The sequence below is a fragment of the Geotrypetes seraphini genome, chromosome 5 (assembly GCF_902459505.1).
Source record: "Geotrypetes seraphini chromosome 5, aGeoSer1.1, whole genome shotgun sequence".
NCBI lineage: Eukaryota > Metazoa > Chordata > Amphibia > Gymnophiona > Dermophiidae > Geotrypetes > Geotrypetes seraphini.
The window spans coordinates 69,108,364-69,236,321 of record NC_047088.1 but is presented as its reverse complement, the minus strand read 5'-3'; the positions used below and the strand labels follow the sequence as shown (position 1 = coordinate 69,236,321).

The following is a 127,958-nucleotide window of genomic DNA, read 5'->3' as shown; positions in this document are numbered from 1 at the left end:
TTCATGTTGTACACTTTTCTTTTAATTGTTAATATGTTCCCTTCATGCTTAAAACTTATTAATTTAAACACTATATTAAATGTCCTGATTTTTTAATGGGCGAGCAGAGTGAAGAGTGGTATATGGCACATGTTCTGTATCTCAAAAAATAGAGCTGATCAAATATACCCAGAAACAGGTCTAACATACGAGGCACCAAAAATGGGTATTAGATCCCAAGTATGTGTTGTGTAGAACAAAATCTTGTACCAGAAAAACTTGTATTATAACTATGTATTATAACTATTATAACTTGCTCCACTTCATCACTGATGCTGAAACCGTGGATTGAAGACAAAGTTTTATTTTATTTTTCTTTCCAGCTTATGATTTATCTTTAATCTTATCTATTGTTTTGCCTTTTGTCTTTGTTTTGTTCTATTTCTATCATTTAAATTTCTCCAGAATTCTACTGTTCAACGGCTCCCCCTTCTGCTTCTATTCCTTTCTCTCCTCTCTTCTACCTTCCAAAGTATTTAGATCAATGCTGTCTTGTTAAAATGTTTATTTTATTTTTATTTTTCCTCTAACTCTACTTTTCACTTCTCTATTACCCTCCAGGTACTTTAGTTAGATTGTGAGCCTTCGGGACAGTAAGGGAATTTTTCAAGTACCTTTCTTATTTCTAATCTTAATGTATATTTTTTGTAAACCGCTTAGAACCTAACGGATGTAGCGGTATATAAGAAATAAATTACATTACATTACATATGTCAAATTGAAACCTGTTAACTGTATACAGTATTATGTATGTTAACCTGTAACCTGTCCTGAGCTCTTTGGGGACCACAGAATAGAAAATCCAAATATTTATTTATTTATTTATTTATGTTCTAACACTCCAGTTTTATTTTATAGACTTCTAATATTCCATACAAGAAATGCATTCTGGTTTACTTTATTTAAATTCATAATCTGTTAAGAAGGGTAAATGGAGGGTATATGTGACGTTTAGTGGCATCACCCTGAGAATTCATTAAAATAATCCTCAATGATATAGGGTTATACTCCTTAAAATTATCTTAAAGTAAAGTCCCTCTCCTTAGAACAATGGACTTTCCCATGTCAACTTAAAAAGTTATATTACACACACACAGAAGGATTTAAGGAAGCTGTGTAAAACCTGAGGTTGTGTGTCCAAACCTACACTGCTCCTTGTGAACCTGGGCAAGCCACTTAATCCCCTCATTGCCCCAGGTACATTAATCAGATTGTGAGCTCACCAGGACAGGCAGGGAAAAAATGCTTCAGTACCTGAATAAATTCATGTAAACCGTTCTGAGGTCACTGGGGAGAACAGCATAGAAAAATAAATAAATAATGCAGACAAATCTTTGGTGCAAACAAGAAAACTTGAGTGGCAGCGCAGAATTGTTGACCTAAATTCCTCAGAAGTAAAGAGATCTTAAAGAAAATAAAGCTATTTGCCAACACAACAAAGATTCAATTTACACTCTATCTTTTCTTATAATTATTACAAGGTGGATTACAAAGAATCCAAATTGTGCAAGTCACTTAATCCTCCACCGCCCCAGATACATTACGTAGATTATAAGCAGGTCGGGACAGATAGGGAAAAATGCTTAAATACCCGATGTAAAAATTCGCTTAGACAACCTCCATTGATAGGCGGTATATAAATAACGAATAAACTTGCCTCCAATCACAGTCTTCTTCCCAGAGCATAGAAACACTTAAATACAAAAATTATAATCCAGAAGCACTACTGAGGAGAGTACTAGATACCAAATCGCAGTATTTTAATATAAAGGTCTCTATTGAAAACAGATTATTATCCAACGAAGCACAGTATTGTAGGGAAATTATTACAAAGCAAGGTTTTTAGGCATACACATATAATACAACTACCGTAGTACTTCGAAAGGATTATTACCCAGCAGAGTTCAGTCATCTGATGCACCAGCAACTGAAAGCGCTGCTTCTGTGTCTCCACTTCGATGAAATGTTGCAGCTGCGGATCGGCGGTGGCGGTTCCCAGATTCTGGGCAGAATCCATACTCATCCCGCAGTTGTTACAATTACCGCCGGCTAAACTGAGACCCGGCGAGCTGACCTTCACGTGCTCTCTGCTCTATCCCACCGGAAGCGGAAGCGCATCCCTGTCGCAGGACCATAGAGACGTTAGAAGAAAAAGGAATGCTGGGATTGATGTCCGGATAGTGTAGGGTGAATTTCAGGTATAAAAGGGGAGGGGAGACGAAAGGTGGAAAGTGGAGCGTAGGAGCCAACTTTTCAAAATGTTGAGGGTTGTGAAAAGCAATAAAAGTGAATGCTTTCTGGTCAGAATAATGGAGTTTGCTCAAAATGGAGGTGCTCAAGCACCCACAGAGCTGGCACCTATGGGTGTTCGGCCATTGGCTGTGGTGCACTCAGGCGAAAGCCTGCATTTTGGTTAATAAGACAGGGCAATGTCTTTTATTATTTGCAACCCAACGAAAATTTTAAATTATACAAAAGAAGTCGAGAATGTTTGTCTGTTGCTCTGGGGACAAAACTCCGAAATTTTAACGAAATGGGATGAAAGCATTAGAAAAAAAAACTAGTCCACAGACACACAGCGGGTTTAAAAATGGGCCATTTCGGATTGGTAATTCCAGATACATAAATTCCCCTCTTCTTCCCAATGGGAAAGTGGGTTCTAGATTCTGTAGCAGAGAATAATGAAATGGATGGCATGTGAGTGAAAAACAGTATGGAGACACTGAATTCAAGCATAGGTCATATTGGATCAGGTAAATACCCTGAAAATAAGACAGTATCTTATATTAATTTTAGGCCCAAAAAACGCAGTAGGTCTTATTTTCGAGGTATGTACATGATCATCTCTCCCTTCCTCTCCTCCACCCCAATTCTTCCTCTTTCCTTGTTCTCCCCCACATGTACAGCATATTTCCTCCCCTCCCTTGTGCAGAAAGGACCCTTAAGCGAGCACTCCCCCCCCCTGAGCACCCGCAGCTGAACCCCCATCCTTCCCTCCCTCCCAGCCAAACCCTGCTGACCGCGAGCGAGCCCTACATACTTCCCTAAGCAGCATCAGGCCGACAGCATCTAAACAGGCTGCTTCAGTCTTGTCCGCCCATGAATTCACTCTGCCGCATTACTGATGACACTGCTTAGGGAGGTACATATATAGGGCTAGTTCACGGTCGGCGGGGTTTGGATGGGAGGGAGGGAGGGAAGGATGGGGGTTCGGCTGTGTGGCAGGGGCAGGGGCTCACTCGAGGGTCCTGCTGCACAAGGGATGGGAGGGAGGGAAGGGAAATTGCCAGCATATCCCGGGACTAGGGAATATTTTTGGGGTAGGGCTTATATTAAGACCTGCCCCGAAAATCCTGCTAGGGATTATTTTCGGGGTAGGTCCTATTTTCGGGGAAACATGGTAAACCCAATTTAGTGTAGCAGGAGTAGGGATAATATGCACCTTACTTCACTCCTCATGTGCATAAATCTCCTAGCCTGCTAGTCAGTGTGATAAAATTAAAACCTTTACAGTGGTTAGCAGTCCCTAGGCATTAGGACTGCCGATTATATAAAAGTGGTGTTCAGTTCCAGGCCTTGAGACTGTGGAGGCAGTTTTGGTTTGAAGCAACCTGTCTATGCTTGTCAGGAGGTTCATCTAGGAGTAATAAACAATTTCTAGACACCCTGGCTCAAAAGAAGCAGAGGGGAAGCTCAGCTTCTAAGTTCTAGCTATTTCCTGAAGCTTGGGTAAAAGAACAGGACATGTTTGAAATCTGGAGTGGGAGTAGCCTGGTGAACAGAAGTGATTTAAGCCCTGAAAAAGAGCAACAAACTGTCTTTTAAGATATCTCCACCAAATGATCAGGATCCATCCAAAATGAAGGCTCTTTTCTAGGTGACTTGAACATTTTGGCTAATTGCTGAAACTGAGACTGTAAATATATCTGTTGTATTTGAATCCACAAGATGATCAAGGGAGTGCCTCTTTTCTTGTTGAAAAGTAAAGTTAGTGATTTGTCTTTTACCCTTGGGAGTGGTCTGCTTCATTTGGAGTGGTGAGAGGCAGTAAGTGAAATGCTTGCTTGGCCTTCCTGCTGATTGCTGGTCCAGGCTCAAGACCCTACTACACTCATTTTGTGTGACCCTTTCCCAACAGCTGGGTAAGAAAAGAGTTACAATAGTCTTCTGAGGAGCACCTCTCAAATTGTCTGAACCCCAAAAACTACCCTGGATAATGACAGAAGTAAAGAGGGCGATAGGAGATAAAAGAAAATCGTTCCGAAAATGGAAAAAGGACCAAACCGAGGAAAACCGGAAAGAACACAAAAATTACCAGAAAGAATGTCACCGAGTGGTTAGGAAAGCAAAGAGAGAATACGAGGAGAAGCTGGCTGAGAAATCCAGAGACTTCAAATCGTTCTTCAGATACGTCAAGGGGAAACAACCGGCGAGGGAGGAAGTTGGACCGTTGGATGATGGAGACAGAAAGGGGGTGGTAAAAGAGGAAAAAGAGGTAGCCGACAGGTTAAACAAGTTCTTCTCGTTGGTCTTCACGAGCGAGGACACATCGAATGTACCAGAACCAGAAGAGATCATAAGTGGAGATCAAGAGGAAAAACTGGTGCATATAGAGATAAGCCATGAGGAGGTCCTCAAACAGATAGACAGACTAAAAAGCGACAAATCACCGGGCCCGGACGGAATCCACCCAAGGGTTCTAAAAGAGCTAAGGAACGAAATAGCGGAAACTCTCCGACAAATTTGCAACTTGTCCTTGAAAACTGGGGAGATCCCGGAGGACTGGAAAATAGCAAATATCACACCTATCTTTAAAAAGGGATCGAGGGGTGACCCGGGGAACTACAGGCCAGTAAGCCTGACTTCAGTCCCAGGCAAGATGATGGAGGCACTAATAAAGGACACCATCTGCGAACACATAGAAAAAAATGGACAACTAAAAGTGAGCCAGCACGGCTTCTTCAAGGGAAGATCGTGCCAAACGAACCTACTGCACTTTTTTGAAGGGATAAACAGCCAGATGGACAAAGGAGAACCCATAGACATCATCTATCTCGACTTCCAAAAGGCCTTTGACACGGTGCCCCATGAGCGGCTTCTTAGGAAGCTGTGGAGCCACGGGGTGGAAGGGGACGTACACAAATGGATTAAACACTGGTTGGCAGACAGAAAGCAACGGGTCGGAGTGAAGGGACACTACTCGGACTGGCGGAAGGTCACGAGCGGTGTTCCCCAGGGGTCGGTGCTCGGACCGCTGTTGTTCAATGTATTCATAAACGACCTAGAAGCAGGGACGAAGTGTGAAGTTATAAAATTTGCGGATGACACCAAACTCTGCAGCAGGGTTAGAACCACGGAAGAATGTGAAGACCTACAAAGGGACCTAAACAAACTGGAGGAGTGGGCAAGCAAATGGCAAATGCGCTTTAATATAGAGAAATGCAAGGTCATGCATTTAGGAAAAAAAAACCCCGATGTTCAGCTACAAAATGGGGGGGTCAGTGCTAGGGGATAGTAATCTTGAAAAAGACTTGGGTGTACTGGTAGATACTACAATGAAACCAACGGCACAATGTGCAGCAGCCTCCAAGAAAGCAAACAGAATGTTGGGTATTATTAAGAAGGGCATTACGACCAGGAAGAAGGAAGTCATCATGCCGCTGTATCGTGCGATGGTTCGTCCGCATCTGGAGTACTGTGTCCAGTATTGGTCACCGTACCTCAAGAAGGACATGGCGATACTTGAAAGGGTCCAGAGAAGAGCGATGAAAATGATAACAGGTATGGAAAACCTTTCATACACAGACAGGTTGGGAAGGCTGGGGCTCTTCTCCCTTGAAAAGAGGAGACTCAGAGGAGACATGATAGAGACTTTCAAGATCATGAAGGGCATAGAGAGGGTGGAAAGGGACAGATTCTTCAGATTATTGGGAACCACAAGCACCAGGGGGCACTCAGAGAAGCTGAAAGGGGACAATTTTAGAACCAATGCTAGGAAGTTCTTCTTTACACAGAGGGTGGTGGACACCTGGAATGCGCTTCCGGAGGTTGTGATAGGACAGAGTACACTACGGGGGTTCAAGGAAGGTTTGGATAAATTCCTGAACGATATGGGGATTGAAGGATACAAATAGGGGTAAAGATAGGTTTTAGACAGAGTATAGATAGAAGGATAAAAGGGATTAGAGAAGGATCACATTACAGGTCATGGGCCTGATGGGCCGCCGCGGGTGCGGACTGCTGGGCACGATGGACCTCGTGTCTGACCCAGCGGAGGCAACTTCTTATGTTCTTACCCCTACATAGTCAAAACTAATCTTTCCCCTTCAAACTTAGTGCTCTATAAGTGCCTCTCAACCCCAGCTAAATGCCCTACAGACACAAAATATACTTAGCACTAGGGTTACCATATTTGGGAAGTGGAAAAAGAGGTCACATGACCATGCCCCCACCCATCACCAGCCCTGCCATTTCCCCAGCTCCTAGCTCTGCTTCCCACCAGTCTTACCCCTGCCCCACTCCCACCTTTCACCCTTTAGTCCCCCTTCCCATCCTCTGTACCCTTATAGTGCTTCTCTCTCCCTCCAACCCCCTCCCATGTGGGTGCTACTCACCCTCCCTGTAACCCCCCTCCCACGGTTGCTTCTCTCTCTCTCCAATTGCCCCCTACTGCAGGTGCTTCGCTTTCCTTTCCTCCAACCTCCCATAGATACTTTTCTTCCCTCCCCAAATGTGGGTACTTCTCTGTCCCTCCAACCCCCCTCCCCCTTCCTGCTGGTGCTTCTCTCTTTCTCCTCTCCTCCCCCAGCATGATCTGGTGGTGCAGGCGCGGGCTCTGTCTCTCCAGCCCCAGCCCAGAATTATGCCTGAACCCCCACCTACCTCCTCCACTAAATATTTAATGTTAGGGTCAGCTGGCGGCAGCAGTGAAGTGAGCCTGCTGCAGTTGGCATGCCCCGGAAGTCTTCATTCTGCAGCAACTTCCTATTCCTGCATAGCCAGGACAGCTGCAGAATGAAGGCTTCCAGGGCAGGCCAATGTCAGCGGGCTCACCTCGTTGCTGCTGGCCGGCCCAAAGATTAAATATAAGGTGGAAGAGATAGGTGGGAGACAGGGGAAAAAACCCCCCCAGACAAACTTCAAATTTAGAAAGACATCCGGACACCTGAAAAGTCCTCTAAAAAGAGGACATGTCCGGGTAAATCCGAACGTCTGATAACCCTACTTAGAACACACACATAGATATATGGTACTTACACAGAACCCACAGATGCAACCATTTTACTTGTTACTAATTTTACCCTGTAAACTACTTCAAGAAGGTGACTGTTTTTTTATTGGTTGCTATGTGTGTTGCAAAGTAACATCTGTTGCTGTGGACAGAGCAAGATTAAGTCACTGGCAAATTTTGCACATATTTTGTGTCCACATGTTTAGGGGTCCTTGTGAGATATGCTCAGGACTCAGAATTGTCCACTACTATTATGAATTATTTCTAGAACGCTACCAGATGTATGCTTTTTTCAAAAGTCTGCAGAATTTTATATTAACATTCAGAAGGTAGAACAGTATATACTGCGGACGTTTTTCTGAGTTTAAAACCTCAGTCTGCAGTTCTCTGTGTCCCCCCTCCTCCACTTCATCCTTGAGAGAGCCTTTCCTACCTGTGTCCCTTGTAACTAGCAGCAGAGACTAGGTAGGATCTACCAATGGAAAGGCAATCAGGGCAGAAGATGGAAAGGCAGCTCTAGGGCACAGGAAAGTGGTGATCTGGAGAAAGTTTCTTTAATGTAGCAATGGAAGTTCTGCATGTTCGGTAGTGGGGGGGGGGGGGGGGTGAAAGATAAATGAATCTCCAAAAATGCCACAATAAATTTCTGTGGGAGAAGCAGCTCCAACTGCTATTACCTGATTCACTCTAACATTGTGATTAAGGAATTTAACCTTTCAAACTGCCTTTCCCTCTTCTCTTCTGATCACAGACATCCAGAAAGCATACACACATACACCATGACAAAAATACATATGTGCAGACTTACACAAACATGTACATCCCATCCCACATAAGCACACACATGCTTGCAAAATCATGCACAGACACACATATACCTCCCCTCCAAACAAACACATGCACTTACACGAAAAAGGGGTTAGAAAAAAAATTCCACAAGCCATGCTCTGCATACTTTCCCTATTTGTTTTAGACTTAGTCAACACAATTTGCTTCTTTCTAGCATTTACTTATGCTTATTCCACAAAATACTGACTTAATTGTGTGCGATATACTTAATAGTGCAGAAAACTGTTCAAAGCCAATGTATCTCATATGAATTGTGAAACTAGTATGATAGGACCTGATTTTATAACAGGGTGCCTATATTATAAAGGCCTTTATAAAATAAGTACCCAGAACCAGCATGCAAATAGCAACATACACATTTCCACCTGTTCCAAAGTTGGTGTAAATGAATGCATGTACTCTACACATGTAGCTGAGCATTTTGTGATATAGGGGTGTCCAATAAGAGCACAAGATTTGAATTGGGTGCCATTTCCATTCTGTTATTTAGGTGGGGCTGAGAATTTCACAGCTGTCATGTAAACACATTGCAATTAGTAATCATGGGTTGCTACACGAACAACACATTATTACTTTGAAAACTTATTACAAACGTGAGGGAAAGTTTTACTGAAACAGTTCACAAATTTCATGCAATTTTTGGTTGACAAAATGCACCAAATCAGTCTATAGTTAAAAGGTTGCTCAACAAATTTAAGCAAACTGGTTCAGTTGTGGATGTAAACACAACAGGGTGCCTGCGCACTGGCTGGCGTTGATGTTTTGGCACAAAAAGACAAACTGGAGATTTTTTGGCGCGATATATAGAATTTGGTTCATAATGCAGAACTGAAGATTTTGAAAGAGTAGATAATTACATTTGATTTGGGCAGGGATGAGGAACAATTGGCAGTGCTGAAGAAGGGAGTAAAGCAGAATCAAGTCTGTGAGAGAAACAAATGTTTGTTCCTCTGTTTTGAATTATCTACTGCCTGAACCCCGCTCCTCTCCCGAGCGACCAGTTGTCTTTCTCCAATGTTGGACTACCCTTATGAGATCTAGCTACAAAAGCATGATTAATCTTTACATCTTTTGAATATCTTTACAGTATATTTTTATTATGATACATAGAAAATATTAGCTTTATGAGCTTGCTTAATAACAGTATTTCCTCTTTACAAGTAATCATTTCTGCTGTCATTGCAAACAGATCATATTCTGATATAGTCCTGTTCTCTTGATAATCTGTAATACTGCCATTGCTTGCTTTATCTTTCAAATAAGTCAGTTAACTTTAAAGTAAAATGCAGTGTCTTACTATGTCTTTACTTTGGTTTGGGAAACATAATAAATCAGAAGGAATAGTTTCAGAAACTGGAAGACATATTGCAGTTAAGATATAATTTTATAAGTTATTTGAATGTTTAGAACACTGCTTATAAAATTGTCTGGCAGTATAAAAGCATAAAAGCAGGTGCTCAAAAATATAGAGGTCAATATTCAAAGGGGGTTGTTTATCTGGACAGGAGAGGCTCGTGCCCAGTTAAACTCCACTGAGCTGGCTTGCCTCCAATATTCTATGGCACTTAATAATAATAATAATAATAATTTATTTTTGTATACCGCCATACCCAGGGAATTCTAGGCGGTTCACAACAAATAGATGAGTTACATACAGTGCAGTTGAAAAAGAAGAACATAACAAGACAATCAAAGGGTCAAACTAGTTTACATTGACAATTTAAGTAAGGAAGGACTAATACAGAGCATAAACGGTATTTACCGTAAAAGAGTACAATTGAATTTGAGAGAAGGGGGAGCAAAGCATATTGTATGAGAGGAGGGGGCAGGGATCATTGGGAGGGGGGAGGAGGAGGGGGAAAAAGTAAAGAAAGGTGGGCCGTGTTGAGGGGGGAGAGAAGGAATTGGTCTGATGCAGAGAAGAGAGTTCGATCTGTTTACTAATGAGGAGAGGGGGAGCGTTAAGGCAAAAGAGGGGAGCATTAAGGATTTGGTTCATTGAAAAGTAGAGTTTTAAGCTTTTTTCTAAAGTGGAGGTATGAAGAGGCGTCAAGTATAATTTGGGCGAGCCATGAGTTTAGTTTGGCCGCTTGAAAAGAGAAGGTTCGTTCAAGGAATCTTTTAAGATGACATGCTTTCAGTGAGGGGAAAGCGAACATAGTTATTCTGCGGGAGCTCTTATTATTATAGTTCAGGTTGAAGTGGGGGTAGAGATAGTCAGGTGACATACCCAATACGGTTTTGTAGCAGATGCAAGAGAACTTAAATAGGATCCTGGATTCGAATGGCAGCCAGTGCAACTTGTGGTAGAAGGGGGATATGTGTTCCCATTTCTTCAGGCCGAAGATAAGGCGGATGGCGGTGTTTTGGACCAGTCTCAGCCTCTTGGTGACTTTCTTGAAGGCGCCTAGATAAATGATGTTACAGTAGTCCAGGACGCTAAGAATAGAAGCTTGGACCAGCAGACTAAAGGAGGTTTCGTTAAAGTATTTTTTAATGGTGCGGAGTTTCCAGAGTATTGAGATGCATTTTTTAAACACTAGGTCAGTATGTTTCTCTAGTGAGAGATGTTTGTCTAAGGTGACTCCTAGAATTTTTAAGGATTGCTCGATACAGTAGTCTAGGCCATTGATATGTATCGCAGTTTCCTTGATTTTGTCATTTGGGGATGCTAAGAAGACTTTAGTTTTTTCTGGGTTTAGCTTTAGCCTAAACGCTGTCATCCAAAGTTCGATCTGATTTAGGGTGAGAGATAGCGAGTTGAGTAGCTCTGAGGTAAGGTAGGAGAGCGGAATGATTATGGTGATGTCATCTGCATATATGAAGAATTTGAGTTTCAAACTCTGCAGAAGATTTCCTAGGGAGGCAAGGTAGATGTTAAATAGGGTGGGGGACAAGGGGGAGCCTTGTGGGACCCCACAGGGGTTGACCCAGCTGTAAGAGGTAGTGTCGTCCTTGAACACCTTGTAGGTTCTTGTTGTCAGGAATTCGCGGAACCAGTTGAGAACATGGCCTGAGATTCCAATAGATGTTAGGCAGTCTAGTAGAGTGGCGTGGTCAACCAAGTCAAATGCGCTACTCAGATCGAGTTGCAATATAAGAGCGCTTGAGCCTTGGCTGAATAGTTGATGAAGGTAATCAAGCAGAGAGGCTAAAATTGTTTCAGTACTGTGGCCTTAACCGGGTAGTGCCATTCAATATTGGCTCAAACCAGTCATTCCCTAACCGCTAGGTTAGAGGCGGTCCAGAAATAGAGTTTTGGTGGAGCTGCTACCGGCAATGTTGCTGGTGCCCTGTTAACTTCTGGATTTCCACACTAACCCAAATATTCAGTGCTGGAGTTTGGACATGCCATGGCATTGAAACTCTGGGGTTACTAGAGCCTGTGGCTGAAGATCAGCTTGCAAGCTGTTTACTGCCGTGAGTTAAATATCAGGCCCATAGCACTTATTTTTAAGTGATGCATGTGTAGGAGTTCGCAGGGACTGAACTGGCACTTATGTGCATATTTTATAAAGTACATGTATATATATCTATTATTACAGGCGTATACATACACAAACACCCCCCCCCCCCCTTTTTACTAAGCCACGGTAGAGGTTTCTACCATGGAGCGTTAAATGCTCTGAAACTGCTATGACGTTCATAGACTTCCTGTGAGCGTTGGAGCAGCATTGGATCATTCAGTGCTCCAGGCCACGGAAGAAACCTCTACTGCAGCTTAGTGAAAGAGAGCCAAAATTACTTCTGCCTCAAAGCAGGGGTAATTTTATGCAGAAGTTTTTGGGAAGATTTTTGTCAAATAAAACCTTTGTTATTTTGACTTGTAATCCTCTAAAAAGAACTGTGCTGCCTGCCTTAGGCTTGACAAAGAGAATTTGAAAGGCCCACAAGACTTCTGGAAAAATGTTTGCTGAACAGGTATATCAAAAATTTTAATTTTTTTAGTTACTGTATAAACATTGTTTGGGGGGGGGGGAAAAAAAAATCTAAAAACAGCTTTCCAAAGTAAGAACATTGCTCCAACCTTCAAAAATGCTAGTGGAGGCATCCTGGTGTGAGGCTGTTTTACTGCATTGATGGGACCACAATTTCTGCTTTACAGTATATCAGAATATTCTTAAGAAACATCAAAAAAGTCCAGCAAAAAATGGCCTTGTGGCCTATCCAATCTGTCTATCCACATCAACTACTAAGCTCCATAGTTTCTTACTCTCCCACAGAGATCCTGGCTTTCTTGAATTCAAATACTGCCCTTGTCTACATCACCTTCACTGGGAGGTTTTTCCACACATCCACCACTCTTTATGTTAAGAAATATTTTCACAGTTTGTGCCTGAGTCTGTCTCCCTTTCATCCTTATCTTGTGATCCTTTTCCATTGAGAGAAGCCTGCCTTTTTTTGCATATATATCTTGGAGGTACAGTGTTGTCCTGTGAATTCGCGGTTCACAGATTCACTAATTCGCAGTATGCTCCGACCGCCTCTTCCTGTACTAAAGTCGGGCTACACTAATCAGGAGCTGTGTGTCAAAGGAGCTCCTGATTGGTGTAGCCTTACTTTAGTAACAGGAAGAGGCGGTCGGAGCATACCGCGAGTGATTTTTTTCACTCGCCGGCACTCCAGCTGCCCTCTCCTGCCTTTTGACAAATGATAAACCATATTCATGGTTTTTCAAAATTCGCAGGGGTTCCTGTATAGGAATTCCCACAAATATCGGGGGAGTACTGTATTTTAATATTTTCAGTTACCAGTATATCTCCCTAGTATCCAATACCTCCTACTGAGAAAGAAGAACAAACAGGACTGTTACAGATTCCTGCACAGAAGCTACATGCTATCAGAATCCTTCATCTTGATAGCACACATAAACCATAGACCTTCATCAAAAACAGAATAAAGAACCACAAATTAGAAACAGATATACCAATGCAAATCAAATTGGAAATCCCAAGAAGAGAGACTGCATGCAGTTCAACATTGGAGAAACAGAAAAACGAATGCAATTCCTCCGATACTAAGCAAAATACAAAGACAGAGATACATGTTTCCCAAAGCAGATATATTACAATTACTAAACACATTTTATTGTCTGGCCATTTTATTTTTCTAGGATAAATTTGTTCAACTGCCCCTCTATAAAATCTTGCCATTATAAGAAATTGTTTGAGAGGACTTTCTCATTTCAGGCTGCCAAATTAAATATGTGGCTCAGAAAAACTATGCAAGAGGCTACTTCTTATTTTGATTTTAGAAAACTGTTAAAGACATTTATTTGATAGGTTGATATCTTAATGCATTCTGTTTTAAACTATTTTGCCTTTTAATTGATGTATTTTAATAATATCTGCCTGTTTTATCTGTATGTTATCTACTTGCACTGTATGTACCAACTTTTCCTGTTGTGAACCGCTTTGAACCTTTTTGGTATAGCAGTATATAAAAATAAAATTATTATTACATTGTCCCAGACTTTCTCTTCTACTTTCCTCTCTCTGTTTTTTCCTAATTTATTCTATGGACTTCTTTCCATTTGTCATTTCTTCTCTTACCTCCTGTCTTCTTCACTTCCTCCTCTACATGTCTGACATTGATCTTTCCCTTTCAGATCTTCCCCCCCCCCCCCCATTTATTTTGTTATGTCCTCTATCCAGTCAGATTTCATTCTAGTCCTCAATCTCCTAACCTCTCACCTATTGCCCAGCTTTTCTTATCCTAGCTCTCCTATTCTCTCTCATCTTCTCCATCCTCATTCTTTCTCATGTTCTCCAGTCCTCATCTATTTTCCTCTGCTTTTTATTCCCTCACAAGCACCAGCTCCTTTGTTGTTCATTTGCTCTCTGCTTGGTCTTTTGTCTGTCTTGTTTCAAAAATGTCTCATTACCCCCTTTCCCTTTATCACCTCCACACTCCTTTCCTATCTCTTTCCAGTGTCTTACTCATTCCCTAACCTTTTACTGCCTTTAACTTCCTCCCTATTCTTTAGACCCTCTTCTTTTATCTATCATTCATCTATAGTCCCTTCTTAACCCTCCCAATTATATCTCCCAGTCCTGACAAACAGTTGTATTCATACCTTTCCCCGAACTGCTGAGTACTCACTATCTTCCCTCAGTCCTCACTCAGCCATTGATGTCCTGCTGCCTCACCCATTTTGAAGTCTCTGCTTTACCCTTAAATCCCTAAATAATCTTGAGTTCCTATACTCGCCCTGTCTCTATTCATTTATAAAGCCCCTGTATCCTGGTTCTCTTCCATCTGATATAATCAAATTACTATGGTCTTGTATACAAGTCAATGTAAGAGAGGAAAAGGGATCTCAGCAACCCTACAGACAATCCAAAAGGATAGATGAATACAGAGAGTTTTAAGGGAAAACTTGGTATATATGACTTTTTATTTTTTTTTATTTTTATTAGAGTTTTTTGATATAACAGTTCAACAACAACAATCCAGCAACACAGAGATACAACACGGCATACAAATCAAGCCAGGCCAGAAAATACAATATAAAATTCAACACTTCTACCTCCCCACCGGCTCCCGGCTCCTATGCCTATACATACAATATTAAAAGATAGTGTCCACTCTATACCCAGTCCAAGATATCTACAACCCCCAGAAAACTTAATGTAAGTTATAGAGCGGTCCCTCTGGTTCCTTCAGAGAGGCTCCCCATTATCCCTGTCAAACCCTGCCTTCTCCCCCCTTCAGCTCAAAGGAAGAATAAACACATAATATTTTTTTCCAAGTCCTTTCCTGTTGTTCATAATAACCATAATGTTGAGCAGCTAGACATTCCATCTGTGCTAGCTTTCTTAATTTAAGTAACCACTCTTCCCCCATGGGAACCATGGTGTTCTGACCATAGCCCAGAGTCGTGCATTCGCTGTGCTACTCTTCAACCTTGAGCCCTCAAACGTCGTCGAGTTCAAGTGGAGAAGATTTTCGGTATGGAAACCTCTGCTGCACCCTCAACCTCGACCTCCGACTCGGTCAGGCCTGCTACAGGATGTCCTCCTGCCTCCATGACCTCGACTCTCATCAGACCTTCCTCGTTTGGAACATTCTCGACCTCGAGTAAATCTGCCAAGTCTTCTCCTGAGCTTCCCTCAGGACATATACCTCAGCAGACAGTTCCAGCGGTGGTCCTCAAGCTACCCAAACATCATTCTTCCAAGTTGAAGCATTCTTCATCTTTGACCTTGGAGCCTTTAGCCTCAGCAAATGGTCCAGTTTCAGACTCGGATCCACAATTGCAGGCTACTATCCAGACCATTTTAGAGTGGGAATTTGTTCAGCTTCTGACCAAATATAGTCCTGCCTCGACTCTGCTTCCTGCAGTCCAGCCTGGGCACTCATCAGGCTCACAAGAGGTTAAGTTCTTGCCTGTGCCTCGAGCTGAATCTACACACTCTATGCAAGGAGTCGAGTCTTTGCGAGTGTCTTGTTTGGAATCCTCACACTTCATACAAGGAGCTGAGTCTTTGGGAGTGCTTCGAGAGTCTATGTCATTATTGTCTGGATGTTTTCTCCAGACGGGATGGCCATTTTGGTCAGAGAGTATTACAAAATTTATTCTCCTAAGTTGCCAAGACTTCCACCATCCCATCCTGGTTAGCTTGGAGGTCACCCACATGTGAGAATAGGCTGCCTGCTTATCCTGGGATAAAGCACAGTTACTTACCGTAACAGGTGTTATCCAGGGACAGCAGGCAGCTATTCTCACAACCCACCCACCTCCCCTTGTTGGCTTCTCTGCTAGTTATCTGAACTGAGGAGACACGCCCTGTGCTGGGCGGGAAGGCACTCGTGCATGCGCGGTGCAGCAGACTCGAAACTTCTGAGTTTTCTACAAGCAAGTCTGCGAGGCTGTCCGCATCCGAGCTTCGTGGATGACGTCACCCACATGTGAGAATAGCTGCCTGCTGTCCCTGGATAGCACCTGTAACTGTGCTATTTGGTACGTCCAAGTTTCTGAAATTACTGACAGCTCTAAACGTTTAGGGCTGCAAAATATCTATGCCTGCCATTTTATAATGCTATCTACTTATCTGACACAGTGTCTCCACCGTGGGGGAGTCTAACTGTTGAACTTGAACTGAAGTTGTTTATAGAAGATTTGGGTGTTACAACATTCTTTTTATTTGTGTTTTGAAGCTCTTTATATTGTATTTGCTATTGGGGATGTTATGTAATGTAATGTAATGTAATTTATTTCTTATATACCGCTACATCCGTTAGGTTCTAAGCGGTTTACAGAAAATATACATTAAGATTAGAAATAAGAAAGGTACTTGAAAAATTCCCTTACTGTCCCGAAGGCTCACAATCTAACTAAAGTACCTGGAGGGTAATAGAGAAGTGAAAAGTAGAGTTAGAGGAAAAATAAAAATAAAATAAACATTTTTACAAGACAGCATTGATCTAAATACTTTGGAAGGTAGAAGAGAGGAGAGAAAGGAATAGAAGCAGAAGGGGGAGCTGATGAACAGTAGAATTCTGGAGAAATTTAAATGATAGAAATATGTACCTTGTTCTGCTTTTGTGCAATGCTGATTAAATACAGGTAAAAAAAAAAAAAAAAGTCAGCTGCTAACATTTTGGATTGTTCTGAGTGAGATATGAACCAGGCATCCCTGGAGGTCAAATCCAGTACAGTGTTCCCCTTCAAATTCGTGGTCGGCGGTTTGAAGTCCCAGTCATTCGCAGTATTTTCCAACCGCAAATGACCGGGCAGGAGAGGGCAGCCAGAGCGCCAGCGAGTGAAGGAAATCACTTGCTGTATGCTCCGACCGCCTGTTCCTGTACTAAAGTCGGGCCTTACCAATCAGGAGTTGCATGTCAAAGCAGCTCCGGCTGCCCTCTCCTGTCTCCCCTGCCTAAAAACCGTATTTGCGGTTTTTTGAAATTCACGGGGATTCCTGGAACGTAACCCCCGCAAATTTCAGGGGAGTACTGTACTATGTTTTGCATTTCAGAGCATTGCTAAATGCTTTGCATGTCAAAGTGGCTAAAGCATTGGTTTAGGTATGTATACAAATTATTACCAATTTTCATCTATTTTTATTTGTTTAATTTTAACACTGCTGCTCCTTGGGTGTCACTTAACTCTCCATTGCCTCAGGTACAGAATTATATTGTGAGCACAAGGAAAGAACTACTCCCTCTTCTACGAAACTGTGATAACAGTTTCTAGCGTGGGGAGCCGTGCTGATTGGCCCATGCTGCTCCCAACGCTCATAGAGTTCCTTTTTTTAATTTTTTTTACAATTCTTTATTCATTTTTACATCTTACAACAAGTGTGATCGGAAATTATATTTAAACTTACAAACATTACTTGAATTTCTATTACAATCATATTTAAATTAATGAAATTTAACCCCCCTCCCACCCTTACCATAACATATGTAAACACGTATATCATATAATATATTTTTGTCTACTAATCCAAGCAATTAATATAAGATCATTAAGGGAAAATATCATAGAGTTCCAATGAGCGTTGGGAGCAGCGTGGACCATTCAGCATAGCTCTCTACGCTAGAAACTGCTATCGAAGTTTCATGGAAGAGGGGGCTAGTGTACCTGAATGTAACTCATATTAAGCTACTACAGAAAAAGATGTGAATAAAATCCTAATAAATAAACATTTTGCACTTGAGAGCAGTGCTGAATGTTTTGCACACCCTATACCAGTGTCTCACAATCTCGAACCGGGGCACACTAAACCGCAGTTCAAGACACCCGGAAGTGCGTGATGTCATCACATCAACGTCAGCGCATATGCAAAGGCCCTTCAAACAGGCCCTGTTCCGGAAAAGGGCCAGAGAAAAGGAGAGGCACTGGCTGATTGCCTACAGGACATGCCTCTTCACGAGATGCACGTCCTGTAGGCAATCAGCCGGCATCAGCGTCTCTCCTCCTCCCCAGTGCCATAGTACACCTGAAATCTCAGATGGCACACAGTTTGCGATACATTGCCCTATACATTTTGTATTGCCATCACAGGCAACTAGACATTTTGCATCTTAGACACTGATGGACACCAGATAAACCACGGGGACCTTGCATTCACTATGTATGTTCTAAGGGAGCAAGACATGATGGTGTGAGTTCCTGTGGGCCGTTTTCAGCTTCATGGGCACCCTTTTTCCCCCTCCCCCCCGAACATTTTACATTACCACATTTTGAACCATCATCATCATCATCATCGATGTGCTCTACATTTTTGAAAACTTTTAGGGTGCCTTGGTTAGTGGGTGGAGAGAGGCCAATTTCACAATAGGCTTCTCCATTTGTCCTGTGTTTATAAAATATGTCACAGGCTCTAGCCGTTTGGCCTAAAACGTCTATATGCCATCATCCATGATTTCTAAAATGGCGTTGTATATTTATTGTGATATCTTGCTTAGCAATAAACACTTGAAAATGGTTTTGGATTTGTTTCCCTTTTCTGACACCTGCCAAAGGCATAGCTGCGATTATCTAAAACAGGGCCCTCATTCTCCTGCTGCTCATAAGCTGTCACGAATCCTGACAGCAACCTTTCAGTGATTCAACTTCAGTGTAATGCTCCCCGCAATCCCATGTCAAAGTACTTTATCTCTGCAAGAAATTAGTTCCATTGCCAAAGCTTCCAGTCTACAACAGATGTCTTTTCACCAGGTTTATGCTTGGTCAGTGAGATGCTGATTGGAATCTTCATTGTTTGAAGAGATTAAAGGCTCTGAAACACTCTTTGAAGGTAAATAAGTGAAATCCAGTTGAGTTCCTACTCCAGGCATTTCTAGCTTGCAATGTTTTGCCAGAAACCTGAGCAGTAAACTCCTCCATCAGTCTGGAACATTTTTGCAGGAAAGAAGAAACAAAAGTGGTAGAAAATCAGAGTTCAAGATTCTTCATCTGTTAAATCCAGAATGTTGCTAAGAAGAATTTTGAAGGCAGGGCGCTCATCCGGTTTCTGCAAAGGTGCAAATACATAGTGAGGTGCTGATGAGATAGAGATTAACAACTCAATGCTGAGTAAAACAGAGACTTAATTTTCTTCTGAAAACAAAATGATACAGGTCTTCAAGGAATGGCTGAGGGACATTAATAAAGCAAAATATAGTATCCCAAATTTGGGTGCCCAAAGCCGCTCATGATCCTGAGATCCATATGCAAATAAATTAGATAACAAACCATTAACAATCAATATTTGGCTGTTAACAATTATTGACATTAATTGGCACTAATATATTTTTACACATGGATCTGGTTCCATGCAATTCTATAAAGATCCATAGCCAAATCCTTTGGTGTGCACCCCAAAACAGGGTGTGGTCATTGAAAGAGCATAGGAGGGTCAGGTGAGTTCAGAAACAATCTGCGCAGTGTTACAAAATTCCAGAAATCTGCACACTACTTGCGCACCAGGATTTAAACCAAATTAGACTTGTAAGTTCTTGTGCCCAAAGTTGGAAATGGAAATCCCCACTAGGCGATATTCTATAAAGAGTGCTTAACCTGGAGTGGCCTTTATAGAAAGACACTGAGTGTGGATTTTTTTTACATTTATTGAATCCAGCCTATACTGGTAAAGCAGTTTAAAAAAATTATTTAATGTGCACTAGAAGCCAAATTTTTTCATCTCTGGAGACTGGGGCATCCATTCAGGTAAGAATTATTAATGGACTATTGTGATGAAAAACAACAAAAAAAAAAAATTAGCAACCAAAGGTTACAAAATTCAAAACAAAATCATAAAACTAGATGTAAGACTGGAAAAAAATATGTCAATTATCTCTTGTGGTAGAAGGAAAGCCTCAGATCATGTGTCCATTTTCACATGCCACTGGCCATTCAGCTAATGTAGACAACAATTTCAATCACTGGCCATCCTCCACCACCCTTAATTAATGTGCAAAAATCATACTGTTGCCTGATATTATCAAGATATATGGTTTTTACACTTTTGATATTATTTATATATTATCAGTGCAAGTTTGCACAGCATGATTTTTGCGCATTTATTAAGGGTGGTGGAGGATGGCCAGTGATTGACATTGTTGTCCACATTAGCTGAATGGCCAGTGGCATGTGAAAATGGACACATGATCTGAGGCTTTCCTTCTTCCACAAGAGATAATTGACATCTTTTCCAGTCTTACATCTCCTTACAAGAGGCATAGAGGGATATGGGTAACTAAAAAATACTGCAGCAAAAATTGTTGCAAAAATGTTATAAGCCAAGTGGTGGAAATATCCTTTGAAAAACCATTTAAGTAAAGTGGAGAAAAAAGCCTCAACTAGTTTTATATGGACATCGGTTCCTTGTCTTTACTTCAATGCCAGAAATGTGACTGTAGGAATATCGTTGCGTTTTTGGATCGCGGTCCTGGCTTACATCAACAGCTGTGAAGATAAGTGTAACCTTCCTGAAGGTTCTTTTTCCTGTTCCCTGTGCAGAGTGGTGAAATATTTTCCTATTTTGAAAGATTACATTTAGAGAAGTAGTGGAGGTTTTTTTGCCTATGATATAGATTAAGAACGGCTAAAAAACTCATTGGGTTGCCGTCTGCATATAAAACTAGTTGAGGCTTTTTTCTCCACTTTACTTAAATGGTTTTTCAAAGGATATTTCCACCACTTGGCTTATAACCTTTTTGCAACATTTTTTGCTGCAGTTATTTATCTATTTAGATTGTTATTGCTAGTATTGTTTCTAGTTTGACTAAAAATTACACCAGGTGTACACACCTGGCCGGGCCTCCGCGTGTGTGGATCGCCGGACTTGATAGACCGAAGGTCTGATCCAGAGATGGCGCTTCTTATGTTCTTATGTACAGTTTTATGATTTTATTGTGATGAAACCCAGGAATGATTAATGTGGGGAAAATGTTTCCTCAGGTAAAATGTTCCACTCATCTGTTTATAAATACACTAAAGCAGTATTCCAGTGCAAAAAGAACATGAGACCTGAATTTATGGGTAAGTGCATCTTAACCCGCAAGGCAGTTGCATAGTAAGGGGGTGGCAGGGGGAGTGGTTTGCCCCGGGTGCTGTCATTCCCGGGTGCTCTGTTCCCAACGTTCCTTACCACTCCTCCACCTGCCGCGCGTGCGCCTTCACTTCACCCCAACATACCTCTAGTTCTTCACTGGCACGAGCAGCAGCTCCAACCTGCTGCTCATGCCAGCGTCGGCTCTCCCTCTGACGTCACTTCTGGGTTCCATGCTTAGGAAGTGGCATCAGAGGGAGAGCTGACGCTGACTCGGGCAGGAAGTTGGTGACGCTGCTCGGGCCAGGAAAGTTAAAGAGGTTTGGGGAAAGAGAAGGGGGATCTCAGAGTTGCCACTCCCAGGATAATATTGTTATTGTCCAAAAGGGAATTGTGGCATGTGGTTTCTTTCATTGATCAAACCTTCATCCTTAATTCTTATATTGTATTAAATATTCAAAATGGTTTTTTATAAAACATTGTTGTAAATATTACCACTCAAAACTGAATAACTCGTTATAGTTGAAGAGTATTTATCTAGTATTACCTAGTCTTATTTTTTGTAGATTTTTTTATCTTTTTTCAATCTTTTACTGTGCTAAAAATGCCTAAAGTGCAAACATTTCTTAAAGTGACTCGTGCTAATCCAGCTTATCGATATAAATAGGCTGTGCAAAATAGCAAGATAGCAAAAATAGATAAAGATTTTAAATAGGCTGTGCAAAATAGCAAAGATGAAACATCATGAATAGGCCTTAAACTGGCACTTATCTTTTTAACATGATGTAGTAAATAACGGCGGATTCATCTAGCCGTAGGAAACCCGTGTATCCAACCAACGGGAACCCGTTTCGCCGCTCTCATGCGGCTTCCTCAGGGTAATGTAAGGCAAACCGGGCTAAGGTGTTGTCATATAGCGATCCGGGCTGTTATAAAAAAATCTACAAAAAATAAGACTAGGTAATACTAGATAAATACTCTTCAACTATAACGAGTTATTCAGTTTTGAGTGGTAATATTTACAACAATGTTTTATAAAAAACCATTTTGAATATTTAATACAATATAAGAATTAAAGATGAAGGTTTGATCAATGAAAGAAACCATATGCCACAATTCCCTTTTGGACAATAACAATATTATCCTGGGAATGGCAACTCTGAGATCTTTTCCTTCACTTACTCTAAAACTATAAGATCACCATTAGAATTAATGGTTTGTTGTTTTCAATAGATTAACCTTTTTTGTGGATCTCATTGATAGTGGTTAATCTGTTCTCCTGTTTCACACTATTTTGAAAGAGAAGGGGGCGCATGCAGCAGAGGCGAGGGTGGGGGAAAAGGGTGGGAGAGAGGCGACACCACCCCGGACACCTCTCACCCTCGCTATGCCACTGCTGCAAGGGATGTGGAACATGTCATCTTACATTTTCAACTCTGCCTCTCTGCATCACCAGGCACTGTCCTCTCTCCTCAGTTTTTTCCTTGTGAAAGTGAGGAGAAGGTGTCATTCATTTGCGCAGATTAATATTTATTATTTTCGGGTATTAATTTACATTTTTTCAAGAATTTGGGTGTTTTAGAACTCCCCAGTAGTTCTGGGTCAGTTCTGCCTGGGAAAAACTGAAGATTCAGGGTTCTGAAGTCTTTAGCTGGGCAGCCCACCTGTCTGGCCAGCCTGCCCTACACTTGGATTGGCATGGGGTTTAGCTACTAGGAGTCTGCTAACATGGTTTCATTTGAAGCGCATGAGTGCAGGCTGTTTTTGGGCCCCACGCTGGTTGGGAGACCAGCAGGTACCAGTTTCAACCCCTCCCTCCCCCAGAAGAATCATTTGGAGACTAGAGGGGTAGAGGGTTTCTGGCTGGTTCAGCCTGTGTGAAAAGGCAGCCTGAAAAATTAGCCCCTAGATATCCTGCTTGCTTATCTGAGGCAGAAAATGCCTTTTTTTTCTCTTCATATAGTGGAAGCTGATGCAGGTAGCACAGTGAGTACAGTTCATTACTGTCTATGAGAGACAATGGGGTGGAGATGAATTGGGGATTTTGAAGAGTTTCTGGGGCTTCCTTGAGGGTTCCCCTCCCCTAAAATCCTGTTTTTATAGCTCTCCTGGGCCGTTTTTGCGCTAAAATTGTTGCCACTGCGACCATCTTAGATTTTAAAAGCCTCTTTTTTCTTCTGCTTACATAGGATGTGGAAAAAGTTCACCAATTTATTTGAAAGCACATTCCACCAGAAGTGTGACTTCTTCATGGCAAAGTCTAGGACAGTTTCGCCGAGGACATTTGTAGGGCAGCTGTGTGATCCACACTATACAGATTTACTAAGTTTTACGGAGTAGATGTAGCAGCACAAAAGGACTTCGCTTTTGTGTCTGTGGTGCGTTCGAGGGACTACTTAGATATGTCCCACAGGTTTAGGACTCGTGCTTTTTTGCACTGGAATGGAAGATTAGGATCTTACATTGATAATCTTCTTTCCAGTAGAAAAGCACATGAGGCCCTATCAGTTTTCAATGTAGCCTGCTTTTAGCCTCAGACTATATGGCACTCAAGCAAGATGAAGCAATATGAAGATGCGTCTTCAGAGAGACAAAAGTGCTTATACAGGTTTGCTCTTCACAAAGTCAGAGCCAAACAAGTGTTAGTGCTGGTTGCACTCAGGTATGTGGGTGTTTTCGATCCGCCTTGTTAATGCTATGTTGCCTTTGTTAATGAGTTGTGTTTTCTTGCAGAGCAGAACAAAGTGTTATTGGGGAGTTCCCCTATGCCCCTCCTTGTTATTTCTCCTCTTTCAGGGGTTATCTCTGCTTTGGTACAAACTGAGGAAATAGGGCAGTGCCCAGTGATGCAGGGAGACAGAGTTGAAAATGTAAGATGATACCTTCTGCATCCCTCGTGGATGAAGATGCACTACCCACAGGTTCAGGACTCATGTGCTTTTCTACTGGAAAAAATATTATCGAAGTAAGAACCTTGAAATTATGCAGGCTGAAATGAAAGTAATTTAGAAATATTAAAGATACTAGGGTGACAAGCCAAATCAGTTACTATGATAAAAAATAAAATCATTCTTCAGTTTGCAGATAAGGGCAAGCTCGGGATTCAATAATCAGAAAGTGTAAGTCTATGCAAAACTTAAATGCAGCATTCTCAGCCACCATGAACACATGAATTTTTACCAAAAGAATTACCTCATGCCAGCAGCTGTGCATGATAGCATAGACCCTTTCTGAGGCCAGCTGTGGCCGATAAAGGCGAAGACCTTTGGTGACATGATCTGCTGTATCACTGTTGTTAAATCTTTCATATGGCATCTTCCCCAAAGTGTACACTTCCCATATCAGAACTCCTGAGGAGAATAGACAATGAGTAAAACAGAAAAGGAATGTATTTAGGAAGCCCCTGATCTTACACTGTGACAGACATCTCTCTATGGTGAGGAGATGCTGACATCTGCCTTCTTATTCAGCAGCCTATCACTGGTCTCACTGCATGACTTGATTTATAAAACTAGCAGAAAAAATATTTCATTCAAGGTGGACTCAAGTCTGTCAGTATAGTTAAATAGGTACTACAGATAACGGTTTATGAGATGCATTTTTTGACACCAAACCAAATGACTTACTTTTGCATATTTTTTTTTCATTTGGTTGCCAGACATGCTACCTAATAATCTCCCCACCAGTTTGCACTAACTGATGCAAAGATTAGCAGTGCCCAAAAAAAAGAAGGTCGTATCCCAGAACAGATTTCTCACTTTTTCATAGCAGAAATTGTTGTATATGATTTTTACTCACCAAAAGCCCAAACATCAGATTTGCTGCTGAATTTGCTATACAGAAGGACCTCTGGAGGAGACCACCTCACTGGGAATTTGGAGCCCACTGAACTGGTATATTCATCATCCAAGACATACCTGCAGCATTTAAACATCTCATCACATTCTTTTGTTCTTTCCATTGTATACCTTTGTGTTTCAGCATACACCTTCTGTAAATTGCACTGCACGGTCCAGTCCTTTCATTTTCATGTTTCAGGATTTTATTTTGAACTTTTATACAGCAGAGTGGTTTAACTCTAGTGCAACCTCTAGTTTTGTAAAACTGAATGAAGTCATTTAGTTATAGGGTTCTGTGATAATTGAAAAAACATGACTCATTGAGAAAACATGACCACATCACTGAAGCCTTCATCAACTCACATTGGCTTCCAATCCAAGAAAGAATCCAATTCAAATTCTACTGCATACTATTTAAAACCCTACACGGAGACAGCCCATCATACTTGAACAATCGCCTCATCCAAGCACCCACTACCAGACACAGAAAAACACACTCCCCATTCATACCCCCCCAATCAAGGAAGTAAAAAGAACAAAACTACACGACGGCCTCCTAGCCACTCAAGCCGCAAGGCTGGACAACCAGATCTCCAACCTTCTGATGACCACCCCAGACTATAGGACGTTCAGAAAAGAAATAAAAACCACACTTTTCAAGAAATTCCTGAAGCAGCAATAACATCACGACCTCTTAGTAACTCTAAAACCGACATCTGATCTACCCATTACTGCACTAACAACAACAAAAGAACCTCCACTATGACCAACTATTAATTCTCTTACAAACCACCTCACCCTCAACAACCCGTTAATGTTTATAAAATCTACAACTTACCTCTCTAGCTAATCATTGTAACTCTGTATTTTTAAATTAACCTTTTGTAATCCGCCTTGAACCGCAAGGTAATGGCGGAATAGAAATCCCTAATGTAATGTAATGTAATGTAATAATAAAAGATTTAAGACGCTTTAAAAAGTAAACAAAACATAAGCAATGGTCATAATGTAATGCCTATGGACTGGCTGCCCTGGGTAAGCCCACTTTTTCCCCGTCCCGTACCCCGTCTCCATCCCATGTACAGGGAGTGGGGAAAGAGAGAGAGAGAGGTCCATGGTTCATCTCTTCCATTCCTTCTACTGCCATATCCAACATTTTTCCCTCTCTCATCCCCCGGATCATGTGCAGTATTTTTCACTATTGCCTACCAGCCCCATGCCCAACATTTCTCCTATCACTCCTCTCCAGCACCATGCCACACCTCTCCCTCCATCACTATGTCCAACATTCCTCCCCCTTGCATCCCCTTCAATCTGTCCCGCTTTTCCCTCTCCACCACCATATCCAACATTTCTCCCTCTCATTCTTCTCTTTCCCATGCATCTCTTCCTCACTCCTCTCTCTCTATGCCCAACAATTTTCCTCTTTCTTCCTTTTCCATGTGCACCATCTTTCCCTCTCACTTATACACTCATCCCCAACAATTCTCCTTTTCTGTCCCCTCCCTTGTGTCCCAAGTTCATGCCTCCTCCCTTCCTTCTGTGTCCCGAGTTCGTGTCTCCCCTCCTGCTTTCCAACCTTTGTCCCAAATTCATGCCCCTCCCATGTTCCAATGTGCTCTACCCTTCCCCCCCCCCTTTCTCCCTTACTTGTTCAGGGCCATCCAGCCTCTGCCGAAGCTGGATCAGTGTCCCCTGCAAATGTGTGTCTGTCTTCCTTCTGGCTTGGCTGCTCCTTATCTTCAGCGCCAGCTGCACTTGTGTGCCAGGATAGCACGCAGTGGCTCTTGCACGCTGCATGCTGCTGACCTGGTTCTGGTTCCGGGTCAGCCACGTGCAGCATGCAAGAGCTACTGTGTGCTGTCACGGCAAACAAGTGCAGCTGGTGCTGAAGATAAGGAGAAGCCAAGCTGGAAGGAAGACGGACATACGCTTGTAGGGGACACTAATTCTTCATGGGTCGGCAGGAAATTTTTGTGGACTGGCAGTTGATGAACATTGCTTTAGAGAGGTTGATTGGTTCAAGGTTTCTGTCAGACCTTTGGTTAAGGGAAAATTATTTCTGTTTCAGATTATGTCAGGAATTTAGGAGTGACACTGCATGTGTCTCTTCTCATTCTCAGTCAGAAAACAGTCATCTGTGTTGCAATTGCTTCCAATAAAAATTATTAAAAAAGAAAACATTAACACATTCTGTTAATAAATGACTTCCCTAATGATTTTTGTTAGCCTACTTGCTGCTTCAGGTGTGGCTCAATATATATTTCACATTTTTTATTTTATTGGAATTGCTAAGGATTTTTTTTTTTTAAATTATAATTTTAGTTCTTTATATTATAACATTGGATTGTTTGAAAAGATTATTTGTTCTGCACTGCTGTAACTAGCTTTGTTTGAAGAATGTTTGTAATTGATATGAACAAATAAAATATGTTCAGTCAGAATAAATCTATCTTTAATCTGAATATTCACTCAGTAGATTGGCAGTGCTCTGAACTGTTTTAGTGACCAAAATAAAATGAACAATGGGGATAAATAAAAGAAAAAATGACAAAGTCTATCAAATGGCTTTGTCATTTTTCTTCTAAGTAGGTACCATCGTATTCCATCTGCAGTCAAACGCTGAGATTTTAAAGGCGGTGTTTTAATTCGTACTGTTGGGGACAACCAGTGATTAAGAAAAGTGTGCAAATAAATTGAACTTCAGTTTTTGTTAAGTACCGTATTTGCCGGCGTATAAGACGACTGGGCGTATAAGACGACCCCCTAACTTTTACAGTTAAAATATAGAGTTTGTTATATACTCGCCGTATAAGACTACCCCTTCTTCCGCACACCTTCTCTACCGCCCTGGGTGCAGCACAGCCGGCCAGGTCCCCTTACTTTTGTGGCACTTCCCCGACCGACCGACAACAGCCCCGGTCCGACAAACCTCCCTGCCCTTAACCGCGAATCTAAATTACCTTCTGACTACCCCTTCTTCCGCACATCTTCTCTACCGCCCCGGGTGCAGCACAGCCGGCCAGGTCCCCTTACTTTTGTGGCACTTCCCCGACCGACCGTCAACAGCCCCGGTCCGACAAACCTCCCTGCCCTTAACCGCGAATCTAAATTACCTTCTTACAGCTGCTGTAAGAAGGTAATTTAGATTCGCGGCTACAGGGCAGGGAGGATTGTTGGACCCGGGCTGTTATCGGTCGGTCGGGGAAGTGCCACAAAAGTAAGGGAACCTGGCCGGCTGTGCTACAACCGGGGCGGGGCGGGCCGCTCCTCTCCTTTGGTAGCCACTCGAACCGCGAGGCTACTCTCCTTTTCCTTATCTGCCCTGCCTGCAGCACAGAGCCGAACGGAAGTCTTCCCGACGTCAGCGCTGACGTCGGAGGGAGGGAGGGCTTTGTTTAAGCTTTGTTTAAGCCCTCCCTCCCCTCCGACGTCAGCGCTGACGTCGGGAAGACTTCCGTTCAGCTCTGTGCTGCAAGCAGAGAAGGTAGGGAGAAGAAGAGCCGCGTACATCCAGAAGACTGAGTACATCCAGCCCCGCGACCCTCGGAGGCGTCCCCATGGGATCCCCGCAACCCTAGGGGGCGTCCCCACGGGATCCCCGCGACCCTAGGGGCGTCCCCGTGCAGCTCTCTAATGTAAAGTAAGGGCATTTAAACAGTACCCGGCGTATAAGACGACCCCCGACTTTGGGGAGGATTTTAAGGTACTGAAAGTCGTCTTATACGCCGGCAAATACGGTATCTTTTTCAGCCAGGATGAAGCTGAGCTTCTGTTTCTTATCTTACTATAATCTGTCATTTCAAGAAGACAAGTGCTCATTGTCGCTACTATGATCTCATCACAAATCCTGTGGATGACACCCAAAGGAAAGGAAAACAAAAATAAGAAATGGTCATAATAAGAACATAAGAATAGCCTTACTTGCTCAGACCAATGGTCCATGAAGCCCAGTAGCCCGTTCTCACGGTGGCCAATCCAGGTCACTAGTACTTGGCCAAAACCAGAGGAGTAGCAATATTCCATGCTACCAATCCCGTTCCCAACGGTGTAAAATAGCAGGACTAAACCCTCCCCCACCAGAATGTGTAGGTATTCAATCTTAGCCAAAAGATCTAGAAGATAGCATCATCATAGCTCTAAACATGCCTGATCTGATAAAAGAAGAATGGAACCTTATACAACAGTGTCTCTCAAACTGTGTGCCACAGTGGTGTGCCATGAAGAAATTCCAGGTGTGTCATAGGAGATTCCAGAATTTTACTTTATTTTAAAAATTCCCTTCATAAATATATACTTGAATAGATGACATGGATGTCGCTTATGCAAGAGTTTGTCAATGTTATGAACATCTGCATGTGTAAGGATACAGCCACCCAGACAAGCATCATTCTTTGGTGCGATTAGTCCTTGAAAACTAAAGGCAAGTAATTTTATTTTTATTTTTTATGCAGTAGTTATCCTAACTTGAGCAACAAAGCAATCAAGGCTTTATTACTATTTGGATCTTCTTATCTTTGCGAACTTGGATTTTCAGCTCTGACAGAAATTAAAAAAAAAGAGACCCACTGCAGATGGTGGATGATATGTGTGTTTGCTCGTCAACTATCAAGCCTAGTTTTGAGATAGTTTGAACTCAAAAACAAGCTCATCCATTGCATTGATTAGCAATTCTATTCTATCTACTTTAGTTTCACAAGTTACAATTACCCATACATAGTTTAAGGAACTTTAAATAAATAACTCTCAAATTTTTAATTTTTTCTTGGTTTTGCAATTTTATAATTTCAATTATAATGTGCCGCGAAAAATATTTGCTCCGTTTAGTGTGCCAGAGCTAAAAACGTTTGCGAGACACTTATATAGTCAATGTGGTCGATGGTGAGGGTGTGAGAGAAACTGACCTGGAAAGACCAAAATCTGAAACCTTGACTGTTCCGCTCTCATTTACCAAGCAGTTCCGGGCAGCCTGTGAAAGACCAAAAGATAAGGATAAGAAATCTATTCCACACAGAGCTAACATAAGTAGACTCCATCACGTCAACAGATATTGTTCTAGTAATTAATCAAACACAATGCATGCCAGGTCCCTGAACTTTGGGCACACACTGTGCAGGAACCAGTGATAGCATTTCAGTGCCATGAAGGTTTGCATTCTGTGACTTGGGGCTCCTTTTACTAAGCTGCGCTAGCGGTTTTAGCGCACGCTACATTGCTGTGCGCGCTAGACGCTAATACCAGCATTGAGCTGGCGTTAGTTCTTGGCGCGTAGCATGGGGTTACCGCGCGCGGCAATGCAGCGCACGCTAAAAACGCTAGTGCACCTTAGTGAAAGGAGCCCTTGGTGTATAAGAGTCTACAAACAAGATAACTTTTATTTCTACTTGAATTCAAGTAGCCTAATATAAAGCACTTGTTAACGTTCACCTGCTTGCTACTAATTAATGTTTCTACTTTAATATTTTTTATTACAGTAATTTTCTAGATCTGACTGGGAGAAATAAAACAAATATTAGAAAGAGCCTCCTCACAAGCACTAGATTTCTATCTGGTCTTGTAACCAACAGAATTTGTTGCTGCAGCAAATGATGTCAATCAGCATATTAGGCAAGAAATATAACACTAACCTTTTGATTTCAGATTAGGTTCTGGTAAATAGAAACCATTCCTATCTAACAAAAGTTGTTTTATGATCTAATGGTTACTTCTCCATCCTGTCCCATTCAGTGCCAAGGATGCTATGCAATAAAATCTTTTTATACTGTATTTAGCTCATTTTTTTGTTGGTAGGTTAGAGCAGTGGTTCCCAACCCTGTCCTGGAGGAACACCAGGCCAATTGGGTTTTCAGGCTAGCCCTAATGAATATGCATGAAGCAAATTTGCATGCCTATCACTTCCATCATATGCAAATCTCTCTCATGCATATTCATTAGGGCTAGCCTGAAAACCCGACTGGCCTGGTGTTCCTCCAGGACAGGGTTGGGAATCACTGGGTTAGAGCAATGTTCTTCAACCACCAGTCCATGGACCAGTGCCGGTCCACAGAAATTTCCTGCCGGTCCACAGGGCCGGCATGTGCATCAGGCCCAAAACAGTGTTCTCCAACCGCTGGTTCGCGGTGTAATTGATGTGGCGTTACCTTCTGGCCAGCTCCCTCTTCCTCACTGACTCAGTGCACAAAGCCATGGGCAGTGACTCCTACGCAGGTCCTTCACCTGAACTGGAAGCCTTCTCTCTGATGTCGCAGCATCAAAGGGAAGGCTTCCAGATGGCCCACGACTTAGCTCAGTGTTCTTCAACTGCCGGTCTGCAGACCGATGCCGGTCCACAAAATAATTCTTTTATTTCTGCCAGACCATAGGTATAAAAAGGTTGAAGAACACTGGGTTAGAGGAAATTATGGGGTCCTTTTACTAAGGCGCGCTAGAATAGACGCGTTAGTGTTTAGCGTGCGCTAATATTTAGCGTGCGCTAAAACGGCTAGTGCACTTTAGTAAAAGGACCCCTATGTTATGGTACTTCGACTCTTAAGGGTTAGATTTACTAAAGCATACTATACACATGAACAGGCTTTAATAGTAAGTAGATTCCCACTGCAAAGAAAAAAAATAATGCTGCAGAATGCATTAGGAAAATTTGTACATGAAGCAGTAAAGGATGAAGTAATGTTCAAGGTCAGCTAGGTCTGGACCCTAGTTTCCGATTCTCATTTCACTGCTATAACCAAGTTTCAATATAAATATGGGGACCGTACCAGGTCTCGGTGCAGGAACTGCTTTGATTCCAGGTACTCCATGGCCTCACAGACATCCTTGCAGATCTCCAGGAGTTCACTGGGGAGGAGGCGCCGTCGGGTCTCTCGCAGGAAGTTTAAGAGGCAGCCATTTGCCATGTACTCTGTGATAATGAAGATGGGACGCTCTTTGGTGGAAACACCATACAGCTGAACCAGCTTCTCATGGGACAAATTCCTATAGTGTCCCAGGGGAAAGGGAATAAAAAGGAAAGTGTGTAAGCATTAGAAACCTGAACAGTAAATAAAACAACTAACTGCATTTTATTTTTTACTCAGGTCATCTCATTGCCAGACTTGAAATTCTTCTACTGAAAAGTGCAATGTAGTGAAGTCAGGTGCTAACAATGGATTAAATTGTAAGCTATAGCTTAGGTCAAATCAAAGCCTGTTAACTTGAATTTGATAGGTCGGAGACAATGGAAAAGATTTTAAGCAAACCAGATTACTTAGCTTAGAGATGGGGAGTAGGCAGAGAGAATATATAAGCATGTTTTCTATTCTGGTTGTGAATGGGTGGCAATCTGACAGTGGTCAGGTGATACGTGTGGTTAAAAATCATCAGCTGGGTCTATTGACAGGAGATTTGGTAGCCTGTGGGTCACATTTCCAAAAGAGAAAAACATCCATAAAATGGCATAAACCGGCACTTGGATGTATTAATCGCCCAAACGTCCAAGTGCTGATTTTCAAAACCAATTTTTAGACAGCTTGCAGGGCATTCATCCTCCAGGACATCTAAATCTTAAGGAGGCTTGTAAGAGGATTTGGACCGGCTTAGCACTCTGACATCTTGCAGGGATAAACCTTTTTCAAGACATCCAGGGTGTCATTTAGATGTTCGGAGTTAGACCTATTTTAAAAGCCAATAAGGGACAAAAAGGTACTCAAAATGACCAGATGACCACTGGAGAGATGAAAGTATGTGTTCCACCCACACTGACCCCCCTACCCCCTGAAATGTAAATGAAACAGTATATACCTGTCTCTAGCACCTAGCATGGGAAAGCCTAGTACAGCAGCACATAGGTGTCTTAAGTAGCTTGATAGGTGGGCCAGTGAACCATAGAGAGGAGGACCCAGGCCCATAAGTTATTTTAACTACTACATTTATGGTGGAAAATGTGAGCCAAACAAAACCCACCCAAAACCTACTATACTACCATATAGGTGCCATATTTTTGGCCCAAAAATCTCAGTTTATATTCGAGTTTATACAGTACTGTACTATTGTTTGGTTTACACAGATTTTCAAGCATTTATACTCGTATGGTCACATTTCCAAAAGCATGAATGAAAGTGTAAATCTCTACAATTCCTCCCCACAAGAACACCTAAACTCAGGGGAAGATTCTCAAATGTTTGCGATAAAATTTGACGGACTGCAGTTGCAGCTAAAAGGTGAATCATTCTTAAAAAACAGCGCAAGCAAATTAGGTTGGTGGAGAGTCATGGAGGGTCAATAATTTGCATGTGCAAATCGCTGGTGATAGCAATCAGCACATCAGCAGAATAAACACACACACAAAAAAAAAAGACTTCAAATTGAAGATTGGCAGGAGGGATGCTTACTCTCTCCTGCCGTTGATGGCAAGCACCCCCCTTCTCCCCTCCCTGGCTTTATGTATCAACCCTTCATTGGACCTACTAAATTTATTCAATTATTAATTTTATTATTATGCTTATAAATAGTGAAAAGTACTTAGCTTGGTGGTCTGTTTCAGGGATATGTATCAGTGGTCATAGTTGACTAAATTTAGTAGGTCCAATGAAGAGTTGACACATAAAGCCAGTGACTATGAAAATTTATTGAGTCCATGGTGGTGCCACTGAGGACCGGTTAAGAAACGATATTGAGAAACCTAAGGGATACAGCAATAACCTTATAAGCTGAGTCTTGAAGATTCATCTTTATAGAATAGCAGGTAGCAAGATGCACAAACAAATCCAAATTGTTGCCAGTTAATGCCAATTATTGATTGTACACGCCAAATTATTGGCACTAATTGACTCGTTACACAATTAAATTGCACATGCAATCGAGGGGATTATGTGCATATTGGGTAGGCAATTTTATGAAAGCCTGTTTTAATAGGTAAAGTATACCTGTAGAAATTACCCTCTTAGGTCCTGATTATGTATAGTGTGGTCAAAGTTGCACATACAAATCTGCACACATTGTGGATTTGCATGCGCAACTAATTGTTTAACAAGCTAATTGGCACCATGACTGGCATTAATTAACACTAATTAGAATTTGTGTGTACAATTTTCTAAAGCCAGAATTCACTAACCTGTCCGATCAGGCCCGATCCGGGCAGGTCCGACGAATTCTGCAAACTCTAACATGCAGATGAGGGTGATCGGAGGAACGCCACCATCTGCAGGCATGGATTGCACTATAGTGATCCCCGCGCATGCGCAGACCATCTGTAGATGGTCTGAGCATGTGCGGGATCTCCGGGCCGTCGGAGTTGGGTGTTTTTTTTTTTTTGTTCTTCTATTTTATAACACTGAGCACAGCAAAAGTGCTGCCTGCCTACCCCGTACACGCCTGCCTTCTAGCCCTGAACCTGAACGCCCTGCCTGCCTGCCCCGACTCTCACACTCTTCCCCGCATTGCAAGGCGATCGAGGAATTTTTGGGAGCCTGTGGTTTTAACCCATTTAAGCCTGTGGGTTAAAACCATGGGCTTGCAGTGGGGGAAGGGTGGGAGAGTTGGGGCAGGCAGGCAGGGTGTTCAGGTTTGGAACAGGCAGGCAGCATGTTCGGGGTAGGCAGGCAGGTGCGTTTGAGGCTGCAGGATAGGGGCTGACAGGGCAGAGAGCAGAGCAGCAGATGGCAGGGCAGCCGGAAAGGGCTTCAGCGACTGGTCCTCAGCAGTTACTTTTTTTTGATCGGCCAGCCCAGTCGGTGTTGCAGGGTTTTTTTTTAGTGAATCGCGTCCCTGTCTATTTTGCATGCCGTTGCCCTCATTTGCATGCGTGGATTGGAGGATGGTTGGAAGACAGGTAAGTGAATCGGACCGGGGTCGCAAACCAATCAGTACACGATCGGTTTGCTTTGTGAATCTAGGCCTAAGTATATTCTATAAAGTGGTGCGCATAAATTCTAGTATATGAATTTCAAAAGGGGATGTGATTCAGGAGTCTCACGCTGAATGTGGGAGACATGGCAGGTCTGGACCACCTAACAGACAGATATAGCTACAGGTCAAAAAAACAGAGAGTACAGTGACTCACATCATGACTTTTGCCTCATCGATAAATTCATCCTCTGACATACAGCCTTCTTTAATCATCTTGACAGCGACCTCGTACTGGCCTCGCCATTTTCCATACTTCACTACTCCAAACTGGCCATTTCCCAGCTCCTTTAGGAATGTCAGATCTTTGGGGTCAATTTCCCATGAGCCTGTGATAAACAGCATCTGAACTTAGTACTTATAGATAACAGCATAAGATCGTTGGCTATTTAATCACATGTAGGGGTTATATTAGAAAATCTCCATGTACAAAATAGTGGCAGTTACATGTGAATACTTATGTAAATGGAGATTTCAGAGAACTGCTATTTACATGTGGAGATCCATGCCAGAGAGAAATTTCAAAGAGGTGTGTAAATATACATTTATGGAAATAAAAATCCCTGTTGGGTTTTACATCAATTCAAAGGCATAAATGCCTTTTTTTTTTTTTTTTTTTAACATGCATGTTTTGGGCCAGGGATTTACATGAGGAGTTAAGGAAATATTCTCCATAGTCTCTAGACATTTACCTATGCCTCTAAAAATAAATATAGAAATTCCAACCTCAATGCTTAATTGGTGGCACTAACCTGCCTAGGTTTCTAAAATGGGACAGCTACACATGGAAACAACACCACTTACATGTGGAAGTTGCAGGTTGCTATTTCCTTGTGGAAGTACCGATTCTGTATCACATGTATCCTTGGCTGGCTGCTCCCCTTGTGTGTGCCACAAATACACATGCACTCTTGATTTTCCTTATAGGTATTTTACAAAAGGTTCTGTGTATTTGTTTGTATTTAAGAGAGGAGGGGGTGGGGGTAGAGGGAGGGGAAGATGGGCGAAGGGAACATAGAGATATATAATATAGATCATTATTATAATGCCAACTATGGTGGCCCCAATTTGGTTGTTGATCACATTATCAATGTTGTTGATCTAGTCTACCAGGGGCCGCTGAAAAATTCTCAGCCCAACCAAGAAGAGAATGATGTGGATCCATGAAACATACAAGTTATTCCACACTTTTCTTGACACCTTTCGTTTCAGTTAAATGAAATAAAACGAAAAGTGTCACGAAAAGTGCAGAATAACTTGTAAGTTTCATGGCTCCGCATCATTTTCACTTTGGTTGGGCTGAGAACTTTTCAGCGGCCCCTCGTAGGTGGGCCTGATTCTATAAACAGCACCTAACTGCACCTAACTTCTAGGTGCTGGTCAGCATGGTTGTCAATCAACCACTAGGCGCTGCTTATAGAATCATGCTTAGCGGCGCCTAGGTGTGCTTAAGCATCAGCATTGCTAAGCATCCTAGAGGTAGGTGCCAGTATATTGGCATTTAACTTGTACACCTAGTGACGCTTAAGTTGACCGAAAAATGCCTCGCGGAATTATATTCTTATCCACTGCGTCAGGGCCATGAATTAGGCATAACAGGCTTCTGCCCATCTGGAATATAAGGCTCTGGTGCACTTCTGCTTCCTGGCAGAGAAGATCTGGCTCCTTTCTCTCTCCCTGCTGGGTTTCTCATGTGTGGCCTGTATGCCTAATTCATGGCCCTGACGCAGCGGATAAGAACATAATTCGGAAAGTAAGACAAGCAAGCAACGCAGGTAAGAAAGGCAACGAGAACTGTAATTGTGCAAGCGGTGCTGCTTGCCCAAAGCTTCCCTCTGACGCAGCTTCCTGTTTCCGCCTGGGCGCATGGTAGGGTGGGGCGGGGCAGGGGGGCCCAGTGTACTTGTGTGCCAAGGGGCCCTCGATGAATTAATCCTGCCCTGCTTCTGGGCATATATAGTTTGAAAATTATTCTTGGCTCAACCCACAGTCATATTGAATTTTTTGAGCACACGTTATAATTTATATATTATTGATATTTCATGTGTTTCATTTAATCCTTTTGCCCTGATTAAGATTTATTGACTGTGGTCAATTCAATTTAACCCAATATAAATCAATTAAGTTGCACGTGAATTTTAGGTGTTGCTAGGCGTCCGTGATTAAGTCATTTAGTGGCGCCTAACATAGGCACCGTTTATAGAGTCAGGTTCTGGTGTCTAAATAATGAACTTATCCTGACTATATGTCTGAATTCTAGTCTTGATGTTCTGTGTAAAATGGGCCTTTTAATCTACCTTCCAGAAAAAGTGAAGGTGAGGACTACTCAAACGATGCCTCCTGTAGCCAGTACGGAAGTGATTATTTTCAGTAATGGTAAAAAATGGTGGCAACTGTTGCCTTCCCCAACTGCAGCTATGTTACTCTATTCCTTTACAGATTCCACTGTGACCTCTTGTCTGTTGATGGTTAAAAGCAAATGAGGGAGAGAAAATGCTGTCATAACATCCTGGCTACACTACAGTAGCCATGTTCACTTCTTTGTGTTTATCTGTCCTTAACAACTTATGTCAACTAGCAGGGCCTACCTCTGTCTGCATATACTATGTAACCAGGGCAGGATTAATTAATCGAGGGCCCCTAGGCACCCAAGTACACTGGGCCTCCTGCCCTGCCCCACCCCACCAAGCGCCCAGGCGGAAACAGGAAGCTGCATCAGAGGGAAGCTGTGGGCAAGCAGCACCGCATACACAATTACAGTTCCCGTTGCCTTTCTTACCCGCGTTGCTCGTTTGTCTTACTCTCTGTCGATCGGGGTGGGGCCCGCGTTGCCGATCGGGGGGGGGGGGGGGCTCGCGCTGCCGATCGATGCTGGAGGAGCCCATCGCCATTTGAGAAAAACAATGTTGATGCCCTCCTTCATCGGGCCCCCCTGACCATTTCGGGCCCTAAGCACGTGCCTACTTGGCCTATTGGTTAATCCTGCCCTGTATATAACTATTTAGTAGCAGTAGCATATGGGTGGAAGAGGAAGTGGGGGAGTTCACCATTTCTCTAATAGCTTCTCCCAGCAGGGACATGAAGAAGTTACCACTACTCTAGCAGAAAACTCTCCTGGGAAAACCAATGGTAGGAAAAAGAGAATTGAGCCACTACGTTGGTGAAATGGTAAAGAACCAAATAAAAAAAAAAAATATATATATATATAAATAAAAAGTATGACTAACAGTTTCTTTCTTAAGGCTGTGACAGGAGTAAGTCAGGTCATGCTGAGTCAGACCATGGTCCATCAAGCCCAGTGTTCCGTCCCTGACACTGGCCAGTCTAGGGCACAATTACCCAACAGACCTAAAAACAAATGGCTCATTACTTTTAAGGACTTTTCCCCCAAACCTCTTTTGAACCCCAATTCAGTAGTCAACCTGACCATTCCAGAGTTTAATTGGGTACTGTGTGAAAAAATACTTTCTACAATCTGCTTATTATTAGTTTGATGGGGTGTCCTTTTGATTGCATGTTTGAAAGATCAAACAGCCATTCCCTATTTAACCATCTCACCCCACTCATATTTTATATGTTAGATTTCTTGTCTGAGTTCCCTTTTCTAAACTGAAGTGGGTTTTTTATGCTGTTTCTACAGGGTACAGTGCAAAAGTATTGAGTTATAGAGTCACTGAAGGAATAGTTAGAATAAGATTGCTAAGAAAGAATACTGCATATTCTACATCTACATGAATAAAAATAGGTTACCATAACCGAGTCCAGCTGTTGAGGGTGCACTCTTACTTCGTGAAGATACAGGGTACTTCAGTCTGGAGATGAGACCTGGAATTCAGAGATAAGAATTATTGAAAACAGAAGAAAGTGCTTTGGTTGGGAAGCAAACTGCAGGAGACTGAACTGGAATTTAGCATGAAGTAAAAACAAGCATATTTCCAGGTTATTGATTTCCAGATTATTGACAGTCACTATGACACCGGAGCCTCAAGCACTGTTCACTAAGTGAAGGTGGAAGAGAGTGAAGGATGCAATCACCACTTCAATACTCACTTCTTGGTTCTTACAATGTGATTGAGGAGAATTTTCATGGGATGAAATTCCAACCTGTCCAACCAGGCCCACCCTCTTTGGGCTCAGGCCTACTGAGCAGCTGTGTTATCCTTTCTGCAGCTAGCGGGGATCCCGATGCTCTAGAAGCTGAAGAGCTCCTCAAAAGCATCCTGAATGTTCTCCTCTGTAGTTTGGCAGCTTTAGTGAGCTGCCTGACACCAGTGTCTGGCAGTTCATTATTGCTGCTGCTGAATGTCAAGATTCAGGGGAGAAAGTTCAGGACATCTTCAAGGAGCTCTTCAGCTGGTGAGTCTTCAGTTAGCTCAGATATTTAGTATTTTTAAGTTGATCTGGGGTGGAGGAGGGCACCAGGGTGGGATGCAGGCTGCTAAAAGTACATTATTCCCACACATATTGGCAGTAGACCCATCCAAAATTAGAGGTTTAGCTATGCCACTGTCCTGCATTGGCAGTGCTGGTTCACTTCACAAGTTTCATAATTGAGCTGTAGATCCTCTCTGCACATTTTAACCTTTGTTTTTACTTAACTCTCATTTGAACTTGCAGAGTTGAGTTGATTGGATACGCTCCATCTTATATGCAGAGATATGATAATCAGATTTCTTCCCCCTCCCCCTCCCCCTCTTTTTGTGTGTGACCGGGCCTGTGGTCAAAAGAGACCCCAACAATGGTCATACTACACAGGCCTAAAATTAGCCCTATATTGTGAACCAGCAGCAAGAAGAAGGACCCCATTCAGAAACCTAGATCTGGAATAGCCTTTGGTTAAAGCAGCAGGCTGAGTATCAGGGAAACCAGGCTTCAAATTCTGCTTCTCCCACTGACTTTCCATTCAGCCTTCTTTGTCTCAAGTACACTTAGACCGCAAGTCCACTTGAACAGAGAAATAACTTGTGTATCTGAACTTGTAACTTGCTTTGTATTCATGTACTGTATAGAAAGGTAGTAATAACATTTCATATCCAAATCTACCTCTTCCCTACCCCAGCTCTTTCTCAAAATAAGGAAAGCTGCTGGAGTCATTTATGAGCCCATTTCTGAGTTGAGAAGGTGGTGGCAGTTTGTCAGTGGGTGCCAGGCCTTTGAAAATCTTTTGCATTTCATCATCTTATTTAGCTCTGCTCCAGCCTACAGCTGGTGCTTCATTTGAGTTTGTTCATTGGTTCTCTTCCTCCTTACCTGCAGCATTGTGTTGATGATACATTATTAGTTCAGGGATGGAATCATGGAGATGCTTCTCTGCCAGATAATACTGATTCTGGGCTGATTGACACACAACATAATGGCGGATTAATCCCTGAGGCTCCCTGCAAATTTATAAGCAAGTCAGTCACTGTATATGGGGTAAGATTATATCAAATAGGTCCAAAAGGAGCATGCCAAGCTCTCAGGCTGCTGATGCTGGCAGAATGAACACTGGCATAATACTGAAGATATGACACTAGTGGACAGATTTCAGTCTTTGCTTATTGCAGTTTCTTTTCCATTCAAAATATAGAGTGAGCTGATCATTTCATTCTCTTAGAGCAGGTTTCTAAGCACAATCTAAGTTTTTGGACCTGGAGCAATCAATGGTGGGTGGCTTGCCTAGAGTCAAAGGAAACTGCAGTGGGAACTGAACTCGGTTCTCCTAGTTCTTAGCCCACAGTACTAATCCTTAGGCTAGTCCTCCACTCCATTATTCTAAAAAGAGAGCCTGATTTAAAGTACAGATAGTTTGAGATATTGATAGAGGAGGATATGTTACAAAAGAGATGTTTTGTTTTTTGTACTATAGTCTTGTCTACATGGACATGGCTGCAGGTTTATTGTTCACACTCTAAGACAGTGTTTCTCAACTCGGTCCTGGAGTACTCCCTTGTGAGTTAGGTTTTCAGGATATCCACAATGAATTTGCATAAACTTGATTTGCATGCACTGCCTGCTTTATATGCAAATTTTTTTCATGCATATTCATTGTGGATATCCTGAAAACCTAACTCACAAGGGAGTACTCCAGGACCGAGTTGAGAAACACTGTCTTAGAGTGTGAACAATAAACCTGCAGCCATGACCATGTAGACAAGACTATAGTACAAAAAAACAAAACATCTCTTTTGTAACATATCCTCCTCTATCAATATCTCAAACTATCTGTACTTTAAATCAGGCTCTCTTTTTAGGGTAATGGAGTGGAGGACTAGCCTAAGGATTAGTACTATGGGCTGAGAACTAGGAGAACCGAGTTCAGTTCCCACTGCAGTTTCCTTTGACTCTAGGCAAGCCACCCAACCCTTGATTGTCCCAGGTCCAAAAACGTAGATTGTGAGACCATTGGTGACAAAGTACCTGCATGTGATATATAAACTGCTTTGGTTGTACAACAGAAAGGTAGCATATCAAGAATCCAAAATCATCTGGCATACATGTTTTACAGGGCATTTATCTTGGATAAGCTTTGCTAACTATCATATGTTGTAACCAATTTAATTATTTTACTACTAAATTTCACAGTTGATATTTCTTTATATCTTTTTTATTTTATAGATATATATCTAAAATTATTACGGTGATGTGCTCAGACCTGTAACCCAATAAATAGTGAAGTCACTACCATGAGTTTAACAAGGGGACCATCATTGCAACTACTTGTCCTCGACCCTCCCTATATGATCTTAAACCTATTCAATTGTTATATTTGTACTTATCTGAATAGAGAGGTTTTTGTTGTTGAACTTGGTCTTGTTAAATCTCAACAAAAACCTCTCTATTCAGATAAGTACAAATATAACAATTGAATAGGTTTAAGATCATATAGGGAGGGTCGGGGACAGGTGGTTGCAATGATGGTCCCCTTGTTAAACTCATGGTAGTGACTTCACTATTTATTGGGTTACTGGTCTGAGCACATCACCGTAATAATTTTAGATATATATCTATAAAATAAAAAAGATATAAAGAAATATCAACTGTGAAATTTAGTAGTAAAATAATTGAGAGTTGTTCACAGAATATCACTGTGTATCTTCCTATTATTATTCAGTAACCAATTTAATTGCCATAAGATGGAAAAAAGTGAAGTGAAGAGACTGGGGGGGGTCCAATAGAGAATTCAAGATGAATATTGTGAATCATTGAGTGGGCAGAGAGAGAAGGGGACAAAGGGGCAGGTGAAAGAGGCAATTTGAGATGGGAGACAAATACAGCAAAGCGATTGAGTGTTAGAGGCAAAGGTATCAGACATGGAGGGGTATTTTCGATAGGACGTCTAAGTCCAACTTTGGACGCTTCCCATAAGACGTCCAAAAGTTGGGACAGAGAAGCATCCATTTTTGAAACCGCTAGATGTCCCTTTTTTTTTAAACATACCTATTTGGATGTCTTGGCTGTCAGGATGTCAAACCTTAGGATGCCTAACTTTGTTCACCATTTTCAACCACAAAAATGTTCACGGTGAAAGCGTCCAAATCAAGACCATTTGGATGTAGGAAGGGCCAGCATTGTAATGGACTGGCCACAAAGACATGTTAGCAGATCAGTGGAGTACCTTAGAGGGCACTATTGTGAACTTCACATAAAGTGTGCTAGATATACATCTCACCATAAAAACCCTTCTAATTTCTGGTGAGCCTTCCAAAACTCTCCCAAAACCTACTATACCCACCTGTCTACCACCCTAATAGCCCTTATGGCTGCAGGTGACACCTAGTTGGCAGTATAAGTGATGGTTTTGGTAGTCTCACACTTTCTACCATAAGTGTAATGGTTAGAGTGGGTTATGGGCCTGGGTCCTCCTCTCTATAGTTCACTAGCCCACCCAACAGGTTACTTAAGACATCTGTATGCTGCTCTAGTAGGCTTTCCCATACCAGATGCTGCTGTTCTAGAGACAGGTATGCACTGTTTCATTCAGATCTTTGGGGGGTGGGGGGGGGTCAATGACCACTGGGGGAGTGTGGGGGTTCATTACTTAATCCCTCCAGTGGTCATCTGGTCAATTTGGGTACCTTTTTGTCCCTTATTCACTTTTAAAATAGGCCTATCTCCGGAAGTCTAAGTTCCGTCCTGGACATCGTGGGAAATGTTCGATTATCACCGCAAAATGTTCAAGTGCTAAGCATGCCCAAAGTCCACCCATAACATGCCCCCTTTAACTTTGGATGCACATTAGTTAAGAAGTCTAACAAGATGTCCAGAAAGTTGGCTTCAAAAATTGACACTTGGATGTCTTGTCCAGGAAAAAGTCTAAGTGCTGTTTTTTGGATGTCTTTCTTTTTTGAAAATGAGCTCCATAGTAGACTTGCTTAATGAATGAATACAAAAGCAGAGCAAAGGGTGGGGCGCATGAAGTCAGAATGTTAATACAATTTTAAACAGATGTTTCACAGAACAGATGTGAGAAATTAAGATACTGGTTTGGGGGGTATGCCTTACAGGATGAGGAATGACATGGACGAGAGCATCTAAAGCATATGACAGTATAGTGTTTTATGAATAAACATCCCCATTCAGACTGTGATAGGGTAGCAGAAATGGTGCAAGAATCAATAGACAGAGATTCCCAAATGTAGAAATGGTGATAAAATGGGATTGTATGTGATAAAGATTAAAAGGAAAAAGTAATTAGATGATGGTTAGAAAAAAAAGGGGGGGGGGAGAGACAGATGGAAAGCTGGAAAATCACATTTAGAAGAAAGGACAAGATCAAGACAGTGGCCAAACTGTAAGTGGGAGCAGGAGAACACAGTTGAAGTTTGAATAAAAAGGTTAATGCAAGGAGTTTTGAGGCAAATGAGAAAGATGGCTTATCAGCATGGAAGTTAAAATCCCCAGGAATTAGGGAAGACGTGTTAAGGAATACGGAAAGCCAGGAGTCTGTCAGTGAGGAAAGAGGAGGGGGGGTTGGCAGGGAAAAAATAAATGACAGCCTCCTGAAGGGATGGAAGGAAGCAAGGGGACAGCTTGAACCTCCATGGACTGAAGAGGAAAAAGGGATTCCACTGCATAAGATGGAACAATAATAGCTCACAACCACTACCACCATGGCCCATAGAGTGATGTGAATGACAGAGCAGCAGCAGAGGCAGACCCTCAGGAGAAAACTAGGCCTCAGTCATAGTAGGAAGATAGAAAGAATGATTAATAAAGAGGTCAGAACTGTAGAAGAGTTTGTTGGAAATTGTGCAGACATTCGATAGAGATTCATAAAGGAGAGAAGAGGGTAGAAGTGATAGATAGATAGATAGGTAGTTGTTTATACAGAAAGTCATGAAGGGCCAGGAATCGGGTTGATATTAGGGAAGTGCTTTTTAGTGAAATGACATGGGAATTTCCAATGCCATCTCATGTTGATTTTTCTCCCTGAAATAAAAAAGCAAAACAAAACCCCCAAACAATTTTGTTTAGTCATATCATTAATAGCGCACACTTTTCAGAGTGTGCACTATCTGCAAAGAGAGCACATTCTTTCATAAAGAATATGCACTGTTTGGTGGTGTGCACATACTGAAATCAGTGTACATGTGGAAATAGTGCATACTTGTGTGCACTTTTTCTGAGAGAGCGCACTTTTTCTGCTATTGCTCTTGTAACAAAAAGGGAAAAGACACCTCTGAATGAAAATGAAAATTCTTGTAAACATAGGAAATGATAGAAAACGAACATTTTTGGGCTGCATATTTCTAGTCGATATTACCAGCACAGACAAGGAAAAAAAGGAGAAAGCTACAGAAATGAAGAGCAGAGGAAAGGTGGCAGCAATGAATGGCACTCACATGGCTGATTTGGCAAACACAGAGACTGTGTATTTCCCAGCTTTGCTAGAGTCTCTCACAATGAAGCCACCTTCTTTACTCTGAAAGAAAGTTCAACATCCTGAGTTGGAAACAGAAATGAACTCACATATGTCATTTATTCTGTGACTTTTGTCTAAACAGGAGTCCAAAAGGATTTACAGTGCAGGCTGTATGCCAGAATAATTATTTTGTTCTGACCTTTACCTTACAATGAGGGAAACTAAAGTACCCAGTGGCTGGAGCAGTGAGTGGGCTGAGAACTAAAGAGACTTGGGTTCAATTCCTACTGGAAACCAATGCTATGACCTTTTCATGTGCAGGAGTAAAATTGTGGAATTGCCTTGTTGGTCAAAAACGTAAATACAGCGATAGGAGCTCATTCAGGAAATGGTTAAAAACACAACTGTTTCTTGATGCATTTTTCTGAGCACTGATTTTTATAAGGGTTGAATCTTTTTGTTTCTGTTTGTTCTAACCTATTTTAATATTTGATGTATGTAAAAAAACAGTATAGAAATAAAAAAAATAAAAAAAATACGTCTCCCACTGTCACTCCTTGTGACCTTGAGTAATCACTTCATTTCCCTTGCAGCTCAAACCCACCGATTATAAGCTGTTTGAGACAAGGGCATCAGGATCACCATTGTACAGTACTGTGTAAATCCAGTAGTGCTACAAAAATAAGTAGGATGTGTGTTTGGAACTTGGGTTTCCTTTTCTGGTTTGCTATGCAAGTGCAGTCAGTTTTAGGGTGGATGTAGCAAAAGGGAAAATGAGCAAAGCTAGCCCCTCAAGAGCCATAGATGTGATCAGTTTCCAGGACATATTTGTGTACAGTTGGATTGGGAATCTGCTTAATTTTCATGTTTTGGTTATCCTGAAAACCAGTCCTCTTTATGACTCCCTATTACCAATTTCCTATCCTTAGCTTCTTTTTTTTGTGTGTTTATATTTCTTTATTAATTTTCAATTTAAATCAAGCTAACCACTTGTACAGAAAGCAATAGTTATAATAACAAATAATCATAAGGTAATTAACATCCAATAAAGAGACATTATTTAACTATTTATGCTCAAGTCCTCCTACTGGATCCAAGTTTTAAATTTAGCGAAAAATTAAAATAACAAATTTTTTAGCAAGATGCTAAAAGCAGAAGCACTGAAAAAATGAGGTTTCTTAATTATATTAGGGTTCAAGATAATCCTCCATCCAGACGAGACGTAGCTACAAAAGTTGTCAATTGAGATGGCTCAAAGAATACATATTTAACAGAACGGTAACACACTATACATTTACATGGGCGTCTCAAATAAAAGGTAGCCCCCAGAGAAGTAACCCCAGGTTTCAAAAGAAGAAATTCACGGCGACGCTTCTGTGTCTCCCTTGTAAGATCAGGAAACATATGTACTTTACAACCAAGAAAAATTTTTTGTCTATTTTTAAAGTAAAGTCTTAATAACCATGTTTTATCTAACGGAAGCGCCACAGTTAGAATCAAAGTTGCTGGTGATGCCAAGTCTTTATCAGATGTCTCCAACAATTCTGAATATATGTGGAAATTCAATCGTGTAAGTCAGACTAAATATAAAAAACGTATTGAGGATACTGCTATGATAGCTATTTTTCTCCGTTGTCTTATAATTTCATATATTGATGGTGTGATGTTAATGAATGTTTGATGTTAACGTGGTATGAATGGTCCTAGGCTATCATAGCAGTATCCTCAATACGTTTTTTATATTTAGTCTGTCCAACAATTCTGAAACATTTAAAGTTTGTTGACCCAGTTCTTTTTGTTGATTTACAGAAACTTTCATCGGCAAATAATAAACACGTGTGAATGGTGGTAGCATTTCTTCTGATACTTCTAGGATTTCCATCAAGTATCTATTAAGCATTTCTCTTGGATTTACCATTTCTAATTTAGGAAAGTTAATTAGCCTTAAGTTATTACTACGAGAATTGTTCTCAAGCATTTCAACTTTCCTTCTCAAGTTGGTATTGTCTTTAATTAAAGTCTCTTGAAGTTGTTTAGATGTAATTATTTCCTTTTCAATTTTCTGAATAGATGCATCTGAATCAGACAATTCTTTTCTTAAATCTTTAAGTTCCTTTGTATGTTTTATAATTTTTCCTTCCAGATATTGAAATTTAGGCGTAGTAGACTTTACAAAACCAGCGATTAAGTCCCATAATGAATCTAAGGTTACAACTTCAGGTTTAACCAAAGATATTGAAGTTTGTAAAATAGTAGAGTGCTCACCATTCTGTGGAGATTCTTCGAGGCTTGTCTCCTGGATTTCGCCCCCTTGTAAAGTTGGATTCTCCTCAGGTATATTTGTTAGAGCTCCTTGAGTATGAGCCCCAACCTCCATAACTTCTCCCAGATTTAGTCTTGCCTCTGAGGGAGAGAACACCACCAACTCCGGGGTTTCCCCGCCCCTGGGAGAACTGGTAACCTGAGGTTGTGGGGGCGGCGCCCTTGCATCGGGGCTCAGCGTAACATCATGCCCTGGAGGAACAGCTACAGGTTCGCCTCCCTGTGCCCTCAGCGGGCCGCCTTCCGACGCCCGGGAAACCTCCTGCACTCGCCTCAAGAGCCGCTCAATATTGCCCAGAGAGGGAACCTCGGGACGCCGCGAGACAGCAGCAGCGCTCCGTCCTCTTCTCTTAGGCATAATTGTAAGTAAGAAAAAACCCCTTTCAAGGTTCAATAGAAGGAATTTCTTTGATTTATGAGCAGGTCCGACGCAAGCAGCTCAGCGCGTCTGACTCGTAGTAGCCATCTTGGATCGAGCTCTTCTCCTATCCTTAGATTCTTGTACATTTCCAGAGCATACAGTTCGAACTCCTCTTACTAGCTTAAAAATGCATTCGCTCCAAAGCTCCTCAGTATCTCTCCCTACAATCCTCCTTGGGAGCTCTGTTCTTTGGGTAAGTCTCTCCTATCAATACCCTTCTCTATTAATGCTATCTCCAGTCTTCGTTCCTTCTCTCTTGCTGTGCCTGGAACAGACTTCCTCAATCATTAACTCCCCTCTTCTACATATCCACGCTAGTGGCTGCCGCGCAACAACAGCTCCGAAGCCCTTTAAATGTAGCCCTTTAAATATAGAATAGGGGGTAAGTCAAGCTCTGTCCCTGGCTGTATTCAAATCCAGGCTCAAGGCCAACTTCTTTGAGGTTGCTTTTAACTCCTAACCCCCACTCTCTGTAAGGCATTCATGCCTTAAGAACTCCCCAACCTCCTATTTGTCATGTTTGTCTGCTGCTTAGATTGTAAGCTCTTCTCAGCAGGGACCATGATGTCAATGTTCTAATGTACAGTGCTGCATACATCTAGCAGTGTTATAGAAATGATAAATAGTAGTAGTAGTAGACTAGTATAATGGCATAACAGAAATATAGAGAACATGTCAAGCCGAGATTAATATGAACCTCGTCCATTCATTTTATTAGAATTCTACTAATACCTCCATTCCATAGCTCTTTCTCACTCCCCCACTAAGATCTACCCCATCCTTATTCTCCCAGACAGAAAATTGTATACAGTAAAACCTTGGATTACAAGTAACGTAGTGTGCGAGTGTTTTGCAAGATGAGCAAAATGTTTTATTAAAATTTTAACTTGATGAACGAGCGAGGTCTTGTAATACAAGTACGTACAGTATACGCGCATAACAACTGAGCCAATGGTTCTTCTCTCTCTGATGCTGTGGGAGTGTAGTGACTGTTCTAAACGAGCGAGGTTTTGCAAAAGCGCATCACGTCATAGTGAAAGCCGTCCTACGCAACAACCCTCATCCTCTCCTCTCTCTCGTCTCCCTCACACTAGCCACAATTCTTTTCAAAACTAAAGTGCAGGTTAATATATTTATACTTTATACAGTACAGTATTTTGTATTAAAGTTTTTGGGTTGTGGAATGAATAGTCTGAGTTTCCATTATTTCTTATGGGGAAATTCACTTTGGTATATGAGTGTTTTAGATTACAAGCATGTTTCTGGAATGAATTATGCTCGCAAACCAAAGTTTTACGGTACTCATTTCTGGGACTGATTAGCAGGAAGGAGCTGCCATTATAGTTAGGGGAACCTTCTGGCAGTGATAAGTCTATGAAAAAGCTTGTCACAATGTCCTCTCAATGGAGTAACAGGAGGAGCATTCTGTGTTCCTGCCACCCAAAAGTAACGAGGTAGGCTAGTATGGTTGAGCCCAGCAGCAGGTATTCCTTAAACCTGGAGGAAGTATAAAAGGGAATGTAAGACGGAAAGACTAGGTGTCTTTTTCTCCATGAGAATTCAGAGATATGCAATAGGAAGTTTTGGAAGTGGGCTGCCTGTCCAAGATGCCCAGTGAGGAGTTTAGTCTTCTTCCCCAGAGGCTGAAGGAGAAGAAGGGGAGGGAAAGGAGTGGACCTTTTCCCTGAGGAAGGAAAATGAAGAATTAAATGGTTTAGATTCACAAACTTGACAACACCCCTGGGAGACAAGATGCTAGAGTAAAGATTTGGGATCAGAAGGGAGACGGATCATTGAATTGTTGAATTTGTTTAGTTTTTGAAAATATTCCGCTTTTGCATGATCTACTGTATGGACTCTTTTTATTTCTTTTTTCATGTTACTATGGTATTTTATACTGTGAACAATTCTGTATTTTCATATACATTAGATTTTCCAAAATAATCTGAGAGAAGGAAATGATGTACGGAACGGACTCATAAAGCACCCAAATTTGGATAAGTGTTTGAGAAACCATTGTGTGAACCTGAACAATTTAATATGGGTCCCCCGTTACTGAAACCTTTCAGTTGAAACAACTTACACTTAGGAAATCTTTAGTCTCATTATTCTTTTCACTTTATAGATTATTTTTCACTTATCAAATTTTGTATTGTGTTTATAGGGAGGTTTTTGTTGGTTTCATTTTTTGATTACCTCGTTTTATAACTTTTGTTTTTTCTTTTTATATAGAAAAATACCTCCTCCCCTTTTTACTAAGCCATGGTAGAGGTTTCTACCATGGCCAGGAGCGCTAAATGCACCGATGCTGCTTTGTTGCTCACAGAATTCCTATGAGCGTAGGAGCAGCGTCGGAGCATTTAATGCCCCGGGTCATGGTAGAAACCTCTACCGTGGCTTAGTAAAAGAGGGCCAAAATTACTAGACACAAAAGTAGAAAAAAAATCTAATCAATAAATAGAAAATAAAGTTTTATGTCTATTTCTGGAATATACCAGAACTGGTATTAGATAGGGCTAGAGCCTGTGAGAAAGACCTTTAGTTTTCTCCAGTATAGGAGTGGTAAGTCTCCACCTTTGGAATGGGCTACCCTTGGCTTCTCTGAAAGTGTACATTCACCTGCAAAAATGCCAGCAGAGTGCCTAGGTGCTATTCTCTAACAGCATGTGTAAGTGATGTAAGCATATAAATGCAAAGGGGTGCACCCACAAACAGAACATGGGTGGGGCTCCCACTTATATGTATAACTTACAGGATACAGTAAGTTGCGCTCACCCCTACCACATTTATTTATTTATTTATTTGCTCAATTATTTAGCCCGTCCTCCCAGAGGAGCCCAGAATGGGTTACAAGGTACATTCACAATATGGTTAAGACAGGACAGAGATAACATAATTTACAATAAGACATGACAAAATAGAACATATTACACTATGTGGCATCTGGTGAGAGTAGATGGTACAGTTGCGTTGACTTTGAATGGCATTTCTGTCCACAGTTGTGCCGAGCCTATGGCTAGTACAACTGTGGACACAAATGTTAGGCAAGCCAATATCAGGTTACAGTAGTATTCTATAATGGAATCTGGGCACCCAGATGTTGTAATAGAATAAATTTCCACTGTGTGTCACACCGTGGAGACAGCTAGTTATAGAATTTCCCCTTAAACAAGCAAGTTTCCAAGTTTTATTAGGATTTTATATACCGCCTATCAAGGTTATCTAAGCGGTTTTACAATCAGGTACTCAAGCATTTTCCCTGTCTGTCCCGGCGGGCTCACAATCTATCTAACGTACCTGGGGCTATGGGGGGGTTAAGTGACTATATGGAGAGGAAGAGGATAGGCTATGGGGATCCAGTGAAGGTCCCCAACTTCTAAATGGCACTAGAAAAGGGCAAAGAGATCCATGATAACTGAAGATGTTGGATAATCGGGGGAAACAACAGAAAGGGACTTTGTGCACCACTGTGGTGCTGTGCACTGAGGCACCATCACCACACTCAGCACAACTTTTCAAGTGCTTCCTTCCCCACCTACCCACCAGTAGATCCCACCTACAGTCCCTGACGGTCTAGTGCAGTAGTGTAGCTAGAAGTCCATTTCAAGAGGTGGACTATGCATTTCCTCCCTGCTCCCCTCTCTCCTGCATTAAAATTCACATACCTTTGCTGACAGGGATGTCCAACCAGCTAAAGAGGTCCACTGCCCGAGTCTCCCCTTCATGGCATGTCTGTCCCCTTTTACCTTCATATTATGTCCCCACATTCTAGCGCTCCCTCTCCATATACAAGCTGACCATAAAAGGAACTTGAACCCTTAAGTGGTTGATCATTGGAACAAGCTTCCAGTGCAGGTGATCGAGGCAGACAGCGTGCCAGACTTTAAGAATAAATGGGATACCCATGTGGGATCCCTACGAGGGTCAAGATAAGGAAATTGGGTCATTAGGGCATAGACAGGGGGTGGGTAAGCAGAGTGGGCAGACTTTTCTGCCGTCATCTTCTATGTTTCTAATCTCTTCCTGAGTCAGAAACCTTATCCATTAGGCCACATGGCCAAGTTGCAAATCTGTAATGTAACTATGGGCTCCTTTTACAAAGGTGCGCTAGCGTTTCTAACGCACGCACCGGATTAGCGCGGCTAGCCGAAAATATACCGCCTGCTCAAAAGGAGGCGATAGCGGCTAGCGTGCATGGCAATTTAGCGCGCGCTATTCCGCACATTAAGGCCCTAGTGCGCCTTTGTAAAAGGAGCCCTATATGTCTAATTACAGGTTTTCAAAAAGTAAGTTTAAGACATTGAGCCATATGTATCAATGTTTCTCCTTTTCACAATGGCTTTCAGGCACTGGGGTTCAACTTTCACTCACCTCTTCTTTCAGCAGCTGCTCTGCTTGGCTCCTTGTCATATTTTTTGAGTACCATCTGAAAAAAATGATTCTACTAGTGGTTAGAAAAGACATTATTAAAGGAGCCAATGCCTTTTTATGCTAAGGCATATTTCAGTTGATTATTGTCTTAGAATTTTTCTGACATCAATAATAATAATAATAATAACAGCTTATATACCGCAATACCGTGAAGTTCTATGCGGTTTACAAAGATTAAGCAAAGGTACAAATTGATTGACTTTAAGATTTAAAGCTTGCTTGTATTTCTGAATCGATTGAATTTGTGCTCTATCCCTATTATAACAGGGACAATTAACGATGTTGTTTAGACATGTCTATGTTATTTGTGATAATCGGAGGGAAACAAGATTTTATGTATTTGGTATGGTATGTGGTATAGTTGTATGTGGTGTATATATTTTTAAATAAATAACCAACAAATATTGGTGATAATTTAGCGTTCAGTGTTAACAGACAAAATGCAGAATTCCCCCTAAGGATTGAAAAGTACAGTGCTGAGAGTTTCTTAATCTGAGTATTCTGTTATTTGGATACTCAGTCATGAGAAGGAGGAGAGATGCAGGAGCTGTGCAGCAGGACATCTGCACCACTTTTGTAAAGGCAGAAAATGCACATCAGTATGAAAATGCGGAAGAAATATAGTGGGTTCAGGGCTGCAAAACAGATGTACAGAGCTGCTAAACTACCCAGGTCCAGGAGGGAGACTGACCAGTCCAGATTATGACTATGTTAGTTTTAGTCCCCGATTCTGTCCATTGAAATCAGTGTTGGAGGTCCTTTAATGCATTAGGATGGGGTTGTCTGAAATCCAGGACTGGCCTAAAATCTTCATCCTGAAATTGGTAACGTGGCAGCTCTGTATGTAGCAGTAAGATGGATGGCAGGAGTTTCATAGCACAAATGCAGGAGATATGTGGCAGCATTAAAACAGCAAACGGGATTCAAGAGATGTGCAGCAGTGCCAGGGACTGCTGAGGATTACATGAGGCTGTGAGAGGAAGATACAGGCAGTCCCCGGGTTAAGAACGAGTTACATTTTTAAAGCTGTTCTTGAGTTGGATTTGTATGTAACTCAGAACTTATAGATTTTAAGATTCTTGCTGCTTTTCTCAGCTCCCAGCTGACAAAAGGGCCAACTTCCCTACCAGTGTTTCCTCTAAGGTACAGTATGCACAACCACACACTGTTCTTAATGTGGCCTTGCATCATTCCTGAATCTGCTACAGGAGAAGTGTAGGAGTCTATACCACTGGAAATACTGCTCAGTGAAATCAAATTAAGCCGCAACCGTGTTCTTAAGTATGAGTCATACTTAAGTCGGGCGTCTGTAGCAATATTGTTAACGCATGTGTTTTTGTAGTGTTAAAGGCTATAGAAGATATTACACAGAGGAGTAGCAAAGGCTGTGAGATTTGATAGCAATATTGTAATAAACATGCTTTTGCCATGCTGAAGGCTGTAGAAGTTGTTGCACAGAAGAATACCAGAGGCTGTGATAGATGGATAGTAATATTGTAACTGAAGTGTTTTTGCAGCGTTAAAGGCTATAGAAGTTGCAGTAATAGGCCTGTATCAAAATGATGATGGTCCTGCATTATCTGTTTCATCAGTGTACCAAAGAAAGAAATCCAATTTATAGTAAGAATAGCACAGTCCTCTCTTTTTTTTTCTTCTTGCTTTCTTTTTCATTCAATAGTTCCTGTAATTTATATTTCCATAAAAGTGAAAACACAGAGTGCCACAGTCCCAGAAATCCCTGCTGGAAGCAGCTCAATGCCACTGTAATGTGCTTAGTCCAGAATAAAGGATGACATGGGGACAAATCCCCCTGGGAACTTATTTTCCCATCCCAGCGAGTTCTTTTCCTGTCCTTGCCCCATTCCTGCAAGCTTGGTCCTCATCTGCACAAGCCTCTCAAACACTTTAAAATCATAAGTAGCAACATTCTAGAGCTCAGATTGTGATGTCATAATGCCTCATTCCACCAATGCCTACAAGCCTCAAACCCTTTAAAATCATAAGTAGCAACATTCTAGAGCTCAGATTGTGATGTCATAATGCCTCATTCCACCAATGCCTAAGCTCCGTCCTCATCTGCACAAGCCTTAAACCCTTTAAAATCATAAGTAGCAACATTCTAGAGCTCAGATTGTGATGTCATAATGCCTCATTCCACCAATGCCTAAGCTCCGTCCTCATCTGCACAAGCCTCAAACGCTTTAAAATCTTAAGTATTCGAGGCTTGTGTGGTTAAGACAGAGCTTACAGGAATGGGGCAGAGACAGCGACAAAACTCACAGATACGGGACAGGGAAGTTGAGTTCCTGCAGGGACGGGGAAAAATTTGTCCCCGTGTCATTCTCTAGTCCAGAACTGTCAAAGAGCCACAAGGTGGGGAAGTATTCAACAGAGAGGAGCCTGTAACTTTAACAAGTGCTTTTTTTTAATTTAAAGAAAGGATCTTAAGTTTCATATAGAACTATCAGAGCCTGCTTAGCAGGATGCACATGTCCATATGTACAGTATGTGTGAATTTCAAAAACAGTATCTCAGTCAGGACCACAACACATGCATGCATCCCCCCCCACCCCATCAGAATGTAAGCTTAAGACCATACAGAAATAGGAATAGCATCAACTTAGTAACCTGGCATAATGAATCCTGGCAGAGAGAGGCTCAAAGCAGACAGAAATGTTTATACCACAGCACATTTACTCCAGCAGCAGGCTTTGAGTGTGTGCTAACAGTGCAGACAGTGCTCTCTAGGATACTCACTCATGCATTTCTAGAGGGTCTCTCGTCTCTGTGATGTAGTTACTGGGAATGTAACCCTGTCGCCTGCAGGAGAGAACAGTCACTCACAATAAACACAGTGTACGAGAAATGAAGAGACAATGAATACTGTCAAGCAAAGTTCTTCAGCTCTGCAGCAGTAATCACGCAAAAGAAACAGATCCCGAATGAACTGTTTTTATTCGCTTTAAATCTGCCTCACTGGACATGCACACAACCACCTCAATCCATCTGCCAGCAGCCATTGCTCGTGTTTCAGGCTTCAGCCCTCGTTGCCATATTCTTAAGTTAAGACTGCAGGTTGAAGCCATCACTACCTTCTTTCCGAGTCTGGACTCTAGCAAGTGGCTAGCAGAGACCCAAATCTCTCTCTCTTTTTATTTTTTCCATTTCTAAATTCCCCCCCCCCCACCTGCCCCAGTGTGTATGTCAAATGCTCATCCTCTGTAGAAAACCTACTCTTAACCTCAGTCCTGGTATTCTGAATTTGCTTTCATTCTAATAGTATAAATGATAAATCATTTTTGTTTAATTAAAAAAAATAAAATAAAATAAAGTATGTTTTATTGTAAACTGCATAATATTCAATAAAACCTCTACAAATTAAAAAAAAAAAAGTGCCTTATTTGAAAAAATCCTCCTAACGCATTTTTTTGGGAATGCAAAGAGGTCATATTATAGAAAAAAAAAAAAGATTTTATCATTATCAAGAGTGGTATCAGCTATTTGATTGATGATGGTTGGCTGGAAATAAACTTCTGATTCTAAGTCAAAACATCTGCATATATAAACTTGATTGTGAACAGGGTGGCCTGAATGGAAGGAAGGAAACTCCTTCAGCACAAGTCTATACTAGTATACATAGACATAGTATAGACATAGTATACATTGGTGTACAGAGAAACAGCCTCTTACCCATCTTTGTCCTGTGCCCTCCACCAGGGCAGGTTGCTCTCCTCTAGAATGAGATACTCTTCACCCTTTCTCAGGGGCAAGTCCTTGACATTTAATGGAGTATAATCATAGAGCGCCACTACCTTCTTCAGCTCAATCGGTGCTGGGGGCAAAGGCTTGCTCATCTTTACCTGCTCAACCAAAGAGAAAAGTATATATATACATCCCATTTTAGAGAGAACAGGGGTGATCAACCTTTAGACACACGAGGGCCACATGAATCTCAGCATTTTCCCTAGTGGGCAGCACAGAAATTTAACAAATGCGCCATATACCGTATTTTCACGCATATAACGCGCGCGTTATACGTGTTTTTACCTACCGCGCATACCCCTCGTGCGGTATACGCGTGAGCGCGGTATACAAAAGTTTTTCTACATAGTTCCCACCCCGCCCGACGCCCGATTCACCCCCCCCAGCAGGACCGCTCGCACCCCCACCCCAAATGACCGCTCGAACGCGCTCCCACCCGCACCCGCGATCGGAGCAAGAGGGAGCCCAAGCCCTCTTGCCCGGCCACAATATCGGGCCAGGAGGGAGCCCAAACCCTCCTGGCCACGGCGACCCCCTACCCCCACCCCGCACTACATTACGGGCAGGAGGGATCCCAGGCCCTCCTGCCCTTGACTCAACCCCCCCTCCCTCCAACGCCCGCCCCCCCCAAGAACCTCCGACCGCCCCCCCAGCCGACCCGCGACCCCCCTGGCCGACCCCCACAACACCCCCACCCCCCTTCCCCGTACCTTTGGTAGTTGGCCGGACAGACGGGAGCCAAACCCGCCTGTCCGGCAGGCAGCCAACGACGGAATGAGGCCGGATTGGCCCATCCGTCCCAAAGCTCCGCCTACTGGTGGGGCCTAAGGCGCGTGGGCCAATCAGAATAGGCCCTGGAGCCTTAGGTCCCACCTGGGGGCGCGGCCTGAGGCACATGGGCCCAACCCGACCATGTGCCTCAGGCCGCGCCCCCAGGTGGGACCTAAGGCTCCAGGGCCTATTCTGATTGGCCCACGCGCCTTAGGCCCCACCAGTAGGCGGAGCTTTGGGACGGATGGGCCAATCCGGCCTCATTCCGTCGTTGGCTGCCTGCTGGACAGGCGGGTTTGGCTCCCGTCTGTCCGGCCAACTACCAAAGGTACGGGGAAGGGGGGTGGGGGTGTCGTGGGGGTCGGCCAGGGGGTCGCGGGTCGGCTGGGGGGGCGGTCGGAGGTTCTTGGGGGGGGCGGTCGTTGGAGGGAGGGGGGTTTGCGTCGAGGGCAGGAGGGCCTGGGATCCCTCCTGCCCGTAATGTAGTGCGGGGTGGGGGTAGGGGGTCACCATGGCCAGGAGGGTTTGGGCTCCCTCCTGGCCCGATATTGTCGGGGAGTCGGCCGGGCAAGAGGGCTTGGGCTCCCTCTTGCTCCGATCGCGGGTGCGGGTGGGAGCGCGTGCGAGCGGTCGTTCAGGGTGGGGGTGCGAGCGGTCCTGCTGGGGGAGGTGAATCGGGCGTCGGGCGGGGTGGGAACTATGTAGAAAAACTTTTGTATCTCGTGGGCTCTTATTAGACTCTCTGCTGTGTCTTCCAGAAGGGAGGATATTTAGTGGGCAAGCCATAAGCTTCTAATAAAAGCATTTATGAGGGGGCGGTTGGAGGTTCTTGGAGGGGGGGCGGTCGTTGGAGGGAGGGGGGTTTGCGTCGAGGGCAGGAGGGCCTGGATCCCTCCTGCCCGTAATGTAGTGCGGGGTGGGGGTAGGGGGTCGCCGTGGCCAGGAGGGTTTGGGCTCCCTTCTGGCCCGATATTGTCGGGGAGTCGGCGGTCCTTCGGGGTGGGGGTGCGAGTGGTCCTGCCGGGGGGGGGGCAGGGCAGGGGGGGGTAAACGGAGAGTCAGGACAGCGCACGGAGAGTCGGGGAGGGCGAAAGGAGAGTCGGGGTGGCCAGAGGAGAGTCGGGGCGGGCGAAAGGAGAGTCGGGGTGGCCAGAGGAGAGTCGGGGCGGGCGAAAGGACAATCGGGCAGCATGCGCGTTATACCCGTGAGCGCGGTATACAAAAGTTTTTATACATAATATCGTGGTTTCTGCGCGCTATACCCGTGTGCGCGTTATACACGGGTGCGCGTTATCTGCGTGAAAATACGGTAATTCACTAAACAGAAAGAGAGGAAGAAAAATATTTGTAGCAACGCATACGTGTGAGGTGTGTACCGGTGGTTGGAGCATCCATTTTATAAATACAAACAAGGGGAAAAAAATCAGCTTTAACAACATAGTTTGTGTCAGCCATTATGCAAACTTACATCTATCATAAGTTTTTGAGGCTTGTGCAGATGAGGACAGAGCTTGCAGGGACAGGGTCAGGGACAGAACTTTGTGGGGAAAGATGGGGATGGAGATAAATCCCACGGGAACTGGGGCAAATTTGTCCTGTGTTATTCTCTATTTTGAAGTGTCAAATGTGATCAGGCATCCTCTATCCTGTTCACATTGTATTAATTACCCTTAAAGTCATGAGTAAAATTTTTTTTTTAAATATGGCTGACTTTTATTTAGCATATTCTATAATCTGGGACCTATTTAACTGAGGGAAAAATTGACAAAATATCAACTTGGTTATTGAGTCGGTTGGGTCATCTAATTGTCTTTTGAACCCGTATACTGCATCAGTATTTAAAGCGTTGAAGGCGGAGATAGCACCATCATTGGAGTATATTATTACTCGTTCGTTAAGTTCTGGATATGTACCTGATATGCTGAAATGAGCCGCAACTTGCCTTCTTTTAAAGGGTACTTCTCTAGACATCACCAAAGTAGATAATTTTCACCCAATCTCAAACCTAATGTTTATGGCTAAAGTACTGGAAAGAATTGTTTTGTGACAAATGGAACAATGTACTTTCTCATGAGTGTCTAGACCAGTGATTCCCAACCCTGTCCTGGAAGACTACCAGGCCAATCAGATTTTCAGGATAACCCTAATGAATATGCATAGAGCAGATTTGCATGCCTCTCACTTCCATTATAGCAAATCTCTCTCATGCATATTCATTAGGGCTAGCCTGAAAACCCGATTGGCCTGGTGGTCCTCCAGGACAGAGTTGGGAACCACTGGTCTAGACGATTTCCAGTTTGGATTTTGCAAAGACCGTAATACTGAATTACTTTTGCTATCTCTTTGTGAGAAAATTTAGATGGGCTTTGATAAGGGGAAACGTTACCTAGGGCTTCTTCTACTAAGGTTTATACTAGTGTTTATAGTGCATGCGGGATATTACCGCGCTCTACACGGCTAAAACTAACGCCTGCTCAATGCTGGCATTAAGGTCTAGTGCGCACGGCAATTCAGTGTGCGCTATTCCGCGCGTTAATGCCCTAACGCACCTTAGTAAAAGGAGTCCCTAGTATCCTTGGATGTAGCAGCTGCATTTGATACTGTCAACCATCAAGTACTTTTGGATAGATTGCGTTCTTTTGGGATTTCATAAATGGTTTCAATCGTTTACTTTTTCTCTTATATAAGTTATTCTACCTTCTTACCCCTTTCTCTCTTTTCCCTTTTCTTTCTACTGTATTTTAGTTTCTAGCCTTTCTTGGGCTTTTAAAGATTTTGTAAACCACTATGATGCAAGTTCATGTAAAATAAATAAATAAATAACAAAATATCAACTACTTATTGGCTATTCAATCAGGTCAAGCCAGAAATTATGTCATTCTAAGACCATTAAGTTTTTAGTCAGTAGATTTTTGTGGTTGTTCCAGGATTATGGAATAGCCTTCCAACCGAGCTTACAGCGATATCAATTTGACTTTTTGCTGTACATTGAAAAACTAGATCTTTATATCATTGAAGACAATGCTGAGATGAGTTGTAGTAAGGATTCTCCAGTGGCTGTACATGCTTGTAGTTATTATAGTTTGTGATTTTGTGTGTGTGTGTGTGGGGGGGGGGTTGTATATATGTTGCTGTAACTGTCTGAACTTCTGTTAGTTGTGTACTTCTGTTAGTTGTGTACTCCATTCTGTACATTCTAGAGAATGAAACAGAGGAATATTAAATATTTGAATTAAGAGGAGGGGATCCCATTCCCCAGAATAGTGCTTCAGAGAGTGGAGAAGGACGATGCCAGTGATGTGTGCAGCCTTTTATTTTGATGTTTTGGAACTGACTACTGGATTTGACTTTTCATTTTCTGCACTGAGGTGCACTGAGGTTTACTGAGATTAGAAGCAGACTACATTTAAAGGTTTTATTTTTGAACAATGACAACTAGATGTATTCTGCATTTCTTTTCCTAAGTCTAAAACCCCAAAACTGCCTTGTAGGACTTGTAATCTGTTTTCATTGGTCACCCCCTTAAATGTGATCAATTTCTCCCGGTCACTGAGAAACCTGTCAAGTTCAGGTGTCAGTCATCCCTCTCAAACACATGCTCTGACCCTATTGGTTATTTCCTCAGCCATGGTCTTCTCTGCACCTTCCCTACAGAGCAGAATTTTCCATCTTGGGCTGTTCTGAACTTTGCCCCTTTCTCTCCTCTGGGAAAGCATCCTCTTTTTCACCAAAGTGGCCAACATCCTCTGCAAAGGGACCAATCTCCTTCCTGCATTGAACACTGTATCTATGCAGTCGACAGGTAGCCATCCCTTTTCCACTAAAGCTTTAACATTCACCTCTGCCATAATTCAGAATCCATCTCTCTAGTCACTCAACATACTTCATTCTGGCAGTCTGTCATCCAATTGATCAGCATCCGGCTTCAAGGACTTATCCTGCCTAGACAGAATTCTTTGGTTTTCAACTATCTGCATGTAGTACGCTATCTCTTTCACATATTTGCAATAAACATTTGATAATTAATAAAGTGAATCTTCCTGTGGATGTTGGCTTGGTTTGTCTGTCTGTTTAGATCGGTGGTTCCCAACCCTGTCCTGGAGGACCACCAGCCAGTGGGGTTTTTGGGATAACCCTAATGAATATGCCTGAGAGCGATTTGCATATAATGGAGATGGCAGGCATGCAAATCTGCACCATGCATATTCATTAGGGCTATCCTGAAAACCTGACTGGCTGGTGGTCCTCCGGGACAGGGTTGGGAACCACTGGTTTAGATAATGCACAAATATACACTGTGTGAGCATCACAAAATCTACTCCCTTGAATACCTGGCCATCTGTCGGGGTTGCCGGAAGTGGCTTTTTTGTGTTTCGATGGGATCTTCCAGATCTCAAACCTTCAAAATATTAAACAGAAGAACCCAAATTATTGATTGCAAAACTATAGATCATACCTTTAATTTGTAGATCTAACACTGCCAAAATGGGGTCGGAGTTAGTAAAATACATGTAAAGGTTACAGTGCTTTCCTACAATCCCATGTGTTTAACTTGGTAGTTTTCCATACAAAATAGATGTCTCCTTTCTAGCAGGCTTTTTGATTTCACTTATCCAAGATAATAGAGCAATTAGTTAGAATGAAAAATGTTTGTTTACGTATATTAGAATATTTGATATCCTGCTATTACAAAAAGGTCACAGAGCCTTACAATAAAATATATAACATAATAAAACTAAACTAAAAGAATACCAAATATTGATAGGAAGGAACTAATAAACATTCATTGCAAGTCCAAGCATTCCAATCTATTCAAATACAAGGGCTGCTGAAAAGTTCTCAGACAACCAACAAAGTTGGGGCAATCTACATCAAGGGCTATACATTTAGTCCACCGATTTTCCACTTTTTTCATTCTGCATTTTTCTGTAGCATCAGAGCAAACAGCTGAGCTCTTCCATTCTTTCACTATTATTAATGATATTCCTTCTTTTTATCTATTTATAAGTTTTATTCAGATTTTATTGGAAACCACACAGATATGTCACTGTCCCACAAATTCTATATATGATGTTTTGAGTTGTATGTGCAAATTTGCACATGCACCCAATTTGCATGTGCAACGTAATTGAATCATGAGACAATTAGCGCTGATAATTGGCTTCTTAACAAACAAATTATCAGTGATAATTGGATTTAATTTCAATTTATATGCGTAAATTTAGTTGTGGGATCCACAGAATAAAGGGTTAGATTCACTAACCTGAGTTCCATGTCTGATCCGAGTCCAATCCATGTCCGATTGCATGCAGGCCGACTAATTCACTAAAGGCCTGAATGTAAAAGGGAGCATTCATTGGCACACCCCCAACCGACTGCATGGATCGCTAGAGCCATGACAGGAGAAGCAGCCTCCTGTCACTGCTGTCAGGGCTTCAGCTGGCTTAAAAAATTATTTTTTTAATTGGGCATATATTTTGCATTTTTTACACATGCAAAATATCAGCCCGATTTAAAAAAAAAAAATTAAACTCCCCCTCCCTCTCCTGACAAGTGCCCCGTCCCCCCCTCCCTCCCTGAACCCCCAAAAATGTGTCCCGCCGCCGCTCCAACCCTTTAAAATTATGGCAGGAGGGTTCCCAGTCCCTCCTTCCATCGGTCCCACTCCTGACCTCCCCACCCACCCACCCACCAAGCAAAAAACAAATAGCAGGAGGAATGCCAACTCCCTCCTGCCACCCACCAGATGCCCACTCTCCGTTCCCGGTCCCCTCCCCATACCTTTAACGGAACAGGAGGGGTGCTCAATCCCTCCTGCTCCAATGCTTCCCGTGACAAGTCTGAGGCATTAGGCTCCGCCCTGGTGCATCTTGTGATGCATGGGGCGGGGCTTAAGTCCCTGATTGGCTCAGGTGCCTTGGGAGGGGCCTGAGGCACCTCAGCCAATCAAAGCCTTAGGCCTCACTCTGTGCGTCATATGACTCATTGCGGGAGGCATTGGAGCAGGAGGGATTGAACACCCTTCCTGCTCCGTTATAGGTATGGGGAGGGGGATGGGAAGGGGACTGGGAATGGGAATGGGGAAGGGGCATCTGGTGGATGACATGAGGGAGTTGGCATCCCTCCTGCTGTTTGTTTTTTGGTTAGTGGGTGGGTGGGGAGTCGGGAGGCATTGGAGCAGGAAGGATTGAGCACCCTTCCTGCTTTGTGGGGAAGGGCAGGAGAATCGGGGCAGAGAGCAGGGTTTTTGCCATGTCATACCTAACACACATCATGCGTTGTTATGTGCTGTCATGCTATGCCACGTACTGTTATGCCAATACTTCCACATTTTGCCAAACAGTCTATTCTATACCACACCTAGCATATATTATCATTCACAGGTAGGTATTGTACTCCTATGCCATGCATTGTCATAGTCCTGCCATGTTCCTGCATATATTGTCTGCCATACAATGTACTATCATGCATCCAAATGCCATGCTCTGTTATGTACTGCCTTACCACGCTTCTTATTGTCAAGTACTATAATGTACTGTCAGGCTCTATTAATTACCGCAATGTCATACCATAACAGTCAAATGAGCTCCAAATATAGCCATATACCCCCTAATTTTATAACTGGGACCAGCATTTATGTGCTTCTTGTGCCCTTCATTTTACAGAAAACTAGCAGTTTGTCACGTAAATTACACTTACTTGCAAAGTACTAGCAGGTCACCTAGGTGCTTGCTATAAGGGCTCATAAGAACATAAGAATAGCCTTACTGGGTCAGACCAATGGTCCATCATGCCCAGTAGCCTGTTCTCACGGTGGCCAATCCAGGTCACTAGTACTTGTCCAAAACCCAAGGAGTAGCAATATTCCATGCTACCGATCCAGGGCAAGCAGTGGCTTCCCCCATGTCTTTCTCATAGTAGATGATGACGGCAGATAAAGACCCGAATGGTCCATCCAGTCTGCCCAACCTGATTCAATTTAAATTTTTTTTATTTTTTCTTCTTAGCTATTTCTGGGCAAGAATCCAAAGCTCTACCCAGTACTGTGCTTGGGTTCCAACTGCCGAAATCTCCGTTAAAACCTACTCCATCCCATCTAAGCCCTCCCAGCCATTGAAGTCCTCTCCAGCCCATCCTCCCCCAAACAGCCATATTCAGACACAGACTGTACAAGTCTGCCCAGTACTGGCCTTAGTTCAATATTTAATATTATTTTCTGATTCTAGATCCTCTGTGTTCATCCCACGCTTCTTTGAACTCAGTCACCGTGGAAAAATGCAAGGTCATGCATATAGGGAAAAAGAACCCGTTGTTCAAATACAAATTGGGGGGGGCATTATTGGGAGACAGCAGTCTTGAGAGAGACTTGGGTGTGCTGGTGGATGCATCACTGAAGCCATCTGCACAGTGCGCAGCAGCCTCGAAAAAAGCCAACAGGATGCTGGGCATCATAAAGAGGGGCATAACAACCAGGACGCAGGAAGTCATCATGCCATTGTATCGAGCTATGGTGCATCCACATCTGGAATACTGCGTTCAATATTGGTCGCCGTACCTCAAGAAGGACATGGCAGTGCTTGAGAGAGTCCAAAGGAGAGCAACGAAACTGGTAAGAGGGCTGGAACACTGCCCATACGCCGAGAGGTTGGATAGGCTGGGGCTCTTCTCTCTGGAAAAAAGGAGGCTCAGGGGAGATATGATAGAGACCTTCAAGATCATGAGGGGCATAGAGAGGGTGGATAGGGACAGATTCTTCAGGCTGAAGGGGTCAACAGGCACGAGGGGGCATTCGGAGAAACTGAAGGGAGATAGGTTCAGAACAAATGCAAGGAAGTTTTTCTTCACCCAAAGGGTCGTGGACACTTGGAATGCGCTACCGGAGGAAGTGATCAGGCAGAGTACGGTACAGAGATTCAAACAGGGATTGGACGGATTCCTGAGGGATAGGGGGATCGTGGGATACTGAGAGAGGTGCTGGGATGTAACACAGGTATAGAAAGCAAACCAAGTAATAAGTATAGAAATCCAACCAGGTCGTGCATGTGCAAGACCGAAGGGTTAGGACTTCGATGGGAAGATAAGACTCAATGGGAAACCAAGGTGGCAAGGGGGCCCCTTCTGGTGACTCAGACAGGCCGTGACCTGTTCGGGCCGCCGCGGGAGCAGACTGCTGGGCAAGATGGACCTGTGGTCTGACCCAGCGGAGGCACTGCTTATGTTCTTATGTTATGTTCTTATGTCCATCTTTGCAAAGTAGCACCATTGTGTTTGAACTCTGAGGCCATACAGACTTATCTGATCTGTGAAATTTGCTCCTTTCCTGAGAATGGGTTAACTTTTGGTGTTAGCGGTAGAATAGACAGACATCTCAAGCAAGGTTAAATAACCTGATCTGGTGAACAGCTCTGCTCTTCTGTAGTACAAAGGTGAGATCAATGGGGTAAAAAGATGCAGAAGAAAAGTGAAGTGAAAGAGAGAAGACAGGTTAATAATCTCTTACCTCCAGATGCTCTGGCGAGTTTGCAGCCCATGGCATATTTAGCAGTCTGAGCACAGCAGAGGTACTGGCCATCCATCCAAAAACAAGGGTGATACTTCTGCACCAAGTCATTGTTATATCTGATCACTGCAAGTGTACAATCAAGAACAAGAGATGTGGTAAGGTACAAGAGTGATGGGGGTAACATCATACAGCTTCATAATGAAAGTTGTTCCTGAACTGCTTTAACTGTGTTTTATCATATATGCCTTTCCTCTGTTCATTCAGTTTTCTCTCGCTTAGAGGGACAATGTGAGCCTCCCAAAACCCTACAGTACTGCCATATAGGTGCCACCTGCAGCCATAAGGGCTATTGGGATTGTAGACAGGTGGGTATAGTGGGTTTTGGGGGCTCACGATAACCTACAAGGGAGTTCTGGTGAGATGTTTATGTGGCACCCTTTTTGTAAAGTTCACAGCAGTGCCCTATTAAGGTGCCCCTCTGCTCTGTTAGCATGTCTAGGTGGCCAGTCCATTACAATGCTTGCCCCTCCTACATCCAAAACGTCTTGTTCTGGGTGTTTGGCACTTGGAAGAATTTTAGGTCGGGAATGTGGTATAAAGATAGACAGTGGTGGTCTGGATGATCAAATGCCTGGACGTACAGATAGACAATTTTCGCAAAAAAATATTTTGGACGTACTTTTCGAGAATGGATATTTTCCCGCTGCTAACTTTGGGCGACTAGTGCCCTAGGTCCAAATCGGACTTAGACTTATCTTTTGATTATGGCCCTCAATATAATTACCTTTTCTATCTTTGGACATTTTATTTTTCCAGTTATATTTGTCCCAGCCTCTTTTGTGTTTTCCTCTGGTTTATTTGGTATTATTTAAAATATATAATTTTTATAATACAGTTCATAGAGAACAATAAAGAATAAGGATAAACAAAAGCAGAAAAAAAATACATAAATCAACAGTTTCTTCAAAATAGAATCCTTCTAGCCCACAATTATGGAGGAGTTACTATCAATTACCAATTATTTAGGGGACAGGTTTAGAACAAACGCTAGGAAGTTCTTTTGTCACCTAGAGGGTGGTGGATACATGGAATGTGCTTCCAGAGGCTGTGGTAGACAGGAGCACAGTACAGGGCTTCAAAGAAGGTTTGGATAGGTTCCTAGAGGACAAAGGGATTGAGGGGTATAGATAGGTGTAGAGGTGGGTTATAGGGATAGGAGTAGAGGTAAGTTATAGGAATAGGAATAGAGATAGGTTATAGAGCTAGTCAGGGACCACTGCTCAGGCAATGGGCCTGATGGGCCGCCACGGGAGCGGACCGCTGGGCGAGATGGACCTCTGATCTGCCTCAGCGGAGGCAACTTCTTATTTTCTTACAAAGGAAATATGTAAGCTTATGAAGAACCCTCGAGCTAAACCATCTTTAGTGCCGTTTTTACTTTGACTCCTAGCCAAGATCAGCATTCATTTATTTATTCTCCTTCCTTTCCTTGTTCCCATAAACTTGGGGGTCCTTTTATCAAGCCGCGCTAGCGGGGTTAGCGCGTTGGACATTTCATCATGCGCTAACCCCCGCGGCAGCCTAAAATCCTAACGCTTCGTCAATGGAGGCATTAGGTAGTAGCGCGGCAGACAGTTTAACACGCGGTATTCCGCCCGTTAAACCGCTACCGCGCCTTGATGAAAGGACCCCTTAGAAATTGTTGCAGGTGCATTGGATCTCAAAATATAAATTCTTGTTCCAGCAATTTAATAATGCACTTGCAAGGAAATGTTAAGAAAAAAGTGGCGTCCAGAGCTAACACCCAAGGTTTTAACTGAAGAAATTATTTTCTTTGGTACTGGATTGCTCTGGCAACATCTGGAAACATTAATACTTAGGGCTCCTTTTACTAAGCTGCGGTAGCGTTTATAGCGCGCGCTGAAGATAAGTGCGCGCTAACCCCCTTGCTATGTGGAAAAACTAACACCAGCTCTATGGAGGCGTTAGTGTCTAGCGCGTGCGGCATTGTACTGCGCGCTAAGTGTACATTAAAACCGCTAGCGCAGCTTAGTAAAAGGAGCCCTAAGTCACCACAAAACTTCATAGATTTATTCTTAAAATATACCCCCCATTTCTACTAAACCGCGCTAGGGGTTTTAGCGTGGGGAGCTGTGCTGAATGGCCCGCGCTGCTCCCGACACTCATAGAAATTCAATGAGCGTCGAAAGCAGCGCGGGCCATTCAGCGTGGCTCTCTGCACTAAAAGCGCTAGCGCGGTTTAGTAGAAGAGGGGGATAGTCTCATTAACAAATTTTTATCCAATTCACTTAAGCAGGTGATCAGGAGAGTAGACCTAGTGGGTTTAGTATCATGGGAATCCTCCAGAAAATTTGTGAAGCCAAACTCAGTGGATGCCAACAGGTCAGTCCCCTGATCAGATATTACCTTTATTTTCTGAGGAATATAATAACAATTCAATATATGGAAAGTCTCCGCATTGGTTAATCCTAGTACCTCTTTAAAATATTTTCTAAGCAAAATTTCAGCTGATATTAAATGGGTCAGAGGAAAATTAACAAGGCAGAGGTTTTTTGATCGAGATATATACATACACACACATGTACACGTACATACATACACACACATACATACACACACATACACACACACATACACATAAGTTCCAGCTTTGAATGAATAACACATGAAACTTTAACTGCAGACACACACACACACACACATACACATACACATACACACACACATACACACACATACATACATACATACATACACACATACACACACACATACATACACACATACACATACATACAGACACACATTCACACACATACATACAGACACATACACACACACATACACACACATACATACACACACACATACATACAGACACATACACACACACATACACACACATACACACACACACATACAGACACATACACACACATACACACACATACATACACACACACACACATACACACACACACATACATACACAAGTACACGTACATACATACACACACATACATACACACACACACACATACACACATACATACACAAGTACACGTACATACATACACACACATACATACACACACACACATACACACACACACACACATACACACATAAGTTCCAGCTTTGAATGAATAACACATGAAACTTTAACTGCAGACACAGATACCTGCTGCAGTGTAGAGACCTGTAATTCAACGGACATTAACCTCTTATCCAATGATACCAAATTAGAAATCAACATTCTCAATTTTTTTTTCAACTTCTAATGAGAAATCTGAAGATTGTTTAATTGCTGATATTAGCAAACCCTCCACTCGCATATTTATTTGCCATAAATCCTTCAAGGTAATGTCCTTTGTACGTTGGCATCTTCTGATGGGCACCGTTCATCCCCACTAGCCTCCAACACAGGTATAGCTTTAGGCAATAATGTAGTAGATTTTGGAGATCCATCTGAAGTTGCTATAGGTTCAGAATTAGGGGCTCTTTTTGCAAAGCTGTGATAGAGTTTTTAGTGCACGCAGCATTAGAGTGCGCGCTAAACCCGCGCTACGTGGCTAGAGCTAATGCCAGCTCAATGCTGGCGTTAGCGTCTAGCGCGTGTGGCAATTTAGCACACGCTAAACCCACTATCGCAGCTTTGTAAAAGGATCCCTAGGTCCCATAGCCCCAGACAATGGGGGAGGAGGAGGAGTTCCGTCGAGGGGGCTTAATGATGCCCCAGATATTGAAATGGAATCTTGACTTAAAGGTGCTGATGGTAATAAAGTTAAATGACGGTCCATAGGACGATGACCCCCCCGATCGGCAACGCGGCCCCCCCCCCATCGACGGAAAGTAAAACAAACAAACAATGCGGGTATGAAAGGCAACGGAAACTGTCATTTTGCAAGCAGTGCTGCTTGCCCAAAGCTTCCCTCTGACGCGCTCAGGCAGAAACAGGAAGCTGCGTCAGCAGGAAGTTTTGGGCAAGCAGCACCACTTGCAAAATGACAGTTCCTGTTGCCTTTCTTACCTGCATTGCTTGTTTGTTTTACTTTCCGTCGATGGGGGGCCCGCATTGTCGATCGATGATGGAGGGGCCCAACACCGTTTGGAAAAAGAATGTTGATGCTCTCCTTCATCAGGCCCCCTGACCGTTTTGGGCCCTAGGCATGTGCCTACTGGGCCTATTGGTTAATCTGGCCTTGCTCTTGTGAATGATCTCAAGTTAAAAAAAACCATCATGCAGTACGCCACAAGCAACAACACAAGCCATTGTGTGCAGTCAAGCACTGCCATGCATGCTCCAGAAGGGAGGAGTAAATATTACCACCTCCTTAATATGCCTAAATATGTCTAAAACCCGTTTTGTTTATTGTCGCTTTTCTTATTAATCGTCCAAGTGCCAATTTAGGCGGGATTTTAGACGCATTTCCGTTTTGATTATGAGCCCCCATACTGTTTAAGCGACTTAGGCCCAAAACGGACTTAGACGTATTTTTTGATTATGCCCCTCCACATTAAAATGTTGCTGACATTTAACTTTAAAAGAACTAGTACAGGGGTTCTCAACCCAGTCTTCAGGACACACCCAACTACAAAGAATATGCATGAGACATATATGCATGCAATGGAGGCAGTACATGCAAATTTATCTCATGCATATTCATTATGGGTATCCTGAAAACCTGACTGGCTAGGTGGGTCTTGAAGACTGGGTTGAGAACCCCTGATCTAGTGTACTTCATATTAATTATGCAAGCTCTTTTGATAGCAATCTCACAATGAACTTAGATTTTTTCATGGCAGTACAATGGGTAAGGAAAAAGATTAGCACTGAAGATGGGGTAAGGATGATGACAGTAGAAAGGGAGAAGATGAAGCAGCAGGGGGGAAAGAAAGGATAAAGATGAGAGTAGAGAGAGATGAAGACTCACCACCCTTCAGCTGATGAATCCAGCGCTGACGGAGTTCTTCTGTTGGAGTGAAAACATAGAGCAGTCCCTCATCATATACCACCTGCAAAGACGGATATAAGAGGTTCCACTTCAAGAAAAACATTTGCTAATTCAGGAACATTGTTGCCAGAGGATGTGGCTATAGCAGTTAGCAAATCTGGATTTATAAACGGTTTGGACAAATTGCTGGAAGAAAAGTCCATAAGTTTCTATTAAGATAGATATGGGGAAGGCTACTACTTATCCCAGAGGTCTGTATCATAAAATCTTGCTACTCTTTGGGATTCTGCCAGGTACTTGTGACCTGGATTGGGTACTGTTGGAGGCAGGATATTGGACTTGATGGCAGCTTTGGGGAGTCCTGTTGGTTCAGCTGATCGGGGGTTTCCCTGCCATGATCAGCTGAGCTGGCAAGGAGAACAGGGAGTGACCAACCCCCAATTCCTCCTTCCCTTCCACAAATCCCCCCTGCATCCTCCAAAGATAGTCCTCCCCTCCTGCCAAGACAAAAACCCCCTGACACCACCACCCCCCAACATTCCCTGTATCTTTGGTTGAAAGATCAGCAGGAGGAATGCCCACTCACTCCTGACTGAAAGGCCCACCTCTTCAAAATAGTGGCCCTGCCCAGTGCCTTAATGCCTTATATGGTATTTAGGCCCTTTTCAGTGCATTCCAAGATGCACTGTGCAGGGGCAAGGCTGCTATTTTGAAGAGGCCTACCATATAAGGAGTATTCTCCTTATGTGGAATTTAGGTCCCTCCCATTGCATCCCAAGATGCACCAGGCAGGGGAAGGGCTGCCATTTTGAAGAGGCAGGCCGTGAGACAATAGGAAGTAGGCATCCCTCCTACCAATCTTTCAACCAAAGGTCCGGGGAAGAGGGTGTTAGGGGGTGTCAGCTCTGGTGGGGGGGACGACTATTTTTGGAGGGCTCAGGGAGATTGGTGGGAGGGAGAGAGGAATCAAGGGGTGTCACTCTCTGCTGGTTCAGCAGATCATGGCAAGGGAATCCCTGATCAGCTGAGCTGGCAGGACTCACCAAACCTCCAAAGCTGCCGGCTCAACTGATTGGGGATTCCACTGCCACAATCAGCTGACAGTGGCTTTGCCCATTTTTAAAATGGGCAAAGCTGTTGTGCATGTGTTGTATGAGCACACAACACACTCACAACAGCTACCGGCAGCTCCATAGGTGCTGGAACATTTTGGCACTGAGTATTTGGTGCTAGGGGGCATTCCCATTAGTCCATCACAAGGAAAACTCATTAGAATACTAATGAGCTCCTTGTAATGCATTAGCATAGGATTCTCTGTGGCTGCTACGAGGATTGTTAGCAGCCACAGAGAAACTTTTGTGCATTGGGAGGGAGCTTTCTATGCCAGTAAGACTGTTTTTATGAGTCTTACTGCCACAGAAAGCATTAGAACATCAGGGCCTAAAAATGTAAATTCAATGATATGGAGTGTAATACGAAGTTTCAAAATAAAATCTGCTCCTCCTGTATCAGGAAGCCAGGTCCTAATGCATCATGGGAGTCCACCTGCCACATCATATTCACAAGGTTAGTCCCACCAGTATCTAAAGTTGCTCATTTATAATCCAAGATTGATCTAGTCCTGGTTTTAGTCATGACATGTATTGTAGTTTTCAATTCACTAGCAAAATACAGGGCCGACCTAACCATTAGGTTAGTGCTTCTCAGTCTTCTTCTAGAGGCACACATAGTGATGCAGGTTTTCAGGATTGCCACAATGAAAATGCATGAGATAAATGTGCACATACCAGAAACCAGTTGGATGCAAATCTATGTCATGCATATTCATTGTGATAATCCTAAAAACCTAAGAGAAAATTGGAAAAATATGACTATCTTTCTTCACTTCGTATCCAATTTGTGCTGTTTTCCTCATCATTACCTGCCTCTTTCAAAGTCTACAAAATCCTGAGTGGAGTAGAATGGGTACAAGTGGATCGATTTTTCACTCCGTCAAAAATTACAAAGACTAGGGGACACTTGATGAAGTGACAGGGAAATACTTTTAAAACCAATAGGAGAAAATTTTTTTTCACTCGGAGAATAGTTAGGCTCTGGAACGCATTGCCAGAGGTTGTGGTAAGAGCGGATAGAGTAACTGGTTTTAAGAAAGGTTTGGACAAGTTCCTGGAGGAAAAGTCCATAGTCTGTTATTGAGAAAGACATGGGGGAAGCCACTGCTTGCCCTGGATCGGTAGTATGGAATATTGCTATTCCTTGGGTTTTGGCCAGGTACTAGTGACCTGGATTGTCCACCATGAGAACGGGTTACTGGGCTTGATGGACCATTGGTCTGACCCAGTAAGGCTATTCTTATGTTCCTTTCACCACCCTATCCCTTCTTAGGAGAGAGATTATCCTCTGAGAATGACTGTGGCTCAGGTTGGACGAGTACATTATTTCAGAGCTTTTTTTCTTTTGCTGTGATTATCAGACTGTGACTGAGAGTTTATAAATAATTCCTAGGGCAGCTTTCACTTCTCCTTTATGTTTCAGGAGCTGCTCTGTTTGAAACTGTTGTCAGATGTAGGGTTACCAGATGTCCGGGAAAACCCAGACATGCCCTCTTTTTGGAGAATTGTTCGGGTGCCCAGATGGACTTTCCAAAACCCAGCAATCTGTCCGGGTTTTGGAAAACCCCAAGCTCCGGCCATGTCTAGAGGGCCTCCGAGCATGCGCAGATGACTTCACACATGCTCGTATCTGCACATGCTCGGAGGCCCTCCAAACATAGCCCGGAGCTTGGGGAAGAAGAGACAGACGGGACTGGAGGTGGAATGGGGTGAGGCCTGGGCTGGGGGGCAGAATGGGGCGGGGCTTGTGTCTGGGTTTTTACATCAATAAATATGGTAACCCTAGTCAGATGGAGCAGAGCAGAAAAGAGACTGACAGGTGGCAGCACCACCAAAGGAGTTTCCAACCCAGGTGGGTTCAGCAGCAGCCTGATTCAGGGAAGAAAAAGGGCCTCAGCAATAGTAAGGAAAGGATGCACAGAAGGGAGGCTTAAACAATCACATACAGCAAAATAGAAACAAGAGACTTAATTTCATGAACACATTAGCGACCTGATGATATAAATTCTTGGTTTTGAACTCCCAGGGGTAATATTCAGCCCACAACGGTAAGTGGATTTTAAGCTGCTTCCTTCCAGCTGCAGGTTGACCTAACCCTAAATTCTCAATTCTGGTGCATGGGCAGCTCCCGGCATTGAATATCTGGGTATGTGCACTGACCTGGAAGTTAACCAGCCAATATTCAGACAGGTGTCCAGTTAACTTGGTGCATAAAGTTAGGACAACCTTTTTGCTGTCCTAGTTGTATGTGCTCACTTATCCAGTTAGCTGACCGAATATTGCCACTAACCAGCTAAGTGCTGGTTCTGCCCAAGCTCTGTCCCTGGACTTCCCCTGATCTAACTGGTTAGGGAATGGCTGGTTAGCAGAGATCTATTTCGTTAATTGCCTTGATTAATGGCAGCCAGTCAGCTCAGTGGAGTTTAACCAAGCAGGAGCCTCTTCTGTCCAGTTAAATCCTTTTGAATATTGACTTCCTAATTTTCAAGGGCTACCAATAGGGCAGGATACTCCTAATAAATATGCATGAGAGAGATCTGCATATAGACAAGTCCATGAGGTGTCTTTCTGCCATGTTCATCAGGAGCTCACTTCTTCTGCCACCTCCCCTGTCAATTCACAAAAGCCATAGATATTGTCAGTTGTGTAGCGAGGGTGAGAGGTGCCTGGGGCAATGGCACCCTTCTCCTGCCCTCTTCTCCACCCCCACCCCATCCGTTCCTTTCCTGTCCCCTCCTTTCACATGCGTGCACGCCTTTTCCCTTCCCCCGTACCACTATAACATTCCTGGTGCGAGCAGCAGCCCCAACCTGCTCATGCCATCTTCAGCTCTTCCTCTGACATCACTTCCTAGGCACAGGTCCAGGAAGTGACATCAGAGAAAGAGCCAACGATGGTGTAAGCAGCAGGTTGGGTTTGCTGCTCGCTCCAGGAACATTAAAGAAGTATGGGGGAAGGGAAGAGGCACACAGTAGTGGGGAGGGGGGGCAGAGAAGAGGATGGGTGTCTGCTCCCTCACCAAGATGGTGCCTGGGGTGGACCACCCCAACTTCCCCTTACTACATCAATGGATATTGTGTTGTTTGACATTCCACATACTGCCTTGTGGTGGACCAGGAGTAGAAAGGCTTGTAACACTAGACTGATGCTTCTCACCTCAAACTGATTGGCCAAGATGCTCCCTGATACAGTCAGAGGTCCTGTGCCAGCTCTCCCTGACAGTGAGCTTCCCAGCTGTGGAGAGTGGCATCCATAGTCCACAGTACCAGCTCCATAGCTACTGCCATGAATCTCGGGACCTACAGGTAATCATTAGAGCTGTCATGAGTGGCAACCTCTTTTATTGCTTGCATAGCTTTTAGACTCTGATTAGGAACACCTTTCCTTGCTGAGTATCAAAAGACAGTCCCAGATATTCCAGTGACTGAATTGGAGTCTACTTGCTTTTGGATAGATTGACTACTCATCTCAGTTCCTGCAGAAGCTGAAGTACCCTGCATGTGGCTTCTTCACTCTCCCTGTACCACTTTGCTTGGATCAGTCAGTTATCTTGATCTTTTTTGCAGAGTCACTGCTACCATGATCATGACCCTTAGAGAATGTCTGAGATGCCACTGCCAGCCCAAGACGGGAGGGTGCAAAACTGGAAATGTTATCCCATAACCACAAAAAGAAGAAACTGCTGATGTTCCTCCCAATTAGGAATATGCAAATAAGCTTTATAGCATCTATCCTGAAACTTGGGACTCAAATGCTTTATTAACAATATTTGTGATCTAAAATGGGGAGAAATGAATCTTCCCAGGACCTGAAAGTAGATAGAGTAGTGGCCTGTGGCACCAGCACTACTACCTGGAGCTGTCCAAGGTTGCCCTTACTGCCACAGCTTTTGCCTGTGATTGACAGGGAGACTCTAAGAAGGCATTGAGAAGATGTTGAATGAACTCTAGGATGTACCCTTCTTGGATAACCTTGAACCAACCAGTCTGAAGTTATTTGGGCCCACTTCTGGTAAAATTATTCAATCTTCCTCCTACCTCTAAACTCTCATTGTGCCCCTTGGGCAGACCCAGAGGCTCCTGGCCCTGCCATCAGAGGAGGGGCGGGATCGCGGCGGAGGGAACTTGTTGCGGAGGCCGATGGCAGCATGCTAGGATTGCTACAGCACCGGCAATCCTCTGCAGGCTGCCGTAAGTAGCTGAAGGTGAGACTGGAAGGCCAGGGGGGAAGCTGGACTACGCTAGAAAGAAGGGGGAAATATGCAGGCCTTGGGGGGGGGGCCTGGTGTAGAAGTACACAGAGGGAGGGAAGGGGGGTCCAAAGAGATGTGCATATGCTGGACTGAGTTGGGAGGGGGAAAGAAATAATGGGTCTCAAAACAGAGGAGAGGGAGAGAGATGGTGGACAATGGGACTAAGGGAGGGAAGTTGGGCACAAGGGATAGTGTGTGTGGGGGATAGATACTGGATAGGAGGGTAGTTGGGAAGAGAAAGGGAGAGATTGTGGTCTCTGGGGAAGGAGGGAGAGATGCTGGATGAAAGGGAAGTTGAAAAAAGGAGAGATGGTGGATCTGGGGATGGTGGGGTCCATCACTGCAGCTGCGGGGATGGAGGCAAATAAGATGTCAGACCTCCAGGGGAGGGAAGGGAAACAGAAGGGGAAAGACAAAGATGGAAGATGGATGGTTAGCATAGAGAAAGAAGAAAACGACAAATGGGCAAGCGACCCTTGCATGCAAGTTATCAGAAGACGCTTGTTGCAGAGCCTGGGATCAACATGATTTGAATAATGACCAGACAACAAAAGGTAGAAAAATAATTTTATTTTCTGTTTCATGATTACAATATGTCAGATTTGAAACGTGTATCCTGCCAGAGCTGGTGTTAGAGCATGAACGTGAACTAGGATTTAACAGAGAGAGGAAAAGTATTTTTTGGTTTTTATTTTGTTTATACCACAGCACAAGTGTGGGTAGGAGAGGGCAAAGGGGGTGAAGAGGCTATAAAATAAACCCACCAGGATGTTTGAAAAAAACAAACAAACACCCAATTGGGCAAGAAAATCGAATTGAAAAATCGATCCAATAGGCTGAATCAAATTGAAAATTTTTTTCCTGAATCGTGCAGCACTAGTTTGTATGACCGCGGTGGCACAATATGCTCTGCTGAATGAAAGCAAGCTCTAGCTACATTCCACTACAGACTCCAACCTGCAGTCCCAGAACTGCTACCTCAAAGCCTGCTTCATTAACTCCGTCCAGTAATCTTGAGCTGTGCCTTCTTCTGCTGAACGGACATGTTTTTTGTCATCATCTAAACCAGGGCCTACACCTTTGGGAGGAAGCCTTTTTCTCTTCTGCCAGAATTGGATACAGTCTGGTCATGGACCTACCCACCCACCCAACTCACATCTGAGGTGTCCATTTCAGCTGCCATCATTTCCTTGATAGCTCTGTGCATTGGAAAAGTGCTGGAGGTTTTTTATATGCCCTCCAAAAGGAAATCTGCACTTTTTGTACGGTCTGCAAATTACCCTTGTGATGTACTTAATGCCTCCAGCACTTCCGCAATAAGGGTCAGCAACTCATCATGGTGAAAAATAGACTACAGTGGCATCTTCTCCTGGGGGGCACCTCTTCTGCCAGAAACTTCACATTGAGGTTCCCTTGCTTCATTATCATGTCTCCCTCTGGATCTGGGAAACCCACAGACCCCATAGAATCCAGCTGTTCCCTCCCCCCCTCTCACAGTCTAGCATAAAGCAGAGTTTCTCAACTTCTTCAAGCCAAGTACCCCCTAAGTTTAATAAATATCAACCAAGTACCCCCCCCCCCCAAGCTCTGCCCCAGCCCTGTCCAGGCTCCGCCAGGCTCCACCCCTTATCCCACCCCCATAGTAAAAGAATTAATTGTAATGCAATTTCTTCCATCCATTTTTCATATACATACAATATAATCTTAATACATAATGGAAACCGCAAATTTTTTTTTAAAAAACACAAAGCACACTATATGCAGAGAAAATGTTAATCATCATTCATATTCGGGGTTTTTTCAAAGAGGTCACGGCAGATGACTTTAAAATAGAAAAATAGACAAATATAGTGCAAAATATAGACAGCAGATATGGAGTAACTGCCCAGGTTATAACCCCCAAATACAGGCTTTGTGACCCTATTTGGAGTTGGGAGGGACCCACATTTTGGGAAGCTGTGCCCTAGACATTGCAGCAGCTAAATGGTGGCAGTTTCTCCCAAAACTGAGTCTGCGCCATATATGCGATCTACCTCTGCAGAGTTAGGGACTACTGGAGTGCCCCAGGACTCTTCTCCACGTGATTCCATGCCTATCACTGCTGCCACAGAGTGCTCTTCATCATATCCATGGCATCAACTGCCGATGGTGGCAACAGTTTCTGCACGACTGGCAATGCTGGGCTTTTTCTGTGTATGCTGTCATGCTTGTGCTGACTGCCCTAAAACAGAGCCCTCCAAGTCTATTGATTAATATTTGACTGCTAGCACTTTCCCCCCACCCCACCCCTATGAAAGATCCAGTTACATTGCCTGCCACACTGGGTTACTCTGCTGAAAAGTTCTCTGGCTGCTTTGCTCCTTCTGATACTTCTAGTCAGATTTCTCTCTCTCTGTTCATTTTTTTATTTTACAGATAAGGCACTTTGTCAAGCAACATCCCTCAGAACTGGGTGCTCAAGAAAGAGCTGCCTCCCAAAGGGTAGGGGGAGAAGGACTGTGGCATAGACAGGTAACTCCCACAGGAGACTTTTAGGAGCAGGGGAGAAGTATACTCCTAGAATTAATAGGTAGCCAAAGAAGACCAAACCTTCTTGTCTTTTCTTTCCTATTGTTTTTGTTGAATCAAAAGGAACTGATTCACTACCCTAGCCTATCAGAATAAAGTAGGCTGCACAAGATAGCTCGTCCTAACACCTTCTAGAGCAGTGAATCGCACGTTGTGCCGCGGAGAGATATGAGCATGTCATTGCCGGCGCCTCTCCTCCTCTCTGCCCCACGATGATGGAGGGATTTCCAAAACCTGGCAGTTTGTCCAGGGTTTGGAAGGCCCCTGAGCACAGGGCCGTGTCTGGAGAGCCTTTGAGCATGTGCAGACGTTGATATGATGACGTCAAGCACATGAATTTGATGGCATCGGTCGATGTTCGTGCATGCTCAGAGGCCCCAGAGATGAGGCACTGAGTTTAGCATACATGCTGCGGAGACTGAGAAATACTGACTGGAAGAGGGCTGCACAGGAGATTTATGAAGTAATGTTATGATGACGGGACAATCGCGCACTGACAATTCGGAGCAAGACACAAGCGCGCTGCAGGAAAACTTAGTTTTAAAGAGCTCCAACAGGAAGTGTTACCCCCCCCCACACACTTTACTGCATACTGTTCGCGCTGCTGTTGAGGGAAATGTGAAGGGTGCAACCCCCCACATTATAGAGAAAACGGAACTTTTCCCCCCCAAAATCGGAAAAAGTTCAGTTTTCTGTATAAGGGAGGGTTCCAACCCCCCAACCCTCCCCAACAGCAGCGCAAATACTATGCAGTAAAGGGGGGTGGGGGGGTTCTCCACTCACATCCCACTTCGAAGCTCTTTAAAACTAAGTTTTCCTGCGGCGCGCTGGTGTCTTGCGTTGAACTGTCTGCCCTCCATTGTCGGCACACTGGTGTCTTGCGCGCGACTATGAACCAATATTATATGTCAGTGGTTCTCAGTCTCTACCTTCTGGTAGGAATGCTTATGTGTTTGGACTGGAAGGTTAAGGAATATCATGTTGTGCTATGATATTTTATTCTATATCTGCCTTCCTTAAAACAAGGCTAACCCAACCCAGCTGTATCCTTTTCAATATATTTCCATTTGATCCTTAGTAAAACTCCATTTTGTAGAGACCAGGGATAACTCATTTTCGATCACAGGGTCCTAGAATGGAATAAGCTGCCTATTTTTGATAGGGCTGATAACAGACACTAAAGTGTTTAAGAAAACAGCTCTAAACTCATTGGACAGCCCTTTGGAAGTTAGCACCTGATACATTATGCTTTTAAACTATTGTATAACATAACTGGATTTAACATTCTCTGTAAAAGGAGGTTTTCTGTTTTCCTCTGTATAATGTACGAGTATAGCCTTGTAAACTGATTTAGTGTTTAAATTGTGAAATGTGATTAAATAAATATTCATAAATATTGGTGAGACAGACTTTAATGTAAGAGGCAAGAATCCGGGTTTTTTTTTCAGTTTTATCACTGTTGTTTTAACTTGCTATATGATTTTTCTGTTTAAATTTCTTTTTATATTGTGTGTATTTAACTGGTTATATGAATTATATCTTGTACCTTGCCTAATTTTTAGACTGTCTAATTATGAGTAAATACATTTAAATTGTATAGGGGTGGTGAGGACTGCTTGTCCATCAAGGCTGTGTATAACCAGTACATGGGCATGTATACAGATCCTGGAGCTATATGTATACTGGTAATAGTCATGTGGCTTTCACAGGAGGCTGGATGAGATGGCATATGTTAGCTTGGGTTTATCTGACTACAACCAGGCCCCACAGATGGGCTCCAGCAGAGCGTGAAAACAAGCTCTGGTAAACAGAAGAAGTGAGTGGTGCTGAGCTGTGGTAACAAACCCAAAAAGCAAACTCCACTTTGACAAACTAGAGAGCAGTATTACCTCCTAGTATGTATTCTGTTTGTCTCCCCCATTAAAGAAATTCTGAAAATTTTCCGGAAGCCATATAAGACATTTCACATCACTGAGGGGGGGAAGGTATATCTGGCCTGTTCAATGATGTAAATGCTGAGAAAGTTTAGACTGTGAGCCCACTGGGACACGATAGGGAAAATGCACACACACATCTAATCTTCCTCTTTCCTGTATGTTGTGCAAAATATATAGTACATGCTTAAAGCTCAAACACTGGATAAGTGAACTATTTACCAGCAGTAATGCTCATGTTGACCTGAAGGATGTAAGTGTGGAAGAGTAGTCTAAAGCAGATGGCTAATACAGTATTTAAGAAACAGCCGAAGGACCATTTTTTCCCCTGTTATATGCAATTGGGATGATAGGTGTGGGATGAGTGATTGCAGTGTAGTATTGATTTTGATGTGCAGTATCGGTGGAGGTGAGGGAAGGCTTGGGGTGGAGGAGGCTGATGGCACAGGTTTTGTGATGATTTAAGGTTATTTTTAGGGATGCTTCTGTTTTTTATGGTGTGTGTTTTACTGTGCTCTACCTTGGATAAAGTGCAGTGGCCTAAGAACCAGGTGATCTGGGTTCAATTCCCACTGCAGCTCCTTGTGACCGTGAGCAAGTCAATAAATCCTCCATTGCCCCAGGTGTAAAATGTAAATCACTTTGATTGCAACTGCCCCTAATGTACTGCTATGAACTTTTCTTGGATAACGTGACCATTTATTTTTTTCATCAAATCGGGACATCTATTCATTTTCAGTCCCACCCCCCAATCCCTCCCTAGCCCTGCCCCCAATTTCTTCCATTCATTTTTTATGTATACATAATATCTTATTAATTCATAATGGTAACCATAAAATTAAAAAAACCACAAAGCACACTGTATGCAGAGAAAATGTTAATCATTTATATTTGGGGGGTTTTCAAAGATGTCAAGGCAGATGAATTTAAAATATGCAATGTCACCTCAGTAACTATAGAAAAATAGAGAAATATAGTGCAAAATATAGACAGCAGAAATAAATTCTCAAAACAGACACATTTTGATCACTAAATTGAAAATAAAATCATTTTTCCTACCTTTGTTTTCTGGTGATTTCATGAGTCTCGGGTTGCACTTCTTTCTGATTGTGCATCCAATATTTCTTTCTTTCTTTCTCTCTTTCTCCCCATCCCCTTTGGGTCCAGGTCTCTCTCTTTCTTTCTCCAGTCTCATCCCCTTTGGGTCCAGGTCTCTCTCTCTTTTCCCTCTGTTACCCTCCCCAGATCGAGTGTCAGTTCTTCTTTGTACCTTTGTTCTAGGTCTTCCTCTCTCTCCCTCCTCTGTTATGATCTTGCATCTCTCTGCTCTTCCTCAGGGTCTCTCCCCCTCTGTCTGCACCTCGCATAGTCCTGCATCAGCTTCCTGTCTTTCCCCTTTGGTCCAGGCTTTTCTCTCTCTAGTTTTTCTTCTGCTTACAACCCCCCCCCCCCCCGCTTTCTCTACCTCGTTCTCTCCTACCTTCTTCCCTCCCTCCTTCCTATGTCCCCCTCACTGCCTTCCATCCTTTGTCCCACCAACTCCCTCAAAGCCAGCCAGCCTACCTCCCTCCCTCCCTGCCATGCCAAAGCCAGCCTGCCTGCCTCCCTCTCTCCGAAGCCTGCTATCGCCAATTCAAACCCCTCTCCCGGTCTGCCACCACTGCTGCTTCCCACCCGCTGCCCGCTGTAACTGAAGAAAAGGAAGGTCTAGGCACTGGCCCACAAACCTTCTTCCCGACGTCAATTCTGACACTGGAGAGGAAGTTCCGGGCCAGCCAATTGCTGCCTGGCTGGCCCGGAACTTCCTCTCCAACGTCAGAATTGACGTCGGGAAGAAGGTTTGTGGGCCGGTGCCTGGACTTTCCATTTCAGTTGCAGCGGGCAGTGGGCGGGAAGCAGAAGCAGGAAGTAGTGCTGCCCGATTCAGGAAAAAAATTTTGATTTGATTCAATTCAGCCTATTTAATTGATTTTTCGATTCAATTCAATTTTCCTGCCCAATTGGGTGTGTTTTTCGAACATCCTGGTGGGTTTATTTTATAACCTCTTCATTCCCTTTGCCCTCTCCTACCCACACTGATGCTGTGGTGTAAACAAAATAAACAAACAAAAAATACTTTTCCTCTCTCTGTTAAATCCTAGCTCATGTTCGCGGTCTAACACCAGCTCTGGCAGGATACACATTTCAAATCTGACACAATGTTGTCTGGTCATTGTTCAAATCATATTGGTCCCAGGCTTTGGTTGTCTTCTGATCAGGGTCTCCTTCTTTTTTCGTGCTAACCATCCATCTTCCATATCTGTCCTCCCCTTCCGTTTCCCTTCCCCGGAGGTCTGGCATCTTTCCTTTTTTTTGTCTCCATCCCCGCAGCTGCAGAGATGGACCCTACCATCCCCAGATCCACTATCTCTCCTTTTCTTAACTACCCTTTCATCCTGCATCTCTCCCTGCTTCCCCACCACCCCAGGGTTCACCATCTCTCCCATTCTCTTCCCAACTACCCTCCTATCCAGTATCTCTATTCTCCTCCCTTTACACCATCCCTTGTGTCCAATTTCTCTCCCTTTCTGTTCCTTGCCTCCCTAAAGCCCATTGTCCACCATCTCTTTCCCTCTCCTCTGTTTTTGGATCCATTATTTCTCCCCCCCCCAAATCAGGCATATGCTTGTCTCTTTGAACCCCCTTCCGTACCTCCCTCCGTGTGCTTCTATACCAGGGCCCCCTCCCCTGAAGGCCTGCACCCCTTCTTAAGGGCTGTTCCCCCCTGAAGGCCTGGGATGTTCTCCCCTGAAGGCCTGGGCTGTTTCCCCAGAAGGCCTGCACCCCCTGAAGATCTGCACCCCCTCCGAATGGCTGTTCCCAACTGACCCTTCCCCCCCTCGCCCCTAAAGCAGGAGCGGTTTTCAAACCACTACCAAACTCTGAAATGGGAGCAGCAGCTGCTCCTTCATATGCCCGTGCTCCGGCCTCAGTGCTGCCTCAAATGCCGGGGGATCCAGAGATCATGCGTGAAGTTGTGGGACTTTTCCTCATGCTGCTCCTGGATGTGCTTGCGATCGTGGGCAACGTGGCTGTCACCACGGTGATCGTGAAGACCCCTCAGCTTAGGAAGTTCATGTTCGTGGTGCATATGTGCCACATCGACACTCTAGCCACTCCCACTGTCATGCCCCTGGAAACTTGGGAACTTGGATGGTGGCCAGCTCTGCGGTCTTCTGCAAGGTGGAAGTCGGGGATGAATTCTGTTGGCTCTACGTCTCCCTGGGTGTTTGTTTCAGCTACGCCTCGAGTCTCACTATTTCTGCGATCACCATCGAACGATATTATTATATTGTGCATCATTTGCGCTTTAGAGGGCGAGAGGGGAGGGTCAGTCACCGAATTGGGAGGCCGATGTTTTTTTTTAAAGTAAATAGATTTGAATTGATTCACTCAAAGGGAATCGGTGAATCGATTTGAATTGTGAATTGGTCAGCACTATTGGCGGTGGACCCGGAGGGGGGGTTGAATTGGCAGTAGCAGGTTTTGGAGGGAGGGAGGCAGACAGGCAGGCTGGCTTTGGTGCGACAGGGAGGGAGAAGAAGCAATCACCTGTCCCATTGTCCCCATGCACAGCTTCGGTACGCTGTCTCTGAAAACGGGATATTTTGGCATCCCAAAGCTGTGCGTGGGGACAATGGGACAGGGGATCTAAAAATAGGACGGTCCTGTTCAAAACAGGACATATGGTCACATTATTCTTGGAGCTCAGTGCCTTGTTTGCACGTCACAGCTAATATATGCAACTCACATCAATAGTCCCCATGAGCATTGGAACCTTACCTGGAACGGGTAAGGAAATCTCTCAATAATCGAGATCTGTTCTGTTTCATTTACACCATCCCCTTTTCGCTGTAATAAAAGAAGAGCAGAACAAAGGCATGATTGAGTACAAATCTGCAGCCAATGGTGCTGAACATTCCAAATGATGAACATTCTAAATCGTTGTACTGAAACTACAAAATTAACAAGTAACTGAGGGGGCTAGATTTTGATTCAGTGCAAGGTATACTCATGATTTGTAATTTTGATTAATAGGAAAATCTAAACTACAGATAGGACTGAGGCAGGTGCTACTTTACAGACTAACTGATTTATTGAGGCCTGACCATATACAGAATAATTCTCAGTCATATTATAGACTGTGCAACTGAAAAAAAAAGAAGAAATAACAGCTTTCTTTGTCCACCACTGTAGAGGTGGGTCTGCATATAGAAGCCTCTGTAAGATCTTTGTATGCACACCAGTCGTTGCCTACCTTCTCCCAGGGAAAGGGTCAGAATACCTCCAAACACCCATTGCTTCCTGACTCAGAAATCCATCTTTCTTTGGATTCAGACTAAGAACCCAGGGCTCAGAGTCAGTGACTAGTGCCACAATATACTTACTTAGGGTTACCAGATTTTCCTTTGGGAAAATCCAGACTCATGGCCACGCCCCCAGGACCGCCCAGTTACACCTCTGTCACACCAAGCCTCTCTCTGGGGAACAGAAACTTTGGTAGATCTATGTACAAACTTGGGTGAGCAATTACTTTGTCTGTCTGCTTGCACAAGTTGATAGAAGCCATGGCCTTCACAGTCATCAAGTGAACTCCTAGTTGTTTTAAGGTCTCCCTGATCAATGTCAGGTGTCTGAAAATATTGAGGAATGGGTCCACCTGTGCTAAGAATTCAGAACATTTGGCCCCATTAAGGATATGGTAAAAAAGATTTACTGGCAAGCCTGTATTCTCTCTACATGATTCACAAGTAGAAGCCATAGGTGTAGTTTGCTTGCTTACTCTGGGATAGGGCAAAGCATAAGGAAGTAAACCTTTGACAGTCTGTGCCCTGAAAATGGCAAGGATATATCAAGATTAATATATATGTTATATTGCATCATATGCTAAGAGTTTATCTTATTGGGCAGACTGGATGGGTCATACAAATCTTTATCTGACATCATCTAGTATTGACAGCGAAGAGAAGGAACTAATTCACCATTAGCACCTGCAACCTTTGTGGGAGTGCTATCCCCCACCATGCCCACTCTATATTATATCTATGACAGAAGCTGGGAAAGTAACCCACAATTTGGATTCTAGCAGCACTGCCTAGTGAGCCTCCTGCCTAATAAGTACAGGAAAGACCCAATGGCCAGTATGTATAGCTGACCAGATAAGGTAAGGCGTCAATGTACTTCTTGACCCAATTCCAGAAATATTATCAGGGATCAGTTGACCTTCGCTAGATATGCTGCAAACTCATACAGCAGTTGGAGAAGCATCATGAGATATAAGCTAAATTCAAATGCTTGAAGTTTGGATGAGGTAACTGAGATTCACTCTTTCAAATACTTGCTCATGATCAAGTGTGAGCAATATGATTGACATAGCAGCCCTGTGGACAAAATAAATCAAACCCAGATGATATATCACATATGATCCTGCTCATGATTGCGGAGGACTGTTCAAGGAGAATCAGATTTGTTAGCATAGACTTGGCCACAGCAAGACTGCTATTAAGGGATCTTCTGTACATAGTCCCCAATTCCCATAGCAGTTTAAGGAAAGATTCTGCAGCAAAGTTTAAGAAATATATTGATGGAAAAGGGACCATAGCAATCAGTGCTTAAAAGGGAGTAAGACAATAGAAAATACAAGAAGGGATCCTGGGAATGGATGAGAGAGAGAAAAAACCAGAGAGGGAAGGAGGGAATCTGAAACTAAGAGAGGGAGGAAAAAAATCCACTTACGCTTCTCTTTCTGAATCCAGTCCCTTCTCTCACTCATATACTATGGCCTTTTTAATCCTCTTGTTCAAACCTCACAGTCTTTCTCATCCTCTGTCTCCCTGCACACTTTTCGAATTTCCACATTAGTATCACATAGTCTGTTTCATCACCTCACTCTTTTTCAGTGTACATCTGATGACCTCACTCACTAACAACAGTTCCTCTGATCCATTCACTTACTATCCATAGCCCCTCTAGTCCCCTCACTCATGATCCACAGCTCCTCGAATCCCCTCAGTCACTCTTCCCTGAACCACCTCTCCTCTTACTCACTCCCTTGTTCCCACGTCCTCAGTCACTCCCCTTTCTGCTCCTCATATGTCTCACTTTCCTTGTATCCTACCCCCTAACTCACCTTCACCCATTCTCTCACTCTTGTTTCTCCAATCCCTTCACTTACCTTCCTACCTCAGTTTGCGGAGACTAGATGCTTTGGACAATGGCTTTATTGATTGTGGTATCTATGTAGATTAATAGAAAACTAGGTAATAAGACAAGGAATTGGGGGGGGGGGGGGCTCGGTGTTGGATTTAGTGTTGAAAGAACAAGACATAAGGTGACAGCCTAAAATGGTGTCCTAGTGGAAGTGATAGAGGCATAATTGAGACTGATAAGGAAGACAGTGTTATAAAAGGAGTTCAAAAGTTCAGATGAAAAACATGGGTGGTGGGGATCTGATGCTGGGATGAGTATGGGAATGTACGTACTTATCTACCCAAACTGGAAAAACTATTACTGGGCAACATGAATGGACCAATTTGGTCTCTTACCTCGTCTAGATTGAATGTAGGTAGCCCAAAGTTGGACACACAGATCCCAGATGTAAACTGATCAGTCAATTAGGTGCTAACAATCAATTATTGGAGTTAATCGGCACTTAATTGGCAGTAAATAGAAGTTATATGCACATCTGTCTTGCGCCTTATTCTATAACATACACACCTAATTTCATAGCATACAACCTCAAAAGGGGGCATGGCCATGGGAAGGATATAGGCAGGTCAGGGAGCATTCTCAGAAATTAGTTTCAATGTTATAGAATACTTGGATTTATGTGCCCAACTGCCATCATTTGGGCATGAGAATTTACACCAGGTTTCAGTGCTTAGCGCGGATCTTAACAGCACCTAACTTTGGGTGCTGTTTACTGAATCTGTTCTTCAATGTTGTCAACTAAACCCAGGTACAGTGTGAGACCACTGGGACAGACAGGGAAAATGCTTGAGTACCTGAAAAAATTCATGTAAACCGTTCTGAGCTCCCCTGGAAGAACGGTATAGAAAATTGAATAAATAAATAAAATAATCCATAGCCACGGTAACCTCACTGTCATTCACAATACTGAAAGAGATCGACATCGAGCCCAGAGAGCCCGATTCTGGAAGCAGCACCTGCTACGTGTCAATCACCAGTAGGTGCCACGTCCAGAATTGTGTCTTTTTTCTTCTATAGACGCCTTAAATGTAGGCCAGCATTTTAAGGCTTACATTTAAGATATCTGACTCACACCTTCGAGAAGTGTCTAGGCATGTTTATGGATGCCTAAGGCCACTTCCGGCATAAACCACGCCTATGCCAGCCTTAGGCATCTGTAGGCGTGCACTTCTGTACATGTGCGAACAATGCCTACATTGTAGGCGTTCTTTGCCCCATCGATTTTTAAAAAAAAACATGTTTCCCAATTTGTTTGTTAGACGCTGTAGGACGCCATTTTAAAAATCAGGCCCAGAGTATCAGTTACGCTAAGGATAGTGATAATTCTGCTCAAGCCAGAGGCACACATGGTATCAACAGCACAGTTCCTAGCAATTAAAGTGGCATTATCAGGACTGGAATCTCGAGAAACACAAGTAGAAAGCATTATTGCTGCTGAGTTGGCCTCAGATGAGGGGACCACAGAGGAGGGAGGCTTGAGAATATGGGAAGTTCTGGTCTGAGGTGAAAATATCTGAGGCATTGGAAGGAGAAAAGGGAAGGCCACGGCAATTCAATGAAATGTTCTCACTTTCTCACCTGTACTTGCCTCTCAGGAGGAGGGTTCTCTTCTGGGATGACCGTTTCCACACAGGTAATTTTCTCTGTGTCCACTGACCCTTTCTTACTGCCCCTTCGCTATAGAGTAGGAAGGAGAGGAAAAGGTATTAGGAAAACAACAAACAAAGATGAAAGGCTCCCTTACTTCTCATCACTGCAACACCCTATTCTCTATGTCAACCTAGTATTCTAACCATTAGGCTACTCTTACATTCCAATGAAATAAATTGGCAATGCAACCCTAATTTCTATAACGGTCACATGAAAATGAAATGAGATCTTAAGCTTGAATACCTTTGCATACATTGCAGAACAAATCATACTGTACATACGTACATTGAATTGATAATGAGTGTGACTGTTGGGCAGAGTGAATGGCCCATTCAGGCTTTTATCTGCTGTCATTTTCAAAAGAGAAACATTCAAAAATAGAATAAGTGGCCTTTGGACTTTTTTCTTGCTAAAACATCCAAATCACTATTTTCAAAACTCATATCTTAAATGTTTTTCTAGGCTGGTTGTCTCCTGTTTGTCTAACTTCTAAGGCATGTTTTGGGCGACTTAGGACTTGGACAATTTGCAGGGATAATCGTGCTCAAACTGACCAGATGACTGCTGTAGGGATTAAGGCGTGAAAGAAATAGTACATTTCAGCCTGTATGACAGCTTCAGATAGGCACACAGCCACATCTCAGCAGAGAAGAGAGGCATTCTAAGGGGTACTACAGTTAACATCACATTAAAAAGTCCCAGGCACATATCTCACCATAACCTGCTTATATTATATGGTGAGCCCTCTAAAACCCACCCAAAACTTTCAGTACATACATAGAGATGGGTTATGATAAGATGTGTGCCTGGAACTTTCTAATATGACATTCTTTGCAGTATACCCTAGAGTGCCCCTCTGCTCTGCTGAAATGTCTCTGTGGCTACTCTGATAAAATGCGGACTGCTTCTACATCCCAATGGCGTGTTTGTGTGCGGTTTTCTTTTGGACATTTTGTTTTCAAGAATGGTCCTAAAAAATAGGCATGCTAAACTCAAAAACGTCTAGAAAATGGTCATTTTCAAAACAAAAAGTTAAGGCTTTTGCTGATTTGAAAATGTTCATTTTCTCTATTGGATTTTTGGACATCCAAACTCAGACACCCTATTGAAAATGCCCCTCCATGTTACTATGCCATCTTGCTATACATGAACTAGCAAATCCCAAGATTAAGGGGCTGGCATGTACATTGTGAAGGGGATATTATTGATTTAATTTCTCTCAGATTTGGATAGAGACCCAATGAAGTTTTATAGAAATGCCTTTAAAACAAATAGGAGGAAATATTTTTTCACTCAGTGAGTAGTTACTCTCTAGAACTCATTGCCAGAGGATGTTGAACAGCAGTTAGCATAACTGGGTTTAAAAAATGTTTGAACAAGTTTCTGGAGGAAACGTCCATAGCCTCCTATTGAGCCAGACATGGCAGAAGCCACTGCTTGTCCTGGGATTGATAGTTTAGAATGTTGCTGCTATTTTGGTTTCTGCCAGGTACTTGTGATCTGGATTGGCCACTGTTGGAAACAGGTCTAGATGGACCATTATTCTGACCCTCTATGGCTATTCTTATGTTCTTATGTGGACATGGGAGTAAAATCCTTTTTTAGAAGGGCAGGTCTGTTAGGAGTCCAAAACCGACCTTAGCTCATTAATTTACATTCTTCATTTTCTAATTAGAGATCCTCTATGTTTATCCCATGCTTTTTTGAATTCCATCACTGTTTTCCTCTCCACCATTTCCCTCAGGAGGGCATTCCAGGCATCTACCACCCTCTCCGTTAAAAAGAATTTCCTAACATTGCTCCTGAGTTTTCTTCCCCGCAACCTCAAATTATGCCCTCTAGTTTTACCATTTTCTCTTCTCTGGAAAAGATTTGGTTCTATATTAATACCTTTCAAGTATTTAAACATCTGTATCATATCTCCCCTGTCTTTTTTCTTTGGCATTTCTGGGCCATAGACCGTAGAAATACGCTCAGTACTATCCATAGGTTCCAACTATTGGAGTTGCTGTTGATACTCACTCCATCTGGTCATTTACGGGATTCAGACTGTAAAAGTCTGCCCAGCACTGTCCTCATGTTCCAAATTACTGGAGTTCCCGTTTAAGCCCTCCCCAGTCCATCCTAAACTGAATTCCCATATATGGGGCACAGACCATGTAAGTGTGCCAAGTACCAGCCTTAGTTCTTCAATTTATATCATTAATTTTCTAATTAGAGATCCTCTGTGTTCATCTCACACTTTTTTGAATTCTATGACTGTTTTCATCACCACTATCTTTCTCAGGAGTACATTCCAGGCATCAACCATCCTCTACATGAAAAAGAATTTCCTAACATCTGTGAGAAGTTTCTCTCTCTCTCCTCTCAACATGAGAAATGAGTTGATGCTCTGAGTGGCATTTCCCTCCAGTATAGGTCTAGTGCATTTTGCAGCATGCCTAGCATGGAGGAATCCAACCTCAGCTCTTGCCAAATCTGGTTCTCAGGATATCCACAATGAACATGCATAAAATATATTTGTATACAATGGAGCCAGGGCATGCAAATAGATTTCATGCATATTCATTGGGAAAATCCTGAAAAACTGCTGCAAGTGTTAGGTTCTTAGCTTTGAGGTCTAGCTAATCTGCCTAATGGTTAGGCTGGCTTTGCCCACTCCCTCAATATAGAACGGGGAGTCCCAAACTCTGGTGTTTGGGCCACAATCATCCCATTCCTCCAACTTGTTTGATGCTCCTAGTATAAAATGGATCCTAGCCCATTCAAATTTTAACTCCTCTACTGAGTGTGCATCCCAATGGGCTTGTAGCAGTGGCAGCAATTTCAGAAATCCTACCTCACATGACCTGGATCCTTTCATGCGATCTGCCAGAAACAGGAAGTTGAATCAGAGGGGACAAAACATGGCAGAGTGCAGGGAAGGCTCTAGGGTAGGGTTACCATATGGCTCCAAAAATGGAGGACAAATTGAGACATCTGGGTTTTACTTCCATTGCTTTCAATGGAAGTAAAACCCAGATGTCTCTATCTCTCCTTCTTACTTCCAATCCATCCTGTTTTTTCTGGAGCCATATGGTAACCCTAATCCAGGGAGTGCAGAAATGCCAAGGGCAAACCATCAGAGTATGAATGGGCACACCACTGACTATCAAGCCTTGTATTGAATAATGCTGGTGAGAGGAGGATGCGGGGGGGGAAGGAGGTGCCACCGCTCTGGGCGTCTCCTACCCTCGCTACGCCACTGGCCACTTGGTTTACTTCTCTAAGGCTTGCCTCTCAGGAAGGCAGTGATCAAAGATCCGTGCACTGGTACTGAAGTTCTAAAGAGTGAAAAATAGGGCTCAAAGAGTGTGAGAATAAGAAAGCTCTCAAATGAGTGTGATGGCATCTCTGGGAGAATGAGGTACGATTTATTTAATTGTTGTTGCTGCTATGAGTCCAGTGGGTACAGCTGTGGCAGCTGAAGCGACAGAGGAAATGTAGGACCATGGGGGAAATAGGGAGAGATGATAATCTGCATGGGAGAAAGCATAAGGAAGAAAGAGGGATCATAGGGGAGATACTGGACCATGAGCTGGAGAAAGGGAAGAGAGAGGGAGGAGATTCTCAATCGCATGAAAAATGATAGGGGAGATGCTGGACCATTGCCTTTTATGCCGCAGGTTCCTGAACTATGGTCCCATAACCTTAACCATGTTTGCTGAAAGTGGTGGAACGAAGTACTTTATTTTTTAGTAGGGGGGGGGGGGGGGGGTTGGGAGGACCATACAGCTCAGAAAACTCTCTGGCCCTTTCAGTGATCTGCAAGGTCCAATATAACCTTCAGTCCAAAATATTTGTGGACTCTGGTATAGAAGATGGCAGAACCTCACCTGGCTTTTTCTAGAGGCATGTTAGACTTCTAGAAGTTGATGGTCAGCTTTACTACGCCCTGTGCACTGAAAAGATTTGTGTTTTAGCCTCTTAATGCTGGAAAGTCCAGTACTATGATACCATCTTTTCACTGTATATGCCCATATTTCTAACCTATTAAACTCACCCCACGGTCAAAGTCATACTCATAATAGGAGAGTTTGTTCTCAGTCAGAATAAACAGCCTCTTCTTAAAGTTGAGGGGAGATGTCTTTTTCTTCTGTTGAGATCTCTTCAGGAAAATGCTCTCCAAGATTGTAGCCATGTTTTTCTGCTCTGTGCCTTCAGCCTCCCACTCTTGTTCCTGTCTGAGCAAAACAAAAAGGCCAGACATTTAAAGTTTCCCAATAGCCTTCTGATTTTTTTTTTTTTAAATAACAAATGTGGTATCTCTGCACATTAGTCCAGAAGAAGAAGGAAACACATTGAGCCTCTAGGTCTAATTCAAGTTTATTTAAAATTTGATTTGGTCGCAATATCGTGATTCTTCAGCACAGTAAAAATTGAACACCTTTCACATTCAAATCATGGTAGTCAACACAAGTCCTTTGACCCTTTATTAAAACTGTTAGAAGCCGATTGTGGTTCCCCTCCAACAAGCATTGCTGTAAACATATATTTTTACATTTGTATTGTAAATTGTATTTTTAAATTCAGATTTTAGTTCTTTTAAAAATTGTATTTACATTGCATTGTACAAACACGATATGTTCCAAACTCAGTAGATCTGCATGGCCAGAGTTTCCCCCCATAAGTATCACCTTATTTCCTTTGTTTTTTGTTTCATTTCTTTATACTACCATATTGTCGTTCTCTTTAAAAAAACAACGTCCCCCTTTGCTCAGAACCGACAGGAGTATGTTTGCAGCCAAAAAGAAGGTAAAAGAAAATTCTGTATAATAAGTTTAAGTTTAAAGTCACTGTTTAGAGGAGACACTAATGTTTGTATGTTTTTATTTCTTAGCGTTGCTAGAGATATTTTCCCTGAAACAGCGGGGAGTAACATAGTAACATAGTAGATGACGGCAGATAAAGACCCGAATGGTCCATCCAGTCTGCCCAACCTGATTCAATTTAAATTTTATTTTTTTTTTAATTTTTTCTTCTTAGCTATTTCTGGGCAAGAATCCAAAGCTTTACCCTGTACTGTGCTTGGGTTCCAACTGCCGAAATCTCTGTTAAGACTTACTCCAGCCCATCTACACCCTCCCAGCCATTGAAGCCCTCCCCTGCCCATCCTCCTCCAAACGGCCATACACAGACACAGACCGTGCAAGTCTGCGCAGTAACTGGCCTAGTTCAATATTTAATATTATTTTCCACGTCGGATGTTTAAAAGATACCAGCAAAGGCCTTGGTTTTCTAGAGAAGGAGTTATGCACTTTAAGCTTTACAATCAGAAATGAATTAAAGAAGCTACAAGTTTACAGCACAATTGCACTTTTCAATGCAGCACTTTAAAGCACCAGTGCACTTTCCCAAGATAAGTCCTTTTTTCTGTCGGTTCTGTGTTCCAAAATGAATTGTTAGGTGATTGATTAGTTAATTTAGTATGAAGTAAAAGATCTACATTAATTGAATTTGAAGCAAAAAAATCTTAATTTAAAAAAACAATAAGTAATGAATTAAAAGAATGAATGAAAGTATTGTAGTTTAAAAGGTAAGGAGGATGGGCTCAAGCCAGTGATGTAAGTAGGAGCAAGAAAACAACTTGGCTTGTCTCTTTGAGAAAACCTGTTATGGGTGTAGCTCCATAATCTGAGGCTTGTTCCCCTATTTATAAAATCCTTACAGTATCATTTTGGTTACTGGTGGTTTATATAATTTTTGATAATTTATGCCACATAATACAAGCCTGGAAATTTTACCACGCGGACAAATTAATCCTACCTTCATTTGCAGAGTTGATGTAGTTTCTGTTATATATTAAAGTACTACTACTCTTCTGAGCAAGGATTCTAGAGTGTGTATCAGAGTGAAAGAGAGAAGGAAAGGGAAGTCAGATTAATGCAAGTGGGAGGAGGTGGCTTGGTGGCTAAGACCACAGCACTGTGCTATGACATGGGAAATTTGGTTTAAGATCTCCATCTATTGAAGCCATTTGGGCCTTCATGTGCTGTGTAGATGATGCACTCGGGCTCAGAAAGGGAGGAAAGTTGACTATCACCACTGTAGCCATCCAGCAGACCTATGAGCAGCATCACACCAGCCCTCCAGCCATGGAGAATCTGCTAAAAGCCACTCGTTTATATTGTTCGGGGATGAGGAAATAGCTAAGTCTGCTGGGAAGAAACAAATGTATAAAATTACAGTGGAATAACAACATGAGCACTATTTCCTCCCATCATCACCCATAGATCATTTTCTGGCACATTCTGTGCTTAAACGCTGTCACAGATGAATCTGTGTTTGCTGACATTGTTCATGGCATTTCTAAAGTCCTCACACTTAAGGTTATATTTCCTTATGGGGAGAAAATCCACAGCTAGAACAGTATGAGCTTGACTTCTGCACTCAGAAGTACAGGTAGGCTTTGGTGCTTCTTGCTAGAATGGAGCTTATTGTACTGAGTCTTCAATAAAACATTATGGGGCACTTGGACGAACATTTCTCAAAAACAGCCAAGTGCCGATAATAAAACCGGGTTTGGGACGTATTTCTAAACGACCTAGGCCTTCATAGTGCCGCTCAACGTCCAAAGCTAAACAGGGCGTTTTGGGAGGCGTGTCGAGGGCGGGAGTTGGGCGGGACGTGGGCTGGCTTAGACTTAGTCGTACAGCATGTATAACCCAAAGTTTAACAACAGAGCCTAGACGGAACTTGGACGTTGTGACTTAGACCATGAAAAATATGGTCTAAGTCACAAAATTCCACCTAAACTCACCAGATAGACACAGAAAACACATAACACAGACCCCCACACACTACCACAGTGATCACCAACCCCCCTCCACCAACATAAAAATTTTATTCACAACTTTAAATTTCAGCCTCCAGACCATCATCACCTGGCCGTCTGGCATAGGAAAGCCTAGTTGTCCAGCCCAGAGGCAGCTTAAGTCGTCTTGGGGGTGGATTAGGGACCCATAGAGAGGAGGACCATGCCCATAAGCCCCTGTAATCACTGCATTGATACATAAACATGTGCACTGCCCTATACACCCCTAAACTCTTTTGTACTGGCATATAAGTGGCTCCTGCAGCCATAAGGGCTATTGGGTTGGTAGATATGTGGGTCTAGGGGGATTCTGGAGGTGGTTCGGGGGGCTCACCATAACCTATAAGGGAGCTGTAGGGAGTAGAAGCCATGGCACCCTTTTTGTGAAGTTCACAGCAGTGCCCTGTAAGGTACCCCACTATTTAGGTGGCATGTCTGGGTGTGCAGTCCATCACTTTTCAGACCCCTCCCACGTCCAACAGGGTTTTTTCTAGGCGTTTTGGACTTGGACGGAAATGTGGTATAAAGATGGACGATTTAGCAGCTTGGATGATCAGATCGGCAGGACGTATAATTAGTTGGACGTATCTTTCAAAAATGTGTCTTAGGCTTTTTTTTAACTTTGGACGACATGTGAGATGGATGTAAATGGACTTAGACGACCCTTTTGATTATACCCCTCCACAGTGGTAAGTTTATAACTGTGTGCATTGGTAAAACATATGTGTTTGCTTTCTTCTGGATGGATTTTTTTGGATTTTCAAAGCAAAAGTGTGCATGCAGTATGAAAATTGCTTACGGAGAGACCTCCAAGTGGATATCTGGCTGAGGGGGTTTTTTGGAGCCACATAAACAATAAGATGATGAATCCAAGGGGGAGGGGAAGAGTTATCTTGAAGGCCTTACTCTTCACAACACATCTGGTCTTTGGGTATCACTCTGCTCTCCAGGGTGTATTTCGATATATGAGTCCATTTCACACACAGGCAACTAACTGTAACTCAAAATTTAACAATACCCAAAGGGATCAAACTTCAGGAACACTCAATAATCAAGATGAATAGTAGTAGTAGGATGAATATTTGAGATAGTAAGAGCTCCTTCACTGAAGATACAGCAATGTTTTACAACAACATTATTCTCTTCTCCTAATAAGAGTTGACTCTTCCTTGCTCTTCTCTCACCCACCTCTTTCTGGGCATTAAAAGAAGGGTCCTTTGGATTCTAGCTGAGTTTGCTGGTATAGGGTCTCCTTCCCTTCAGGGCAGCAGCAGTCTCTCCTGAGGAATTAATTCCTTTGTTCAGATATAAGCGAACCTCTACTCCAGGTGAGCTCAGAGACTCATTTGGGTTAGTCCACCATTCATGCAAGCTTGGTAAAAAAAAAAAACAAATCTTCTACATCAGTGGTCTCAAACGTGCGGCCCGCCAGGTACTATTTTGCGGCCCGTGGTCTGTACTAGTGCTGTCTGTACTATGCTGCCCGCTCTTTGCAGCATCCTCCGGCTTCCGTCCTGGCCTCCCGCTCTTACCTTCAGATAATTACTGCAGCCTGCAGAGAGGATTGCCGGTGCTGTAGCGCTCCTTGCAGGCTGCCGTCGTCCTCAGCAGCATGCTCCCTTTGCCCCTGATGTCAGAGGAGGGACGGGACCATAGCAGAGGGAACGTGCTGCGGAGGCCGATGGCAGCTACAGCACTGGTGATCCTCTCTGCAGACTACGGTAATTAGCTGAAACTAAGACCAGGAGGCTAGGGGGGAAGCTAGAGGATGCTGCAAAGAAGGGGGGGGGGAACATGCAGGTCTTCGGGGGGGGGGGGGGGAAGATTTATAAACTATAAAGAGTTTTACCTCATGCAAAATTGTAATTTCTTTAATAAGACATTAACTATTTTTTTCTGCGGCCCTCCAAGTATCTACAAATCCAAAATGTGGCCCTGCAAAGAGTTTGAGTTTGAGACCACTGTTCTACATGGATCCCTCCAAACTGTATGTGGGGAGGCTGGAGATCAGGGTGTGAGAGCCAAGTCAGAGCATTCAGATCAGCTTACAGAATTAAGTAGCCACTTTTCTCTTACTTCCCTTATTTGGAACAGAGTGTTTCCTTATTCCAAGTTCTACTTCCCACAGTAAGTGAAGCCAACAAGATGGTTGGCTTGCTTCCAGGGCAAATTACTTCCTTCTGACCTTCAGAGTTCAGGAAAAAGATATTTTACCACAGAACCTTGCATATACGAGACTACCCTCCCAGTTCCTCCTATAGGCTTGGAGGATGTGGCCTAATGGTTAGAGCTGCTGCCTCAGTACCTTGAGTTGTGAGTTTAATCCCAGCCTGCTCCCTACAACCCTGGGCAAGTCACTTAACCCTCCATTAGACCAGGTACAATGCTTAATTGTGAGCCTGCTTGAACATATGAATAGCCTTTCTGGGTCAGACCAATGGTCCATCAAGTTAGTAGCCCGTTCTCATGGTGCCCCATCCAGGTCACTAGTACCTGGCCAAAACCCAAGGAGTAGCAATATTCCATGCTACCAATCCAGGGCAAGCAGTGGCTTCCCTCATGTCTTTCTCAATAACAGAATATGGACTTATCCTCCAGGAAATTGTCCAAACTTTCTTAAAACCAGCTATGCTATCCGCTCTTACCACAACCTCTGGCAATGCGTTCCAGAGCTTAACTATTCTCTGAGGGAAAAAAATTTCCTCCTATTGGTTTTAAAAGTATTTCCCCTAGTCTTTGTAATTTTTGACGGAGTGAAAATCTATCCATTTGTACCCATTCTGCTCCACTCAGGATTTTGTGGACTTCAATCATATCTTCCCTCAGCTGTCTCCTTTCCAAGCTGAAGAGCCCTAACCATTTTAGTCTTTCCTCATATGAGAGGAGTTCCATCCCCTTTATCATCCTGGTCATCTAGGAAAAATACTTAACTGAATTTTAAACCACTGTGGGTAATCTCATCGTGAAAAAGGCCGTTAATAAATCTAAAATAATAACTTCTATATAGACTCCTGCTGATTCCAGGACACAGCTCTCTCTTGCTTTACCCAGGATGTCCAGAGCTAGGGGTTAACACTAGGCTTTGTGACACCCAGGTTATAAATTTACACCTCTTTGAAGCACATCATTTTTCACAGTTTATTTTTACCCAGAAGTTTGACATCTCAAAAATGTATACATAAGTACAAAGTGCACCCGGCACAACCATCTTGCATGCCTTAATGAGTAACTGTGTATACAGCTGCACATGCATATGTTCACCCATATATTGCAATTTTGAAACATATAAAATGGTACATCTCTAAACAGTATGCTTACAGTTAGACAACATTTGAATGTGTAAATGTACAGAAAAAGGGGCACTTTCACTTCTAAGTTGCAGCATATCAACTCTACTCTGAGTCTGAACACATTTTCTCCACCATCAAGCAAGAGTGAGTCTGACTAAGCCACTGAAAAATTCTCAGCCCCACTAACAAAGTTGGGGAAGTCTTCATCAAGGGCTATACACTTATCCCCCCCCCCCCTCTATTAAACTGTGATGAATGGCCCACGCTGTTCCCGACATTCATAGGAACTGTATGAGCGTCGGGAGCAGCATGGGCTATTCAGCGCTGCTCACCGCGCTAAAAACTACTATCGCAGTTTCATAGAAGAGGGGTTTAGTCTATTGATTTTCCACTTTTTTCATTCTGTCAGAAAAATACAGAATGAAAAAATGGAAATTGCTGGACTAAGTGTATAGCCTTCGATGGAGGCTGCCACAACTGAGAACTTTTCAGCTTTTATCCTTTCCCTTGCATACTCCCAATATTTTCTGGTTGGAGAGAAAAGTGAACATTTGAATTTTTTTCCTTCCATTATTTCTTATGGGGAAATTCGCTTTGATATATGAGCGTTTTGGATTACAAGCATGTTTTTGGAACGAATTATGCTCGTAAACCAAGGTGTTACTGTATTTTGTATTAAAGTTTTTGGGTTGTGGAACGAATCATCTGAGTTTCCATTATTTCCTATGGGGAAATTTGCTTTAATATACGAGTGCTTTGGATTACAAGCATGCCTCTGGAACAAATTATGCTCGCAAACCAAGGTTTTACTGTATATTGATTAGTATTCCTAAATTAAACAGTGAGCTGAGAAGGTTAGACATTTGGAAATCATTTATGCCATCATTTCAATTCATATTCATTGTCATCTTTTTCACTGTTTTTGTACTTTATAAGATATGTCACTATACTACACTGGCAATACATCTTTTGCATGTTAGGCTTTTTCACATATGTTTTTTAACATATGTTTCTTAATATAGTTTCCTATAGGAGCTCCTTGATTGAATTCATTTTGACAGACTAGGACAGTAACCTAGAAGTTAAGGTATGGATACATTTTACATGGCTTAGGAAGGGTTTTGTTGTAGCATTTAAGAATTATTTTTCCTTTAAATAAATTTAAAAATGTATTTATTTTGTAACTAATTTTAGTCAGCTTCCACTGATACATTTTTAGTTATCTATTAATAATATATATATATTTTTAATAAATATACAAATATGGATATTAATGAAGTCTGGGTTACTGATATCTTTAACATTTATCCTTTGTATATTTAGGTCTTCTTTTACTAAGCTGCACTAGAGATTTCTACCGTGGCCCAGGGGGCTAAATGCTCTGACACCACTCTGATGTTCATAAAATTCCTTTGAGCGTCGGAACAGCGTTGTAGCATTTAGCGCCCTGAGTCGTGGCGTAGCAAGAGTGAGAGGCGCCCCTCCTCTGCCCTTTTTTCCACCCCCCCTCACTCCTTTCCCCTTCCCACAGTGTGTTCGCACCCCTTCCCTACCCCATACCTCTTTTAACTTCTCCGGTGCAAGCAGCATCACAACTTGCTGCTTGCATTGGTGTTGGCTTTCCCTCTGATGTCACTTTCTAGGTGCGGGACCCGGAAGTGATGTCAGAGGGAGAGCCGATGCCAGTGCAAGCAGCAGGTTGGATTTTCTGCTCACGCCAGCAAAAGGATAGAGGTATGGAAGGGGAGTGAAGGCATGCTCTTGGGGCAGACCGCTCTCTCCCCCTACTGTGCCACTACATCTACTGCGGTTTAGTATTTGATGTTATGAACATTCCCCCCTTTTTACTAAGCTCAAAGTGCTAAATGCTCTGACGAAGTAGCGTCAGAGCATTTAGTGCCTCGGGCTGCAGTAGAACCACAACTTAGTAAAAGGAGGCCATTATCTTTTATTTTACTAACCCATATTTGCTATAGACACTATCTTTAATAGAAAGAAAAATATGACTGATCACAATAATTTTAGGTTTATAATATTTCTTTTAATAACACATTCTCTATTTTATAATGTATTGTGTGTTTATTAATTTAATGTTTTTAATAGACCCTCTCCTTACACGGACCATGTCAGTTCTAATAAACCCTCCCTTTTACAAGAGGTTTTTAGTAGAGAATAGCACGGGGAATAAAATCTGTCCCCGTCACTGCCCTGTCAACGGAACACTGTCCCCTTCACCACCCCGTCCCCACCGTCCCCTTGACCGCCCCATCCCCAAACCTGCCGTCCCCTTCACCTCCCCGTCCCTGCAGCATCCACCCTTCCCTCTCACCACCTCACCACCCTTCAGTGGCCCGAGAATTTCCCTCCCTCCCCCTTATCTTTGCGGTGTAAAGAAACTTAAGGGAGGAAAGGCGCGCAGTCACCGATTGCGCACGCGGTTCCTTCTCTCCCTCCGGCCAAATCTATCTCCCTCCCTCCTTCCCTCTTACCTTTGCGGTGCTTTAGAAAAGAAACTGATGCCTGCGAAGCCTACCTGTGCCGCACTGCAGTCGCTTGTGTGTGGGCAGAAGCTTCTCCTCTGACAATTGTCATTTTATAAACACAAATAAAACAGAGCAAGGTTCAACAAAACCCATCTCCCCTCCCTTTCACAAATATCCCCTTCACTATTGTGAAAACTGAACAAACCAAATTACTACAGAATGCTACATAGAAAAATCAAGCTAACAGAATACTTTAGTCACACATGGCAAGAATAATGTTAGGGGAGTGCAACTAGGGCAACTGCCTCCTGGTCAGAGAGAGAGAGCCCTAAGCCAGCTGAAAGCTAAAGAAGAACAGCCTGGATTTTGCGGTCCCCAGTTATGTCTAATACCAGCTCTAGCAGGATACATATTTCAAATCTGAAATATTCTAATCACAAAAAATACAATAAATTTATTTTTTTTCTTTTTGTTGTCTGGTAATTTTATTCTTCAAATCACATTGGTCTCAGGCTTTGGTTTTAGGTTCCTTCTGTCTTCATCGTGGCGTGGCTGGCTCCTGAAGGTAAAATAGGCGCAAGAGGAGCTGGGGAGAAGATGCCGAGTCTGACACTGGTCCAATTTATTTTACCAAAAACTGGATGGTGGAAGATGTATATCAACAGTGACAAAAACAAGTACTACAACAAGTTGATAATTAGAAGTTTTACCTATTAGGAGGAAAAGATCTCAGATTTTACCACATAGGGAACATGTATGTTTTCTCCCTATATATTTGTGGCATATGGTTTCTTTCATTGATCAAAAACCTCCTCTATTAAAGATTTAAATTTTTTTTTTTTTATATCATAAATTTTATTTAATTTTTATCTTTTTATCTTTTTATAGTAGTGGAATGAAACTTATTTGTAACTATAATTATTAAAAAACTTTATAAAGTGCAGAGAGAGTTACTTATCTGCCTCTTTGTGTATGTTGAAACATCTTGTGAAAGTGCTGCGTGCTTTAAACGAAAGTGCTTCAATAGAAGGTGCTTCAAAATAAAGTACTTTATGCCTGAAAAAAATTGCACATAGATAGAGATAAAGTGCAAATGCTTAAAGCTGCCACAGTATTCCACATCAAACTGGCAAAAAAACAGCACTTATCTCAAGAAGCTAACAAGCTATTAAAGTGCAACGTGCTCTTGAAGTCACTCCAACAACTTAAAGGCTGGAAACAGCACTCATACAGCAACAATTCACTGTCTGTTCAATCATCTACGGGCCCCGTTTCGCCCCAAAAGAAGGGGCTTCATCAGGAAACACACTAAATATAAATACGATTAGACACACTTAACAATAAATAAAATGGCTATGTTAAATTGAAAAAAATCAAATTTCTTTGATGGAACAAACGATAGACCACAATTTAACAATTGTATTTCATGAGATGACAAAGGTCGATCAGATAAATTTACTACATTAGAAAATCTTCCCAGGCCTCATCTGATTCCTTTTGAATTTTTGACTAATATTACCAGATTAGCCGTCACTGAAAATTTTTTTATGTTCAACAATGAACTTTATTTGCAAATATCAGGTGTAGCGATGGGGGCAGCATTTGCACCCTCCATTGCTAACCTATATATGAGCAATTTTGAAAAAGAGTGGGTACAACATTCTCCCTTCGCAGAAAAAGTTCTATGTTGGTATCTCTTTATTGATGATATCTTCATGTTATGGGGGGGGGAACCCTATCAGAGTTAAATTAATTTTATTCTTGGTTGGGTACTTGTGATACACACATTCAATTCACTTTAAAATCTAGTTACGAATAAGTTTCATTCCACTACTATAAAAAGATAAAAAGATAAAAATTAAATAAAATTTATGATATAAAAAATTTAAATCTTTAATAGAGGAGGTTTTTGATCAATGAAAGAAACCATATGCCACAAATATATAGGGAGAAAACATACATGTTCCCTATGTGGTAAAATCTGAGATCTTTTCCTCCTAATAGGTAAAACTTCTAATTATCAACTTGTTGTAGTACCAATTTATTTTACCACAGGAGGAAGACTTTTCACTGCTCCCATGAGGCAGTAAAAGGTCTTATCTACATTTCCGCGGGGCGGTGAAAGGTCTTGTCCCCATTCCTGCGGTAAACCAGTTGCACATGTCTCCATTCCTGCAGATTTACTGTGGTGACCCGTGGTTTACTGCGGTAAACGGTCCCCGTGTCATTCTCTAGCACCGCTGGCACGCTGAATGCTCTGCACTGCCCAGATGCTCATAGAGGTCCTATGAGCATTGAAGCAGCGCAGAGCATTTAGCGTGCCAGCCAGCACTAAAAACCTCTTGCGTGGTTTTGTAAAAGCGGGAAGGGATTCCATTTTGATGTCAACCTATTCTTGAAGGCTCATGCTTTTTTCTACATTTTATTCAAACATTTACAAATCGTCTACAAGGCCAGATCCAGTGACTTCACTTTCTATTCCTAACTCTTCCAATTTGCATAAATGTACTGCACCAGTTTGTGGCAAGGAATGCATTTGCATTTTGAAAGCTGAAGTTGTCATTTGCCTCTCATAAGGCTATCCATTATTCTCAAATTAGTACGTTAGAAATTCTTCAGACAGAAGTCATCCACTGCACTATCCCCTCCCCCCTTGGTTGTTTCCTGTTAATTTGAAACTTTATTCAATTTAATTTTGACCATCAATCATTAATAGCAACTGCAATAATGAAGCATTAGGCACTCATAAGGATGAGTTTACCAAGTTATTGCCTGTCTTTCTTAACATGGTGTCTCTCATATCTCAAGTTATTCTGCTGAGATGCAATGTAGAAAAAATCCTGACCACAAGAAAAGAAGCAGTATTAACTACTGAGTTTTACAAAGGATTCTATACTGAGCTAAAAAAATTTTAAAAAGAAAAAGGACTGGAGTTACTGAAGCGTGATACCAATTTGTGCTGAGTACTGAGGTGAAAAGGGGAGGAACTGTTCCAGGTGCCTGTGCACAAGAACTGAGCGTTAGACACAGCTTTTGTGTGCAGTAGGGCTGCTCAATTCAGGGAACAATTTTTCAATTCGATTCGGCCTTTTGAATTGATCTTTTGATTTGATTTGCTTTTCCCGCCCAAACAGGCATTTCTTTTCAAACATCTGGCGGGTTTATTTTATAGCCTTTTCACCCATGCCACCCACCTTTGCCCTCTCCAACCCCATCCTCCTGTGCAGTAGTTTTCCATCCCTCCCTCCCATCCCCCTTTGCAGCAGCACTGACCCTTCCCACCATGAGACCTGACATACTTCCAGGCACACTAAAGCAGCAGCAACGGTGGCAGTGGCCGACCTTGAAGAAGCAGCGCTGTGAACAGGCTGCTTGTGGCCTGCCCTGCCAGGGCTTCCCTCTACGGCATCATCAGTGACATCATTGATGATGCTGCAGCAGAAGGCCCCGGCGGGGCAAACCGTAATCAGCCAGTTCAGTGCATTGTCTCTTCAAAATCGGCCTCCGCCGCTGTTGCTGCTACTTTAGGAGGTATGTCAGGTCTCATGGTGGGAGGATTAGTCACTGAATCGGTGAGTCCGATTTTTCGGACAACAAATCAATTTGGTGGAGACAGTGGCATAGTAAGGTGGTGGCGTGGGAGGGAGGGGGGCAATCTGCCCCACCAATTTGCTGCCCATGTCGGCTTTATTGCTCTCTCTGACATCACTTCCAGGACCTGCACCTGGGAAGTGATGTCAGAGAAAGCGACAAAGGGGGCAGTAAGTTGGTGGCTGCTCATACCGAAGTTAAAAAGGTACGGGGAAGGGTTGAGCATGTGTGGCAGGGGAGCAGGGAAGGGGTGCAGGGGAGGGGCCCTGGGCGCCGCTCACCTTTGCTATGCCACTGCACACCCCATTTTGAGTTATATACTAGTACAGTTAGGTGCCATGCCTCAGTGAACAACATGCAGCCAGATGCACGTGCAGATTTTGACGAGTGCCAATTAACTTCAAGAATTGGTTGTTAGCACCCAAATTATTGATAGAGGCTTGTTAATTAATTTGTGCATATATCTTGGGTGTGTGCACAAATCCAGGTGTCATATATTAGTATAGAATCTGGGGGTAAGCGTGGTGTGACCTCCTCATGCCCTGCCCGCAAGCATGCCCCCTTAGTCACAGGAATCCAGAAGGATATCTCAGCCCTATTGCTTCATTTACCTGATGGTTCTGTTTGGCCCTGTAGGTGCAGTTCTATAAGTGGATACCTGCTTTTAGATGCCCTGATGCTGTATGATAAGAGTCTCTTCTATAACAGCTTCTGGGCTTCCAAATTTCATTATAAAATACCAGCATAACCCAGCATTGATGAGCTTTACATTTATGTGCCTGCAGTCACACCAGCCATAGACCTGGAATAACAGTGGTCACACAAATGTGGTAAGAGTGTATATAATTCACAGTATTTTATAAGAGGGACTGCTAACACCCAAGAAGAGAATGATGTGGAGCCATGAAGCTTACCAGTTATTCCACACTTTTCTTAACACTTTTTGTTTCAGTGAGGCAAATGCAGCTAGTAAATGGGCACAAGTATAGGAAAACCATGCCATTGTGACATCACTGATGAAGTTGGCGCTTAGGCATTGGTGGAATGAGGCATTATGACATCACAATACAAGGGGCAGCTACAAAGTTCTCAGCCCAACCAAGAAGAGAATGATGTAGAGCCATGAAATTTACAAGTTATTCCACACTTTTCTTGACACTTTTCATTTCAATGATATGAAATGAAAAGTGTCAAGAAAAGTGCGGAATAACTTGTAAGTTTCTTGGCTCCTTATCGTTCTTTTTTTGGTTGGGCTAACTTTTCAGTGGCCCCTTATAAGTTGTACACATAGCCTCACCCCTATATTTCCTTTGCAAATACTCCCTTGCATTTATGTGCTCTGTGACTTTACATACATATTTTAGTTTATCATTTGCACATATAGCCCCACCCATGCCCTTTCCGTGCTCCGTCCATGTGAATGCCCCATGCATTTGTGTGCTATGTGATATACACATGCTTTTACAGAATAGCATTTAATTGCTTTGCTGCCACTTACTGGCATCAGTGCACACTTACCCGAAAAAATTACAGCATTCTGTACATCTATATTCATAAATGTGCCACAAATACAGGTGCTCAGTTATAGAATTACCCTTTGAGTGTAATTCTCTAAAGGGGTACCTGTTTTTAGGCACCAAGAACACATCTATTGGATCCTATTCTAGAAAGAAAAGTATGCCTAGGCCAAAAATGTGCTTATATGTTGGCATGGTCACACTAGTCATACAGACGATAAACATGCGCACACCTAGATTGTTATATAGTATTTTATAATCCACATGTGTAATTTGTTGCCCTGTCCACACTCCTCCCAAACTCTGCCCATGCGAATTCACCCACAAAGTACACACCTTTGCATCTAGGCACAATTTTTACAGAATAGAGCTTATAGTTATTTACATCCATAAATTAATTAATAGAAAAACCAACATTTACAGTATGTGCATTCTTGCCATCTAAATCTAGGCAGCTTTTTATAATAATACTCTCTATGTACTATGATGCACCTAGGTTCGAATCAGATTACTATTAAAGACCTAAGGCGAGCTTAGTTTAATTTCGATTTGATGTACCACTCTTTGGGTATATTCAGAGCTATGTACAATCTACTATAATAAAACCCTAAGCGTGCATGCGCACTCTTACCGGCGTGTTCCGTGATCCCTGATCTGTAGGTTCGTAGCCGGCAAGAGTGCGTATGCATGCTAGAAGACACCAGGACTCCTCCTCCCAAGCACCAGCCTCGCTGACCGGCTTCGGCCCCACGGGCCTCTCATGGAGCCCACCTTCCTGCCCAGCATGGATGGCGGTGGTGGCAGCAAAGTCGGGAGCGGGCCAGTACCAGGGCGATTTGAGGCGGCTGTTGGATTGAGGCGCGCGCAGCGGCTGTCGGCACGTGCAGGCCGCGGCGTCTTGAGGCGGCTGTCGGTGTGTGCAGGCAATTGAGCTGTGGCGAAATCGGATGCTGGACAGGGGGAGCAGGTATGGGGTGCTGCTGGACAGGGAGAGCATGAAAGAGGTGCTGCTGGACAGGGGGTTTGGAAACAGGAAGAAAGGCCTACTGCTGTACAGGGGGAGCAGGGAAGAGGTGCTGCTGGACAGAAGGGGGGTAAAACGAAGGGAGAAGGGCTGCTGCTGGACAGGGGGAGCAGGCGAGGAGTGTTGGTGGACAGCCGAGGAAAGAGAGAGACAGAAAGAAAGACAGACAGTGGGAGGGAGAGAGACAGAAAGAAAGAAAGACAGACAGACATATATTCTAGCACCTGTTAATATAACGGGCTATAAGACTAGTAATAATAATAATAATAATAATAAACTTTATTTTTGTATACTGCCATACCAATGAGTTCTAGGCGGTTTACATCAAGAAAAGCTGGACAATCCGTGAATCATATAAATACACCATATATACATATCATAAATACAATACTAAAACAATTAAGTAATGAATTTATCATACAGATAGGTTTTCAATGCTTTTCTAAAATCATGATAAGATTGAGCTTGAGAAATTAGGATATTCCACCAAGTATTAATTTTACTAGCCTGGAATGCTACAGTTTGATCAAAAAATCTTGTGTAACGACAAGCTTTGGGTGATAGAAATGCAAACCAGTAAGATTTGCATGTATTCACGTTTGTTCTATGAAATTCAAAATGAAAACCAAGATAACCTGGAGCTAAACCAAATAATACTTTAAAACAGAAACATCCAAATTTAAATAAAACTCGTGCATCAAACGGCAATCAGTGAAGCTGTCTATAAGAGCTAACATGGTTGTATTTTTTCAGCCTGAAGATCAAACGAACCACTGAAATCATAAAAGGAAAGGAACGCCAGTCACTATAAAAAGGAAAGAATAGAAGAAGGGAAAAAAGTTGTATATCAAGGACAGGATCTGGATCTGGATGACCTGCTGTGTGTCTGCAAACCCCCTTTATAAAAACCCACAGTGCCATATCTGCTGGCGGTAAGGGCCCACCTCGATGTTTTTGAAGATGATTGAGATTAATGCCTTGAAGTTCATGTACAGCAAAAGCAAAACTCTTTAGATTTTTGATAATAAATCTATCAAAGAGAAATACTGGGAAGAAAGGAGAAGGTTTTGGCTGAATGTTTGAAATGTTATTTTATTTTGGGGCAGTTTACTGGAAATACCACTTCTTCAGAAAAAAAAAATATGGTGATAGTGATAAGATTCTGCAGCAGCTATGTCAAATAAGATCCCAAGACACAAAAATAATAATAATAATAATAACTTTATTCTTATATACCGCCAACAATCTTGCGACTTCTAGGCGGTTTACAATAAAGAGAAGTGGTTTACAATATAGAGAAACTGTAGATACAATAAAGAGAAACTGTACATACAGCGAATTAAAGGGTATAGCATTGTACATCTGGTAATTCCAACATTAATAATATTAACAGCTGTTCCAGTTACTAAAAGAACTCACAGACACCACATGCTATCTGACCAATAGCAATTCCCTCCCCCCAACCCCCCCGTCCCCAGCCACCCTCTTAGCCACATTCTTCAAAAGCAAGATCGCAACTATCAGAGCTTCGTTCAATGGGACACCTACACAATGGGACCCCCTCCCCCCCCCCCCGAGAAAGAATCAGTTGCAGCAGACAGAACCTGGTCTCACTTCTCACCCATACAATGGTCAGACTTCAACAAACTGTATAATAAATACAGCCACGAAGCATGTGACCTTAACCACTGCCCCCATAACTACTGAAAACCTCCAGTACACTATTAGAAACATAGAAACATAGAAAAATGACCGCAGAAAAGGGCTATAGCCCACCAAGTCTGCCCATACCAAAATACCCGCCCCCCCTGACTTTACTCCCCTAGAGATCCCACGTGAATATCCCATTTTCTCTTAAAATCTGATACGCTGCTGGCCTTAATCACCTACAGTGGGAGTTAGTTCCAATGATCCACCACTCTTTCGGTGAAGAAGTATTTTCTGTAGTCGCTATGAAACTTCCCTCCCCTGATTTTCAGCGGATGCCGTCTGGTGGTTGAGGGTCCTATGAGACAGAAGATTCCATCTTCCGACTCGGTACGGCCCGTGATGTACTTAAATGTTTCAATCATGTCTCCCCTCTCTCTTCGTTCCTCAAGTGAGTACAGCTGCAATTTATTCAGCCTTTCTTCATACGTGAGATCCTTGAGCCCCAAGACCATCCTGGTGGCCATTCGCTGAACCGACTCAATTCTCAGCACATCCTTCCGGTAGTGTGGTCTCCAGAAGTGAACACAATACTCCAAATGAGGTATCACCATTGATCTGTACAGCAGCATTATGACCTCAGGTCTCCTGCAGACAAAACCTCTAAGGATACAACCCATCATTTGCCTTGCCCTGGAGGAAGTATTCTCCACTTGATTGGCAGCCTTCATGTCATCACTAATGAACACCCCTAGATCACGTTCCGTTGTGGTCCTGGCCAAGGTCTCACCATTTAATAGGTACGTTCTGCGCGGATTCTTCTTACTCAGGTGCATTACCTTACACACTTTCTAGCATTGAAATTTAGCTGTCAAGTTGATGACCACCTTTCCAGCAGTAGTAGGTCCTGCGTCATATGATCAGGCAAAATGCTTTTACCTACTATGTTGCAAAGTTTGACGTCGTCGGCGAACAGTGATACCTTTCTTCTAAGTCCTTGGGTCATATCGCTTATGAATAAGTTGAATAGAATCGGGCCTAAGTCCGAGCCCTGCGGCACTCCACTGGTCACACCTGACGTTTTGGATGGGGTACCATTTACCACCACTCTCTGTAGTCTACCGCTCAGCCAATCCCCAACCCATGTAGTTAGAGTGTCCCCTAATCCCATCGATTTCAGCTTGTTCAATAACCTGCGGTGTGGGACGCTATCAAAAGCTTTGCTGAAGTCCAAATATACTACATCCAGTGACTCTCCGGCATCCAGATGTCTAGTAACCCAGTCAAAAAAGCCAATTAGGTTAGATTGGCAGGATCTGCCCTTGGTGAATCCGTGTTGGTAGGTTTTCCTCGTCCAGGATTTCTGTTTGATCAGTTTTTCCATGAGCTTGCTCACTATAGACGTGAGACTCACTGGTCTGTAGTTTGCTGTCTCTGTCCTGCATCCCTTTTTGTGGAGTGGGATAACGTTAGCAGTTTTCCAGTCCAAGGGGACTCTTCCTGTGCGTAGGGAAAGATTGAAAAGCACCGATAATGGTTCCGCCAGGACTTCACTCAACTCTCTGAGCACCCTGGGATGCAGGTTGTCCGGTCCCATGGCTTTGTTTACATTGAGTCTGGATAGTTCGTAGTAGACACTACTGGGCATAAACTCAAAATCTTGAAACGGGTCTTTCTGGCTGTCTCCCGTCCAAAGCTGTGAACCGGCTCCCGGAGCTTCACAGGTGAAGACTGAGCAGAAGTATTCGTTTAGTAGTTCTGCCTTAGCAGAATCTGATTCAGCAAAATTTCCGTCTGATTGCTTCAGGCGTTCTATTCCTCTTTGTTTCTTTTCCTATTGCTAATATAACTAAAGAAAGATTTACCCCCTTTCTTAATGTTCCGTGCTAGATCCTCTTCTATTCGGAGTTTGGCCTCTCTAACTACTTTTTTGACAGCTTTAGATTTATCCAGATAGTCTTCTTTCGCTTCCCGTTTTCTTAAATGTTTGTAGGTGATAAATGATTCTTTTTTCTTTTTAACCAGGTCCGCAATTTCTGTACTGAACCACTGGGGTCTTTTGTTTCTCTTGCGTTTGCTTACTGTTCTTATGTAGCGGTTTTTTGCTTCTTGTAGGGTGGACTTCAGAGTTGACCACATATCCTCCGCACCTTACTCCTACAATGGATACAAACTTTACTCACAGATTGTCTTTTCCCACAAGACCTTAGCGAAATCATCATAACTCCGATCCTAAAAGACCCTAAAGGAACAACAGGCCAACCATCCATAACAGACCCATAGCCTCAATCCCACTTTACGTCAAGCTAATGGAAGGCCTCGTAGCCAAAGCCCTAACCTCATACCTAGAAAACCACAACATACTTCACCCCACACAGTCTGGTTTCAGAACCAACTACAGCACTGAGACCCAACTAGGAACACTCATGGCCACCGCTAGAGAACACCTCAGCACAGGAAAGAAAATGCTGATCATACAACTAAACCTCTCCGCAGCTTTTGACCGGGTAGACCACGACATCCTTCTACAAACACTGGACTCAATAGGAATCTCAGACAAGGTACTATCATGGTTTAAAGGCTTCCTACAATCCAGAACTTACAGAGTCAAAACAAACAGGGAAAAACCAGAACCATGGTCCAACCCCTGTGGAGTACCCTAAGGATCATCTTTATCTCCCACACTCTTCAACCTATACATTGCTTCCTTCAGCTCCTGCCTAGACAAACAAGGCCTAACCTCCTACAGCTATGCAGATGACATCACCATTCTCTTACCCTTTAACCAACCAACACCGACCACGATAGGCACAACACACAAAACACTTGAAACAGTAGCTACATGGATGGCAGAACACAAACTAAAACTTAACCCTGATAAAACAAACTTCATCCTCTTAGAAAATAGCAAAACCCCAACTGTAATAAACCTAATAATTAACTCGGTCTCATACCCCATTCAACCCACGCTAAAACTATTGGAATATTGATTGACAGAGGCTGTACCATGTAACCAGAAATCAACAAAATAATAAAAATATCATTCACAACTATGAGAAACCTAAGGCAATTTCAAAAATTTTTCGACAGAAAACAATTCAAACTTTTGGTACAATCTCTCATCCTAGGCATAATAGACTATTGCAACACACTATATCTCCCCTGTCTAGCAACCATGATAAAACAACTACAAACAATACAAAACACATCCTTAAGACTCATCTACTCATTGAAAAAATACGACCACATCACAGAGGCATACCACGACTCTCACTGGCTCTCTATACAAGCTAGAGTACATTTCAAATTCCTCTACCTACTATTTAAAGCAATAAATGGAGACAGCCCAACCTATTGGAACAACCGACTAACTCAATCCACCTCAACCAGACACAGGAGAACCCTCACACCATTCATACACCCGCCAACCAAAAATGTCAAACCAAGAAAAATATATGACAACCTACTGGCCACCAGAGCAGCAAAACTGGACAGACAGTTCACTGATCTGCTGTCTTCGAACACAGACTACAAAACCTTCAAAAAAAGAAACAAAAACCCTACTCTTCAAAAAACACATAAAACTTATATAACAAAAACAGATCCTCCCAAGCATCACCTACGTTACTATCTACTCCTTAGCAAACCAAAGATGTTCAAACCACTCCTTATGTATCTCCTAATATCAACAATTCTCATGGAATCCACTTTATGTATTTTGTAATATCATGACAATCGTATGTAATCCGCCTTGAACTGCAAGGTAATGGCGGAATAGAAATCACTAATGTAATGTAATAAAAAGAAAACACATGGACCAACATTTTAGAAAGGCCGTCCAAGTCAGAGCATCACAAATGGAGGTTCATCTCACATGTATTTTAGAACAAGATATACGTAGTTTGTTCTAAAATACATATATGATGGGCATCCAGGTGGAAATGTCTAACATGAATCTCTATTTTGCAAACTGAAACATTCAAATTATAAACAGAGAAAACAAGGGACATGGACACCTGTAGGGTAGCATAGGAATGACATGTTATAAAATGGCCCTGCAGATCCTCATGAAGAGCTGAGGGATACCCTAATGGTTAAAGAAGTGGATTGAGAATCGGGGGACCTAGGTTCAAATCTCCCTTCAGCTATTTGTGATTTTTGTTTTTAATTGTGAGCTCTTCAGGAACAGACAATGCCTCCTGTACCTGAATGTTATCAGTTCAATTGCTTTCAGGCTTGTGTGTGTCTTATATATTCAGGTACAGTAGATATTTCACTGATCCTAGAGGACTAAGAATTACTTTAAAACAAAAAAAAAAAACAAAAAAAAACCTGAAGTGGAATCTGAACCTGGGTCCTCTGCTACTCAGTCTATTGCTCTAACGGACCATTAGGCTACTCCTCAGATTTGTATTCTGCTTTTTGCCAGGAATGTTCATAATACCTGAAGCTGTCTTAGAACCTAGTATCCCTTGCTGGTTTCACATTCAAAAGGACAGGGAGGGTGGGGGGACAGTTAGTGGATATTTTCCTTAATTACCCTGCAATATACTTTTCTTAATTTTCCTTCACTTTCTCCCAAGGGGTAGTTTCCTTATTCCTTTCTTAGGTTCATCTCTCCACCTCTGTCCTTAACACACTGTCACCATGCCATTTGGGGTCAGGCTTCTCCTTAGTAGCAGCCCCCCCCCCCCCCAGCAGGGTGCAGGTAATACTATAATATTTTCTAGAGTGGTATTTGTCTACTACTACAAAATGTTTCTTATTTGAATATCCATTCTGCCAGTCCAACCATTGTTGCTGCACCAGCCCCCAGTAGCTAGAATCATTCAGGCTGTATGCTCTGCAAGTGGAGTCTGGTCTCATTCAGTTGAAAATGTCCTCTTTTATCCAAGCTTGTGCTGGGCCCCAAACATGCACACCACCTGGAGGAGAACATAAAGGTACCAAAACTTCCATAAGGCCCACACACCAAGTGCCTAAGGTAGCGATCCACCCTGCTTAACTTGGACACCTTTTCATCTCCCACTTTCCCAGGCTCAATACACAGATCCCACAGAATCAGGGACTCACATCCACTTTGATTCCTTCTCCTCAGCAGCAGTCTGAGGAGGACAATTGGCAGCCTCTGCACATGTGAATGATACGGTCTATATCTGTGCTCGAAGGAGAGCATAAACTCCTTACTGAGCTGCAAGTTCTACAACGTAGAGTAAACAGGGGTCTGTGGTGTTACACCAGCAATGAAGAGGATCCTACTTTACTTATCAGATGTGTGGCATGTTATCATTACATTACTGACAAAAGTTTCTCTGTTAACACCCCAGGCCAGAGCTTCTGCAGGGTTAGCAAATAGATAGAGATAACAGAAAGAGAGTTCCTTCTACTGAATCATTATAAAGATGAATTTTGCTGACAAGAAAACTAACAAAATATGAGTAAATAGCTTCTGCATTTTAAATGGGCTGGGTTTACTTTTCCGTTTCAGGTTTATTAGAAGTTTGATTAATCACTTATTCAAAATTCTAAGCGATGTACAAAAATTAAAATTACAAATTGCAGGGGGACAGAATAAACAATTTGGACTAACCAGACAGAACATACAAATCAAAAGGGGAAAGAACTACAATTGTTGATGGTAAATAAGACAAATAAGGAAAAAACAACAGGGTGGGTAAAAGTGGAAGACTTAAAATAAGTCAGAAAATAAAGGCTTTTAAGCATTTCTGTTTCATTTAAAAGTAAAGCTAGAATAAAGTCACAGAACTGCCACATTTCTTCACTTTTCAGCTGACTTGGGCTCTAGATTTCTTCAGATAACTGGGCTTGGGGATTGCCACCAACTGTGGTATGTTTTATTTGTATTTTGTAGGGGAGGAAGTGACTAGGAAGGATGAATGTGCGGCTGCTATGGCTGCCCATCATTAGTCATGAATTTGATATACCTGATTTAGAACCTTCTTATGCTAAGTTTAAAGCCTCCCTTAAACCCATTTTCCCAGGCTTTTTGATAATTCAGCTTAACCCTTATTACTTCTGCTCTCTTCCTAGTATATTCCTTTCCTAGTGTTCATATCAATCTCTTGCATTTTACTGCTGATCTACTGTACTTGCTCTCTCTACATCATGGGCTCCTTTTACTAAGGCGCGTTAAGCGTTTTAGAGCGCGCTACAATATCGCACGTGCTAAACGCTAATGCCTCCATAGAGCTTACGTTACTATTTTTCATTTAGTGTATGGTTAGAGTGCGCTAAAAACGCTAGCGCACCTTAGTAAAAAGAGCCCCATGTTCTCTCCTAACCAAGAATAACTTGTTTGCTGACTTTTAAGAACATAAAGAACCTAAGAATAGCCTTACTGGGTCAGACCAATGGTCATCAAGCCCAGTAGCCCGTTCTCACGGTGGCCAATCCAGGTCCCTAGTAAGATGGTGAGATGGTGGAGACTATAGAGGATTGAATTATTGTTTCTGGTGGAGTTCGGTTTGTCAGGTGTATGAAATGGAAAAAACATTGGCAATCAAGAGAGGTTATTATAAGAAATTTAAAGAGGTGTGGAGACCATTAATTGAGTATTATAATAAATAAATAATTATATTTATCCCCATTAAATATATGTAGGGGGGAGGAGGGATGGGTGGGTTTTATGACATTATGAGGGGTAATATATGGAAAGGGAGGGAGGGGAGATAGTTTATGGTATAAAATGAATGTAGAGTTTCAAGTGAAGAATGTATAGTATGACTTGAATTATTGTACACTTGTTTGCATAATGTAAAAACGAATAAAGATATTTAAGAGATGGTGGAGATGAAGAATGTATCTGAATTTAAGACAGCTTGGGACAAGTATGTTGTATCTCAAAGGGAGAGAAGGGGATAGTGGATGGCATGGTGAGGCAGACTAGATAGGCCATGTGGTCTTTAAGTATCTGCCTTCATTTATCTATGATGCTATATAAGTAGCCATGGTTAGCGCATATATGGGACTGCATAAATATCTGTCTTATCTTTATGTATAACCCATGGCCGCTTAAGTGATAAATATCAACTTAAGTATGTGTTAGCTTGCTTAAAAATAATTGGATATGAAAAGCCAAAGCCCGCACAGGTCATGGCTTTGAATATCCAGGAATGACACCATTGGTGCTGACAACTAAATATTAATCCCAAGATTAATTATATTGAAAAAAATAGTATTCAATAAGAAACAAAAGGAGAGATGGAAATGGTGACATGAAGCATCATTGGGTGCAAGAGATGGAGCCAAACTACTGGAAAAGGGAGTATAGGCGATCTACTCCACAGAACAGGGCTGACTGAACATCGAGAAGGTTATGCTGACAGGAGAGAAGTGAGTGAGCTGGTGTGCGTGGAATAATTAGTTGGAATAGGAAAGAAAGCAGGCCAGAGCAGAAAGCCTGATATGCAAAACTGAAGACTTTGAAGGGGATTCGATAAGAGATGGGGAGCCAATGTTCTTTAAGTAGCAGGGTAATGAACCAAATATAATTTTTTGCACCAAAAACTAATTTTACAGAGGTGCTTTGGATCAGTTAAAATCTTTTGATATGTGAAAGTTGCAGTCCTTGATATAGAGAAGTACAGTAATTCAGCATACAAGTACGAAGGAGTGAAGAAAGAGGCATGCAGCTTTGCTTTCTTTATTTCTGTTCCCATTCTTTGGCATTCTCTTCCAAATGAGTTACATTGTGAACTTATTTGGGTCTCTTTTGAAGACCTATCTTTTTGGTCTAGCTTTCCCCTTGAATACTTAATTTGTGGGAGAGCCTGCTCTGAGGCAATTATTTGACTATTTTATTTTTATTTCATTTATTTTTTAATGTTTTATTTTAACTTTTAATCTTTTTACTTACTATAATGGCACTCTTTTCTTTTCACATATTTTTGTAAGCCAAATTGAGGTTGTAGCAAAGTGCAGACCATAAATATTAATAAACAAACAGAAAAACATAAACATTCTAAAAAATTAGCATGGTGTTATAGAATACCCGCATTTGCATACCTAACCGCTAACAGTTTGGCACCAGATTTTATACCAGCTTTGGGAAGCGTTTTTTAGTGCAGGCCAGTGCGCTGAATGCTCTGCGTTTCTCCTGATGCTCATAGGAACTCTATGAGCGTCGGGAGCAGCGCAGAGCATTCAGCATGCCAGTCTGCGCTAAAAAACGCTTCCATGGTTTTGTAAAAAGGGGGTTAGTATGGATAATAACAATGTCTAATATTGGGCACCCTGTGCTGAGTCTGGCCCTTTATTTTCGATATCAGTGTAGAATGCACTTGTCTGTATTTCAACCACATTACTTATACACGGCAGCTCCAGCTGCAACACAATTGATTTCTTGTGCTGGAATATTTAGTGTCGCAAGCCTACCACCTCTGCACTGTTGCCTGCAATGGTTCCCACACGTGGACAATGTGGTAAGCTATGCTATACTGCCGAACACTCCACAGTTAGCTACAGTATGTATTTTTGCTCTATCCTTGGTGAACATGGCAGAGGAGTGGAAGATTTTATTAGACTGTTACTACTACTACTACTACTAATATTTATCACTTATGTAATGCTGAAAGGCATACGTAGTATTGTACATTTTGACATTTAATAGATGGTCCCTGCTCGGTAGAGCTTACAATCTTATGTTTTTATCTTTACTATTAATGTATTTCTCCCCTTCTTTCCGCATATTCATGTTATGTTTCTTATATACTACCCATTTCTATAATTATATTGTAAGCCGTTTAGAAATTATGATTGGCAAGATATCAAATTTTAATAAAACCTGGAAAACTTGGACAGATAGACATGACATATAGGGCTGGGGATGCAGAAACCAAAATGAGAGGAGTTAGGAGTTGAAAGCACTCTCGAAGAGGTAGGCTTTTAACTTGGACTTGAACACTGCCAGAGAACGAGCCTGCTAGTTTGCTTTACACTGCGTTGAATCACGTTTTTTGCAAATAAGGTGCTCTATAAATGGAAATGTAAAGTGAAACACCCATCAGAGATGACAGGCTGACACAGCATCCAGATGAGTAAGAAGTGGTCCAGACTCTCCCTATTCAGTCCTCTTTCTGGATCACAATTCTGGTGCTGCAGCTATGCTTGTTAATGCGCTTGGCTCTGCTATGTTCTTGGGTGGTGGTGGGGCCCACCCTGCATCTATTGCCTGCCCTGTTGCTGGTCCAACTGGTGGTCGGCATTGGTGTGTCTCCCTCCCCAGCTGGTAGGACATGGGATGCCCACAGGAGTGTAGCCATGAGTGGGACTGGTTGAACCTGGGTCTCTCCACTTTTGCTGCTTCCCCCCACCCTAGCAGTCAGGTGCACCATTGCTGTAGCTGACAGGGATCCCCTGCCAGTTGAAAAGCGGTGAAGCTGTTTCCAAGCTGCTGCCTAGCACAGGTGATAGAAGGAGCTCATTTATTGTTTCAGAAGAACATAAACGCCTTACTGAGGAGCGAGTTCTACTATGTAAAATAGAGATAAACTGGAATCTATAGCATTACACTAGGAATAAGACTGGGCAAACTAGATGAGCCTGTGTTACTTAGATGTACTAACCAGACAACAAAGAATAACAGCTCTGCATATAACGAAAAGGAAAAGAGCAGTCGGCCTGGTCTTCAAATGAACCACACTTTATTAACAACCACTGATTAGAACCATCCGCTGTCACATCATGTGACTCAAGCCTGCATCAGGAGTCCTTGCAAGTGACAAATCAATTAAAAATCACTGGTAGATGGAATACTAGATCGTTTTTCTCTTCATGCCAAATTTAATTTTATGATCTGGCATTCCATCTACCAGTGATTTTTAATTGATTTGTCACGTGCAAGGAGTTCTGATGCAGGCTTTTTAGCCGAAACACAGTCGGTGTCGAGTCAGATGATGTGACAGTGGATGAATCAGTGGTTGCTAATAAAGTATGGTTCGTTTGAAGATCAGGCCGATTCTGCTCTTTACTTTTGGACTTACTTAGATGTACGGCATGTTATCATTATATTGGTGACAAAATACTAAGTTTATCTGTCAACACCTGGGGTCAGAGCTTCTGCAGGGTTGGCAAATAGAGATAAGATAAAAAGAGAGAGATGGAAGGAGAGTTCCTTCTACTGAATCATTATAAAGATGAATTTTGCTGACAAGAAACCCAACAAAACATGAGCAAAATCTCTTCTTTTTTTTTTTTTTTTTTAACTGAATGGGTTTAGTTTTCCTATTCACAGGGTTTTTAAACATTTTTGTCTCATTTAAAGGTAAAGTTAGACAAAGGGCTCCTTTTACTAAGGTGCGCTAGCGGTTTTAGCGCGCGCTACATGCTAACGCCTCCATAGAGCTTGCATTAGTAGTTTTCGTGTAGCGCGGGGTTAGCGCGGGCTAAAAACACTAGCGCACCTTAGTAAAAGGAGCCCAAAGTCTCAGAAATGTCACACTTCTTCACTTCTCAGCTGACTTGGGCTCTGGGAGTTCTTCAACTAATTGGGCTTGGGGATCGCCACCAACTGTGGTTTGTTTTATTTTTATTTTGTTGAGGGGAGGGGGGAGGAAGCGGATAGGCAAGGCAAATGACAGATGCTGGGGGGAGGGGAAGAAAATGGGTTTCTTTGTGCCTAGTGCACATCCATGTCAATTTTTGTACCTCTTCCTCTTCCCCCCCCCCCAATCAATTTAGTTCTGGCTATATCATTGCTGTTCCCCCAGCATTGCTGTTTACCAGCTACTGTCTCTCTCACTCGCTGTCTATACATACAGGACACGCATATGCTTCATTTTATATATAGTGAGATTCTAAATGCTCTTGTGCTTACTGATATACTGTCTCATGCTGCAAAATCCATGCTGAACAAGGCAGGTTTTAAGCCAGATCCATGGGTAGAATGTTACAAAGGGATTTTTGGAAACTGCAGAACTTATTATAAATAGAAACCAGTGGAATACCTTTAAATAATCACAATCAACTCTATTCCACAAAATAATGGGCACTCAGTCAAGTGGGGGAAAAGCCTCAGGGCTCAATCCAGGACCACTGCCCTCACAGACCTCATATGTGCCTCTTCATAGGCAGAAAACCCCCCATACTAAATTTTTCTCAAAGTATTCAAAACTAATGTAACAAGTCCTAGCAGAGTTCTTTCTCTCAAAATTTCAAAATTGTGCAAAGGTGCTGTAATGTTCCAATGTTCATTTATCACAACTCAATATGTTTAAATAAAGACTTAGGGGTCCTTTTATCAAGCTATGGTAGGGGTTTAACGCGCGGAATACCATAGAAACATAGAAACATACAAAAATGACGGCAGAAAAGGGCCACGGCCCATCAAGTCCCCTACCTTCACCCTACCAGAGAGCCCACATGCGTATCCCATTTCTTCTTAAAATCTAGCACGCTGCTGGCCCTAATCACCTGCAGTGGAAGTTCATTCCAATGATCAACCACCCTTTCGGTGAAGAAATACTTCCTGGTGTCACCATGAAAGTGCCCGCCCCTGATTTTTTAGTGAATGCCCTCTTGTGGCCGAGGGCCCTTTAAGAAAGAAGATATCATCTTCCACCTCGGTACGGCCTGTGATATATTTAAACGTCTCAATCGCGCGTTAAACCGCCTGCCGCGCTAGCCGCTAACGCCTGCCCTGAGCAGGCGTTAGTTTTTTAGCCGGCCGCGAGGGGTTAGCGCGTGATGAAATGTCCGACGCGCTAACCCCGCTAGCGCGGCTTGATAAAAGGACCCCTTAACTTAGACTTCCATCGTCTGTCCTCAATATTAAAGATGCAGACGACCTATGTTTGAAAACAAGTTCTCTGTGCTACTTGCAGAACTGTGCTGTGATTAGTGGGCAGACCATGTGGGTAAAAACTAACCATAGAATTTATTCCAGTGTGGGTAGTCTTTTACTCCTGTAATGCCCAGTGGCACACAAGGTTTCAGACACTACAGTGGTCAGTGCTATGGCACATAACACTCACTACTAAACATGGTTATACTTCTGTGAACCTAAGGCTCAGTCCTTCATGCTCAGCAATCATTAAACCAGGTTCAGTTCCCACTGCAGCTCCTTATGTGACCCTGGGCAAGTCACTTAACCTCCATTGCCCCAGTTACAAAATAAGTACCTGTATATAACCTGTAAATCACTTTGATTGTAACCACAAAAGTCAGTATATTAAATCCTATCCCTTTCCCCTCCCCCCTGCCCGGATGGTTGTCAAATGATAGGGAAAATGGTAAAAGTGAAATACTCACTGGTGATTCCAGCCACCAGGTTTGGTGGAGGCTCTGCGGATCCCACTTCCAGCCGGGGGTCTCACGCCTTCTCTCTGTAGAAGTCTGTTCTGTTAGCACTCACCCGAGCTGGTTTCCCTGCTCTCTTGGTTATGTTTCACTCCTGGTGAGTTCTGGATGTGATGGTGATCAGCCACTTTAAGGTATCTTGGCCCCCACCTTGGCAGGAGGGAGGGTAACTCTGGCTTAAGATAAGGCTGGTGGTTTTTATGACTCCAAGTATCTCAGCCCTTCCCTTTATCCTAACTTTAGCGGATCTGGTTATGTTATTCTCTGCTGGAGATACGTGCTGCTGTGTTCCTACCTCACTCCTTCATCATGTATGCACATACCACAGAGCCCTCAACTGCTGATCTTTACTTTAGGGGATTTCTTTGTCCTGTTGCTTGGCTTTATCTCTCTCTTTTATTTTTTTTTTTTTTAAATCATAAACGTTCAGCCAGGCTAATTCTCCTCTTGCTCTAGACCCGGGAGAGAAGGCTGTATTAAGAAACCTCACCCTTTCAGAAGGAACTAGCTGCTTTTTTTTTTTTTTTTTTTTTTTTAAGAAAGAGTTCCTCTTTTTTTATTTCCTGAGCAGAATCAGCAATTACTTCTGTGTTATTTTGTTCTGATACACATTATGGTATCTTCAACAGTGCCACCATGAGTCTGGTCTGGAGAGTGTCCACAGACCCAGGTTTTGTTGTCTCACTTCTGGTGCTCTGGCAGAGCAGGTGTATGAAGAATGCGGAGGGAGGTCAATGGATAAGACATAAAAAGGCATGTGGGAAAGGACAAGATTATATAAACATAGAAACATAGAAATAGACGGCAGATAAGGGCCACGGCCCATCAAGTCTGCCCACTCTAATGACCTTCCCTATTTATCTTTGCGGATAGATCCCACATGTCTATCCCATCTGGCCTTAAAATCTGGCACGCTGCTGGCCTCAATAACCTGGAGTGGAAGACTATTCCAGCGATCAACCACCCTTTCAGTGAAGAAGAACTTCCTAGTGTCACCGTGCAGTTTCCCGCCCCTGATTTTCCACGGATGCCCCCTTGTTGCCGCGGGACCCTTGAAAAAGAAGATATCTTCCTCCACCTCGATGCGGCCCGTGAGATACTTGAATGTCTCGATCATATCTCCCCTCTCTCTACGTTCCTCAAGTGAGTAGAGCTGCAACTTCCCTAACCGCTCCTCGTATGGGAGCTCCTTGAGTCCCGAGACCATCCTGGTGGCTATTCTCTGGACCGATTCCAGTCTCAGCACATCCTTGCGGTAATGCGGCCTCTAGAATTGCACACAGTACTCCAGGTGCGGTCTCACCATGGATCTATACAGTGGCATAATGACTTCCGGTTTACGGCTGACGAAACTCCTGCATATGCAACCTATGATTTGTCTTGCTTTGGATGAAGCTTGCTCCACTTGGTTTGCAGATTTCATGTCTTCCCTGACAATCACCCCTAAGTCTCTTTCTGCTTCAGTTCTTGTCAGGATCTCGCCATTTAGGGTGTAAACCTTGCATGGATTTCGGCTCCCCAGGTGCATGACTTTGTATTTTTTGGCATTGAAACTGAGTTGCCAGGACCTAGACCAGCGCTCCAGTAGAAGTAGGTCATGCATCATATCGTCTGCCATTGAATTTTTGTCTGTTGTGCTTTTGCTCACTACATTGCTTAGTTTGGCATCATCGGCGAATAATGTTATTCTACCTCGGAGCCCTTCTGTCAAGTCTCTTATATAGATGTTGAACAAGATCGGGCCCAGGACGGAGCCCTGTGGCACTCCACTTATCACCGCTGACATTTCGGAGGGGGTGCCATTCACCACTACCCTCTGAAGCCTACCTCCAAGCCAGTTCCCAACCCATTTGGTCAATGTGTCGCCCAATCCTAAAGAACTCATCTTGCTCAGCAACCTACAGTGTGGTACGCTGTCAAATGCTTTGCTGAAATCCAGGTAGACGATGTCCAGGGACTCACCAGCATCCAGCTTCCTTGTCACCCAGTCAAAGAAGCTGATCAGGTTGGATTGGCAAGATCTCCCTTTAGTAAATCCATGTTGGCGGGGATCCTGTAGATTCTCCTCGTCCATGATCCTATCCAATTGGCGTTTGATTAGGGTTTCCATTAGTTTGCTCACTATTGATGTGAGGCTCACTGGTCTGTAATTTGCCATCTCCATCCTGGAGCCTTTCTTGTGGAGTGGAATGACGTTAGCCGTCTTCCAGTCCATCGGGATGTTACCTGTACTAAGGGAGAGATTGAAGAGCGCAGATAGCGGTTCCGCCAAGACATCACTCAACTCCCTGAGCACCCTAGGGTGTAGGTTGTCAGGCCCTATTGCCTTGTTGACCTTGATTTTTGACAGCTCGCAGTAGACGCTGCTGGGTGTAAACTTGAAATTACTAAACGGGTCAACTGATTTAACCCTTGTTTGTGGCTGAGGGCCGATTCCCGACGCATCGCGGGTGAAGACTGAGCAGAAGTATTTATTTAACAGTTGGGCTTTATCCGAGTCCGTCTCCACATAGTCTCCGTCTGGTTTTCTGAGACGTACTATCCCGCCCGAGTTCTTATTTCTGTCACTGATATACCTGAAGAAAGATTTATCCTCTTTCTGGATGTTCTTTGCTAGAGACTCCTCCATGCGGAATTTGGCCTCCCTAACTGCTGCTTTGATGGCTCTTGACTTGGCCAGATATTCTACTCTAGAGTCCTGTGTCCCTGATTGTTTGTAAGAGATGAATGCTTTTTTCTTCTCTTTGATGAGGTCCGAGATCTCCGTAGAGAACCACTGTGGCTTGTTGTTCCTACTCCGTTTGCTTACTGATTTAACATAGCTTTTTGTTGCTTCCTGGTGGCTTTCAAAGTTGACCACATTTCTTCCACGCTGTCGGTGTCTGCTTGGCTTTGTAGTGCCTGGTGAACGAAGTCTCCCATATCTTGGAAGTTTGTGTCCTTGAATTTGAGAACCTTGGTCAGTGTGGTAGATTTCGTGAATCCTTTCCTGAGATTGAACCATATCATATTGTGGTCACTGGAGGCCAAAGTTTCACCCACCGAGACCTCTGTGATACTTTCTCCATTGGTAAGTACCAGGTCCAGAATTGCCTGATCCCTTGTTGGTTCAATTACCAGTTGCCTGAGTCTTGCTCCATTCAAAGAGTTTAATAGCTTCCTGCTGCTGCCGGAAGCAGAGGAAAGTGTGACCCAATCCACATCAGGCATGTTGAAGTCACCTACCAATACTGTGTCCCCCCGCAAGGTGATATTCTCTATATCTCCAATTAGTTCCATATCTAGGTCATCTTGATGTTTTGGGGGTCTGTACACTACGCCAAGATACAGGCATTTGTCCTTCCCTCTGGCCAAATTTACCCAAAGGGATTCCCCAGTGTACTGTACATCTGTGATTCTGGTGACCTTAATATTATCTTTAGTATATAATGCTACACCCCCCCCCATTTTACCCTCCCTGTCCCGACGAAGCAAGTTGTAACCTGGTATGACCATGTCCCACCCGTGGGAGTCTGTGAGCCAGGTCTCAGATATCGCCACCACATCCAGGTCGGCATTCCTCATTTCTGTTTCCAAGTCTAGGATCTTATTTCCCAGACTGTGGGCGTTGACGTACATAGCCCTCCATGTTGTGTGTTTGTTGTATATCAGTGGGGACAATCCCTCTTTATCAGCTAGGACACCATGAGCATTATTCGCGTGTCTCTTACACTCCCTAGACCGAGCGCTACAGCATGTACCTGTCCCTGACTCCCCATGACTACAGTGTGCTCCTATCCCAGACTCGGTAATGTGTGTACCCTGTGGGGGTATTCCCGTTTGGGCTACTTGAGCTCCTTTAGTGCAATTTGCAATGTGTGCACTCTCACTGGGCCCAGAATTACAGTGTCTACTCTCTCTAGACCCAGAATTGCTATGTTTACTTCCCCTAGACCCAGAAATGTAGTGTGCCCCAGAAATATAGTGTTCTTCAACCACCGGTCCATGGACCAGTGCCGGTCCACAGGGCCAGCACATGCATCAGGCCCAAAACAGGGTTCTTCAACCGCTGGTCCACGGTGCGATCGATGTGGAGTTATCTTTGAGCCAGCTCCCTCTTCCTAACTGATTCAGTGCACAAAGCCACGGGCAGTGGCTCCTATGGGCATCCTGCGCCTGACATTGCAATGTCATAGGGAAGGCTTCCAGATGAGGCACAGGACGTGCAAGGTGCAATTAGTACTATTATGGGGGCGGGATCTGGGGTGGAGATTGGGTAGAGATGGGCGGGGTCTGGCCCATGACTTAGCCCAGTGTTCCTCAACCGCCGGTCCACGGACCGATGCCGGTCCACAGAATAATTATTTTATTTCTGCCGGTCCATAGGTGTAAAAAGGTTGAAAAACACTGATATAGACGGCAAAAACTGGTATGAGATGCCAGATAGGGATAGGCACCTTGAAAATTGTTGGGCTGCTTTTGTTTGTTTCCAACAAATGATGTTATGTGCACATAGGCCCTGGTTCTATATATGATGCCAAGGAACACGATGCATAGCAGCTGTCAATCTTCAGTTAGGCATCATTTATAGCAGGGGTGTCAAAGTCCCTCCTCGAGGGCCGGAATCCAGTCGGGTTTTCTGGATTTCCCCAATGAATATGCATTGAAAGCAGTGCATGCAAATAGATCTCATGCAGATTCATTGGGGAAATCCTGAAAACCCGACTGGATTCCGGCCCTCGAGGACCGACTTTGACACCTGTGATTTATAGAATCACACTTAGCAGTGCCTAAATTGGACTTAAGTGACAGTAGGTATCAAAATCTTAGGCGCCACCTATATATGCCAAGGTTTTCTTGGCCTAAATACTGGTGCCTCCGTCAGTTAAGCGCCTACCAGTACCAAGGCCAATTTAGGTGCCTAGACACAAAACAGGCCCAAGATCCACTCATAACCATTACCACTTTCTGGTACCAAGCTAGCCACCTACCACCCAATTAATTTTAATTTTTGCCAATTATTGCTCATTAACGGCGCTGAATAAATTAGTTTAAAAATTAAGGTGGGTACTTTGATCGGCTAAACGTGCCAATCTAGGGGCCTAACTTCAGGTGCCATTTATAGAATCTAGGCCATAATGTGCCCTCGTTCTCAAAATGGTGCATGTGCACAATGGTTCATGCATGTGCAATAGTTTGCACATGTGTCTTAAAGGCAAAAGGGGGCTACCCCCAGTTCTGGAAAGTTGTATACCCAAATCTGTGTGCACAAGTTGTAGATAAGGTCAGTTGCACACATAATTTAACAATGAGCCAATAATTGCTGTTTATAAAGCAATAGGCTAAAACTGGACTAAGTAGTACCAATTAGCAGTTTACATGTGTAATTGCACTTGATATTCTATAAGTTGCGCACTCAAATTCCAGAGTGTGCAACCTCAAAGAGGGCATAGACCTGGGAAAGGCATGTCATGCAGTTACTAGTGTAAATTCTCGCGCCTAAAGGTAAGCATGTAAATACAGGCTTAGGCTAGTACTGTATTCTATAATGTCACCTGCACGCACAATTGCCATCACAGAATTTGTGATTCACACACATCATCCCACTGTCTTTTAGATTATTGCCTTTTGAATATTATCCTCAAATTGCGCACTCTTTAGGAAGAAGGCACATTATTCCAGGACAAGCATATTCTCACATGTGGGTGACGTCATCCATGGAACCTGGCACAGACCGTCCAAAGTGAACTGTCACTTTAAGAAATCAACAGACTGTCCATACCATGCATCCTTGGGTGCCTTCCCACCCACTGCCAGCTCCTACCATCAGCCTCCTGCATCTACGCAAGCATCTACCCAAAGGCAACACCGACAACAGAAAACTTCTGCGCCCACTCAACCTAAGCAGCAGCAGTTGTTTTGACTCCCTCCTAGAGAGCTTAGCTAGAGTTTCTCAGCCGACACCTCACACGCTTCCCATAGGAAGCAGCTCATCCATTATCAACAGTGCTAGACCCTCATAACAATAGATCAATGGGTCCTTCAAGTGGTGAGCCAAGGCAATGCCCTTCATCTACAGAATAAACTACCCAACCACCATCCAAGAGAGTTTCATTTCAACTCCCAACAGAGAGCCCTTCTTCACCAAAAACTCTCACCCCTCCTCCAGCTCAATGCAATAGAAAAGGTTCCACTGCAGGAGAAGGGCAAGGGGTTCTATTTGAAGTACTCCCTTATCACAAAGAAGTCCGGAGGAATTTGTCTGATCCTAAACAAGTACCTGGTGAAGGAGAACTTTTGGATGCTCTCTCTGGGAACCCTATTGCCTCTTTTGGAAAAGAATTGCCTGCTATGCTCTCTAGATCTCAAAGAAGCATATTGTGGCGGGGAGTAAGGGAAGCGTGAGGCTTGACCTTAACTCTCATATTGCATCAGCTGAGTGGAACTGGAATGGCTAAGTATGATTGCAAATTCAAAATAAAATATATCTTGCAAAAATAAGAGTGAACTTTTTTAATTATTCCACAAACTTCAAAACACAAAAAGAGTTCATGCGGGTGTCTTCATTTGTACCCCAAACTTAGTGCATCATTAATGCCATAAACAATAGTATTATCACAGTCTATTTTCACATGCTGCTTCCTCAGGATAGTAGTTAAAATTAAGCCCTAAAACATTTCTTCCTTCTGGCTTTCTATCAGCAAAACACAGGCCCCCCAAGTTCTGGATTCTTTATCACGGGCTTCTATCAGTCTTTCTTCGGTGTCATCATGTGACTGGGCCAAGTGGTCAACACCCGTCACCTTCCACACCCCAAGCATCCTTTGATCTTCTACTGACCCTGTTAAAACACAAACACAACAGGGTTAAAACAGTTCTAAATCCTGTGACCAGGTCTCCCCAGCTCCTTCTGGTCCTCTCCAGGTCCTCCCTGGACTCCACGGTCTTCCATCTCTTCCAGGTACTTTCCTGATCCCTCCTTGGCCCTCCAGTTCTTCCTGCAGCTCCCAGTGCTATCACTGGTCTCTCCACTGGTCACCACCAGCTCCGCCTGTCCCTCCGTTGGTTGCTCGCCAGACCTTTGGCCAATGTTCTCTCGGGTCTATCAGGCTGCTTCCCTGGGCTCTTCTCGCAGCTTCCAGTGCCATCACCGGTCCCTCTGCTAGTCAGCACTGGTCCATCCGCTAGTTGCTTGACAGACTCCCTGAGCCTTGGCCTTCCCCCTTTGACTCTTCCTGTGGGGTCACCGCTGGTCCCTATGCTCCCCAGCCTCTTGGGTCTCCGATTCCCTGAAGACCTTGTCGGTCCCATCGCTGGTTGTCAAACCTGAGCTCCTCCATGGACTCCAGGCACTACTGGGTTCTCCAGTTACTCCTTCTTCCAGGTCCTTCCAGTTTCTCAGGCACCTTTTCCTGGAAGCACACTCTGAGGACTCTCCCACTCTCTCAGTCATCTTCTCCCAGACACATGTTCTGAGGACTCCTTCCTAGCCAGTCACTCTGTGGGCTCTTACTGAGGACTTCCTGTTCCTTAGCTGCTCTCCTTGCGGACAGCCCTTTCACTCACTCACTCCCCTGGTCTCCCTGACCACAATGCCCTCTGCCAATTGTCAACCCTGGGGAACCCTCTTGGTCACCCCCAAGG

General features: G+C 43.0%; 2 protein-coding genes across 3 annotated transcripts in view; both read right to left on the bottom strand.

Moving 5' to 3' along the window:
* Positions 1 to 2,210, bottom strand: part of TIMM8A (translocase of inner mitochondrial membrane 8A) — a 4,411-nt gene extending 2,201 nt beyond the window's left edge. The window contains exon 1 of one of the 2 annotated variants that reach the window (XM_033944213.1): positions 1,934 to 2,210. In XM_033944213.1, the coding sequence (XP_033800104.1) occupies positions 1,934 to 2,062 (129 nt within the window). In that variant the 5' untranslated portion in view covers positions 2,063 to 2,210. The remainder of the gene's footprint in view (positions 1 to 1,933) is intronic. The other variant, XM_033944214.1, reaches the window with a different exon arrangement.
* Positions 2,211 to 17,444: 15,234 nt separating this feature from the next.
* BTK (Bruton tyrosine kinase) lies at positions 17,445 to 120,794 on the bottom strand. Its single transcript, XM_033943900.1, has 19 exons — positions 120,288 to 120,794; positions 91,658 to 91,838; positions 87,544 to 87,642; positions 83,539 to 83,607; positions 69,830 to 69,911; positions 64,872 to 64,997; positions 60,703 to 60,770; positions 55,529 to 55,698; positions 54,596 to 54,658; positions 51,779 to 51,833; positions 44,645 to 44,724; positions 40,071 to 40,198; positions 38,571 to 38,645; positions 34,978 to 35,149; positions 31,697 to 31,913; positions 29,846 to 29,910; positions 24,901 to 25,019; positions 24,295 to 24,452; positions 17,445 to 19,083 (listed from the first exon to the last, which is right to left on the bottom strand). Exons 2-19 carry the CDS (start codon positions 91,793 to 91,795, stop codon positions 19,012 to 19,014), a joined length of 1,956 nt encoding a protein of 651 aa, XP_033799791.1. The 5' UTR covers positions 91,796 to 91,838; positions 120,288 to 120,794; the 3' UTR covers positions 17,445 to 19,011.
* Between the last annotated feature and the right edge of the window lie 7,164 nt (positions 120,795 to 127,958).

Bases quoted from the DNA above. Each gene is read 5' to 3' on its own strand.
- BTK (XM_033943900.1), bottom strand. From the start codon at position 91,795: ATGGCTACAATCTTGGAGAGCATTTTCCTGAAGAGATCTCAACAGAAG. The intron at 87,643-91,657 runs GTGAGTTTAATA...CCTACTCTATAG, and splicing joins AGTATGACTTTGACCGTGGG to CGAAGGGGCAGTAAGAAAGG. The intron at 25,020-29,845 runs GTCAGTTTCTCT...TAAATGCTGCAG, and splicing joins TCAGATTTTGGTCTTTCCAG to GTATGTCTTGGATGATGAAT.